The sequence below is a fragment of the Astyanax mexicanus genome, chromosome 6 (genome assembly GCF_023375975.1).
Source record: "Astyanax mexicanus isolate ESR-SI-001 chromosome 6, AstMex3_surface, whole genome shotgun sequence".
NCBI lineage: Eukaryota > Metazoa > Chordata > Actinopteri > Characiformes > Acestrorhamphidae > Astyanax > Astyanax mexicanus.
In genome coordinates this window covers 42,045,318-42,158,004 of record NC_064413.1, presented here as the reverse complement: position 1 = coordinate 42,158,004, position 112,687 = coordinate 42,045,318, and the positions used below count along the sequence as shown (strand labels likewise).

Sequence of the window (112,687 nt, the reverse complement as noted above, 5' to 3'; positions counted from 1 at the left end):
ATTTTAGAATAAATGTTGAATGAGTGGTCAAAAACAAATAATAATTTATACAAATAAAATAAAATGCCTAAAAAAATCTATACACTCAATGCAAAATGTGCAAAAATATGCTTAAGGTCAAAAAGGCATTTATTTATAGGATATCATACACCGACTTATAAAAAAGACTGAAATTTGTGAACAAAATGTAAATAATCCTTTAATGATCAACAGGAATGCTGAAAGTTATTTTTTGCTGCCATGATTTTGGGGTCTTCAGTCTGTGTGTTCGTGAAGGAGAGGCACATCTCATATCACCACATCTTTAGATCCTTTAGATCCCTTAGGTCATCATATCTAGAGAAAAAGACAGAAATTACAGAGTTGGGAAACTATACATTTGCTGATGTTTGGTGTACAAGAAAAGCAAAAACATTGAATGAATTGAATGTAAATAAAATAGCTGGAGGATTGCTGTGAGAATCTGACTGTATTTAGCAGCAACGAGGGTGTTAGTAAGGTCAGGATGTTTAATGATCTGGGACTACACAAGCTGTGTGCAAGTTAAAGGAACTGAATGTATTCACTAAAAAGGTCTTCACACACATTTGGACATATAGTGATGCATACAGGAAATTTTATAAAATATAAAATGGCGATATAATGCTTGCAAATATTGTGACAACTAATAATTCTGGACTATTTCATATCAAATTACCCAGAATGACAGTTTACAGCTTAACAACTGTGTGTCATGAAAGAAGAAAAAAGGGAGTAGTATTCCCAGCCCAAACCAAACCTGTTTCTGCTTTCGTCAGCAGTATCTCCGTACCACAGCTGTGGGATACTCTCTGTGTTTTCTGTCAGCAAAAGGTCAGAGAACAGATTATGGGGGGCATCTCTTTTCCCATACCTAGGAGAGATTAGATTAGTCAGAGGGACTGTTGAACTGGATGAATGTAATGTTGACAAAATTGAATTCTATTAATATAACTAGTGTCAAATGCTTAAAAAGTAATTGTATTAATCACAACAATATACTGTGACTAATCATAATTAAGGGGATTTTTTTACACCTGAAAGTCCAGACTGTTAGAAAGTCATATTACACTGTGTACATTTGGTCCGGTTAGTTTTGGTTTCACACTGCAGTTTAGTGAGTGGAATAAAAAACTTTACTACATCCTGTTGTCATCCAGTCTCTCTATACTTCATATTAACTGGTTTGTAGAATGTTAGTTAGTTATGAGTCTGGCGAGTTGCTTTGCCAGGTGAATTCTAGCTCTCAGAATCTGACTGTCCTTTAAATGCATGCATAAAAGTGTTGAGTGTAAAAGATTGTCATTAGATTCCTTTTATTTCTGATTGAAAATAAGGGTTAATCTACTGTTACAGTAAATAAATGAATACCCAGTCTTAGCATTTGTGTCTACACTGCAGCCAGATACACCTGCACTTGGATTAACTTCCTGCAATTGGTCAGAAAGTCCGAATTCTCTAGAAAAGTGTTTTCTCACTGCACCATACTTCAGTAGAATCGTACAGAGACCACCTCTTTTGTTCAAGCTGAACTCTGGTCCTTTGGTCTGCACATTTCACACCTGCTACTTTGGTCTGTACCAAACCAAAAAGTCTTAAAGTCTGGATTAAACAAGGCAGATTTTAAACTTCTACAATCTGGTATTTCCCTGTTTTTTCAGAGAGATAGAGAAATTTATGAAATATAACATATTTCAGAATAAATTAATAGTAATCTATTTATATTCAGAACTGAACAGTAGATAAATAAGTGAAATAAAACACTACTACATCATCGGCCACTGTACATTTGTTAACAGGATTAACTGTTTTATTAAATGTCCACAAAAAAGACCAATTTGTATGATTTCTTCCAAAATAAATAAGTAAATCGATATATAGTTATTCATTGAAGACAGCTTTAATAAAAATGTAATAGGATCCAATTCAAACAGAATACCTACACACATATATGAATACATACGCTTAAATACATTTTAGTTGTGTAGTTTTCAGGCACCATAGTGAGAGTACAGCTGCCTAATTTTTTACAATACACACTACAGTTTTCTTCAGTTTGGCTCCTTTTACTTAAAAGTTTAGGACCATGTTTGTCAGAAGAAAAAAAATGTATACAGTCTATTTTTTTTGTTACAAAAAATAAATAAATAAATAAAATAAAATAAAAAACAGATTTCCCTCTAATTTTATTAACCACAGCAGATCAGAAAACAGCACTTCTGTTCTTAAAAGTTGCAAGAAGGAACAAAAGCTTATTTTGATTATATTTAATTCTGTATATACAATGAAATGCTTTTACCTGTGTCGTGTGATGAGATTGATGTAGTGTCGCAGGTCAGAATAATACTTAGCCAGCTCCTCTGCAGGTACATTCTCACCAGGACTGGCTGGTTTCAGTGGGTACGCACTGCTTGCGGTTAACATCAGCAGTGCAGTCCCAAGGGACATCATCACATGAGTCAGCATCTGGAGAGCAGGGACAGAAACATTCAGGGCTAAAACATAAAAAAAAAGACCATCTGGTGCAAATTTAACAAAACAGATTAAAAGAACACAAAGAACATTAAAGCTGGTAAAACAACATCAACAACAATAAAAATTAATGTATTTTTTAATGAAGGGCATTAAATACAGTAATAACACAAATTAAATAATAGAGGCAGTCAGGTAAGGTACTCACATCTGTCAGTGCTGGCTGAGATTGATGCTGAGAGTTTGACAGTGCAGCCTCAGTGATTCTGGCACCTGGTGCTCATGCTGAGTTTTTATACTGCATACACAGAGCACTTTCACACCAGTACAGGGACAACCACGTCAATCACGACTCTTTTTTTTTTAAGAGAGAAGAAGACTCGGAATAGGGAGTTTATGGTTATGATTTTAATGTGTGCTATGCTTTATTGCATTATTATTGTGTAATGTTATTCCTAGTGCCAATATCTGGTTTCTAAAGTAAATGGTACGCAGCACAAATAACACAGCACCCCAAACCATATCCACAAGTCGTTGCCACCTTAATGAAATCTGGATGTGGTTTAAGTTGGATAAATGCAGGCTTGTATTTACTGGGCTACCTTAGAATTAGAAAGAGGTGTCCAATCTTATCTGCAAAGCGCTGCCAATCTATGAATATGCAATTTATCTGCCTATTAACTGCAATTTTCCATTGAATACCCATTTCTCTTCATTTGCTCACACTTTGTCAGATATGGAGTCCATCACTAGAGAATTAACATGACCGTTATGAACTGTAGTCCAAATTAATGTGGTTCCTCGTCTCCATGGGGAATTGGACTTTCCTTCACTGTTAGAATCCAGACATATCTTGTAAAAAAAAAAAAAAAGAAAAGAAAAAGAGGCAGAACATTTGTCATGTTTTGTCATTTTAATAAAGGCTTAGATACTGATCTTTCAGCCAAAAATGAAAAGAACAGACAGAACCTTTCATCTGCATTCCAGTCAACTATGCAGATACACCCGATGTTCTGTTTCCATTTATGAACTATTACATTTCACACAGACAGGTTGTTTATCAAAGAGAGGTCCTCCTCTATGTCTTTGCGACAAGACAAAATACACAATAAATGAACAAAAGCGCCAGGAGAGGCTGCATAAGATCTTCTGAAGAAAGCTTTGGGAGGGCTTAGTATTTGGTCAGCTGAATTGTATGAATAAATATATGGTCAAAATCCAAAATTAAAAGTTTAAGTAGGGTCAATATAAGGTCAATATCTACAACAGCTTTGTTTCCAAACAAAATTAATGCATTTACACTGTACAGAACGGCCCCTGGAGTTTTACTGAACTGTGTATTCAATGTGTGTTGTGTTTCTGTTGAAAAACAAAACAAGAAGATGTAGGCACTCTTGAATGACACAAAGGCTCTCACACACACACACACACACACCAAGAAACTACAGCTAACGCAACGATTCATGCGCAATATGATTCTAATTACAGCCATAAAATGTTTCTCTGTGAGGCCAGGGCTCAGCAGAAGTGTATTTAAATGAGAAAATTGAGCTCCACATGTTAAAGGATATAAAGCATCCTTTCCCCAGGTTTCACAAAAAAACTGACAAGTGCTCTCTCTCTCTCTCAACCTGAATTCCTACACGCCACAAAAGTGCACTTGCTCCATCCACGGCTCATAAAGGCATAAATCAATCAATCAGAGAACTTCACATTTATTTAGATACTACCACTCATTTGCATCCTTATCTGAAATAAAGCGCAGGATGTCTGCTCTCATCTGAAAGCATGTTCATCTGTGAAGCGGACTGCTTAGAAAAGAAGCACATTCAGAATCTCCAAAAAGTGACTTAAGGGACTTCTCAACGATTTATTAGGCTAGGCTGTTCTGCTTTATTTAAGGCAGCTGGTCTTAATTATAGGGTTTAGTTCGCTTTAAGACGGCGGCTGCTGGTGTGCTGACAGCAAAATGCAACTAGAGGACCAAAAAAGAAACCAGAGAAAAAGAACAAAAAACAAACCAGAATAAACAGCTATAAAGGCAGTACTTTTTTCCCAATACTTAATGGTTGCCTCAAGTTGCATATGAAGACCCTCCAGACTTACAGGGAGTTTAATCAGTGCTCAGAGCATTAGCTCTCTCTACATTAACTGCACTTTGCCTGAGAGAATAATTGGAAAATGGCAATGTAAACACATCAATCACTGACCATATATGCTTTACAAACATGATATTAAACCACAGGCAAAAGACTATCAATATATACAGTACTGCACAGAAGTTTTAGACACCAAAGCTCATTATTTAAAACTTGTCTCAGCATTAAGAGAGAGTTATTCTGTTTATGCTGGTGAAATTTGAGAAATCCAGAAAAAGGCATGTGGATTTACTCAATTCCATCAGCAAGTTACCAAAATTCAACAGCACTAGGCTATAATTTACAAAGCCATGTATTTATATAAGAACAATTACTAATATTAGACTTCCATGAATTTTTAAGACTTTTTTGTGAACTTTAATGTAAATTCACTACATTATCTATTATTTGCAATGTGTATGTAATGTTAATATTTCTTAAATGCCATTTTATGTTTATTATACACTCATTACCATTCTGCTGAAAGTGCTATAATACCATTCTGCTGCAAGGTATAATATGATTAGACATTCTTGACTCTTAATTGCCTCAAGAAAGAATAAAAGCCTATGACTGTAGTGCAAATATTGGTGAGAGACAATATTTTGACCCAGTTAACAGACTTTAATTGCGGGCAACTCATTGGTCTGAGAAAAACAGGATGGGATATTTGTTTCAACAATCTGTCCACCATCTACAGCTCTGGAAAAAATAAGGAATTACTTAAATACGATGAGTTTCTTTGATTTTTACCAAAAAAATCCTCTGAAACATAATCAAGAGGAAGATGGATGGTCACAAGCCATCAAACCAAGCTGAACTGCTTGAATTTTTGCACCAGGAGTGGCATAAATCTATCCAAAAGCAGTGTGTAAGACTAGTGGAGGAGAACATGCCAAGATGCATGAAAACTGTGATTAAAAACCAGTATTACTTTACCAAATACTAATTTGTGAACTCTTCAAACTTTATGAATATGAACTTGTTTTCTTTGCATTATTTGAGGTCTGAAAGCTCTGCATCTTTTTGTTTTTTAAATTTCAGCCATTTCCATTTTCTGCAAATAAATGCTCTAAATGACAATATTTTTATTTGGAATTTGGGAGAAATGTTGTCCGTAGTTTATAGAATAAAACAATGTTAATTTTACTCAAACATATACCTATAAATAGCAAAATAGAGAAACTGATTTAGAAACTGAAGTGGTCTCTTCATTTTTTCCTGAGCTGTATATCATCGGTTAGCCAGCCACTATCGCCTTTATTTGAAATGTTGACATGAATACCAAACCTGGACCGCTTCTGACTGAACCTTTTGTCTTTAGCAAAGAATCTTGGTTCTTTTTGGGATCTGATGAAGGTATGGAGAACTTGTGGTGACAGTTTTAATTCTGCCTTTGCTGTGGAGCGACCTACTGCTTCAACTGCTGGTGTGACTATCTGAGGAGCCATTGCATCCAACAGTAGCTCACTTCTAGTTGAGGTACGAGTAAACAACAAACAACTCAGTGCTATGTGCAGGACATTCATGTGTTGTCTGTCTCTGCAGTGCTTTCAGCTGGTAACAGAATAATACACACCCACACACAGCAAAGTTTCCTAAAACTCCTTGGTCTGCCAGGGTGCCAGAATTTTCACCAGTTAAGCTTTTCTGCGACCAGCAGGGAAGCCAGTTTTGACAACATTTGAGTGTGCAGGATCTAGAGGCACAGTATCAACATCTTTGGGCAAACGTGCAACACAATGCATTATGAAACTTATATAACTTAATGCCCAACAATATATTCCTTCATGTATCCTGGTTAGAGGCAGTCTAACAGGGTAAGAGTGCCTGTTTTCAATTGCACAACTGGCTTCAATAAATGTATCCATTTTCCTAATGTTGTAATTACATAATATATTATTAGAATCAAGTCTATTACTGGCAAGATAAGAAGCCTTTTAATCTAATATTTATAGGTGCCTAATTTCCTTGCCCAGCACTGTACATACTGATGTATCTTCACTAACATATACTTAATGCCATAAACTAATGATTATAAGCCTGCTTTAGTCCCAGCAGAAAGCTGCCAACTGAAATATTCAAATCATAAACAATACAACATTTTTGAAATTACGTTTTTTTTTCCAAATCTTGGAATCTAACTGGTGAAATAAAGAACCCAATTTGTTTTCTTCAGAAAGAGAATTAACACCAATTGCTATCAATAAACAATATGACAATGCCAACTATCAACAGTTGTAAAATGCAATTCTAAAATGCGTAGTTCTTAAAGAAACAAAAATTCACCACACCTGATGTAGACCACACTGGCCTTTAAACTGCTGAAAAATGAAACAATCCTTTGTAATAACGGCTATTTTCTAACTGGAGCAAATTTCCAGAATGTGACAGTAAAGATGACAGAGTGCCATGTCAAGCTGGTTTAGAAGAACAAGGTGAAATCTCACGCAACTCCAATGTGAAAAATATCTAACTGCTCATCTCTTAACTTTTCTCACTTCTCTAATGTACCCCAACATAAATTTTAAATGATTACTTTCATCATCTAATTTCATTTCTTTTTTAAACAGTCAAAAAAAGCATGAACTGCTTGCTTGTTTTAGCTGAACTTCCTTTTTGTTTACTTAAACAGAAACATCAAAAAAGTAAATGAAACCAAACCAAAATCCTTTGACTCATAGCATCCTTTCTGAACGCTAATTTCTTCAGTTTTTAAGTGAGAGGAAGTAGTCATCATCCAGAGCTTCCAGAGCTGATAACCTTCCAGCACATACCAGCAGCTTTGAGAGGAGGCTTTGGAGTCTGTTTTCCTATTAGAAGCATGAAACTGTTATGAGCAAATGAAAACACTCCATGGGGAAAATAATTACTTTTGAAAATGTTTCCGCATACCAGTTGCAATCCAGTGAACTCAAGCTCATGTTGCTCGTTCTCCACAGCTTTACAATCTGGAGCATAAAGCTGCAAAAGGAAAAAAAAAGGTTCCCTCACCTTTAGAAAAAAAATATTCATGACAAAAGATGCATTCAGATGAAAACTCATATGTCATGTGTGTGTCATCCTACCCACAGCATGAGGCCTCCAATTGCATACATGTCACTGGCAGGGGAGGGCAGCTGTCCCAGTCTCAATTCTGGAGCCACTAGACTGATCGAGCCAGCCAGCATGCCTCTGTCCACAGCCCTCTGCTCCTGCAAACAAACAAGCAAGCTGTTCAGTTTAATGCGGCCTTCCACTTTTCTCTGAATCCAGATCTCAGAGCTGGAAATGACATCACACACAATTTGACTGCGTTCCAATTAGACATTCAGAAAATCATGTTTTAGCATTTAAAATACTTATAGACTCTGGAGTTTACAATGGCTGGGTTGTCAATCGTTACATGTTTAGTTATTTCCCTTGCCCTGTTTTTGCCCCTCTCACTTACTATTTTTGGCTAAACATAAAATCAAACATATATAAAAATAGTCCGTATTTTGTTTCCGAGCATCAAATTCATAAACAAATAATGCAACAATATTTTTTTATTTTACAGTTTTAGATAATCAACTAAACATGAAAAAATAAATAAATAATACTGCCCTGGCCATGTTTGTGTGCTTGGTATTCAGGTAGAGATATGGATAGTACAGGTGTTACTCACTGGCGTTTTTGTAAAATCGTAATCTCCCACAATGCCTTGCTCTCGGTTGAGGACAAACACGTTGTTGGGGTTTAGAGAGGCATGTGTGATCCCGGCTACATGCAGACTTTGTAGCCCCTGAAGCACTCCTCTCATCACCTTCCGACTGTCCTAAACATACATTTATACAAATTTATTACTAGAAGTATTTTTGTGCTAATACATACACTCTACTCTATCTATCAAACAAACACCTTACAGGACAAAGTACATTTAAGGGTTAATGCCATCTGGCTTATCACACTTTTCAGTGAATATCTGTGCCTCTACACTCTAGACGTTTCTGTAACCTCTGTTCCTTAAAAAATACTTCAGTCAAAATGCTAATGTGGCAAATAATAAATAAAAGCTTGAAGGGAGCAGTGCGAGTTAAGTGTCAGCTCATTTGAATAATGCTTTCACATTAAATAATGCCAAGCTTTAATTAATTATTTAGCACAGTTGCTGCATTTAATCACTGATTTCTGATGATTGTTGGTTTTCCTCTAGTTGTGTGTGTGTGTGTGTGAGTGTGTGAATAAATTAACAGAACACTTACAGGGGGCATCAATGGGTTGATTTTCTGCACAGCCCTGAGGCTCCCAATAGAGAAGTAAGGCACCATGATGTATGCCAGAGGATCAGACTGAAACACACATTCTGCAAGATTAATGACAGCTCTGCACACACAAATCAGCAAAATACAAGAACACAAGGGGAAATTAAAGAATAATGCTTAAAACTTACAAGTCATTTACAATCTTACAATCACTTACAATCTTACAATCACTACAGTCTTACAATCACTAAGTATTGCAGGCTTTACACTTTTCTACAGTGTCTTACAATCACTAAGAACTGCTAAACCTGTTTTCTACAGGTTTTTATTGTACGTTTTAACCAAAAACTTTGTTGGATGATTAATTTAAAAGTAATGTCTGATTTGTGTTAGTTAATGTTAAAATGTATCATTAATTTTTTAAATTTCAAGTTATTTCAGTGACCACTGTGGGTTTTTCTTCCTTTAACAGTACCAACATAGGACATAGTAACTATCTGAATATGGAGAATAGAGCTCAGGTTGGAGAAGAGTCACATGTTCTTTCAAATATTTTCAGAAGAATCAGAATATTTGTACACTGTAGTATTTAATAATACAAGTAACGTAAAAAAAGTGTTTTGTCTGAAAACAGAGAGCACCTTGCCAAAGAAGAGTCCCAGCAGAGGCACGACAGTGGAAGGGCTCTGACTCTGAACTCTGTGGTATTGAGCTGCTTGCTCCAGCATCCTCACCTCCGACTCCTCATCCACAGAGTAGCTCTGCAATTAAAAAAAAGAACAAATAGTCCAAACAACGATTCCTTTAAAAAAATTACAAATACAACAAAAACTTCAGACAGAGCAGCAAATAAAAATAAATAAGTTAAAATAGAAAAAAGCAATCAATATTAGGATAGCTTACATTATCTGTAACCGAACAATGCGTTTACCTTAAGCACCACCTTTTGACCCTGGAATTCAGTGCAGACTAAAGGCCTCCGCCCACTCAGCTCCCTCATCGGTTCAGCATCAAATATGTCTCTGTCCAAGCTCTGCAGTAAAAGACCTTCAGAACTCTGTGAACACACAAGCTCTGTTTATTTACATATAATATTCTAGATAAACTATATAGAAAATTAAAACATTGTTACTCACCAAGTAACTATTAATTTCTGCTTCAGGGTAAAGATGCACAAGTTCAGGAAAACTTCCTTTCACCAGCTCACAAAGTTTTATCTGCATGTCAATACAAAACTCGTCTAAATACACCATATATACTATAATACTGGTAACATCTTAAACGATGTCAATTACACCCATAGACCATCACACCCAACAAGTGCAGTTCAGGCACTATATAATACTTCGGCAAACTATTTTAAAATTCATGTACAGATGCTTGGATTAATCTGTGACTACACAGCATTTTGTATGGAGACTTTCAATTAAAAGGGTAAATAATCTAAGACTAGGTTTTATCCCTGTCTGGGAAACTGCCCCTTAAAGTTCTTGTGAACCACACCGCTTTTCAGGAGACCACACGCAGTTAGACAAGCGCTGATCTATTGTTTCTTGGCCAGCTGCTGGTCATCACATCACTGTGTCAATGTCTAGTGTGGAAAATGTATTTAATATATTTTTCAGGGTATACAATGCATCATCCATCCTGATATATTCAAATTAAATCAGTCAAAACAACAAAAACTTCAATCAGTGTCCAATTAGCTATGGACTAAATGTCTACACTACTTTATGTTGTTTTTTTCTATTGTCTGTCTGTCAGGCATTCCGGGAGGCACAGATCATTGTTTCACATTCAAGCTTACATATTCCTCTCTCTCGTGTCTAATTTCCTGAAATAGAGCGTTCCTTGTCTCAGCAATCTCTTCTTTCTTCTTGAGAATCTCAGGCAGATCCAGCTCATCAGCCTGACAGAGAGAAAGAGAGATCAAACGCATCACTACTGTCGAGACAACACTCTGGAAATTAGCATTGCAAACCTGGCTTAACACTGTGACAGCAAGGTACAGCTATTGCTGCCCTACCAAAAACAATGTCTAAAAAGTAGACTTAAAAAACAAATTAGGAGTTGATTTAGCATGTATGGTGAAATTTAGGACTTTAAATTAAAGGCAATAACAAAAAAATGCACACAACTATTTTAGGTTTATAGACTTTACAGTAAATTTGTGATTACTGCATTTTGACAAACCAATATTTTAAACAAACATAAATCAACAGTTTCACACAAACAAAAATGTAACTGTTTGAACATTGAACACAGGGTCTATTGCAATATTGAGGTAATCAGTTCAGTAAGCTAATTTGTTGGATATGAAATTTTGAAAATAAAACAACTGTATTAAATGTTTTAAAAATTTAATAAACCAAACCAGGATAATTTACTCTTTCTCTGTAAGAAAATACAAACTTCACACTGTTTAAACTTTTTTAAATGTTTCACTACTTCATTGTTTTTAAAGGACCAACATATAAAACAGAATAGTTTACATAACATTGAAACATAACATTCCGATTTTTAATTTTTATTTTTGCAGGGGGAGGCTGCAAATATTTGAGATGAACCATTTTCATAGTATATGTTGATTACACTAATTTAGGCAAGCAGAAGGTGTTTAATACTGAAAGATTTTTTTAAACTATTTTTCCTAGATCTTCAAACTTTAAAACGGGTCAATTTGACTTGTAACATAACAGGAGGGTTAAGGTTCAGCAGACACTGTACTTTAACTGAAACATGAGTTAATCGATAATTATTTCCTTTTGTTTGGCTTATGTGGTTTATTGTGGATGTAGTTACCTCTTCCAGACAGCCTTCCTCCACCAGTTTCCAGCGCAGCTGTGAACGTAAGCTCTTGATTCGTTTCTTTATGCTCAAGAGCTCATCTGCTTTTGGAGTGCTGTTCTGCCACTGCAGCATCTCCTGCTTAAACTGGCACCAAACATTAGAAAAGGGACAGGCACATGAGCAGTTCATTTCCTTATAATTTTAACATATCTTATACTGTTTCTGCAATTTAATGCTTCATTTGCTATGCTATAGTTTAATTTAATACAGAGATAAATGATGCTGTGCACAAATGCTCTGCATATGTCTAAGACTCTCTCTTAATCTAAACATTATGCATATGTACAGTATATCACAAAAGTGAGTAAACCCCTCACATTTTTGTAAACATTTTATTATGTCTTTTTATTTAGTTTCATTGGTTCTTTAGAAATAAAGATCATTAAAACATTCAACCTTTTATGGAACAGGTCTACTGTTTCACTGCTCAATCCTGGGGGTTTAATAGCCCTCTAGTCCATGCCTGAGATTAGGCAAGGTGCCAACAGGCATGTGGTAATCTGCTCTTGTGATTATTAAATTGTGGGTGTGCATTTTCACATCTGTGTCGGCAATGGGTGCAACTTAAAGTAGCTGAATGCTTTCATTCACATACCTTTTTATTTGTTTTGTATTTCTCTTGGATGTCACACAGTAGGAGCTGCTCTTTTTGAATGTGCTGTATCACTTTATGAAAAGCATTTGACATGAGCTTCATCTCCTGGTCACCATGTTCCTGCAAAATCAGTAAGAAGTTCATCTGAAAAAGTTCCTGATCAAGATTAAAAAAGTTTAGGAAATTCAATCTAGACTAAATGAACATGTTTAATATGCAAAAGCGTGCTTACAGTGCATTTGGAAAGACACTGACACTTACAGAGAGATTAATATTCAACTCCTCACACACACTGGACTCAGCCTGCCTCAGGATGTCATCCACCTTCTCAGCAATGGCCTCCAGGGTCACATCAGCCTTCCCTGTCAAGCTGAAAAACTACACACAAGCTATTGTAAATATATATTAAAGATCTGACACACTGACAAAAACGAAGATGTTGATGGTCCAATTAAAACACCATTAAAAACAAAGAGATAAATTAAAAGATAAGGACATCAATTCCTATTTAAATCATAATTGAGTCAATGTCTATAAGGTACTGGTGTGTGTACCTTGCTGGTGTTGGCTGCCCAGTCACTCAGAGCACCCAGAGCCATGTCGGTCTCGTGCTGCACACTTCTAGAGTTCTGATGTTTTTGATTCTTCCACTCACAGAATTTTTCAAAAGCCTGATCCTCAACTTCTGAGACCTCATCATTACTGTCAGCAGTGAACACTGCCTTCAGCGATGAGCTAACTTCCTGTTAAAATGTCAGGAAAAGAAAAAAAACAAAGGGTAACTAAAGTGCACTTCTAACACAATATTATACTAATTAAAGAAGATATCAAATCCACAATCAGTACATTTAATCTATTCATATATTTACATGTAACAAATCGAGTACTTGATTACTAAGCGTAACATGTACAAACCTATTTAACATGATTCATGGCAAGCTCAATTATTATAGTAATTAATAACCAAAGAGATTCAGTCTGTATTTCCACAACACACCTTCAGACTCTCCAGGCGCTCACTAATTGGTAGACTGTCCACCTCCAGAAGGAAGTCATTTATAACAGTCAGGAGAACGCTGCAAGCCTGATTCCTGCTCTTCATCAGGTCCTCCAGCTCCCCCTTCTGACAGAACATTCAACATGCATGTGTTGACATTAGCATACAAAATAGTCCAATTCGTTTAATACTTGAGTAAACTGAACACAATAAATTATCTCTCATTATATATGCATTTTATTTTTTACATTTATTTCAAGTGCATTACAATATCCACTTCTTGGAGCACAAAAAGTAAAACTAAAATATATTAAACAACTGCTACTATAATCACAAAGAATTAAAAATGACTCACAGTCTGACAGTCTCTAAGCTTCTTTAAAATCTGTCTGTAGGAATCCCACGCCACCTCAAGTTTCTCTGATGAAAACGGCATGATAACACGATTATTCACCACCACTGTGACTGACTCCAAAAGGCGATCCCCCGCAGTACTGCATGGATTACTCTCTCTAGAATAAAAATAAATATAATGATGAATAATGAACAGAAATCTAGCTTAGTCTTGGACTACATTTCAGTGACAATAATGACACACATTGGGACATAAACTATAGTTTAGGGTTAGGCCTAAATAATAGGCACGTTTTTTTAAATAATAAATTATGTATGCACTATAATAGAGATAAGATCAAAGTGCTTTTTTTGCAATAAACCATATATGAACATAAGATCAATGACTTTACTATTACGTTCCCCTGTTGTGCATGGTTGTGATGCTTTATGATTCACTTTGTGAAAAATGTTGTGTAAAGAAATCCTAAACTTGGACTATATCTAACAAAAAAAACATATTTTCTAAAACAGCCTATTAATTCTCTGACTAAGCTGCCTTAAACAATCTATTTACATAAATGGATGCCAGTCAGAATCTGGGTATACCTCTTCTCATTCAATGTGTTTTCTTTCCTTTAATGATTCTTTCATTGTAAATTGAATATTGAAAACATTAAAGCTATACAGGAACACATCCAGAATTATTTTGTAAACAAGTGTTATACAAACCAGAATATGTTTTATATTTTAGATTTTTCTAAATAGCACATTAGTCTTTGAGGACAGATCTGCACACTTGTGGTATTTTATTCTCAGTGTCTTCATGAGGAAAAGTCACCTGGAATAGTTTTCTTACTTTGTGAAGCTCATCCCAAATCACCTCAAAACACCATCTCAGTTCATCAGGTTTAGGTCAGGGGATTTTTGTTTACTTAATAATACATAATTCCACACGTGTCCCTTAATTGCTTATGTCTTTAATATTAATCTATGTAGAATAGATTAATCAATGCAGAAAATAAATATATACAGAAATAAGGAAAAACAATGAGAGAAAGGGTGTGTCCAAACTTGTACTTGGCAACTACTAAACTACCTCAGCAACAATGAAAGCTTACCTCTGTTTTTTCACTGCTTCCATTTTCTGAGCCAGCTGTAAAAAACTGTCACCTATTACTGTGTCCAAGTGGACACCCACACTCTTCTCCTCCGTTTGACGAACCTCTGTCGCTTTCTACAAATTAAACAAGTACAGATTGAACCAGGTTGTGTATGTATGAATATATATTCAAAAGCTTTTTTTTATTAAGGCACATCACATCACTCTACATCAGTGCCACCTAGTGGACATATTGTGAATTGTGGTAATGAACCTCCTTTAAATTACAGTTAATTCAGACAAATCTTTCTGTTTTGTAATGTTTTAAGGATGCTTTTGAGAATGGGTATTTTAGTTTTTGTTTAGAAGCCCTAATGGGTATTCAAAGACTGCAAAAACTAGCCTTGCCTAACTTACCGTGACAAAAGAAGAAAGAGTCCTGTGTTTCTAACGTTACCAAATTCACAGATAATCATGATGACAACCAAAAGCTATGATAGAACTAGGAAACACTGTTTTTTTCATACCTTCAAAAAAGGCCTTGTGAGCCCCCTAAGCTATACAACTTAATTTTCTACCTGCAGCTCCAGTCTGGCCTCCTCCAGTTGATGCTGTAGGTGTTCTGCATTTTTCTGGATAGTACTTTTCTCCTCTTCAAGTTTCTCTATCTTCTTTGTTTTCTGCTCCAAATCCTGTTTTACCATCTATTACATTTAAATAAACAAAATTAATGGAGTGTAAATGCTTATTTAAGCATTGTGAACAAAGCCCAGTGACCCAGCACCACAGCAATGTAGCTTGAATTCTCTGCCGGCAAAATGGTGGGCCTGATACACTAAACAATTTACCAACATTGTGAGTGAAAAAAATATAATCACCTGTATCTCTGATCGTGCATCATTCAGCATCTGCCCTGTAACTTGACTGCATAACTGATTGATGACCATCTCTGCATCAGGTGGCTGATCCTCGTTTACCTGCTCTCTTTCTGTTTGCAGCTTGCCGGCAGTCATTGAAGTTGTGCTGGTGCTTAGATCGCTAAGACAAGACATTAAAGCATAAAATTAATCTGCATCTGAGGACACTTTCATAACAACATGGCCTGCCTGAATCCTCACAGATAAAAATACACACACATCTTCATGTATCTTTATGATTCTCATTTTTTTTTTTTTTTAATTCATAATTTCAGAATGAATATGAATGGTAATGTGATATCTTACGTCAGGCCAGGGGGCATTTGGCTGGAGAAAGCTGGACGTAACTTGGGCATACATTCTAAAGAGCCTGGGCTGTCACTGTCTCCTTGAGTGCCGATCGAAGACCACAAGCCAGTCTGTTTCTGGAGGGCTTTAGCTGGAAAGGGGTTCTCTCTGTTACCCGGGAGGCTCACTCTAGCAAATTTAAATTTCAACACCTCTTCACCAATGTCATGATTGCCCTGAAACGCCTGGACTAAGATAGTTCCGTCGAAGCACACAGACTTCTTATTTATTCGTAACTTCTTTCCATATATGAGGTTCTGAAGGAAGGACTTCCCCTGGCACAAAACATAACAAGAGAAATATAAATTAATGACCAGAGCAATGCTTGTTGTATAAATGACTTGACAAGACTGCAGGAATCAGCAGGTCTCCTGCTCACTTTACACATCTGAAAAATGCATGTCCTCCATAGGACATAATTAGGAGATAATTACATCCTAGGTCATAGGTCATAATTAGGAGATAATACCCCCAGAGTTAGAACCTCAATAATTATGACTTACTATCTTATAATGACTTATTATGACTCTCATAAATATGACATAGTGGAAGACCCTTAGTTTTTTTTTTCCATGAGGTGGAAATGGGAAAAGTTGGAGAGTGTGCAGAAAAGAGGCCTAGTGAAGAAAAATCATTATCTTTTGAAAGGTCCTCTACTACAAAAAAATAATCAATTAATTCACATTTTGTAGAAGTACTGCTTTTCAATCGATTGGGGGTCCAATTGCAATTTTTGTACAATCAGCAAAAGTTCCATTTATTAGTTTATAATCTTTGTTGGATAAAAGTCTTGTTTAAAAAAAGGCTCTATTGTACCAATTTTTATGAGACCTGTATTATACAACAGCACACTTACAAAGTGCCTAGGGTCAATTCTAAACACTGAATGATAATAGATTCAGGCTTTTTCTAATCTTCAGTAAGTGAGATGCACACTCTGCAGGGACAAAGTCTTATGGACAAATGAGGTGAAGATTAACCCGCACCAGACTGATGGTAAGTAGACAGTGTTGAGAAAGAAAGTCATCATTCAAATCCACATTATCTGTGAAAAGCAGCTGCATGTATGAAAGAGGTTCAGCTATTTTTGCTGATTTTAAAAGCAGAATAATCCCGCTCAGTTCAGATCCAAACACATGCCCTACAAATCACTAGACAGCATATCACAATCTAGATGGATACTAACATCAAACATACTGCTAAAGCAAGTATAGATTTTTTCCAGCCAAAACAGTTAAAAGGTTGTTGACTGACCAAGTCAATCAACCCCCAGACTGCTCCAGAGCACACTTTCACTTAATAAAGATTACACTAGTGCAGATAAGAAGCCTAAACACAGAAATAACTGCTGCAGCACCAAAGATACCCAGTTTTCTAAAGCATTTAATTACAGGTATGGTGTATATAATGAACATACAGCATATATACAGATAGATAAAAAACTAAATAAAATATGCAGTGTCTCTATCTACTAAACAATATGGCAAAATATATCAATACAACAGAAAATGCACAATATAAAAGCATTTTTTTACAAAAACAAAACAAAACTATAAAGCCAGATTTCTAAAATAACCTGTAAGGCCAAAAAAACAAACAAAAAAAAACACTAAAGTAAAATGGGATTAATATGCTGTCTAAAACACACACTCAAAATGCTGTGTAGTATGAGACTAGGCTAAATCCTAGTTTTGGATACTGACCCAAAGCTGGTCAATGGCTTAATGGCTGGTCAATGGCTTAAATCTACATAATGTATGCTCAGAAAACACAATACAATAATGATATACATTCTTTGGCCATTTTTGACCTGGCCTATTAATAGTTAAATACTGTAAAAAGATTTCCTACCTGCATTATTTTAGTTACCTGTGAATAATTAGGAGAATCCTGCTCACTTGACAGATGAAAGCCCCAGAACTTGTACTTTTTGGCAAGGGCAGGCATCTGCAAGTCTTCTGGAAGTTCAGCTAGATCAGATCTGTCTACAACCTCCGTATTCCCATAATCAACATATGACACCTGGAACTAAAAAAATAAACAAAAACAGACAATAGCAGATTTATGTAAATTGTATTGAAGTAAACTTGCATATGAATATCAGAATATATAAATAAAAGAAAGTCATCTCTACTTCAGGAACATGCCAACAAGCTGAATATGAATATTAAACATCATCAGACTGGGGACTTCAAATATTTCATCATTAGATCATCTGTTGATCATCACCTTGTCGTCCACCTGCTGTTGCACTTTGCACCTGTACCAGCATCTGTCCTCTGAGAAACATGCTCCATAAAACTGTGGAGAGACAGAGATAAGCCAAGTATGGTGCAGAATTTTCTGTCTTATTTGTCCAGTTTATCCTTTAACTTACCTTCTGTGGGCTGGGCTTTCCCGTCACTCTAACAGCAGTAGGACATTTTTCTGAGAGGATGGTATCTATTGTCTCTGTTGTTTTGTCTTCAGTCACATTCTAGTTTGTTGCAGAAGAAGAAGCATACATATTAAAAGACTTTACTCTGACTCACTGATACAGTCTGATAATTCAACAAAGTATTACTATTAGTATTAACTATTCATATTAACGATAAGTGCTTATTTGATGAAATACACCACTCCCAATGTTTGGAGAGCGAGTTATGTTAAATTAAATTCCAACTTGGTTGGAAACAACAACATAATACTCTAGGTAACAAAATGTTTTCTTTACAGTTTTTCTGTATATTTACAACTGCAACAACAACAAAAAAACAAAAACACAAATCATGAAGTACAAGCATTCACTGAGCGATATTCTTATTCAGTATGAAGTTTGAGCTGCATGTACCAGTATTTTAATCAGTGGTTTAGAGTAAACCATTAAAAACAGACTGCAGTGTTTATGTGGCCCATAACAAAATAAAATAAAAGTGAGATATCATGCTTTGTAAGAAAGCCTTGTATTTACAGTTTCCTTGTGTTTACAATTCACTCACACCTTATTATTTACACCTTAATGCTAGTGGGGGGGGGGGGGGGGGGCGGGGATACATTAAAAACTACACTAAAGTGAATTTTAAGCAGTACTTAATGCCAAGAAATATATATTTTCTACCAACACATAATTTAACTTAAAGAAAATTTAATGTATATTTTAAAAAAAGTATATTTAATGTGTATTTTCATAAAGTATATAACTTCAAATGTCCTTAAGTATACTTCCTTTTCACAAGGGTATCCATTAATTGTTTTGATGTCTTTAATATTCATTTACAAAGTAGAAAATACTTTAATATTGAATGAGAATGAGAGGTGTGACCAAACTTCTGACTGGTTCTATGCTTATGTTTTTAGATTAATTATAATCGTATTTTAATATATATATATATTATTTTCACACATGCAATAACACACTTTTATCTGAGATATATGTGCATGTACAGGTTACAGTAGCACTGCATAAATGTCAAGCAGTTGCTTTGAGGTTGCACAATTAGTACAGACGGAATAATCCTTCTATAATTTTACTTTAACAGCACTAAACATCTAAACCAGGGAATATCTACTCACTCACCTGAGCCCAGAAAGTGATGGCATCCACAACATGCGTGACAACAACCAGCTCCACTGAATCATCAGAGTGAGAAAGAAACTTTGCTGTTGGTGAATACATTTATAAACACTGGACAACAGCGCTGGCTGTTATTAAAAGCAGGCACTTAAAGCTTGTTCTAACAACCGCAATTCTTTGAGTTATCTCAGCTAGTTAACTGTCTTACTTTTCTCAAAATCGAGCTCCTGGGTCCGCTCCTCCATCAGGCCTCGTCCCTAAAAACAATATGGCGTTATAACGTTAGACAGTGGCGTCCAGAGAATAGTCCCACACGCGATTTAATTCAGTTTATTAATTCTTATCTAGTTTTTCCTTATAAACAAAGCTTACCTCCTCTGTAGAAGTTGTTATGCAATGTATTGAAGTATTGGTGGACATTGTCGATGTATTCGCTAGCTATTATTTTCTAACTCAACGTTAGCTAGTTAAGTAGTTAGCTATAGCTTAACTAGCTTAGTTAAACCTGACTAACGTTAGATAGCTAGCTAGCTAACGCTTCTTTAGCTGCCAGTGCTCGCTAGTAGCTATATCACGACCCAATCCAGTTTATACAGCTATTAACGTACAGTTTTTGCTATTTCGTTCACAATTAGTTTAACTACTGTTCAACTTTGTTTTTGACACCACGTAAACCACACACACTAACTTACCTAACTAGCTTAACCTACGTGTTGACTCTGGAAAACGCAGCACTCCTGTTTCTTTAATTAGCGTTTAACCCTTTCAGGATTTGACGCGATAAACGATACATTTGAGCCATAATATAAATTCAAATATAATATATGCGAACTTATCTCAACGTAGACTCGTATATGGGTCATCTAGAATACAAACAAAACATTAGATATAAGCCAAAAAAAAAAAAAATGTATATATATATATATATATATATATATATATATATATATATATATATATATATATATATAATATAATACCACGCTAAAAAAATAATTAGCGAATTAGCTACTACTAACTTACTCTTCAAGTTAAGTTAAAAGTGCCAGCCAGATTTTTTTTTTATTAGTCACCTGTATTTTAAAAGATACTAACAATTGTTCAATGTAATATGTTCATTTGAATGCTAAAAATAATACATATAAATAAAAGAAAATAAATGCAGTAATATTGGGGGGGGAGGTTGTTTTTTTAAAGGCCAAAACTAAAAAATTGTAAGTTAAATAAACAAAAAGATATTTATACTGAACGTACAATAAAGTTGTTTAAATCCATGAGATATATGAAGCCCACAAAATAATATTTTGTAGGCACAAGACCATGTTTTGAGATCCTAAGAAAATAGATCAGAGTAGGGCCCTAGACTAAATTTTGTACTGGTTGAACACAAATTAGGTGCACTCCAATTTTCGACTGCATTGCATTTAACACTGCAACTTTACGAGTTCACTTTTTTATCACTGTCTGTATCATCAATATAGTTCAACATTACGTTAAATAGCTAAATCAGAGATACTGATTCAGAAACCGAAGTTGTCTCTTATTTTTTTTCCAGAGCTGTAGTTTGCTCGTTTGTGCTTCCTAGCAAAGCGCACTTGAAGAAGTGCGTATTTTGAGCATCCTTGAGTAAATCAGGTCTTGAACACGCCCCCAATGTCTCTCACTGGTGGTTCCCCCTCCCTCTCGGCCCTCCCACTGCTAGTCAGATCATTTCTGGACGGCTTGTATGTTGAAGTCACTGGGTTGTAGAAGATGTCCGCCGCGGGTGCAGGAGGTTGCGGACCCGGACCAGGACCCAGTGCCGGTCCTGGATCCGGGGCCTCCAACCCCCGTAAGTTCAGCGAGAAAATAGCTCTGCACACCCAGCGCCAGGCTGAGGAAACCGCCGCTTTCCAGGAGGTTATGATGGACATTACCTCGACTCGGGTAGGTTAGCTAGCGCTAGCTAGCGTCAAGACAGGAGGGAAACGGGGATGAGCCTCGGAGAGGAGGCCTGTCATTCGCTGAGCTGTGAGAATGAACTAGAGTAAATAACTAACGCTAACTAATAAAAACAGAAATTGTATTACCTACTATTTGTAGTTGTTAGCTATTTTAATGTTTTATACATATTTAATCACGTTCATTTATAAACTATGTGCTTGTAAAAATAATAGCTAATAGAAGTAGAAGTTTGTTGGTGGCAGCTCCCAAAAACCTCTCACTTAGCTAAGCTAAGCTATGCTAGCGTTGGATAGGTTAACATTAGCTGGTGTTCCTAATAAATAAGTCTGCTGATTAAGTTGGGTTAGCTAAGCTAGCTAGCTAAGTGGCTAAGCTAACTAGCTAAGGTTGCTAAGTGGCTAAATATTTCCTCAATGTTTTTAGCTACGGTTAGCTAGGTTCGCCTGCTAACTAACTGTAGCTAATCTAGTTAGCTAGCTTGCGGGCAACCGTTATCAGTGTGCCATAATGTTCATTGAAAAGAACACAGCTAACGCTATGTATATATATTTATTTACCGCACAAACTTGAGGCAGGAAGCTAAAGCTAACGCTAAGCTTGAGTGTTGAGTGGCTAGCGGAGGCTGCTCCGCTAACGCTAGCTAGCTTAGCTAGACTAAGCTGAAGCTCGCTGCGAAGTTGTCAGAGCTCAGTGAAAGTGGCAGGTCCCGATTTTGTGCAGCTTTGTTTTCAGTTTAACCATGTATTTGTCACATATCACGATTTGCCTGGTTTGTTAGAATAAGCTCCCCGAACAAAACCGCAGTGTTTACTCGGTTTTTACTGGCTAGTCGGGTTATTTCGCTGGTTAATAAACATTAGAGTGGAAGAAGTATAGGCGAGCTCAGCTGAACGACACTTGGCTGCCTCCCCAGCCGACCACTCACCGGAAAAGATAAGCAAATCTGACCTACAAGCCCTGTTTAATGTATTCAGCCGCTGTTTGGACTTCCAGCGACAGTTTTAAGAGGCGTGTTTTACCTCCGAGTTGATTGTTTTGGTCGAGATGCTTGCGAGCAAGCTGTCAACACCGCCGTCTACAAGTTAAAACATCCGAACCGCAGCTCCTCTAGTTAAACACATCCTATATTATTGACATAGTTAACCTGCCTGTTTAGCTAGCAGTCTGTTCAACGTGTTTTCCCTCCTTAATATCTTTGGAAATAAATATATCATATTGTAATTAGGACTGGGTGGTTTTAAAAAATGGAATAATCAATCTTATTTGTGGCAGTGATTTTCATATTGTGCACTTTTTTAACGAAAATACAAGGAGAATTTACATCATGGTAAATATATAAGCTGCATGCAGGGTTCAAGGGGTCTGCTTACTATTCATAAAAAATAAACAAATATTTAAAAAAAGTAAATAAATGGAAAGGAAACAATAGCTTGCGCATCACTTTAATTTGTGCTGTTTGATTACAAATAAAAAAACGAAGTTATTTATGTTAGTTAGTTATGGAAGAAGTCAAAATCAACAATCATTCATATAATTGAAAAATATTGAGATTTATATTTATTATTATTATTATTATTATTATTATTATTCTTTTTACAATATCTCCCAGCCCTACATGTAATGTTAGTTTTCAGGTAACATTAAAATGGGTGGCAATCATTAGGTTTTATGATACTCAATATATATCAAAAAAATATTAAATTGCAAAACAAAAACTATAGAATGTATGACAAAATTGATGTTTTGTCCCACCCCTAATGTTTAATGTGCTTTCTTTTTTGATAATTTCATGAGTAAAGTATGTATTCTTGTTTGTTTTGACACAAACGTATTGTGTACAGAACTAGGTTACTTTAATAGTTGATCAATATGACAATTTATATTATGATGGCTACAGTAATTGTATGATTACAGAGATTTAACATTTTTTGCATTTACATTTTTGGCATTGGTTAATGCTCTCACTTAGGAAGACATAGAATTGTGCATATCCAACTGAGCAGTGTTTTTACCCACTTTACCACACCAGTGTTTCTCAGTGCTTATTCTGAGTGCACCATGCCCTGCGTATGTTTGAGGTATCCCTGCTTTTAACACACACCCTGCAATTAAGGTTTTAATGATCTGATTATCTGGAGCAGGGAAAACAGTAAATGAGCAGGACAGTGTGCCTCCAGGACCAGTTTTATGAAACACTGCACTTTGTTTATAAATTGCGATATTCAAGATGCCATTTATTTACCCATGTCTTACATTACTGTTTTGTTAAACAGGACTGTTTTTCCTTTCTGTAATAGGACCTGCATTTGGTCAGTGTTATTAAAATGCTTATGACTAAAATAAGCTCAGAATTGCATTTTGTTTATCACAAAATAGTTGTGATTGTGGCCAGTTTTAGTTCAAATTTCTCATATTAAAAGCTTAAATACACATCACAGTGTTTTCAAATTATTATGCTTTTGCTTTTCGGGTATATTACTTTGGAAACTGATGTGCTTGTTATTGGTTAATGACTAAATTCAATTTTTATACACTTTAGACAAACTTAATGTTTAGGTCCAATGAAAACAGATATTTTATATTTATTAGTACTTGTTTGGTGTATTCACCTGGTTCGTATCTACTTAAATATGAGATTATTTATCCATCACTAGTTGTATGTAGATGTTTAATAGACCACACAATAAATTTAGTATAGGCAGACATATAACTCATTATGATTGCGTTACGAGACACGAGACAAGTTCTGATATGGTCGGAAGCAAATCTTCACCACATTCAACACACATGTAAATTAGAAACAGCCTTTTTCTGTATCAAGTCACAGTTAGTCAGAGCTTTCTGGAAAACTTTGAGCAGCATATTAGATAAGAACATTGCTGAGAATTTCAGACTGTGCTGTCTGATATTTAACATTTGATATTTGAGTGTACAGTTAGTAGGGGTGGGAATCGATTACTATCTCACGATTCGATTCGATTCCGATTTTGGGGGCCACGATTCGATTCAAAATCGATTTTTGATTCAAAACGATTTGAATTATAAAAATTTCTGCTTCTGGCTTATGAATCTTTTTGAAAAAAAAAAACCCTCCATAATATACACTGGTCCTGGAGCAAGTAATGTGTTACAAAAACAATAAAATGTGCAGGAATGTGGGTCCTCAGTGACAGAGGAATCACTGGGATATCACAATGACGTTAATGAACAATAAATAAATAATAAATAACACTGCTTTATTACCAGGCTACTAGCGGTGGTGTGTAGGTGACGCTGCTGGGCTGATGTGATGATAGCAGTGGAGCGCTAAAGTTCAGGAGCAGCTGCTGATTAACTAGTTAATTTAAGGTCGTTGTATTTCTTCAGAAAGGGGGCAGGAGGTGGAGAAATTAATTCATATTGTCCATTCCTTAATTCCTCTGTGATGAGGAGCTGAAATTAGCTCTGATTAGCTTATTTTATTTTTCCGTTCCGCCTTAAATGCTGCAGCCTGCTGCCACCTGTAGCGTTATTTAAGGTGGAACTGGAAAGTTAGCTTGTTAGCTAGCTAACAGTTACTGAAACTAACTACTAGCGATCTTTTTTATGCTTGTTATGAAGCATTCTGCCATAAAACATTAAAACTACACGTTAATCTAAGGTAATATAGTGCTTGTTCTGCCATCTTACCGGTGATTCTCAAACACCTACTACGCTCTGTGTGGGTCTGGAAGACCTCGGTTTGAAGGGACAAGCGGGTTGCCAGGTCCAACAAAAATACCCAGCCCAAAATCAGTCCAAAACCCGCCCCTCAGAATCGATTTTGGGACATTTTAAATCGATTCTGAATCGTAGTAAATGAGAATCAAGATTCTTATGTGAATCGATTTTTTGGCACACCTCTAACAGTTAGTAGGGTTTTAGTGGTATACCATTGTTGGGTGATCTGTGATATGTAAAATGATGGTTATCATACTGTGTATGTTTGCTAAGTTAGTATCAGTATTGGAAAAAATGTGACCAAGCACAGGCAAGACTCCTACTTATAAGAATCCTACTTATATGTCACTATTTTCAGAGTAGAAAAAAATAATAGATTTAATTGTGGAAATCAGCAAATCCAAATTAAAAAACAATTATTATTCAATAGTTTCAGCCGAGTCACTCCTCCTGTGGTAGTTATCGTTTAATGAGCTTAGCACACATCAGACCGGGGATGTTTATAGTACAGTGGTAAGCAGATGCCTAGTGCTGGCCTCGGATCTCTAATAATATAATCACCCCCATGCAGAGGTCCTGTTACTGTAGCCGATCATTTGTAAATCTCCTTTCTCTTTATCTGAGAACAGTCTTCCTGCTAAAACCTGGAGTGCTGTGTTTGTCAGTGCATCCAATCAGGCTAAAAGCAGCAGCATGCCTGGAGGAGACAGCTAGTGAGTGATAAACGCTGATTTAGGACTGCAGTCTAGCTGCGTGCAGCAGTTTAAATGTGCATATTAGTGGTGTTGTTACACCAGAATCTGACTTGTGAAAAGAATATGACTGATTATACACCAGCTCCATTATAGAACAGTCATTCTCCTGTCTGATAGAAACAATGTCAGGCTGCTGGTGTGTTTTAGAGTAAGCATGTTTGGAAATACAAAGTTCACTTAGCTTCATGCAGGGAGAGAGTTAAGTGCTGTTAGAACTATCTAAGGCTTTCTTGTGTAACTTATATATAAAATGGTTTCCAGCAGTGCTTTATAGTTAGGGTGGCCACCTTGACAATGTCCTCCTCGCATTGTGATGAGCATGAGTTATCCAGCACAGAACAACACAGGATCCTGATGTTTCTTTGCATCCTGGTATTGTCATTTACACACTACTTACACCCATCAGCAGCCACAACACACATGGGGTGGCTAATTGATAATTTGTACCTGCTTCATTATGATAATCTACAAATATAATACTACCTGAGGTGCTGCTGGAAGTTTTTATCACTTGAATGTATGTTTTATATTATTTTCTTTTTTTTGTTATTTACTTAAATGATTTTGTCAGATTTTCTAATGTTATACTCCAGTTTGAAGGCAGGCAGATGTTTTGGCCTCTAGATTCACCCAAAATGTGTTTTCTTGACCACGTCACTCCTATTTATAGACCTGCTTCGTTATTTATATTATCTATGAATCATTTAAGTCTTCATATGATTTTTGACTTGTCATGGTTCTGTAAACTCTGATCTGCTGTAACGTTGTTTGTATGCTCATTATACATTTAGTCAGATCCACTGATCATCTAGGAGCAAATTGGTAATCAGGCAGTTGTCCACCTCTTTCTCTGCTCTGTTCTTTAATGGTCAGGGCCACCACAGTGTACGTGGGTAATTCTCAGCATTTTAGTGACATAGCAGTGTGTTAGTGTTTTTAGTGTGTCTTCCACTGGATCTGTACCAGTGATTCGGACACAGCAGTGCTGCTGGAGTTTTAAACAACCCACTCTTTGTACTGGTTTGAGAATAGTCCGCCAACCAGAAATGAGTGTAAATGCTCTTAATAGGATGGAAAGTTTACTTGTGGTAGGGGATGTGGTTTGTGGTATTGGGCTGAGGGTGTGAATACATTGGTTTGATGCAGGTTGCAAAATCCTCTGAGAGGTCAGCTAAAAATCACGTGCATTGATCTTTTTCTTTCTGGAGTAATAGAATGTTGGCCATTAATAATCTAATATCTATTTATTTACAAACTAGTCAAATCTAAAATAAGCTGTTCTTTGATCTAAGTCTGTCACGATAGTTACGTCGATTTAACAGATAATATGTAATTGTGACCTTGATCATTTTTGTAGACCTCAAATGTGGGCCGTTATGTTTACCTTAGGAAGTAGAGCCTTTTTTAGGATTGATTTGCAACAGGTTCAGATCAGTTTTGGTGTAGCACTGACATAAGCTGGGTGGCTAACTGCTAATTTAATTTAATTAATTTTATGCTAACATCTGAATAAATAAAAAACTGTAAAGACCTTTGGAAAGAACTTTGCATTAGTAGATTTTAAATGTGTGTGCTAATGCATCAACAGGACATCACATGATCAATAATAATAAAGTATGATCACTGACAACCTGACTACAACTCAGCTGCCTCATGTAATGAACAGAAATGTCCTTCAGACAGTCTGATCCTGTCAATCACTTTATTTCCAATTCCTCTAATATACCAGAATAACATTTTTAAACTGATTTCTGGGGAAAAATAAAAGATGTGTCCATATTAGGTCAAGGAACACTAACTGCTGGGAATTATAGGCTGGAATGACAGTTTATAGGGGAGAAATATGACGGGGGAACAAGTGAACTACACATTGTACTGCCAGCAGTTTGAGTGGCGTTTTACTGTCTGCTTTTCTACACTCTGCAGTAGGGGTGGGAATCGATTACTATCTCACGATTCGATTCGATTCCGATTTTGGGGGCCACGATTCGATTCAAAATCGATTTTTGATTCAAAACGATTTGAATTATAAAAATTTCTGCTTCTGGCTTATGAATCTTTTTGAAAAAAAAAAAACCCTCCATAATATACACTGGTCCTGGAGCAAGTAATGTGTTACAAAAACAATAAAATGTGCAGGAATGTGGGTCCTCAGTGACAGAGGAATCACTGGGATATCACAATGACGTTAATGAACAATAAATAAATAATAAATAACACTGCTTTATTACCAGGCTACTAGCGGTGGTGTGTAGGTGACGCTGCTGGGCTGATGTGATGATAGCAGTGGAGCGCTAAAGTTCAGGAGCAGCTGCTGATTAACTAGTTAATTTAAGGTCGTTGTATTTCTTCAGAAAGGGGGCAGGAGGTGGAGAAATTAATTCATATTGTCCATTCCTTAATTCCTCTGTGATGAGGAGCTGAAATTAGCTCTGATTAGCTTATTTTATTTTTCCGTTCCGCCTTAAATGCTGCAGCCTGCTGCCACCTGTAGCGTTATTTAAGGTGGAACTGGAAAGTTAGCTTGTTAGCTAGCTAACAGTTACTGAAACTAACTACTAGCGATCTTTTTTATGCTTGTTATGAAGCATTCTGCCATAAAACATTAAAACTACACGTTAATCTAAGGTAATATAGTGCTTGTTCTGCCATCTTACCGGTGATTCTCAAACACCTACTACGCTCTGTGTGGGTCTGGAAGACCTCGGTTTGAAGGGACAAGCGGGTTGCCAGGTCCAACAAAAATACCCAGCCCAAAATCAGTCCAAAACCCGCCCCTCAGAATCGATTTTGGGACATTTTAAATCGATTCTGAATCGTAGTAAATGAGAATCAAGATTCTTATGTGAATCGATTTTTTGGCACACCTCTACTCTGCAGTCAGTACATCGCATCAATAGCTGTAAAAGCCTGGTTGGTCGTATTAAACTGTTAGTAATAAAATGAAGCTAGTTACAGTAGTTAATTGAATGTGAGGAGGCGGAGGGCCATGCTGAAGTGAGCATGCCGTGTGGAGAATTGATTAGACCCCATTGTCTGTCTGAGCTGTCCTTGAGCACGGTCTATCTCATGTGGCCTTGCAATTGGATAGCACTCCAGCGTTTTATTCTCATTTCAGTTGATTAGTAAACACTGATGCAGTGTCGCGTTGGCTCCAACACAAAACAGTATTGTCACTGTCACTTATGCTCATGATTTAAGCCTTTTAAAGCCGTGGAATGTGAATTGCTGTGGGTCTGGGCGTGTGGGAACAAAAGCTTGTTTGTAATATTTGGAGTGGGCTAGAACACTGAGGCGGAGGAACAGCATTATTACATTGGTACTTGGTGCAGTCTCAAAAACATGCTTTGCACAGTGAAATATGTCTGTGGTTAGAGTTTTTGGGTTGAAATTCTGTAATTTTATTTTTGTTTTATTGTTTTTTTTTTGTTATTATGAACAGTGATTTTATTTATTTAGTGACTATTTATGTCAACCTCTTATGTCTCATATATTCTGTATATTCATATATAAATATGTTCTAAGGATCACTGGTTTACCAGTACACGCTACTTTGGCATCAGCAGCCAGAGTACAATTGGCCTTTCTCTCTCTTGGTGGGTGATTGATCTGCATAGGCATCTGTTAGCTGATGTATGAGAGCTGGGTTGCTTTGCTTACCTTCAAATGAGCTGGCTGTCTGAATTATGAATACTGTGCTGGTGTAGTGATATGGTGGGAACCTGATAAGTGGTTGTGGTAATTGGCCAATATGGGAGAAACTTTTATTAAAGTTTTGTATGTATTTCTGCAAGTCTGCGTTGTACACAATCTGCAGCCAGTCTGTGCATTCACCTTTAGAATCTTGGAGCCAGGTGTGTGTTGCTCTTGTAAGTGAAGGCCTCATTCACTGAAACTTCATTATAGTATAATCATTACATCACAGAAAAGCAGCCTGAAGGGGAGGGAGGAAAGAAGGCCACTATTGTTACGAGTGAATGAGATGCTGCTAAGCAGCGAAATGGCAAAAGACAGAGAAAAAAGGAGAATTAAAACAAATATTTACAATGCTGAGCATTTATTTATTGGAATTGCCCAGGACTGCATATTATGAGTTTAGACAATCCAGTGGGGTTCATTTTTGTTTTTGTAGTGCTGGGAATTAACTAAAACACCTTAACAGTCCTGGTCTTGCATTAAAATGATAGTCTAATTAGCAATACCTCCAAAACATCTTTGACATATAATATGCTTAAAAGTAAAATATGCGTTCGTTAGCGTTCAGCTTGTCTTCTGCAATTTTATTGCATTTTTAGATCATGGATGAAAAATAACCTGAACTGTTATTATGTCTAGTATGCTGATGAGAGCTATAGATGGTGTAAATGACTAAGAAAAATACCACACATCAAGACAACTCTTGGTTGTCTCATGTTTTATATGTTGTTATTATACAGTATCTTGCTTTATTTAAGTTGAAACAAATATTGTAAAGAGATAAAATGATTTATACTATATAATACTTAAAATGCCATTTGTTTTTTTATTACTACTTACTGTTATTTATTGACTGTGGTTTAAAACTGTTCTTTCAAAACTGTAGAGAACATAGAGGATATTGTGTACTTTTATGTGTGAAATATTTTGCTTATCTCTGCTTCTGTAATAAGAATGTTCTTACTTTTTGCTTCTGCAGATTCAGGCTCAGAAGGTTCGGCTGGCCAGAACACAGGGCCCTTACTATGGCGGCTCTTTACCAAACGTCAATCAGATCGGCAGGAACACCCCCGACCTTCAGGTACTGTTACTGATTGCATCAGTTTATTTTAGGCTGGGTCTGGAGCTAGTTGTGAACCAGCCTCTCCAAAAAGATTAAATTGTTTGATCAGAGAATTGGGACGTGAACTGTTTACTTGTTGAAGCAAACAAGGTGTGATAAATGTTTATTAAAGTGTATTAAGTGATTATATAATTCCATATGTGCAGGAAACAGCAACTACATGTTCTTATTAAGAGTAATTTTCCTGGGAAAAGTCACATCATGGCAGGCTGTAAAAAATATAGTGCAGTCTGCTAAGTGAATGTGAACTGTAGTGAAAATATTCAAATTTTGATTGCAGTGACACAGTACTGAAATAATAGCATGTCAGTATCAGCAGTGTCAGTTATTATAAAGTTTTTAGTGCTGTAAAGTATTAGCCTCCTTTCTGAACTCCTGAATTTGTAAACCCTTTAAACAATAAATTACATTGTATGTTAAAACAAAACATACCAGTCTGCTTGCTGGTTGTGCAGAGAGTGGAGGTGGGTCAGTGGTGTTGGTGAAGAAGCCTCCCTTGGAGATGTGCGCAGGTGCAGCAGCCACAATAAGCCCAAAAATTATCAAGTCAAACAGCATAAACTCTTTATAATGTTTTTTTAAGATTTCATCAATTATTTTAAAATTGATTTCAATAATGGTAATCTGATATTCGGTTTAAACAGATGAAAGGCTGGTCTTGTTTCCTTTACTGGAAATAAGCGCCCGGTCACGTTGCAAAGACGGCCACCAACTGAACTGACTTTTGCATCTATGTATGTCATTAAAAAACTCTTAGACTCTTCTTATTCATCTCTCCAAAACATATTTTCCCAAAACTCAGTAAGATCATCTACGTAGGGGCTTTGTGATGACCCTAAAATGAGCATTTACATTCTTCTTGGTTAGAAAGGCTTTCTCTGTACTGTTTTGCTGTGGATCTCATTCTTGCCTAGTGTTTTACTGATAGTTGAGTCATGACCACTGACCAAGAGAGGAATGCACTTCTTTAGATGTTGTTTTTGGTCCTTTGTCATTTACTGGAGGATTTTATGCCTTGCTTTTCAAGGGCTTTCCTTGGAAGTTTAACTACTATTCCAAACTTTCTGCATTTAGATACTATATTTCTGAGTGTAGTTCAAAGGAACCTGGATGTGTAATAATTTCCAGATTTTGAGGTTTCAATACCTTTTGTGAGTGCTTTATTTTAAAAAGAAAACTGTTTGCTTCTATAGCACAATGTATCTGGCTGGACAGCCTTTTTATTTAAAGCAGGGCTGGGCAATATTTCAGTATCAATATACATTGTAATAATGTTACAGCATCCATCGCTGGCTGTGGTTTATTACAGGTTATATTTCAGGAATTGGTAAATGAATACTTCAGTTTGTAGGTTCAGATTACTCCCCTAAATACACAGCAGAATTATATTGTATTAACCAAATTAGGAAATATATTGTTAAAAAAAATTCCCATAAAGTCTAACTCTAATTCCAGCCCCAAGGTTAGTCCCACTATAAAATCAGACTAATTGGGTGCACAAATTATTAGGGCTGCAACTAATAACTATTTTAGCAGTCGAATAATCTTATGATTATTTTTTTCGATTAGTCGGTAAGTCACGATTTATTTTTTGCCATGCCCTTTATTTGCACTTCCTACTGCCGAGGCTCCTGATCCAGTGCATATTTTACTGCACATTGACAGTTAAACATTTAGGGCCCTAGAACATTTGTGCAGTACATTCTTAAAAGTTTGATACAACGTATATTATAGGAAACATTTGCACAGGCTGGATGTTGTTTAAAGGACATTAAGATATTCTAGTATACTTGTATGTCTTCAAATGAGATGTAAATATTAACAGAATATATATATTCAATATAAAATTGTCAATTTTTGACATTTTTTTATAGTCGACATTGTCAATTATGTCGACTAATCTTTGCAGGCATACATATTATTAAATTATTTGTAGAATAAATTATTAAGAAAAAAATTTGAATAACATGAACTCAATAACTGTTTTTAAATGCCATTCATCCTCATTTTTTGCTATTCTTTATTCTGTATCATTTGGGCCTTTTGTGTTTGTTTTTTTAAGCTTGTGGGCAAATTAAATCCACTGTAATTTGTCTCATTGTAAAGTTGTTGCGGTATTGGAAGTCTTCCCTAAAGAATTGCATCATTCTAGTCATGCAACAGCTCATTAGCAGTGTGTAGATGTTTTCATGTGTTCTCTTGAGACGAGTCTAACCCTAACATAGTCCACTGAGTGTGTGTGTCCCATGTGTTTATGTTCCCTTTAGGGTGCATTCCACTCGAACCTGGACTCCAGTCGCTCAACACGACACCACGGGCTGGTGGAGAGGGTCCACAGAGACAGACGCTTCATCTCTCCCAGCCGGCCATACAGGAGACAAGTATCCTTCCACTCCATATAACTTAATTTACTACTGTATTAAATAATATTTATAGATTTGGTTTTAATAGAATTTCATGCGATTTTGCACAGGAAGTTGTGATTTCTTTCCAGCATTTTTGCAATGAAATGGTTTAGCTATTTTATTTAATATAGATTTGATTTTGTAATTCCAGTCCCGATGCGGCACAGTACATGCAAGGTGCTGGAATCTGTCTACGATGCTTGTTGTTGTACTACAAATAAGCAGTCTCTGTATGCTGTGATGTAGAGTACAAGTCACAGCTGTCTTTTTTGTGCTTGTATTGATTGAATGAACTTTATTAAGGCTCAATTGGAGCATAAAATTGACTTTAAGAAGATCTTAACAGACCCGAGTGCTATTGCAGGCTTTAATTTTGTAGATATTTTGTTTACAATATTTGAAGACATAGCTTATGGTTGTGGAATGTAAATAAATAATTATTTTTGCCCCTAAAGGAGCTGTCAGTTGAGATGTTTATTGGTCTAGATTGTAAATAATGTGAAAACATTCTATGTGCCCTGAGTGGCAGGTCTTCCAAAGAATAACCAAATATGTTACATCTCCCTATTGGGAGAAATCAGTTATTTTCTTTAATATTCTAAGTTATTTTTAGTTATTTTAAGTTCCTTCACGAATGTCTAAGTAGAAGAAATGTTGATGTCAAAATAAAGCACATTTTAGTTTTGTAATGTAAGAAATTTTCCAGAAAAAAAAAAAGAGAGAACAATTATTGACACAAAGTAACCAGGTTTAAACAGTGTCTAGAAGTGTATCACTTAGAAGGTGGTGCAGCAGGTTTACTAGATCTGGTGTGAAATGTGCTTAGAATGTATATATGCGTAGAATGTAAAGGCAACTTAACTTGCTTTATTTAAAAATCTGTGTAGAAACTGATAGAACTGCAATCATCCTTAATCACTTACTTCAGATGGACAGCTCTCATTGCAGCTCAGCGTACCTCTCGCCACCTCCTGACCCCAGCTGGAGAAGGTAATGCATACTAAAAAGATCTAAAGGGCTTCGGCTGAGCCCCTCCATGCTTAACGCCTTGACTCTGCTGTCTGGCTGTCTATTTGTTTGACTGAATAACCGGTGTATGAATGCCGAGGCTGATTTTTTGGTTTGTGGAGCACTAACGCTGGCACTGACAGGACTAACCAAACAGCACTGCTTTTTGCAGTTAACTCTTCTCCACGGCTTTGACTGCTGTTTTTTTTCCTGCCCTTCTGGGCAAATTTTCTTAAAATTTCCTTTAGGAATATTTTCTTTTGACTGTGGCAACTTTTTCTTCTGCTTTTTCTTTATTTGTCACACTTTGAATCCCATTCTTAATTTCTACTTTTGTTCTTCAGTTCCAAAATCCTCTTCTTCTGGCTCTGCTTAATGGAACAGACTCACCCTCAGTGAGTGGGATACTGACTTTAAAAATAAAGTTCATACTTAAGCAATTGGTTATTGACTGAAGGTTGTTGTTGGGGCAGCAGCTGCCACGTTTCAGCAGTTTATGAGGAGGGTGCTGGGGTTTTTGGAAATCTCGGCAATCGATTGATCAGCTTGAGAGTGGAGGAATCAGCAGTAAGCTGCAGACATGTTCCGCTGTGTCAGCAGAGTCCTCACACTCTGATCAACAGCCCTTATAAATCCTACCTAGCTACACACTCACACACACTCACATACACACACATGCACACAATGTAGAGCGGTGATGTAATCTTAGAGGCACATGCTGGTCTGCATGTTGAAGAATCACTGAAGTGGCCTCAGTGTTCTTCTCTAAATTAAACTATAATTTTCTTCATCTGTCCGATCCCTTTCTCTTGGAACGGGGCCACATTGCTGTCCCTGACCGATATAGAGAAAGGCTCCTCTGCTGTATATCGTCAGTGTCCCTCTTTCTGATCCTTTCTTTGAGCTGCTTTTGGATTCTTTCGCAAGCCTGCTCCATTCTTTCCTCGTGGTTCTGGAAATAATGGGCATTTTTCTGTCAATCACAAAGGAACTGGTCCAGTAATTTCTCCATGGACAAGAACCAGTTGTTCCGTCTTCCCACCACAGCACTCAACAGGTGAATTCACCCCTCTTGGTCGTCCACTCTCTACCTCTATCTCTCCATCTATTTGTATCTGTCTCTCTTTAGCCTTTTCTTTCTTTTTTGATTCTCACTCATTTTCCTTATTTTCTACTTCTTTTCCTTTCTATTGTTTTATTTTCTTTCGTACTTTCTCTCATCTTCTTGCCCTGGTCTTATCTTGCCTCGTTTGATGAGGCGTTCTAAAGACAGTAACAGCAGTGTGGTGGTTAGTGGGCTCATTATTGTGGTTGGTGAGTGCATGGTAAGCTAGAGTTCAGGGTTGACCGACTACTGTAGACAAAATCTGTTTCTTTATTTTTATTATTATTATTATTTTTTTTATCCTGCTTTTCGTGTAGTAACTTACTGTTGGTTACTGTGAGGATTTGATTGCGTTCAATGACAAGAGTGTTGGTAAGATCAGAGTGTTGGATGATCAACACCTCACCCCAACTTATCCCAGAAGGATCGAAGCTCCACAGGTCTACAGCTTGTCCATGCCTGGCATTAGTCATGGTGCCATTAGAATCATGTTATCTGCTTCAGGACATTATTCTTTCATTAGAATGGGTGTCTACAAAGATATTGCAGCATGGGAGAGCGCTGAGCTGATTGGCTGGTATATCAGATATATACTCCTTCTAGTTGATTGACAACTCAGATTCAGACTCAACTCAGATTTGCTTCATGTACTGTGGACTGTCTTTACAAGCCATGGCTGTCAATCACTTAATTTCTAAATATTACCCTGCTTTCAAATATTACCAATGGGGTAAAATAAATGAATTAGAAAAACAGTGTATCCAGCCAGCAGAGGTGCTAGCAGCTTCAGGTTTGAAATATGTTGCACTGCTTCAGTTACCACGGTGCCGCCTGTGGTACTGGAGAGAATTATAGGAGAAACATACCACAAATGTTGATTGAACAGTTGGATGGTATTTTAAGCCATTTTTTCCCCAAACTGAACCACCTGGATGACTTATCAAGTCAGTATACTGTAATACACATCACTATAACAGCCTGGTTCATTTCACAAACTCACTTTCAGTCTTCACATCCTTCTCTTATTTTGTCTCTCTTCTACAGAACGAACTCAGACTCTGCACTTCACACCAGTGTGATGAATCCCCCCGCAGGAGACCCGTTTAGTGCAGGACACACCCTAAACCCGCAGGGAAGACGCAGTGGTAGGTTTCATTTGCTGCCCCTACGGACAAATGCACTCCCTGTTATTTTAATCCAAGTTGGTAGTGCCTAGTTATAGCAGTGGTTTTAGAACTATGCAGCGTTTTGTTAATCTTAATTATTTTTCTTTCTTTTGTTTGTGTTCTAGGTTTGAACGAAGGAGATGGACGGAGAAGTACGCCACTTAGCATCACTAAATGCATTTTTTTTAGCACAAAGTTGATATGTTTAAGATAAAAGTGGAGTAAAACCTCTGACATTATTTTTTATTTATTTTTCCTTTTCATGTAGTGTTTCCATACCCGGTTCCTCCCATTGAGGAGAATGTGTTGGATGAAGGAAAACTTCTGAAGCCATGGGATACTAAAAAGGTAATTTAATTAGCAGCTTTCTGCTGTTGAATTTTTACTATTTACTTCCCATGTTTGCATGTTTTTAGCTACTGTGAACTATAGTTACACAACTTCACCTTACAAAAATAATATTTATGGAATTGTCTCCTATATGAATGTATGTGATGCCAGTCTGCGTGTATTCTTGATCATTTTAAGTGTGTCAGACCCATTTGGCAACATTTTAGCAAACACCAGATACACCAGCGCAACCACCTGGGATACCATTGCAAACATCACAACCTGAAAAACAATACAAGTCACCTCACTTCACTGTAGCACCCATCTAGTGTCCACATAGCAACACAAACCAAATGGAATACCATAGTGACCATGTGGTGGGGTACCAGAGCATAAACACCATAGCAACTAGCTTGAATGCCATAGCTACAGCATAGGAACAACTTGAGATACTGTCGTGACCAATTGTCAACACTCGAGCAACCAGTGAGCAATACCATAGTAACCATCTAGCCACTTGAAGTGGAAGAAGGAACAACTATAGCTGTGCAACCATTCTGCATTTCATTCAGGATATGCACTTTTCACGTTTATCACCATTATTATCCATTGTAATCTAAATTGCTGTATTTTATTTCTATATGAATTTGTATGATTTATTAGTACTTTATTTTTATTTTTTTGTCCTTGCTTCAGTTACCTATCCTGACCTCGAGACCAAAATCTTGTGAAGTCCCTGGAATCACGTAAGTTCAAGAATTTACTCTACTTTCATAAGCCAGTCAGATGTTTGTAGCCTGTTCTGACAGTCTTTCACAATCAATAGCCCTCCTCTATCTTTACAGATAAGCCGTTAAAAGTTTTTTTTTTTTTCTCTCTCTCTCTTTCTCTTTCCCTCCCTCTCTCTCTTTCTTCTCGTATATCAGCATATTCCCCTCACCAGACCAGCAGTCCAATGCCCCTCATGTCCCGTCTGCACTGAATACGGGCGGTTCCCTGCCTGACCTGTCCAGCCTGCACTTTCCCTCCCCACTGCCAACACCACTCGACCCAGACGAGCCTGGTTACCCCTCCCTCAGCGGTGGCAACAGCACTGGCAACCTGGCCTCCACCCTCACTCAGCTCGGCATCAATACCACCAACGCCTTCCACTCTCCAAGTAAGTTTGGGTTCAAATAAGCAGAAATAGTTCATTATAATAAAAACAGTCAACACTTTTTGATGTTAGAAGAAGAACATTATTCAGATACTTTATTTCTTTAATAATGTATAGTTAAATATACAAAAGTACTACACAGAGGTAAACTGGTGTTTGAGCTTTAGGCCCTGACAAAGTGTCGTATGTGTGACCGTGCGAGGGAGGTAGCGGGTGTGAGTGTAATCGGAAGCAGCAGCTAGTCTTATCTCCATAAAATGATTTTTTTTGCTTACCACACAGGATGCAGCCTACTCACTGCTCTCTTGTTTTTTCAAAGCATTATGGTTTACACACACGTAACACAGTCGGGGGTTTTCTTTTCACATTTAGCTGGTTGTTTTTATACTTAGTAAAATGTAGGCCTGTCTAAATAATTGTTTTTGACTTATTATATTTTTGTCGACCTCTGTACTACTAGTTTATTTTATTTATGTTTTATATAGGGATGTCCCAATCACTTTTTTTTTTTGCCTCTGAGTCATTTGATTCTGAGTATCTATCGATACAGAGTCCCAATCCCATGAAAAAAAGAGAGAAAAAACACATCCAAGGGGTTTTATTATTTTTGTTTATTATTGGAACAACAGTATCAAATATACCATTTTATTAGTACTTAATATCCACATAAATCATATTTTTACTTAATAAACTATAAAGAAATGTCTTGCAATTCTGTGATTAATCATAATTAAGATCCTGATTCATATTTTAAAATGCTGGTATTCCCTTGTATTGTTAAAAGGGAGACAGTAATAATGTTTTTTTTTTTTTTTTTTTTTTTTTTTTTTTTTTTTTTTAAACTGCAGTATAATGTTATAGTAGTTTTGATGCTTTTTAAATTAGAATATTGTAGTGTGCTGAGTTACACCAGCACAAACATGGGTGATTTGAGGAACGTGCGCTGACAGTGTGAGCACAGTACAGGCATTCTCAGTACATACGTTTAGAATCTATAGTGAACTTGTGGATTAACAACGTAACGTTACATTTTTTATACATTAGAGATCCAGATCTTTTCCACCAGATTCCGATCATTTGGAAGTACGTGATAACATCAGTCATCAATCCCTAGTTTGCTTGTATTATGATTCCAATGTCTAAATATTTTTTTTATTACCTTGCCTCTTTTATTATGGATTGCTGGAATCCAAAGTCTTCTGATTGCATCTCATTATGGTGAAAAAAGTTATAAAAAAAAATAAAATAAATAAAAAATACACTGACTTGCCACATTAAATGGGACATATAGTATGGAAATGCAGTCTGCAATGAATGCATATGTAATTTGAACCAGAGTCCTGTTTCTGTTGCATGGACAATTCTAGCCAGACACCGCATGTCAATCATAACCATAACCACATACTGCTCTGTCACTACTGGTGATAAGCCTTATGAACATGTGTTGATCATGGATTGTTAAATGGAATGACTCTTTAATCTGACACTCACTCACAAGATATCATCTCAGCATTTATACCGATGTGGGCGTTCCCAAGCCGCCCACTGAGAAAACATTTCGTGATCCGTTTGCATACTGCTTTTCTGTTACATTTGGCATGTCTGCGAATTATACATTATTGAATGTATATTTCCTCTAAACGTATACCATACTTATTTACTAGCATTTCTAACAAGTTGCAATAACATAGAGAGTGTTTTTGTAAGCTTTGTGGTTGTTTATCCTTTTTTTCTTTTTCATCTCTCAGGTCTCCTGGCTTCTCTACAGGGCACGCTCAGTAATCCCTCCCTCCAATCATCACTCAGCAACCCAAATATCCAGTCATCTCTGAGCAGCCACTCATTCCCTAACTCTCTCAGCTCCAACTCCCTTCAGTCTTCACTTAGTAATCCTTCCCTGCAGTCCTCGCTAAGCTCCTCCCCTTCATTACAGTCCTCCCTCAGCAACCAGTCCTTGCAGTCCTCTTTGAGTAACTCCTCCCTAAGTGGACAGTCCCACCAGTCAGCAGCTAGTGCAGTGGGCGGGTCAGGCACCTGTTTGAGTTCGTACTCCCCGCTCTTATCTGGTCAGGTACAACCGCAGCTAAGCACCTCCCCCAGGAGGCGAACCCAGCTCTCACCTCTCAATCTACCCATCGGTCCGGAGTCCCGCAGGCATCTCTCCAAACAGTTCTCTCCCACCATCTCACCCACGCTGTCCGCCATCACACAGGTAAACTATCTCTACCAGCATATGTCTACCTGTCTGTCTACCTATCAGATAAATGGACATAACGTAATCAATCATTTTTGCTGACTTCACTATTACCTATTGTGTTTGCTTTGTGAGAAGGGCACAATAATGTTAATGAGCTGGCATGTGTTTTTTTTTTTTTGTTTTGTTTTTTTTTAAGCAGATTGTGGTTTTATTTTATTTAAGTTTTGTTTATTTATAATATTTATATAGGATATCTGACAGTATTCCCATTTCAATGTCTGATTATTCTGAATTGATAAAAGTTAATTGCTCTTAATAAAGTAATGTGTACATGCATTATCAAGCTATTGCACTATTATAGCTAATATAGCTATTATAAGCAATGCATTTTAGGCTTGCATACAGCTGTGCAACAATGGAAACGCCTGAAACTAATTTGTTTCCAGAGACAGTGTAGATCTGGTGGTCTTAGTCTGTGAGTTCATGTGGTTGACCGCTGTGCATCTGAACTGTTTTGAGTCGGAGACGGAGACGGAAACAGCTCTTACAGGGCAGAAATTTCACACAAGGGCTTGTGTTTTGCAGACTGGTGGACTTGATTTTTGATTTTATGCACCTGTTGATTGGGCTGAAATAGCCTACCACACTAATTATAAGCCTAAGCATACACATACCTTTGGCAGTAAAGTGTACATAAGTGTACAAAAGTTTTTCTAATCTGCAGCATTATAATGTTCACTTCATTAGAGTAGCAATAGGACTGTGTATTGAAGAGTGGTAGTCCTACATCCACACACATCTTTGTCTAGAAAATATACTGAAATGCACTTGAGTAACTAGTAAGGCTAGTAGAGTTGGCAAGAATCTGGCATTAAAAGATGCACATCATGATATAGGGATTACGATTTAGTATGTTGCAAATATTACGATACTGTAAGTAAGCCTACATACTGATTTTTTTTTTTTTTTTTTTTTTTTTTTTTTTGAAAACTGTCATAGTATTAAAACACAACTACATACCTTCTGAGTAAAACAAAAGTTAACTTGTTATGCAATTATAACACAAAAGACAAAAGTACAACACTCTTACCCAGTGGTTGGAGTTTAAACATAGCACTAAATGAACTTCTAGTAAATCCGAGTACATTTTACAAAACTACTAATATTGTTTTTGGTAAATACAGTGTTGCATAATACAATGTCTCAATACTTCAGTATATCAATATTTTCATACACCCCTAACAAACCATTACATTACATTACATTTGACAGATGCTTTTGTCCAAAGCGAATTACAATAATCATGTACATTTAGTAATAGAAGTTCAAGGTAAAATAAGGGAAATAGACTTCAGGTGAGTTAAGTCCAATTAATACTTCTGCATCGTGTCAACACATTGTCTGCAGTGTAGCCTGCATTACTGCCATATGCAGCTGCCTGCATTTATGTGTGTCCACATTGCCAGTTTAAACTGACAGGTAAAAAATGGCAGGAATGTGTGTCTATGCAGGGTACATATAGGCTAAAGTATAATTTGGTCTTTAATAATCAGGATTGCTATCTAAAATGGATAGGTCACTGTCCTTGAATGAAAAATGTTATTTTGTGATTTCTGAATCTTTTCTTGCATCTGACCAGGGTGTTCCACTTGATACTAGTAAGCTAGCGATGGACCAGAGGTTACCGCCGTATCCCTATGGTCAGTCCCAGCAGGTCCAGAGCGCTGACACCCAGACAGGCTGCTCCTCACCACAGTCAGCTCATCCACCAGGCCAGCACCAACAACTACAGCAGCACCAACAACAGCAACAACAACCCGGCCAACCTCCACATCGCCACCCACACCCACACATGCATCACCCCTACACCCAGATGCAGCCGCAAGCCATGCACCTGCACATGCAAAACATGCAGAACCTGCGCAAAACTCAGAACTTTCAGCTGCAGCAGCAGCTTCAGCGGCAGGGCACCCAGCTCCAGCCGCAGTCTCAGCAGAACCAGAACTGCACGGGTGCCGCAGACACGACGGGACCACTGAACTCGCAGAACATGCAGGAGCCAGACACGCAGACCAGCAGCCAGGTGGACGAGCAGTCCGCACAGCAAGATCAGCAGAACCAGAGCCTTCCTCAACTGCAGCAGATCAGCCAGTCTCTTGCCAGTGATCTTGGACTTTACAACGTGAGTTATTATTCTTTTTTTGAAAAGGACATGGGGAGGGGAGAGCAGCAATATATGCTTAAAAAAAAAAAAAAAAATATATATATATATATATATATATATATATACATATATATATATATATATATATATATATATATATATATATATATATACATATATATATATATATACATATACATATACATATACATAACCACCAAAATCTTGAAAAATCCTGTCATAAAATTATTTGGTCATTCTGCCCAATCCCAACGTGAAGGCTCTAAGTGGCTCGAAGTGTGAATTGGTTATATGCTTTGAAATTAAGCTATGTTAAACACATCTAAACGGAATTTAAAATAATGTCATTGTGCCATCATCTAAAATGGTGTTCAGGTTGAGTTTCGGTTGATTAATTTCAGCTCCAGAGTTTGCACCTGAGATTTGTCATGTTTCCTTATCGCTGCTCTCTCTATCTACGCAGGGAAGGCAAATGTTCCACTATAATGCAAAGTAGCCTGGTTCCTGCTCGAGTTGTGATTGTGCATGTGACGGAAGACTGTCGTAATTACAGTGAAGAAATAGAGGGCTATATTTTCCATACACAGTCTGAAAGAAGGATGTGGTCAGATTTAGGCTCACCCAGGCCTAAAATACGAAAATACGGTCTTCACAGTGTAATGTGGTGTTTAGTTCTTCTTAGGAAGATATATTTTAGTTTGAATGTGCTGGAACTCAGTGCAGTTTTTCAGTGCAGAAAATCCCCGCCTCTCACCTGGGGCTACTGACAGCTCGTCTGAAGCCCCGTTGACTAAGATGATCTTTCTGATCAGTAGATGAGCTCATAGCCTGTTGTGTGTCCTCCCCCGTTTCTGTGTGGAGTGAATTTGAGAGGAGCTCTACGGTAATACGGATGAGTAAAACTTTTTTTAACCTTTGTGTGTGGTGTCTATTTATAGCACAGTGCTAGGTACTGCTTCCTGTCTCCTGGCTTTTCTTTTGTTTAGATGGTGTAGGATGCCAAGATCTGCACAACAAAACTATTGTTTGTGCTGCAAACCTGTAAGAAACGCCAGCAGGTGTCACACATTAATACTTCTCCATTCATAACTCTGATAGTTGGATGTTTGTCAAGCTAAAGGAAGGTGTCTGGGTTGTACCGATCAGCACTCCTGAAGTCATGAATGATTAACTCTTTCAGGTTCATTGAGCTCTCTGGCAAAGGGCACAAGTGGAATGAATAAGATTCAAAGAATATTGACGAGCTGAAATTACACTGAAGTGTAGGCTTTGACTAAAATGACTCAGAGAGCACTACTGAGTAGGTTGTGTAATACTATCAATATGTCAGGGTATTTTTGTGATGGATATTCCTGGTAATATTTAAAAATTTTGTAACAGTAATAAAGTGGAGAATATATAGAAACATATAATAAAAAAAACAATTAAAGATTCACAGTAAATTGCTAAATGAATACAAAGAAGACTGATCAGTAAACAAAAACAAAGATTTAGGCCTATTGTGTGGCCTATCTTTTTTTTTTTTTTTTTTTTTTTCTCTTCAAAAAAATGTTCAAAAATGTAGTAGAAATCCTTCAATAAAGATTAGAGACACTTACTCCATAAATATCAGGATAAACTCCATTGATTTGGGGGAAATAAAACAATGAATGAGCTGGCGTCCCAATACTTTTGCCTATATAGTGTTGTAGGAAGCCCATTATATAACCCCTCCCTGGTCTCTGGTGTTTCAGGACTCATTGTTACTGAACTCTCTGTTGGATGATCCATACCTGGGATTGCAGCTCACAGGAAGGCAAAACCAGAACATTGCTCAACAGGTAAGACAGAACTGTAGTGTACTGGAAGATTGAGGTGATTAATTTGATGACCTTTTTTGATTGAATGTTGTATTTGGCTATGTGACACCAAGACTCGTTAATGCAATCATTTTCAACAATACTGTTTTTAGTTTCCCACATTTTAATTTGTGTATTTTTTTATACTGCAGTTCAGCATTGACTCTCAGGTGGAGGGTTTGACCTTTAACCACAATATGGGCTCTGGCGGTGTTGGTAAAGGCCAGGACGGCTCCTACTCCAGTCACCAGGGTGTACTAGACCTGCTGGACTCCGCAGAGCACCAGTTCCTCAACCCCAATCAGAACCAGAACTTTGGCAGCGGACGCCACACTGTCCCCAACATCATATTGACCGGTGAGGGTGGTGCGTACTGGTTCTGTAATTCTGTGCCAACATTTATTTGATTTGTTGAGCTAGAAAAATCTGAACGTTTATAGTAGTAAAGGTGTCAAAACAACAAAAATGAAAGTAATTTGTCCAAATAGGCCCAGACTTTTTAATGAGACTATATATTTGGCTCAAGCTTCTAAATCAGAAGAACACTCTGACTTGCAGGGCTGCTTATTCTCAAGGCCTCTTTCTGTAGAATCGAGTCAGCGTACTGTTTGAATAAGGCCAGTCATTTATCACCCTTTGCCAACAAATTGGTGCAGCCTCTCGAGCTGCATTCTCTCCAGAAAGTACGCTGCTGGCTGTAATCCTGCTGGAGTGCAGGATTAGGATTTGCTGTGTTTAAGGCCTGCGTGAGTAACGGCAGACTCACACTAACATGAGTCAGGTTAGGCTTTTATAAATTGAGCTACTCCATATTGTCTGACAGATCTAGTTTTAACGCATTAGTTTTATTTTGATTTTGGCAGGCATTATGCTCATTGATCAATTCCACATTATTTTACTGCTGTTTGTTTTAATACACAACCAGAACACACATTTATAAGTATTATTTAAGTATATATTATAGTATATATATTTAAGTATTATATAAGTATTATTTATTAGTATATATTTAAGTAGCAGCAACTGCAAAATATTTTTTCTGAGTTGTTAGATCAGAGAAAGCTGTTTTGTTTTGTGGGATCATACAAATATAGCAGAGTAATGCATTCTTCTTTTCTAAGAAATCAAATAACGTGAGTGGTTTATCCTCCGAGACCTTGCAGGGCTCTGTAGTGTGCGAGAAAATGCTTACATTTGCTGCTTTTCTTTTTCAGTGCGAACAGAATTCTAATGTATGAACACTAATGTGAGAAGAAATTTTTAGCTGAGCAACGTGTCATCAATCTGTGGATATTAAAACATGCACATATTTTATTTTTAAACAGTGTTACTGGAAAACTAAATATTCCGATTCTGACAGAAGATGAGAAGGAAATTGACCCACTTTACTCATTTAATCATGGCCAACTGGGTTTCAGAGACTTAGGCGCTGTCATTTTGAACTTGGATTTTGGGTTTGAATCCAGGACAAAGTTGCTTGCTGTATCTCTGAACAGATTCTAATTGCCCAGTGATTCTGCACCAGCAGCAGTTCAAACAGAGGCGGGATCTGACTTCTTTTCTTTTTTTTTTTTGTTTTTTTTTTTTGGTCTAATTTCTGTGTTTTTTTAGACTTTAGAACACCCTTGAAATTGCCTTAGCTTCCCCATTTATACTGTCATCACTGACCATTTTATGCAAGCTAACAAATACGGATGGAATTTAACAGTACATCTGGAACTTGCATGGGCAGTATTGCCAATAGTTCAATGACCACCTCCATATGGACATGATGATGAATAAGAAACTTATTTTAAAAAATGATGACAGAAGTTATTACACTGTCAAGTTATTTCACAGTGTACAGTAAACTGACTCATCTTTATTCAAATAATGAATCAAACTTTTGAATCCTCTCACTTATTTTTTTTTTTTCTGCTTCATTATTTGATTTAATGCAATGTCTCTGTGTGCCTGCCTGTCTCTGTTCTGCAGGCGACTCTCCTCCTGGTCTGTCTAAAGAGATCACCAGTGCTTTATCTGGAGTGCCAGGGTTTGAAGTGGACCCATTCTCTTCAGATGACCCACTCAGGATGGACCCTCTGGCTCTGGACGGACTCGGCATGCTCACTGACGGAGACCTGATGCTGGCGGATCCTGCCGTGGAAGACTCCTTTCGTTCTGACAGACTGAAGTGAATGAGGGGAAGGAGGAGTGGATATGAAGGGGAACGGAAGGACGGGTGGAAGCTTCTAGTATTCAGGAGGAAACAGAAATTGGACTCTCCTCCTACAGCATCTCTGAGCAAAGAGGGAGTCTTTAAGGCATTCCAGTGGGATTTCTCCTCACTCTGCACCACCGCTTGAAAACTGCTGAACAGATTCCTGAATGGGACCAAATGCATTGGCTGAACACGTCTTTTGGTCCAGCTGTTTTGCTCCATGCGCCAGGCACCGATATTTCTCTTGTGATGCAAAAGTAAATGTAGGCATTAGCTTGGCTAAACCCGAACTGCATATTAACAGATGCACTTCAGATTACACGACTCTCACACAGGCGTCCAGCATGTGATACCGGCTCTGGGATAGAGTTTCGCTCAACTTGAAAATCTGTGACGGGAGATTCTCCTTTTTTTTGTATTTGTGCTCTCCTGAGAGGATCACGGCCATGTTTCTTTGTGCACTCAGTGAAGAAGAATCGCCAAATATACAAATATATATATATATGAATTTTATGACCAAGTTGACCACGCCACTGTTTGCCACTGATCGTAAGGCTCATGCTTTGTACTGAAAGAGTATTTATTAATAATTCCAAACTGAAGTATGCTCCTTCAGTGAGCTCATTCTATACAATTCTATATTCTCACATTGCCTCAACGTGAACTGAGAATCTGCCTTGCAGTTAAATAACAAGGCTTTAACTAAGTCCAAGTCCAGTCTGCTGTAAAGCCCCAAATGAAGAACAGTTAAACAGTTCTGTATAAAATGAGATTTGTGATTAAAAAAAAAAAGATCACCAATATTCCCATCCAAAATATATTTATAAATATAAATCTATATATTTTTCTCTTTAATGCTTCCTAAGAAGCATAAAAGCCTGTGTTTTTGTGGTCGTGATGTGACTGTGGCAGTGTATAATAGCAGTACGTGTTCATTCTGCTGCTGCTGCTGTTGTGTATGTCCAGCTGAGCTGGTACACCGGAGCTCAGTTCATCTCCTGTGTGCCTCCCCTTCCCACCTGGACTGAAATCTGCAGCCCTGCGAATATAATTTAGAGAAGCCTGTGCTGTTGCATTGCAGTTGCATGAACTGAATTTACCAGGAGGCTGATTTGCATCCTGATGGACACACGTCGATGCATTCTTCATGTTCTAGCAGCTGTCCCTCATGTGGTTAGCTTGTGTCTGGTGGAATATATATGTGTGTGTGTATGTGCGTGCGTGTGTGTTTTTGGAGCTGGAGAATGCAGTCAGATATATTTTTCTCCGTCACTGTGATATGCATCTCTTACTGCTCCCCCTGCCTGCCTTTGCACATACCCGCTCCTGAACAAGGCCATATTCAAAGGACTACATATTTTGTGTAACAAATAGTGTGTACTATTAAGTTTATTTTTTAACAGAGTAAGTCTAGATGTACATGTATATAGATGTATTCGTATAATAATAAGTCTATAAATTAAGGAAGAGAAGCCTATTTCTGATGGAATGCACCAAAGCATTGTCATTCAGCAGGTTGAGTTTTATTTGTTTAAGCCACAGGATATTTGAGTCTGCTTTTGTCTATCTGTTTGCCTTCTGTGTCGTTTGCTCGATTTCTGAGATTTTTATTAGCTCTGCGTTTTCTTTTCTTTTTAACAATTTTTTGATATTTTTAGAAAAATGTGTACAGTTGCAGTGTTTTTCTCTTCACTGCTATTCCTGTGTTACTAATCTCACTTATATTGGTTACTCGTTTGTTGTCATGTGAAATTGAAGCATAACATTGCTGTCGCGCAAAAAACTTGTATCTTCATTGGTTTTCACTTTTTGACTTTGGCTATGTTCACATTTCCAGCCTTTTTTCAGGTTTATATATTTATAAACTTAAAGTTTACTTACAGAAAAGACAGTGCAAGCATGATCTGTTGCATGTTTAATGCTGCATAATGCGAACAAACATGAAGAAGGGGAGTCAGATTATGGCAACACTGTCAGCGCAGCTAAACAACAGAGGTGATGTATATAAATACAAATGTAATTGCATAACTGTGTGCACGTGTTCCGCTTCAGGAATAGATTTGTTCACATTACAGACAGATAGATAGAGATTACTCATCACACATTTATGAATGTGAACTGACAAGATCCAAATCCAAACTGAGCAAAAATAAATAAAATCTGACTTTATTAATGAGGCTTGTAATGTGAACATAGCCATATTGTGGCAGTTAAATCACAGTCACAGTTCTTAACATAGTTTTAAAATTTAAAATGAATGGACCAATAGAAATTCTCCAACATGTCTTACAATCAAATCTTTTTACACTGACTTCCATTAAAAGCCAAAAAGGCTTTTTCCTTCTTCTGGTAAAAGCTTAATATCCGTTTGGAAAGGCGAGTTTTTTGTGTGACAGCAACAATTATCGTGTCTGAAAGTACTGCCAGAATGTCCACAGCAGGAACTAATTTTATCTTACTGTAATGATGATAATTATGGACAAATTGTACCGTTTGCCCACAGATGTCCAGCCTGTGCAATGGCGGTGAAACCTTAAAGGCCAGCGCAGGTCCCTTTTTACAAATGAACTCTGTTTCTCTCCCTTTCCCTGTTAAACTGTTTATCTAGCACTTTTATACATTTCAAATGCTACACAATGCAGTGTGCCACTAGCATGACCAAAAAAAAAGAATCAATAAAAACAATATATGCATGCAGCTGTTGCTTGCAGAATGCTGCTGGTTGAGTTTTTAATAACATTCTGCAATTGCAGTTGGGACCAACTGGGAACACACCCTGTTGTCAAGTACATTTAGAAATGTGTAAAGGTGCTAGATCACAGTCTGATGTCTGGTAATGCTTCAGAACTTTGCAAACAAAATCCTTGTATTTTTTGTCTGGCCCTATTACATACTTATGCAGATTTTTCTGAGCTTTTTGTAAGTGCTTTGTGTAATTTTAGAGCTATGGAGCAAAAATGTACTTTGCATAAACGTATGGGAAGAAAAAGGACCAGGGAAGGCTAAACTTTGAGAGTAAGAGATGAAAAAAATTGGTGCAGATTTGAGTGTTAGTTTTAAAGGTTAAGATCAACCCAGACTGGAAACACTTAAGGCTCATTTATAATTGTTTTATGTATAAAAATGATTGACAGTTTTAGACACTAACCCTTGAACACAAAAAGAAGACAAACACGAGTTGTCTCCTAGGGTTGCAGGGGTCTACCATAGTTATCATACCATGTATATTTGTTTATTACTGGAATTGGTGAAAAGAAAGTCAAGCAAACAGAGAATTTCATTTGTGCATATGCATCTTCAGCATATGCCCACCTCAGCATTAGCATTGCGGCTAAATCTCTCCAGTACTGCTGAGGCCAGCTGCTGTATTTGTTAGCATTGTTGCTTTCAGTAGTTTAGCCCAGCTGTTAGCATTGCAGCTAGCCTATTATTCTAGGCTTCATAATGCAGGTTCAGAATAACCTATAATACGTAATATACACATAACTGTAAGACTTACTCTTACTAACCAGCCCTTAGCCTGTCAACAACTGTCAACAAGAAATCCACTATAGAAAACGTATAAATTCTAGAAATTATATCCCATTGCCGTTGCCCAGTGTTTTATTTACAGATTTATTATATCAGACTGTTTACAACAGTTATGATACCATGAAATTCTCATACTGTTGCAACCCTACATAATCTGTATTCACATTTGTATTTAACATTAAGTAAAAATGAGCCTTTAGCCAGTATAACCATACTTCCACAGTTCTAATGCTGTTTCCAGATTTTGTCGATATTCTAGCAGCTGCACTTTGAAAAAGCTACAGTATGTATTTGACTTTTTATTAGACAATCTCTCAGTTCTTCTGCATGTTGAGTCCGAGTCTAACTCGTGCCGTGTTCCTGTGCTGAAAGAAAGGCATTCTTGGTGGCATTGTGAGAGCTTACAGTCAAAATGGAGTTAAGAGTAACACCTAGGTTCCAGATCCTCTAGTTTGCTCAATATTTTTGATATTTCTTAGGCCGTCTTTAACACCAGCTTTGTCCCTGAGGCTGAAGGCATAGCGGTGTGCACGAAGGTCCTATACGGGTCATCCGCCGTCTTCTTACATATATGCAGTGTCTATGTAAAGTAGCCTTATGCCTGCACTAATTTTAGATTTCTATAAAGACTGTGCTTGTAAACACTCAGTGGATTGTGGGTACTCAAGAGATTGGTTTCTTTTGCATTCTTCTTTTTGCATTCCTCTAGGAATTTGACTGTTTTTAGTTCAAGCCCGTCTGATTGAGTGATTGATTGGATTCAGGTAGTTGGACGATCCAGTCTTAATCATGGTGTGCCGCTGCAGTGGTTGTAGTAGAGGGAGGATGCTCTTTGGGATGCTGTGGTGTCGGAGCAGTCTTTGGAAAGCTGATTCTGGATGTTGGTGTAGGACAGGGGGTCATCAGTTCTGGACTATTTGGATCATTACTTTTTAATCAGACACACTTATTAAACAGATGAGTCAAGTCTGAACTCCAGGACCAGAACTGATGACCCTCATTTAGTCCGTTTCATTAGTTAGTTTGCAGTCAAAGGGCTTTTGGGCAGTCACTGACGTTCCTTGCTTGCGTCACGTTACCTTTTTAATGCTTAATAGTCTGAGACCAGTGCTGCTTCCAAAACCACATACTGTGCTGATTTGTGTGATGTTTTAAGAAGTTCATCAGAGTATCATGGGTATTGTCAGTACTAATGAATAGTTGATCAAGGTCCATGTACACTGTACTATGTTCTGTTGTTTCACATTGTAAAAAAGAAAAGAAAAAGAAATGGCTTAATTTTACAAACTAATCATTTATCTACAAATAACAAACAGAAATGTAATACACATTTGTACTTCATTTATCCAAATCTAAAATTTCCTGTCACTTCAAGTAAAGATATGAATATACATAATGTATAGGTCTGGAAAAAAATAAGAGACCACTTTAGTTTCTGAATCAATTTTTCAGATTTTGCTATTTATAGGTATATGTTTGAATTAAATCTACATCGTTGTTTTATTCTATAAACTACGGACAACAATTATTCCAAATTCCAAATAACAATAGTCATTTAGAGCATGTATTTGCAGAAAATGAGAAATGGCTGAAATTACAAAAAAGATGCAGAGATTTTAGAGCTCAAATAATGCGAAGAAAACAAGTTCATATTTATAAAGATTTAAAAGTTCAGAAATCCATATTTGGTGAACCATTTTGGCATGTTCTCCTCCACCAGTCTTACACACTGCTTTTGGATAACTTTATGCCACTCCTGGTGCAAAAATTCAAGCAGTTCAGTTTGATTTGATGACTTGTGATCATCCATCTTCCTCTTGATTATATTTAGGTTTAGGTTTTCAATTTGGTAAAATCAAAGAAACTCATAATTTATAAGTGGTCTCTTAATTTTTTCCAAAACTATATATATATATATATAAAATTATTTTATTTATTTTTTTAATAGAGGCTTACTGCATACAACATATCTTTTATTTTCTTTTTCCATATTGTTTCATGTTTATGAAGATCAAATCTATGCATGTCAAATATACAAAAATCTATACAACACTTAAATGCTCACACTGTGTTAAAACAAGCACTTTTGATAGTATGTGGTTTTGGAAGCATTCCAGGTATGGCTACAAAGAATCTTGGCTTGTCTTAAATGTGTAGATCAGACAATCTTGGTGTGCTCTCCTGTATGTGAGAGAACGGTGGAGGTACATCAGCAGTCAGGGACGTGAGAAGATAAAGATTTTATGAAGTATGTTAGATAAAACCAGCGCAGGTCGCTGCTGCAGAGATGAGGTGATGCATTTTTAATTTAGCCTTTTATTCATTTTGTGTAGCATTTTGAGAGGTTCTCTTTCCATCCGGAGCCTCTCAGGATGTGGGTTTACTGAGAGTGCTGGGAGAGCAGTAGCATCCATAGCTGTGATTTCCTAACCCAGCCCTCAGACTCCGTATATCTGTTCCATCTCAGTCCTGATCGGCCAGATTGCATCTCCAAACTGGCAGCCTGGAGTGGTTTTGCATGCTTATTGCCTGCAGGATTGAACTTATTACACGTGTAGATCTGTATTAAGTTTGAGTCCGGGAGGACTGAGCTGGGACACACCGAGGAAACCTGTGATTTAAAAAAGATTGAGTTGATTTTGATCAGTTAGTTAGTTTCTACCTAAGACCACACAAGGTTGCGAAAGATTTTAGATCATGACTGTGGAAGCTATTTTCTTGAAATGTGAGAAATGTTTTTTCTAAAAAAAAAAAGAGGAAAAAAAGAAAGCAAAAACTATTTTCATATGTTACAAATGCATGCGCAACTGTTTTATGCACGCTTTTGACCTCTAACTGCACTGTAGAATGAGACTTGCCATCAATGTATTAAATGAAAACCAACTGCTGAGTTCATTAAAGCGCAGTTCTGTTCTCTGCCAGAGAGGGGTAGCTGTTGAACAGCTAATAAGAGCTAATACAGAGGTCTTAAGACATGGAGGCGATAAAAAAAAAAATGTTCTCTATTCCGTTTTCTGTGTCATTATGTGCTTGAGCTTGCTATTGTTTGCTAGATCTAGCTTTATTTCTAGGTTGAATATGGAAAAATGTTTGCTTTTTAAGTCATACCTTTACAATCGTTATTCTTACATTTTCTTTTTTGTTTCCTTTTTTTTTTGATAACCAGGGAATCCATAATGTTGTAAATAATTTACCTAAACCATAGGTGCTTCTAACAGAATATTTTTAAGACTGTATCATCATGATATTTTACAGAAAAAAGAAAAATAAAGAATTTAATTGAATGTGTGCAAGAGGGTCATTGAAATCCTTCACTTGGTTTCGTTTCTAATTCTCTTTGTGGGGAAATAATTAGGCCTTTTTCTTATTCTTTATATTTGAGACATAACAGGTTTTTTTCTGTATGTCCAAACAGATCCTGCCACCCCTTGTAATTTACACTGCTTGTAAAATCAGCATAGAACAGCACACAAAACATTTCCATTTGTATTTGTGTGTAGTGCAGGACTAGGCAATGATTTTAATTAGGCAAAAAGGGGGAAATAAAGTGTAAAACCTCTAAAGACACTGCCTCACTGAGTGTAAGATGTGAACAGACTTGTTTGGCCCAGTCTAATAACTAGCTGTTCATCCTGCGTACACCATCCAAACCATCACTGATCATCAGTAAATTTTGCATTTCATTTAAAAAACTAGAGACCAGAATCTGGAGGAAGAGGGAGAAACATACAGTCCAAGCTGCTTGAGGTCTAGTGTGAAGTTTTCACAATCATTGATGGTTTGTAGAGACATGTTATCTGCTGGTGTTGGTCCACTGTGTTAAATCAAGTCCAAAGTCAGAGCAGTGTTTTCCCCCAAAATCTTACAGCACTTCATGCTTCTCTCTGCTGAAAACTTTTATGAAGATATGGATTTAATTTTCCAGCAGGACTTAGCACACTGCCAAAAGGTCCAATTGGTCATATAATAGGATAATATTATTTTTTTTTTAAACACTGATTTTTGGATTTTCGGTTGTAAGCCATAATCACCTACAGTAAAATTAATAAATGCTATCTTGCTATTAAATGCTATAAATGATATCTTCATAATACAAGTTTCACAGCTTTTACCATTTAACTGAATTACTGAAATAAAGTAAGATTTTAATGATATTCTATTTTTTAGATGCATTAGTACATTGTGGCTTTGCAGAAATGGTAGCAGAATCACCATGCATATGTTGAATAATAATAATAATAATAATGTTTTTATCCTATTAGAACCGTTAATCATACCAGACTTTTACGTTTTTTTCACGTATGACTAGTAATTTTATTAGTAGGCTAATAACAACCTGCAAGTGTTTTAGTGTTTAGCAGTTTACAATACGAACTCTCTGCATCGATTTAATTTATGTATCAATTTAACCCTCCTGTTGTGTTACGGGTCAAACTGACCTGTTTTAAAGTTTGAAGATTAAGGAAAAATAGTTAAAAGTATTTTTTTTAGTATAAAACTTCTTCTCTTTGCCTTAACTGGTGTAATCGACATATAATATGAAAATGGTTCCTCTCACATATTGCAATTTTGGTCTTTCAAAAGTAATAAAGTAGTGAAACATTTAAAAAGTTCGAACATTTGTTTTTTTTATGAAAAACGAGTGAATTATTCGAATTGAACCATAACCTGTTAAGAGGTGAGGAACAGCACTATACTAAATACTGACTATATTGATCATAATAAGCAATAGAGTTAGTTATAAAATATTCACACTGTTTGTTAGGATTTTTTCAGACATATTTTGGATAGTTAAACATGCACCGTTCAAATGAACATAATAGGAGGGTTAAATATATTTTATTAATTTATTGACCTCTTGTTACTGACACGCCCCCAACTGGGAAACTCGGGGCTCATCTAAAAATCCGAGTTTCCTACTGGTAAATACGAGCTTGTGGTGGCGTTCCTGTGCTCTTATCTCGTAAATCGATATTTCTGACACGACTTGAAGGCAGCATAAGTTTTAGAGGAAAAAATCTTAAAGATTTGGTAGCAAATCTAGCTCGGTTAGTGTGGAGGGGGTCTGATTATCATGCCCTGCCGGCAGTAGTCAGTGTCGCATTTCCAGCTGCTCCTCCCCCGACCAGAGAGCAGCGGCGCATCGCCCACTCCGACCGGCTGTAGTGAGAGAGAAAGAGAGAGAGAGAGAGAGAGAGAGTGCGTGTCTCTCTGTGTGTCTATGGTTTATTTTTACTTTCCTTTTTTTCTTCGCTGCACGATGATGACCCAGGACTACGGATCGTCTGTTGGTCGCGCTGTGTTTTCACTGGAAACGAGGCCGGTCTGTTTATCGGCTTGAATCGTACGGAGAGAAGAGAGACCAGCGGGGTTTGTGTTGATTGGTCTCGGTTCAGTGAGGCGCTGATCCCGGAGCAGGAGTCGCCCTCTCTCCGCTGCGTGCTGCGCTTCTCCTGTTCAGCTGCAGCGGAATGGACGTGCGTGCCTTCAACATGACCTAAATGTGCCCAGGGATGTCCCTTACACCGCGGTGTCTGAGCAGCCAGCGCAGGTCGAGTGGTACGTGTTTTTTTGTGTTTGTTTTGGGGGATTTTAATGTTTATAAATATCTGTGTTTTTGTAGGAAGTCACCTCTCAGCTCTGCGTTAGTTGGTTAGTAGTAACGTTAGCCGCCGCTTCGCTGCTGCTGCTGCCTCGGCTGCCGCTGCTGTCAGAGCCCGGCAGGCAGGACTGCTGGTGCCGGGGAACAAGGAGCTAGCTTGCTAACCGTGCTATCATGCTAAAAACAGCCTTTTTGTGGCGTAGTTCTCTGCGTGTGAGAAAGAGAGAGATCGAAGCTGTGTTTAAATAGCAGGCTGGCTTTAGATAAACCTTATACCCACAAAGCTGCTCGCTGGCTAACGGACTTGCTAGGTAATGGTAGCTTGTGTTTGGTTAGCTAGTCAGTTAGGTTAAGTAGCTTAGCTTTATAGCACTATATCTAGTGAGTGAAAGGACTAATATGTATTAAAACAGTTAGCTATAAACCTAGTTAGTTAGTTAATTTAGTTATTTTTATGTAGTTGGGTAGTTAATTTATAAAATGGCCAGGGTATGTCAAACATTTTAGCCTGCTAATTTACCTAAACCTATCTTACTAACTAAGTAACAAATTTAGCATCTTTTGACTGCAGTGTTTTATTCAGTATTTTCATGTTTTAAATGATCACTAATGAGTAGTCCCAGGACTCTTTTTTGTAAGTAAATATTGGCAATATGCTTGATCGGTGGAAACAGTTTAGAGCCCAGAAGGGCTACAAGACAGATGCCAGACTGGCTATTTTTTTCCTTAATGGGTAAAACAGAGCTTCAGATAAAGTTCTCTATCATAAACTTTAAGGTAAAAATAAAATATTGATTAAATACGTTATCATTTTACATTCCTTTAACTTAGCTCATGCAAACACACTTTTCTGTACATTGATTATGTACATTTTGTTTAGATCATTTGCTGTGTAGAAAAATGTGATACAACCACCTTGTTCAGATGCTTCACACAACAAGCCACGCACCATTTTAACAGTACTACACTGAAAAATGGCTTAAAAAACACAGTAGATTACATGACTGTGGGCTTTTTTTTGATAACACTTACTTTGAATTGTGATCTGTAACACACTAAACTAAACTGATGGACATAGAGAGAGAGAAGTCACCTATAAGGTCCAGCCACAGAGAAAATGATTAGATCTACTCAGAACAAAAAGAGACCCATCAGCTCTCTGTGTCACTCTCTTACTATGCCTTTCATTTTCTGTCTTGCTTTCCATGATATTATATATAATTTATGGGTGTCAGGAAGCCTTCTATCTATATGTGGGAGACTCCCCTGACTTCTAGGAAAGGTGGGATGTCTGCAGGCTTTAATAGGATGGCTTTGTTTGTCTGTGGGCAAGTAATATATTGAATATTACTACTGTATAACTCCATGTAAGTGCACAGCTTGGAAAGTCTGCAGGACTAAACTTAATGGTAGTACAAAACCGTCTGCTTCAACGTTAAATCACACTCTTATTAGCTATGTGTTGTTTCTTTGCGGGTAGTGTTTGAGTAGCTTTAGTGTGATGGCCTACTTTTAGGGTGTTCTCACACTTGTTGTGAAAAAGCTCAAATGGTTGAGTTCACACTCAGCACACATTTTTGGTTTGTTTTTGATGGAGCTCATTATTACAGGTTTGTTTTCACACATTATAATGTCTTCTGAGAGGTGACTTGATGACCTAACTTCATACAACACCTTTGTGCTTACAGGTTTTGCAAGCTTGTAGATACCAGATTTATTCCTAACAATATACAAACGTCTAGAAATTTGCCAACATTGTTTAGTTAATCAAAATGTAATACTGTATTACACTTAACACCTTATTACATTATTATAAATTTATTTCATTTTAAAGTTGATAATTCGATATACAATATTATATTATTGATTTTGTTAAATTGCGAAATTGTCTTATATTTCTGGGTTTGATTACATTATTTGTAATTAATAACAATTTAAATTGCTGCAGTCTAATTCACATTGTTTGTGTGAGCCTTTGGTAGGACACTAAAACACAGGCAATAATAAACAACAGTTGCTGAATGTAGGACAATGCAGATTACTAACCAAATATTTTTCATTATAAAAAGAGCATATTTAATCCTCTATTAAGCAGGGATGCACAATGATATCGGAGTTATATTGGTATCAGGCAGATACTTGCTGACATATTTTTTTGTATGTTAAAATCCATTCATTTAAGCAATGTTTTGTTCATCTTTATTAGAGTTAATATATCTATTGTTTCATTTAATCTGTTGATTAAAAAAATAGGATTTAAAGCTGTGACCAGTCTATGTAAATATGTTAGCTTAAGAAATATGAAACCGAAAAATGTGAAAACAGATTTCTTAGGAGGCACCCTTCATTTTATTGTTTGCATACATTTGGGTAAAAGCTCAAATTATTTAAGATAAATAAATATAAACATTTATTTAATAAGTTATACCAGCATGTCTAGTCTCCTTTATAAGTTATAAATATGTATATTGGTATCAGCATCTACTCCCACATAGGTGCATCCATATTAGTAAGCATCTAGTTAGTTTAAATGCAAAACAACGTTTGAAATTTAATTACAGATTAACTTTAAATTTCTGACTAGATCTCTCTGAGTACTTTATGTGGTCTTTATGTGGTCCAAATCTTCAAATTAAGACGTTAATTGACACCCCTCAATTCAAGACTTCCAGCAGCAGATCTGAACAGTGGGAGCCTAATGAGACCCTTCACACGTGGGGCACTGGTATGGCAGATTAGATAGATGGATTATTAAATGAGTGAACGGACAAACAAAAAAGTGTGAGTGGAGAAACAGATGTGCTGGCTTGATAGCTTTTGATTAGGTTTGCCAAGTTTCTCTGAGTGAATAGAGTGAAACTGTGGGGAATGGAGAGTTTTGTTAAAGCTGTGTGGGCAGAAAAACAAATCTCATCAGCCTTGTGATTTCTGAGGAGCCCATATGTTATCCAATAGTGAGACTACCCAGTTTACACCAAAAGGGGGAAAATATGTAAAATATCAGTAATTTATTAGTTCTTGGAATATTATTCATGGGATGTACTTTGTACATGAATAAAGTGTGGCCACAAGTTCAATGTTTAGTGAAAATATTGATTTAGGTTTACAAGATTTAGGTTCAGCAAGATGCTTGTGGGTGCGTGTTGATGTGCATTGCCATGAACAATTAGCATGGTGGCTAATCTAGCAAGCTACCTAGTGAGCTATCTGTTACTTTTTTTCTGCTAAGTTTTTTTTTTTTTTTTTTTTAAAGAATTGCTCCAGTATATGAGCCAATGAGCATCATAATAAACTGAAAAATAAGATGCAGTGTTTGTGAGCCCTTTCATGTTAAGAACCACACTGTTGAGAGTAGTAAATGAAGTTGGACCCCTGGACCCCTGTGTCTGCATCTAAATAATTTGTTGAATTTTTTTTTTAGAATATCTAAACTCAATCTGCCGCTTGTTGCTAAATTGCGCCTACAAAACAAGGCCCTGCATAGAAAATAATAATAAATAATAATAAGTCTCCTGCTGGTGTAAATGCAGGGTAAGACTCCTGAGCCTTCAGTAGTACTGCGTAGTTTCAATGCTTCACACGCTTAGAAGTAGACATATCTGTTTGTATGATATCATCTCATCGTCTCTCTCAGATTCTCATCCAGCTTTCACCAGGACATGTCATCTCATGTTGTTGTGTTTACTACAGGAATGAAAACCCTCCTTTATTACAGGGACAGTCGGAATTCCTACAGTCGAGAGTGAAGCTGTACTTAGAAGCATTTGCTTATACAATACAACCAGCTTAGATGCCAGTTCTGAGTGCACTGATGAAAAAAGTGTGTCATCTAAATGCCATTCTTTCATTCTTGTGCTCATGCAATAGCCTGTGTTGTCAGGTTGCCAGAGAAGTTCTGCAATTGGGACAGATCCTGTAGCCTTTATTGTGACACACCTTTTATTAGTTATTTATTTTTTTATTTATCTTGCATAACCCAGTCCAGGGCACAGCCGAAGACCGCCACAGAAATACTGAACAAATACACACTCTTTTATGTTCAATTACGACCCCAGTGGGAACTCTGGATCACAAGCCGTTCGGGGGCTCAGGCGTGCTGTGGAGACACAGTCGAGTGCTTCCTTCTGAAGGAAATTCTACTTTTACACAGATGATGTCGGTTTGAGGAACTGACTCTTTAGCTGGGCTGTTGAAACCGCTTAGATGGATCTAAAAGAGAGAGAGAGAGGAAATAAACATTAAGGCAAATTTAACCATAAACCTCTTGAAGGAAGTCGAGCACTAACACGAAAGGATATATATATATAAAATACTGCATTGGTAGAGTTCTAGAGCTCATCAATCATGTTTCTATCAGTTTGTTATATGAAAGACTATAACATTTAGCTTTTACACTGACATGCCAAAAAACATAGGACAGGAATTAGTATTGGCCATTTCTTTTGTCATTTCTGATGGAAGATAAAGAATGCTGCACTGATCGGTAGGATATGTGTGTGAGGTCTCCTGCATTGAATGTGGATGTGATTTCCGCCAGAGTTGCTTGTCTGTTTGCATGGAAAATTCTAGCCGGACACTGCCAGTCATGATCATCATCACTCACTGTGCTGTGTACTGTAGGCGGTAATGCTTTTTTAATGTATTGCGAGTATGTGACAGTGTGGATTGAGGAATGTTAAATGCATGTTCCACTTCAGATATGGAATATCCCATCACTCTGGCTCCCACTATCAGGCCTCGCTCAAACTAGATAATTCACATCTTCTTGCCATGAGCTGCTGATCAGTTTAAAACACACTATAGGCTGTTTTAACTATGGGGCAACTGGATTCATCATTTAAAATGTATTGCAATAATGGTAAAAATATCAAGAATCATCAGGTATAGTTTTTTTTGTTATTGTTTTTGTAATCCCACGATGATCTTATAGAAGAGCTCATTTATCACAGTTAGCATTCTGCTATCAAAGCAGCCTGTGCATGTTACAGGCCTGTGTGGTTCCACAGACTCTGTGCAGCTATAGCCCCAGCAGACCATGTTTATTATTCTCTGTGTTCTTCTGCTCTTTTGTATTTGTGTTTTGGAGATAAAATGTGTCATTCTTTGGCCTGCACCAACTCTTCCGTACTAAAGCTGACTAGTGCCGTGGTAAATCAATTTTGGAGACGGCTTAAAATAAGCACACTCGCTTTCTCCCGCTCTCATTTTGCAGTCTCCCACTCTCTCTGTCCTCCTCTATTCACTTCCTCTTTTGTTGCTCTCACTTTCTGTCACCCCTTTGTCAGCATAGGCCTCTGCTTTGTTGCTGATGCACTTTATCCCTTTCCTATTCCAGATCATGGCCAGTCGAGGACTCAAGGCTCTGGGGTGTTTATAAATATCCATTTGGTTGTGGTTAATGGATGCGAGTGTGATAGCTAATAGTCTCAGCGGTTTGTGGTATTGTTAATATCACATAATAAGAACAGAATCTATTATATCAATTCGTATAGTTGATTCAAAGGTATCATAGAATGTAATGACATATTTGTTACAAAGCAGATGCCCTTGAATACCACACTACATTTACCCCGTAAATGTAGCTATTGGCATAGCTGGAAGTGAGACTCTGAAGATCTGGTATACCCAAAACAGAGCTGCAAAATTGGGTAATTGACTGACCCCATTAATTATTAATCTCAACTGTTACTTAAAATTCTTGACTATTTTTAACCCTTTTTTATAATTCAACTTACTTAAACTGCTTATTTAAAAAAAATGGGATTGCATAAAAATTCTAATTATAATTACTCTAATTAATTATTACTTTGGGACAGTGTGGTTTTGTTGATACTGGAGAGTGTCTCTTCAGCCCCAGATGTGGGAATAGGGCTGCAACTAATGATTATTTTTTTTAAATTATTGTCTAGAATTTATCTTTTTAAATGTAAAAAGAATGTATTATTTTAAATGTAAAATGTTCTAATGTTCAGTGAGTAAATATGTAATCTGATGTGTTTGGGCAGCCCTAAACCCTCCCCATTGTATTTCTGTCACCACAGCACTTTGTATTTTATGTTGCATTGCAGTTACAAATTAACTATATATAGTCAGCACTAAAATTAAGAGATAAAAATTTGGCTTGACTTAAAAAAAAAGTGTTAAACCCAACACAAAAAGAACCACTGTCTGACACCAATCTTTATATGTAAACTGGTCATTTAAAACCAATACATTTTTTTTATCAATACAATATTGCAAAACAAAATATCACTAAACGATACAATACAATGCAATATTGATATTGTCTTATGCCTCTATTGTTTTCAGCCGCAATCCATGTATCTGTAGGTTGTGTTTTTGAGTCTTGGTGTAAATGTTACAGACCCTGGGAAAACACCTCTGCTTCTGCTTACAGTCTGACTGTGGAAACAACTGCAGCTTTAATGTCTCTCGTGTCCCAGATATCAGACCTGTTACCGGTGACTGATTTGTATGAGCTTTTTGTGTTGTGTGAAATTACAGTTTTTTTTTTTTTGTACAGTGCTTTTTCAGCCCCTGTGTGGAACTGTCGACTCAGCATCAGTGTGACCTACAGGACACTGTTCTGAGTTTACATCCGCCTGTGAACTGGTGGAGTGACAGTGCTGTAAAGACGTTGTTGCCAGACCAAAATCTGGCTTAGCAATTACGCTACAGCTGCTCCTGAACAAGGCTTTATCCTGTCTTCCTCTCAGAAGTGTCTGACAGCTGCTCTTGCTTTTAATCCAAGTAATTAGAATTCTTAAAATTACAATATGAAAAGGCTTGACTAGTTTCAAAGATTCCAAAAACAATACTTTTATGCAGACAAACAAATGAAAAATATTGTATGATATATAAATACTATTAAAGTCCATGTATTCAATTCAACTTTCATTATACTGGTCATTATACTGATACAGGGTTGTACAGTACAACAAATGTATCTAGCAAATGTCACCATATATCTGAATAGATCTAAATGAACTTAAGTACAGTAAATAATACAATAGTTTTACTTATTAGTTGGTATTTTGTGAGCTAGTTTAAAGAAGCTGAAGGCTTGAGTGTGTAATTTTGTTACATTACATAATTAATTAATTAATTAATTAATTAATTAATTAATTAATTAATTAATTAATATTTGATTGATCGATTTGCATATTGTGTGTGTCTGTGTACCAAAATATAAGGAAACGTCATCCTTGCTTAAAGCACAGTCGTTACATATGCAGAAATGACCGTAATAAAACGTTTTATAGAGGTTAGGAAAGGTTATTCAAATTTTTAAGTAGGACTGGTATGGTTTATTAGTTCTGAGAAACACATTTCAGCTATGAGTGGAAAAAAATGGTCTTTAATGAAGAAAATTGGTGATAACATTTATGTTTTTGGTTAAATGGCTGATTGCTTATTATTTTAGTCTACATTGTCTATATTTGTGTGCATTAGATGGTGATAAAACACATTTATCGCTAAGTGCATGATTTTAAACCATTTTCTTTCTTTGGAAAAGAGACCTCAAGAGACCTAAGCAAGATTATTTTCTATGTGGATTCAGAGTCACTTTTGGTTTATTTAGACAGCAAAACATATTCACTGATTTATTTGATATTTATTGATAAATTAATAGAAAAACACAAACTGTGAGAACTTCTTTTTCTGAAGTGAAGTTGACTGTGCGGCCCTGTCTACTGTTTCCTCTGTAAATGAGTGGTGTATTTCTGAACGGGCTTTAAATAGAGACGCCTGTTTGAAGCAGGCCTCTCTGCTGTTCATAACTCTGTGTTGACAGAGCTAAAGGCTTGCAACACGTGGCCAACCAAAAACATTCCCATAGAAGCTAAACACACTCTGTCTACCATGCTCTATCTACTTACTCACACACTCTGCAGGCTAACACAGTCTGCAGTTTCCTGTGCGATCTATAAAGTTCTTTTTTCCTCATATGTAATAGGTATTCAACTATACACAAGTCAGCCATATTATTTAAACCACAGTCAGGAGAACCCTACATCATGTAATTATCTTGATACATCACATGTGGTACATGAGGTGAAATAAAAATGTATTCCCACGGTCCAGTTTACATGCAATAGCAATTGTAATAGTATATAAATATGAATATAAAATACAAATAGATTAAAAATAAAATAATGACAGAATAGTTTAGATAGATACACAAAATATAAAGGAGTGGGGGAAGTAGCAGCAACATGAAGTCCAAAATGCAAGTTGCTATAGCAGCATGAATAAAAAGTGATAAATTGTGCGGGTAAAGTGACAGATTTGAATATGTGAATATTGAATACATGCATTTGAATATGTAATTGTCCTTGTAAAGTTTCAGTTCAGCCTGTTGGTTAGGTAGAGTTTAAGAGTCTTACAGCTTCTGGAATAAATGTAAATCAGGGGTGTCCAAACTTTTTTTGTTTGGGGCCAGAAGCAAAAATATATGTGCAGTCACAGGCCACAGACTCTGTAATAAAAACTAAAATTAAAATGTACCACTTTGGCCTGTTTTCCATGGTACAACTGCGCACTCTCAAAACTTTTAGACTTTTTGCTCTTTTTTTTACACCTAGTATTCAAACTTTGATTCTCATATTATAAAAACCAAAAATGGAAAGCACTACAAACCCTACTACCTCACTGGACTCTATTGCACACTGTGTAATAGAGGTAATTACTACCTCACTGGTCTTTTTTGCACACTTTTTGCACACTGCATAATTTGCACACTGTCTTGTTATTTATTATTCTTTGTCTGTATTGTGTTGTATTGTCTGTCTGCACTTTTGTACTGTTGCACTATTGTTCTGTCTACACTGTGTTTATGTGCACCATGGTCCCTGGAGGAACGTTGTTTCGTTTCACTGTGTACTCTGTATATAGCTGAAATGACAATAAAAACCACTTTGACTTTGACTTTGACTAATAGCGGCCCAAAATGGCCCGCGGGCATAGTTTGGACCCCCCTGATGTAAATTAATAATGAAGTGTCCAAATCATGGCAGTTTGGGAACACTAACGCATCTAAAATTTGTGAGGTGTTACCTTGTGAGTGAGACTGAATCCTCACTATGACTTGTTTATGCAATCAGAGGTGTCTCATATTCATTGCAGGAGACCACACTAACACATTCTGCTGGTCAGTGCGGTGTCCTTTAGCTTCCAAGGGACATGGCAAAAGTCATAGTACATTATACTTGTTCCATGACTTTTGGCATGTGTATGTAATTGTCAGTTATCGCCTGAGTTATAATAAGAAAGGGCGTTTTGTTAGAGAACCTTAGAGCTACAGTGCGGTCAACAAGACAAGCTTCAGTTAAATTTGAAGCTGGTGAGAAAAGAGAACACCCTCGGAGCTCATGATGTAATAGTTTGTGGTATTTCTGTCAGTGCAGCCTGTTGTCTCAGCCTGGGTCTGTTCTTTGTGCTACGTGGCAGCGCGTATATCTGCAGACTGTGTCCACTGGTGATTGATCATCACCCTGCTGTACAGTAAGGCATTGTGGGATGGCCGTGTGCCTGTGAATGGAGGAACAGTATTGGTCTGATACAGCAGCATTGACGTACGGGTCACAGTGCTGGCCAGGGCTATCTCTCTCACTCCCTTTCTTTCTCTGTCTCTCTGCCTCTCTCTTTCTTTCAGTGTGAGAACATGCAGTTATGTATTGGCCCTGTATGTAAGCACATATTTTAAGAAGCCACTGTTTACTTGTTTTCGGATGTGAAAAGTGTGCAAGTTCCTGTTTTAATATTATTCTTGATAATTCCAAACACAGCAGGATCGCTGCAGGTTTTGTGAAACAAACGCGTCCAAATATTTGTGGATACCACTTTAAATTAATGCATAAGCTACTTTGAGGTGAGATGGTGATCATCCAGCATCCTGACCTTACTAATGCTCTTAGTGCTGAATGCATTCAAATAATAATTATGTCTTATATTGGGTATCTGGAATATATGGATTATCTCTCTGCGTGTAGTAGTAAGACTTTTTTTTAAGCCTAGTTTTAATGTAAAAAAAATATATATATATATATTGTCCTGCTAACACAGTCTGAATGGATTCTCTGTCTTCCCTATTGGCATCTCCTCTTCCTCAGGCTGACAAGCAACAACGAAAAGGAGCAGCTATGACCTCACCAAAGTGTTCTCCCCTGAAAGACTTGCATCTTACCGTCCTAAAAATAAAAATTCACCACAGGGAAAAGGGGACCACAGGGAAAAGGGGAAAACTCTTTATTTAGTTTAGCAACTTTACATTACATGGAAGGTCTTTGAACTTTTAATGGTTTACCTTTGGACGTCTAATTTATCTTAAGTTTTTTGAGTTATCTAAAAAGAAAACATGCATTGAGCTTCTTATTTCGGAGCAGTTTAAAAAAAATCATTCAGAAAACCCCAGAAACTAAATATTATTACTCCAAACCAAATGGCAACATATTTAGACTAAGCAAAAAAAGGATTCCCTGAGAATCATACTGACATTTATTCAAAAAGCTGTTGTATGGATTTTGGTTTTCTTGTTAGCATAGATGGTAAAACCTGACTACTGACTTTATGCTAAGGTTAATTTAAAATCAGATGTCAGATTTTTCAGTTCCAAGTAGGAGATTTCAGAGGGAATGCCCCTACAGGTTGGATTTCTTACTTGGAAGTTTGAAAGGTCTCACAAACCCAGGGATTACCAAAATCCAAGTTGCTTCACTGCAAATCTATAGTTATAAAGGAAGCAGGATGTAACAGTTCTTTATATTAGCATTTCTATCCATATTTGTATCTCATTAAATCAGTCATACCCAGAGTACCATCTAACTTTTAACAGGGGATGTGTTTTCCTGTTGTTTAAATGTGCAAAAATGCATATAATACATGATGTATCGGAGTCGCTGTGCTTTTCCTTCGAGTGTGCTGGCTACCCAGTAATGGCTACACATGTATCAGAGGAGGTGTGTGTTAGTCTTCATTTTTGTAGTGTTGAGGTCATTACTAGTGATGGGTTGGGCAATTGACCTTCCAAACTGGGGATATAATGGGATAAAATTAGAAATAAAATAAAAAGTAGGGCATATTTTGACTGGATTTTCTATGAGGCACAGGTCAAACCAATGGGTAAACCCCAAGGGCTAGCTAACCTTTAATTAAAGTAGCGTTGAATTATTAGACTGTTTAACTAGAACATCTTCAATGTGAGTTGAACATAATTCCCAGCTCTGACCTGAGCAGTAAATGGAAATGCAGCATTCATTGAGATTGCTCATATATTCATAGATATGCATATATATGCATAGATATGCATGGGCATGTGTTACAGAAAGGCAGAGCTCAGACGCACCACAGGCCTTGTGTATGTGTGGCCACAGCACTGTCTGAGGGGTCTGAGCAGTGAGAGCTCTGTTGTTGCTGTTTTTGTCTTTTTTGAGCTCTTATCAGTTCCTCGCACCTTGACCTCCTACTGGAGGAATTTTCTCTCTCCCACACACTGAAGACTTGGTGGCAAACTAACAAAGAAGCTGAAGTAAGAGAAGAGGGCGGGTTACAGCATTTTGATTCGAGATAACCTGATTTAACGGCTAGCTTGTGAGAGAGCATCAGATGAGAAGTCATCTGGTCTCCGGATGATGAACCGAGAAGCGTGTGGGTTAACATACGCAGAGTTTTAGTCGTTGTGGGTGTTTGCTGTGCTGCTCCTGGTTTCCTGTGTAGGTAACTGTGCTTACCTTTGTGCAACGATTTTAGTGTTGCTGTTAACCCAGTGTAGACTCGAGAGTTTATGGGTTGTCAATGCTGAACATTTAACTTTTACATCAGTGTGACTTTACAGGACAAGTTCACTGGTCCAAACAAACTTTAAACTTTAAAATATTTCTCATCGTACACATACATAGCTCTTTTCCTATCTTAGTTATTTTAACACATGTGGTTTACATTTATGTTTAAAGCAACTGGTGTAGTTATTTGGGTAGGATGGTCCTCCCTGTACATAATCGGTCAGTGGGATACTAGCAAGCCTATTCGAAACAAGTTGCACTAACTGTTTTCATTCATTACTAGCATTGACTGCCAGACAGGTAGCTAACATAAACATTATTCACATATTGCATTACCCACAGTGTTGCTAGCCTACCTGCTGCTAAATTCTGCCATTCTGTCAAATTCTGTCACAAGTAGGCCTAATTTATCCAGTGTAAATAGTCACTTACTGCTCTTCCTTTCTTTTCTTTCCTCTCTGGTTTCTTGATGGATAACTCTGCTTCATAATTGCTAAAGTGCTGAACTAGTGGGAAGAGCCACATTGAAGGGGATACTAATAATGGTATTATCATACTTTTCATTGACCAGCACAGAATTTAAAGGGGAGCTTGCAGTTTGTCATTGCATTCAATGCAAATGCAAATATTGTCTGGCGGCCTTTGGCCTTCTCGGGGCCTTAGGTAATTGATTGGTTTGCTTGCCTTGTTGCAACGGCTATATGTCCAATTGTTTGGACATGTAAGGTATAATGCACCCTAGCTTCGAGGCCATCCAGTGCTTTTGGGTTGAGTTGGAGATGAGTTGGTGTGGTGATCATCATAGATATTGACCTCAGTGATTCTCTTGTTGATAAATGCAATCAAATCCTCACAGCAGGTATCCAAAATCTATTAGAAAGTCTTTCCTGTAGAGTAGAGACAGTTTAATGGTCTTGATTTTGGGAGAAATTTTGAATGAGCAGGGTTGTGTAGCTGACAGTCAGTGATGGTCGGTCAGTCTGTGGTTTGGTTGTCTTTTAACAGTCAGAGAAAGCTTTAATTGGTCAGTAGCTGTTCCAATTCTCTGTTTAAAAATCAAGACATATAGTGTTTGCCTTTCCAGTATAAATCTGTTAAGCCCCTAGACACCAGACTTTAATTTGGCCTTTTACGTAAAAATGAGTTTGAAACCCCTGATTTAGACCGCGTTTACATTGCAGCCTGCAGTTCTGCATGTGGTTTGTGAGGGCACATGCTGTATGAAGGTTTATCTATCTGTGACCTCTTTGTAGGATCCTCTCATGCTTTTGTTATCAGACTGACACACTCTGGTTCTCTAATTATGTCATCTCTGTTTCTGCCTGCAGCGGATCTGAGCCACACACAACGACATGTGCACATACACGCGCACACACACACACTCTTACACACAGGCATACGCTCACATGCTCTGGTTCTTAGCTTGTTGCCATGCAACCATTCTGTTCTAATGAGTGAGGAAGTTGGGCAGCGTGGTGTGGATGTTGAGTTGAGAGCGTGATGGAACATGAATTTTTCAGCACTGCTGAAGTTTTCACTCTGAATAATCACACAATCATCAGTTCAATTGATCTTTACTGCCTGTTTCTTATTTCTGCCGTCTGTATTTCTTCGCCTTGACAATTTTTAACCATTTCAAGAGCCAGGACTTTAAGTGGGACATGGTTTATGTTCCTAAACTTCAAGAGAAGTCTTTCAGTTTGCAATAACTTTTAAGTAGTTAGTGAGGAATGTGCCGTATGATATAATACAGCTTGAGGTTTTAAAGAATTTAGTCATTCAGTGATGCAACAATGTGCAGTTGTTATTTTGATGAATATCAAGGCTGTTGTCATTATTTCACCCCCTTTTGACTTTACTTGTGTTTTTTAATTCATTGAATTAGCAAAGCAAAAATGTTAGTTTTTGTGTAAATGTGGGAAATATTAATATGAACACTGCTGTGATGATGATTTATGATACAGAGCTTGAGATTGTTTACACATGGCATGAACATGTTTTATATGTCAAATAGGGCTGGGGCGACGCGTCGACATAATCGACGTCATCGATTACAAAAATACATCGATTTGCATAACGTGCGTCGGCGCGTCGTAAACATGGCGGCGCCTGTGGAGAGCATTAGAGGTTAGATCGGGCCCAAAAATTCCAACTGGCTGTTTTCGGGCTGTTTTAATGAGCGAAATATGATCAGAATTATGTTCATTAACACGGTAACATAGAAGCATAGAACTATTATTTAATTAAAATGATTTTTAAGAACAGCTAAACACAGTTCTGCAAGTCAAACGCGGAGGAGTTCACGTGCGAGAGACACAGAGAGAGAGACACAGAGAGAGAGACACAGAGAGAGAGACACAGAGAGAGAGACACAGAGAGAGAGACACAGAGAGAGAGAGAGAGCTACTCACAGGTGAAGGTTCTCTTTGATCTCCTCGTGCTCATATTCTAGTCCCATTCATAATTCTGCAGCTCCCTCAGTGTTTTCTGCCGTATTTTGCGGCTAGCGCGAGCGCTTACAACTGACACCGCGGACCGCGAGGTGCCGCCGCGTTTGTGCCGAATCCGACTCTCTGCTGAATCTGACTCCCGCTTCGCGGACAGAATCGGCACCACACCCCCGCTGTAGAACTGCGGTAGTGAAAACAGCGCTTATAAATAAATTAGTTTAGTTTCACTTTCAGTTTTCGTTTTTTTTTTTTTTAAATAAAAATATAATTAAAAAACAGACGCCTACATCTCGGACTATTTTCTGGAGCCCGGGTCGGATTTACGGGCGGGCCTCGGGTCATGTCGAGTTCGGGCAGAGAATCTAAGCTCTAGAGAGCTTGGACTCCGGAGAGCAATCTCCAGCTACAAAAAAACGCCAGCGGGCATCTAAAGTTTGGGAGCATTTCACGCAAAAGGGCAACAATGTGGTCCTCTGCCATACGTGCAAAAGGAGCACTTGAAGCGCAAACATCCAGGAGCACTATGTCAACAGGGTCACACAGTAAGTTACCGTTTACATCAGGGTCTCCGCGGGTGTCCTTAAAAAGACTTAAGGCTGTCAAGCAAAGGTTTTAAACCTGCCACAGGCAGAAATTATACATTTTTGGTTTATATTTGTGCATGGCATTTCGCAGTTTCCAGAAACAGTAGCATTATTCATAAGTTCAGGTGTTTAGCTAAGCTAGCTGCCTTAAGTTATTTTAGCTAGCGCCGTCGGCGCTGCGGTGTCACACCGTTTTCTGTCACCGTCGGAATTTTGTGACCAGTGCTCACGGTTATGAGCGTTCATTGGCAAAACGGAAGCTTTCTATACCTACACCTTACCCTCAGCCCTAAACTGAACCGTTTTGGCCAGTCGGGGTAAACATTAGAAACGAACACGTTTCGAATCGGCCAGTGCACCGGTCTGCTGAGAACTACTTGCCAGTGGTCACAAAATCTAGCGGTCACAGAAAACAGTGCAACACACGGTTGTGGTGTATGGGAGCTTATCCATTTTTAGCGTTATAGATCTAAACAACGTGCTGTACATGTAAGTGATTATAAGTGTGGGGTTTGGTTTAGTAGGCTTGTGTTGTTGTTGTTGTTGTTGTTGTTGTTATTATATATAAATATAGTAATTTATCGTTTGTTTTAAAACGTAAAATAATTATTTAAATATGTTTCTCAATGAATAGATTAGTCGACTAATCGAAAAAAATAATCGTTAGAATAATCGTTTAAAAAATAATCGTTAGGGACAGCCCTAATGTCAAATCATTCATGCACACCATTTGCTACATATGTACCAGAGGGAAATTTTGTCTGTCCATTAACATTAATTTACAGAGTCCATTATTAATATTGTGATGTTACATATTTTTCACCTCTGGTAAAAAGTTGTTAAACATTCTGTCACAATTTATAATGTGTCTCTAATAACCTTGTAGTACCTGAAGTGCAGTACATGAAGTAACATTGTAACTACTGGAAAAGTACACATTGTTACATATCTAGTTATTTAGTAATTGCTTGTGTCAGCATTAATTTTGACTTTGTAATAGAATGTGGTGAATGTACTTTTTGATGTATCATAGTGAGTGTGAATTTTCATTAGTAATAGTGTGTTTGTGTGTATGCGTGTGTTTGATTAGCTGAGTATAAACTTCCGTTTCTCCAACAGCTGTTGTCTGGTATGGAATTAAAACTGTGATTGTTTTTGAATAACAAAAATGATCAATGAGATTTTATTATAGGACGATAGAGTAATATTTTCTGCTATGTATAACTGACACTGATACATGTGTAATTACATAACCTGTACAACAGTAGTTAATCTGTAACAATGTGTACTTCACCAGTAGTTGCACTGTTACATGGATGGTTACTGTGTAACTACAAAGTTACTAAAGACACTTATATTAGGTTGGAATTAAAAAACCCTGTTTATGTCACTGTATATTGCAGAAAAAAATTATTGCAATGTCAGTTTTAGTTTGTATGCCACCTATAAACTTTAAGCTGTAAGGTATTTAATTTGCATCGTGTTGTTGGAATTATACTAGGACTAAGACTGTTTCTGTAAGACTGTTTTCCTAGCTAGACATAAACGATTATATAGAAATTCTGTCAAAGTTTTCCCACTGATCCCACTGACTTTTACGTCTTTAAAAATCTTATTTAAACTCATCAAATCATGGTGAATTCTTAGGTTGATATGCCTCTGTTGTTGTTTGTGCATGTGTGTGAGTGTTACACCCCTACAGCATGTGCATAATTTCCGTTCAACTTCCTGTAACCGACGGTTTCTCACCTAGAAGAGTGTTACAGCTTTGAGGAACGCTAGAGAATGGAAAATGATTCACACATTCCTGTAACAGCTCCATCAGAAAATCTAAAGGATTCTTTAAACCGCATGGGAATGCGGTATGGAGTGTTGCCGGCTGTGATCGATCATCTACTGGTAAATAAGCAGTGAGCACACGCACACATCCTTGAAGGGAGCAGGGGGAGCGTTGATGTAGGTAGTTATACTGGCAGAACGCAGCAAACAGCAAGACACCACAGCAGCAGCAGCATGTGTATGAGTCTATTTCACACTGTAATACCACATGCAGCCTGCTGAGAGAAGGGGCTGGTTTAAAATATATAAACAGTGGCTTTGCCTGCTGAATACCTGCAAATTTGCATGATTTCGTATTACACAATAATCAGATTTCAGTCCGACTAACCAGAGACTGATCCAAGTGTGAGTGCATGTGGTTAAAATCTGATCAGGATGCGATTCCGGATACTATGCACATGAAGTGACTAGATACAAACAGGCTGCAGAACCTCTTTAAAACCAGTGTTAAAATTCCTCTTTATGTCAGTAAGATTTTATGTAAATTTTTAATCCAAAGCATACAGTTAGTTATCAGCCAGTAATTTAGATGATTCCGCGTGCAGGTCACATTGTGTTTTGTGAGTTCCAGCACAATGCTGTGGTCCTTTGTTCAATTGATGGCAAAACAGACCTTATGGGTGCAGAACACCTGTGAAGCCAGTGTTAAAACTTTTTAAATATTATTGTTTGTAATATAAAAGATTTTCTCCGCATTAAATTATTATTTTTTTCCCCATTTTCTCCCCAATTGACACAGCCAATTACCCAACCCATTCATTAGGACTTCCGGTATCACTAGTGATTTCCAAACACACCAGGAGGGTGAAGACTAAACACATGCCTCCCCCGATACATGTGAATTCAGATTCCGCCTCTTTTCGAACTGCTGCTGATGCAGCATTGCTGAATGTCCAGCGCCATCTACGTACCTAGAGAGAGCAAGGCTAATTGTGCTCTCTCAGGGCTCTGGTAGCCCGATGGCAAGCTACATGAACAGGATTTGAACCAGCGCTTTAGCCTGCTGGAACACTCAAAGCCACTTATTTGTAATATTATTTTTGCTGCTGCTGTTGTGCGTGTCATAATATAATCATACAAATAGTGAAAATTCATACTGGTCGATCATTTTTTTTTAACTCACCACTCAACGCAAAATACTGGGTTTATGATTCAATATAATAATTTTTGCAACAAATTTTGAATAAAGAAAAGTGATTCATGGTGCTGTGCAGATGTCTGATGGTTTGTGGAGTTTATTGTTGTCATATTGTTTCATAAGATCAGTGAGTTATTTAAAGCTTTTGACTGCTAATCGATGTGACCGTGACTGTTTTAGAGTGGCAGGTCTTCTGTTGAATTAAATATAATTTTAATGAAATGCTTCATTATTGAACATTATGATGTTTTTGCACTGGTGTATCAAGATGATTTGACTTGATTTGACATTTTCCACCCTCTGTAATATGCAGCATTTATATCAGATTAGATGAGATTTGGGATTGGGCTAGGGGCTGCGGTTGTGGTGAATTATAGGGTGTAAGATAAGCATGAGTGTACTGTGCCATACCACAGACAGTCTGTGAATAGAACTAGCCTAGACTGTATGTGATTCAGCAACATGCCTCAGGAGATCTGTTCTGCATGCTGACTTGAATTTCTATAGAAAGGAAAGGAATAGCTTCAGCAGGCAGCAATTACAGATGTTCAAGTTCCCTTCACTTACCATTTAGGATAACATTTTGGCTTGACAGAATATTTTTGTAGATTATAGTGGTGCTTGCATGACCAGTAATATTTTCTGGTTGTCTAGGTTGTCAAATTTAATACTGCACAGGATCTTACTTTACACTTTGCATATTTAAAAATGATCTCGCAGTCAACAAAAGTACTTTCTACTCACTGTCCTCATGAATCCATTGTGCAAGATGGACATAGACATAATCCATTAACATGTGCATAGAGGTTCATCCTTGCTTTCAAATGTTTGCTTTTAGAACACTGTACTCTCTCTCTCTCTCTCTCTCTCTCTCTCTCGCTACAATGGGTGTTATCAGTTAGCACTAGATGCTTTAATTTGAGAAAATTAGGCATTAAATAGATATTTTTGACACACCTAGCATAGTTTTACACATTGTGGATCTGTAGATTTGGATCAATCTCTTTTGAAGTAATTTCAGACTACCACCGTGTTTTGCAGAAAAATGAAGATGGACATAAAAATATAACATAAAAATGGAAAGAAAGGCCTAATTTGAGCCCCATTTTAAGATACTGTAATACCAGGATTGGATTCTGGATGAATATACACTAAAACTATACTCCTACTATATCTGTAGGTGCAGGATGTACCTTGGTTAAGGTGCAGCAGGGAGAATGGAAATAAATAGTTGGTTGACTTTCCAGCCTAACTAATAGTTTTAGCTATTGTTTACATTTGAACTGATACTGGTACTGGTAGTGGGGAATTCCCAATGATACTTTACTTTACTTTCACTGTAATAACTAAAATGTAATTTCAGTTTTACAAAATAAGTTCAGAAAGTGTCAGAGGAAAGTCCCTTTCTATTTCTTTTTTTTTTTTAAAGGTCAAGCTTTTTGATTGGCCTAATATGTGGTGATCTAATCAAGTCATATTCTAACAAACATGTTAGAAATACTGAACGTCAGTTAAATAAGTGGAAAAGAAGTAAATGTTTTGTATGTTTTGTTGTAAATGGATGAACCAGAGTTCAAATGAAACAGTGGATTATACAGCTCTGGAAAAAAAAAGGCGGCCACCTAAGAAAGATGTATGATCACAAGCCATCAAACCAGGCTAAACTGCTTGAATTTTTACACCAGGAATGGCGTAAAGTTATCCAAAAGCAGTGTGTAAGACTGGAGGAGAACATGCCAAGATGCATGGAAACTGTGAATAAAAGCCAGCGTTAATCCACCAAGGATTTCTGTATGTATTGAGCAAAGCAAAACTGAAATGATATTTATTTTCCATTTTTTACTTAAATTTTATTCATCCATGCACAGTTCAAGTTTAAAGGCTGTAGACATGCTGCTAACATTACCATCAGCTGTTGCAGGTGCTTGGCTTTCAGATGCTTTAAACTATTAGGTGTTTGCTCAGGTTAGAAGTTTTCCTATAGCCAGCTTTGCATTTGGCATTACACCTGTTGCAGAGAGTGATCCAGCACAGTTTAGACTGTCTTTGAACTACTGTTACTGTAAAGCTGTTTGCTGTTAAACTCTCACTAAATGTGGTCTAGTCTAGTAGTTTAGTTAAGCTGAGTGCTTGGTGTAACATACAGTACACCTACAGTGCGACTCAACTGACCAGGTCAGTTCTGATGACAGAATTTGTAGAAATGGAAGAAAATGGTGTGCAGTTGCAGAGAGAGTGGGTACAAAACAGGATACATGCTGGAACCAAAGGAAGACTGCAGGATGAACTTTAGGCCAATCGGCAGCCATCAATCAGAGAGAGAGAGAGACAGAACGAGAGAGAGATAGGGGAAGAGAGAGAGGATGGGAGGAGAGTAATAAGACTGAGAAAGAGCTGACAATTTTTCATACCGTTCCTGCACACACGCATACACACACACACACACGCATGCTGTGAGAGGATTATGTAATAGGGTTTTACTGGTACAATGACACAACAGCAGCACTATTTTTACTCATTGCTTTAATTACACATTGATTTTGTTAGAAAGTGAAAATGCTGGAACTCAAACGGTGAATATTATAGACTACAGTGAGTATGTTTCTTTCTCTTTTTTTCTGTGATAGATGTTACCCTCTTAGTTATTTGTTAAATATTTTTTTGTTTCAAATTTTATAATTTACACTTTGCATATTTAAACTTGAAATAGAAGTGATGGAAATGTGTAGATTAAAAAGTGATCTTCTTTGGTGCAGCCCACATAAATACTTGCTACTCACTGTCCTCATGGATTCATTGTGCAAGATGTCAGTATATATGTCCAGAGAGTGAGACACCACAATCTTTCATCCCTGTGGAAATATTGCTTTTAGAGCTCTGTGTTGCAGGATGATTCTATTTCACACAGTACTGTTGGATGGGATTGTGTAGCTTGGCTCAAAATGGTAATTTATATCTCTGAACCCGCTCCATAAACAGCTGAAGGTACTTGAATATACTGACAAGCAAATTTGTGATTTGTTGAAAAGACTGCGATGCTTGTCAGCATGTTCTCACTCATTAGAACTAACCAGGTGTTACCGGTTGATTTGATTTGAGTTGATTTCATAATTTTTGTAGTAATTTCAGGCTACCACAGTATTTGCAGAAAACACTGGGGCTAGTGATTGTCCAGTTCGAATAGTCTATGCAACCCATACTTTTACACAGCATGTACTTCCACATGCATATTTGTGGGAACTCTGTTGTCGTACTGGGAGGGAGCACACCTATATTTATACTTGTTACAGAAAGTTTATTTCAGTCTTCTCTTTCTCCTGAACTGGTTACATGTTGGCTTGGATAAACTGCTCAAATACTTTTCTCAGTTTAACATTTTGTTGTCTTATAAAATGTGACTTTTTTGCATTATGTATGTTACTTTGTGTGTGCCAAGCTGTGCCTTTATGATGCAGCTCTATGATTGAAGCTTGTTTCAGCATCTTTTTTCCAGAAGTTGCTCATTATGTGATTTATTCGGTCTAAATATTGGCAGAACAGAAAAGTAAGCTTGGGACCGAAAGGTGACCAATGGGGTAAAATGGGGTTGTGGGTGATTGCACCAGATTTTAACCTCACTTTCGCTTTCTCTCTTTCTCTCTCTCAGTGGTGGGTAGGTAGGCGGTATGACTGAGGAGAGATGTCCTCAGTTGGTGGACTATTTCGTGGTGGCGGGGTTGGCGGGTGAATCGGCTCCAGATGAGGAGTGTCAGCAGAGAGGCGGGCGCGCCGTGGAGCCCGTCACGGACCTGGCCGTCATCGCCCGCAGCCTCGGCGAGGAGGTGCCCGAAGGCTTCACGTGCATCGAGAAGACGCAAGGCGGCCACCCGGCCGAACTCAGCGCCGGCCTCATCAACAACCCACACATGTTCCTGTGCTACAGGAGAGGCCATGACAAACCGCCCATATTAGAGCTGGGGTACGGTATTAGGCTCTTTTTTTTTTCTTTTTTTCTCTCAACTCAAATGCCACATTGTTTTTTTTTTAATACAGTTCTTTTCAGTGTGTTGCTGATTGGTTACTCTGGTAGTATACACAGCTCTGGAAAAAATTAAGACCACCTCAGTTTTTGAATCAGTTTCTCTGATTTTGCTCTTTATAGGTTTATGTTTGAGTAAAATCAACATTGTTGTTTTATTCTATAAACTATGGACAACATTTCTCCCAAATTCCAAATTGTCATTTACAGCATTTATTTGCAGAAAATGAGAAATGGCTGAAATAATAAAAAAGATGCAATAATGCAAAGAAAAGAAAAGTTCATACTCAGAAAGTTTTGAAGTTCAGAAATTAATATTTGGGGGAATAACCCTGGTTTTTAATCACAGTTTTCATGCATCTTGGCATGTTCTCCTCCACCAGTCTTACACACTGCTTTTGGATAACTTTATGCCACTCCTGGTGCAAAAATTCAAGCAGTTTAGCTTGGTTTGATGGCTTGTGATCATCCATCTTCCTCTTAATTATATTTCAGAGGTTTTCAATTTGGTAAAAAAATTATAATATAATAATCATTTTTAGGTGGTCTCTTATTTTTTCCAGAGCTGTAAATAAATGCATTTATATTATGCTCTTGTTCTGTGTAGAGTTCTGTATGAGGGTAAAGAGCCAGTGAAGCCCGGCTGGCATGTGATGGAAACAACACCGTACAGCCGCTCAGCCAGCCTGAGTTCAGGAGGACCCGCCACCCACCGGACCTTCCTAATGTATCGCCGGGCCCCAGACTCACAGGCCCTTAATACACTGGGAGTCACAGACATCTCTCTGCTGATGCCCAGCAAGGGTGAGGTGGCTCCACACACCTTCTGCCGAGTGGACAAGAACCTCAACACTGGCATGGTACTGCTCTCATACTGCTCACACTCACTCAGTCACTGTCTCACTATCTTGTCTTTACAGTCTGATTCTCTTTCTTGGGACTATCTAAAATGTTTGCATTAGAAATGTCCCCGATCTGATTATGTTGATTGGATTTTCAAAGGATCAGAATCAGGTGGAAAAGGTATCAAATTTCCGATGAGTCGGTGTACTGTTCACTCAGCCTGAGAGGCAGTGAGCTGTGGCCGTGCGATATATTGTCTGTTATTGAGTAGATGAACACGGACACTAATCCAGTAAGCTACCTATTGAGCCATCTACTACTCATCCACCACACTTCATTTTCATCCAAAACTCTACCAGCAATTTTTAAAAAAATCATGATTTGAGTATGGTGGCAGTTAATACAATATTTCTTTATGCGACTAAAACCACTATTATAAATAGAATTTAATTTTGCCAGTCTAAGTCCTCTTTTCTAATTTACATTTAAATACCCATTATTAAAAGTTTAAGAGCTGTAAGATCACAGTGCACTGTTTGATATTTGCACTGGTGATTTGAATGTTTTTTTTTTTTATGTAAATAAAATACATTGTACAGGCTAGTACAATATAATACATTCACAAACATAGTATTGTACTAAAATAAGATCATTTTAATAATAAGTCAAATTAATAATAATAAAAAAAACTTTTTTTTTTTTTTAAGTCCATTGCCAAAGTATTGGATCGCGATATCAGCGGTATCAGCAGATATCAAAATCTGTTGACTCTGATTTTTACTAAAATTATTATTATTTTTTTTTTATTTTTCTAAGCCTTTCTTGCTGTTTCTGTTTTTCTCCCTTTATTTATCGTTTTCTGCAAATGTAAATTTCTTCATAAAAAGTTATCTAAACCTCTTCCTGATTTTACTTTGTATGTGGTTTTCACTTTCACATGAGTTTTGATGTCTTCATCACAAAAACAAAGTGTGTGTGTCTGTGTGTGTGTGTGTGTGTGTGTGTGCGTGTGTGCGTGCGTGCACGTGTGTGTGTGTTTTTCAGTGGGGCCCGGCGCTCTACCTCTGCTATAAGCGCGCTGTAGCTAAAGCCAACGCCCTGGTGTATGAGGCAGGTGAGTGTAACTTCCTCTTCCTGTGTTTACTGTGGTCATGGATTTAACCCAACCACACATGAGCTTAATGAGTCACTATCAGTTGCAGGTGTTCAGAACAAGAAAAAAGAGGGAAATGAGAGGATATTACAGACCTAATAAGGAACGGTGTGAAAGGGGTTTTCTTTCTGTGACCTGTACTTTCTGAGGAAGTTTTCTGAGGTCCCTTGACCTCTTTTTTGGCAGATGTTCACAGCTGATAGCATGTTAGTGCACGGAAGCTTTGTTGAGCTGTGTGATTTGGACTTTCAGGTTTGATCAGCCGCTACCCTGAGGAGGACCTGGAGTCGTTTCCTCTGCCGGACTCAGTTCCAGTCTTCTGTCTGCCTATGGGTGTCACCGTAGAGAGCTGGCCACTCAACACCAAGTACCAGCTGCCTGTCTTCTCCACTTTTGTTCTCACTAGTGCTTCTGGAGACAAGGTCAGCCTGCACAAGCAGCTTCCTTTTTCTTACTTTACATTACATTTCATCCTACATAAGAGTTTAAAGAGGAGAGAAAAGGGTTTTCACCATTTGACCTGTCCCATAATCAATAAAAATATATATATATCTTTAGCATAGATGAATACTGCTCATTGAGTCTATATTTACAACCCCAACATTTACACACTCAAAGCCCACTAAGGAAATCTTTTGACACCTAAAAGCTGTGATTTGGTAAAACCATAGACTGTATATATGAGTGGAAAGTACATCAAACTGAAAGTATAGGCAAAGGCACCATCTCCCCTTATCCACACCCCTTTGAATACTACCAAAACTTTAATAAAATATGTTTTTGTAGAAAAACATGAGGTAGGATTTTAATAAAGGGATTTTGCAGATTTGACAGAACACAACTGGCAAAGTATATTGAATCTTTCTGCTCTGTTTAATTGAATTGGGTTCAGTTAAAGTTGTACTACAACCAGCCATCAGAGGGTGTAAGGGATGATTTGGCTTTACTTTTCAATCGCTCTCTTTTATACAGCACGACAAGAATTTGTTTACAGTGCTAAAAACAAAGCTTTGTGTCATGCTATGCAGCTTTTTTGTGAGTTGCTGCAGATTGCCAGCCAACCACAGCAGAGTCCCACGCAGTTTACTACTACTACAGCAGAATTATACTATTTAAATGCATTATACGGCACCTGTAACAACAAAAGTGCTCTATAATACCTTTTTATCATTAGACTCTTCTTCCTGTATGACATCATTTTACTACCAATAATACCAATAACCAGGAGCACAATTTGTGCAGCACTCACAGGTTAATGGCAGTGTAGATGATCACACTGAATGAGAGCACAGAAGCACACAGGAGAAATGCTCTCATATTTGCACTAAAAAAAAAGAGATTTATCTGAGAGTGTTCAGAATTTCTTTTAAGAGCAAAGTTAAAGGAAGCTAGAACATGGAAAATTTGAGTGAGCACATACAGTACAGGCAAAGGTTTGGACATACCCTCTCATGTAATGTTTTTTTTTTTTTTCATTTCTTATTAAATGTATTACATAAAAAATACATTTTTTAAATTGATTAATATTTTAAATAGATTAATACTAAAGACAAAAACAATTAATGAACACATGGTGTGAAGTAAACAAGAAAGTGTTCTCCACAATCTCCTGACCTAAACCCAAATAAGATTTGTTTTTAGCCACTGTGGAAATACCAAAATTGGGCAGCTCTGTCCCCAAAGCTAAATGTGCTACTCGGAAGAGTCTAAAACATATTCTGGTTTGTTTAACACATTTTGTTAACATGATAATTCAACATGTTTTCCTGTATAGATTTAATATAGTCTTCAATATTAAATATACAATGTAAAAAAAAAATCATAAAAAGAAAGAAAACTTTTAACTGGTATTGTATATATTTTAAAGTCTAGGAGTGGTCCATTAACTGTACTCTTATATTTAAATAAGTGCATTCGATTTTTGCCTGTGAAATAATAACATGTTGAAGATAATTTTATTCATAAGTAAATTATATATTGTTGCTTTTTTCATAATCAATGTCATTTCCTTGCAGCTCTGATTTAATAGTTACTGCAGTTGTTTGACGTGCCCTCGTCTGATCTGCTGTGCTGTAATTAGATCTGATCTTCTTCCTCTCTTGCTCTGTCTCAGGTGTATGGAGCTGCTATCCAGTTCTATGAGGCATACCCGCGGGAGGCTCTGTCTGAGAGGCAGCGGGTGCGGCTGGGCTTGGTCAGCGTGGTGGACCGCCGGCCTATCACTAACCGCACAGTGCAGGTGAAGAAGAGCGTGTGTGTGCTTTCTCACTGGCCTTTCTTCACCGTCTTCCAGAAGTTCCTCACCTTCGTCTATCGGTACTCCATCTCTGGACCTCACGTGCTGCCTATTGAAAAGTGAGTAAGACTTTTAGACTAAATAGACCATACTGCTAAATTATTAAAAGTAATTAGAAGCAGGCTGTGCATAAATCATAACACACCCTTTCGTTTCTCACCAGCTGAGCTTTGTGCCTGTAAGAGCTATTGTCTGATATTAACTTACATTGCTCTCTTTTTACAGGCATATCTCCAGCTTTATGCACAACGTGCCCTTTCCCTCCCCTCAGCGGCCACGCATACTGGTGCAGGTAAAACCAGTACACTCCATCACTTACTCTGGATCATGTACAGACTTACAGAGCTGTGAATATGTGCATATACCACTAATTACCCCACTTCCTCCACAGGCATTTGATGGTATCACTGCCTAAAGGCCATAAAGACAAGTTCAAGGGTAAAAGAGGGTTCTATGAGGGCTGCACTCTGATATAATCATTAGCTCACAAATGATCCTGTTGCATTTGGCTCTAATTCTCCAAATCATTTCTCATTTCCTTTAGTTTAACTGAAATGATGAATAAAATTTTGGCTCCTTTAATTTGTGAGTAGATCATCGATTAAAGCCTGGTGAAGGGTGATAATTTGATTGGGATCAGCGGATGAGTTATTGATGCTATCTAATCCCGACTGGCTGTGTTTTCAATGTTTTGATCTTTCTGCAGCTCTCTCCGTACGACAACCTCCTGCTGTGCCAGCCTGTTTCCTCGCCCTTACCCCTGAGGTAAACCTGGCTCTACTGCCTGCAGCACTTTCAGCTGACATGTCTGTGCTTCATATTCAGAATGAAAAAAATCTAGCTGTGCCATCTGGCTGAGAATTTGTTGACTGACAAGTCCCATGACTGGTAATTTGCTGGTCTGAACTGAGAATTGGATGGATCACTAAATGCAGTTGACTGTGAAGTAAATTGATGGACTGGACTTGACTGGACTGGTGACAGAAATTTCACTAAAGAAGAATAGTTAAGAATTTATAGTGTAAATTAGGCCTTTTACTAGGGACGTCCCTATTTAAAAAATAAAATATAAACAAACCATATACATGCTTTTCATTTAGATATGCATCTTTTCTTAAGTAAAAGAACTAAAAAATCAAAGTTCAAAATATCATGATTCTTTTTTAAATGCTGGTAGTTCTGTTTTTTGTTAGTAAGACAGTATTAATAGTGCAGTGTGGTTTAGGTCTTGCAGGCTAGATTTAAACTCGACTTTTTTACTGTACTATAATACCTATATTATAATATAGTGAAGTTGTTAAATTTGAATATTTAATGTATTAACAGAGTGGAAATAAATATCAGTGTAGACATCAGTAATCCAAATCTTTTCCCACCCGATTCCGATCCTGAAAGTTATGTGATCGTCCCTGATATCAGATCATGCGATCAGATCAGGGCCATTCCTACCCATCACAATAATTACTGTATCAATTTGTTGCACAATCTATTTGCAAGACCTTAATCATTTTTAAAGGCTTTTTATCGTCCATCATAAATTAATTGAGCACATTTTTTTTTCGTTTAAGATATTTCAACAGCTTTGTATATTGCATTGTCTGTATATTCTAAAAAGAGTGTAATGGCATCAATTGGGCCATTATATGATCATTACCTTATATCATATCAGTAATAACAATCATTTCTGGGCCTGTATATTAAAAAAAAATATATATTAGTGTAGTATGTTAGTATATAATATACTATATTAGTATGATAGTATGATATGATAGTAGTAATAGTTGTATCAGGATTGAGCAGTAGCTGTCTCAGCCCTAGTGAATGCATGTTTAAAGGTTTGAGCAATGTTACTGTGGGTTAACTTTCTCTCTGTCTGTGGTCTGTCTGCAGTGGTGCCAGTTTTGTGAAGTTGCTCCAGAATCTGGGGGCGGAGAACGCCTGCACTCTCCTGCTGGCCGTGCTCACCGAACACAAGCTGCTGCTGCACTCCCTGAGGCCGGACGTGCTCACCTCAGTCAGCGAGGCCCTGGTGTCGGTCAGCACACTTTCCCACACTATTTCCTTTTTATTTATTTTTAGATGTTAAAATATTGATGTATTAATATATTGCAATATTGAATTTTGCTAACATGTACTGGCAAAGTATTTTTCTTTAATAGTTTTCATGCACAAATTTGTGTCAGAAAAATACTGTCTCACTGTTCAAATCTCACTGTTCTGATTGCATAACAAGCAAAAATGAATGTTTCTTTTACTTAGATTTAATGAATATTATTGTGGATGTTTATGCTTTGACAGTTCACTTAATATGTGACTAAAAACATATTGACATATTGTTTTGATTACAGTATACTAGTATGCAGTACACTAATCCCAATATATAACCCCTAACCCCTTTATCATGATATTGTTTTGATCATGATATCAATTGTATCACCAGGTTCTTCCCAATAAACAGGCCTCTTATTCATGTATGTGCCAGCATAATAACTACTGAACTATGTGTGGGTGTAGCACAAGCATTTTAAAAGTGGATACCCAATAGACACATTTGGCTACATGTGAGAAAAGCAGCTCTTTGCAGTTTTAGTATCAAATCAAATACAAACTTTTTCATTCCCTCTGTTTTTTTCCCCACATTCACCATTAGATCTTGCAGATTTCAAATAAGATTAATATGATCATGGTACTTTAAATGCAGTTGGACTTGGTCATATTACTGTTACTTTAAAAAAATATATTCTATAAAGGGTTATTTGCGCACTGCTCAATTTGGTTTGATGACACACTGCAACAAATATACACCTGCTTTTTAAAATTGGAGAAAAAACACATCCACACAAAGCAGCTGTCTTCAGTTGCTGTGAGGTTGCAAATGGAGCTGAATATGTAATCAACCAGTCACCCACTATTTCCAGATTGATTTGCATGCGAGAGAAGCACGTTTTGCAGTTTGTCATGCACACGGCCTGTTCACGTTAATGCTGCACCAGCTGCCCACACTTCAGCTACTGCTATCTGCATTTGACCAGCTGCCCAGTGCCCTCCAATTCCAATAAAGTTTATTTTTTTTATAAGTTTGTTTTGTATGTTAGTAAGAACAACTGACCATAGGAGGATGGATCCTCCCCATTGTGAGTCATGGATCTTTCCAGGGTTTCTTTCTCTAGCTCTGAAAGATTGGTGTTTTCCCTGTCACTAGGACCTCTCTGTCTTACTCACCAGGGTTTTTTTATATTTTATGTGTTGATGAGCTTTCCTGGATCTGTCTGCAAAGTTGGTTTGCAACAACATCAGTTGTTAATAAAAGGACCGTACAAAACAATTTTATCAATTTGCAGCTAAAACTGCAGCAAGTACATTCGGCTGTTTTAGGTGTGTTACAAAATGTTCTTTTTTGAATATGTGTATTTTTTGCTAGATGTCAGTACTAATCAGAAGTGCAGAGTAAAGAATTTTACTGTATTCATTATTTTTCAGACCCTATAAATAAACATTATAAAAAACTCTATCCAGATAAATATCGCCATTCCGATATAGTGAGTTTGATTATGGTTTGATCAGTATAAATATATATATATCATTCCCACACACTAATGGGGTATACTAAAAATTATTCATTTTCAATGGGCATATATGCAACTAAAACAAGGAGTCTAGTGCATTCCAAATTATTTTTCTTAATATCATTATGGCTTTTAGAAAAATGTGTTTTGGGGAGTGGAGCCGTGCACTATACACTACTGTGTGTGGCCTAAGCTTTTATACTTAATGGCATTTTTCCCCACATTACTTTTATAGTTTTAAGAAATTTGGAAACCAGTAATTTTACACTTTTACTACACTTAAGTTGAAACTTCAACTACTACAGAAATATTTTTAAGATTAGTATCTCTACTAATATCTGAATGTCAATACTTTTGACACCTTTGATATTAATAATGAGTTCTGTTAATGCTAGTACTGTTAGATTGGTCTTATTAAATTTTTCTGTTTCTTTACCTCTTTGTTGCTCTTTTATCTCTCTTTCAGATGACATTTCCGCTGCGCTGGCCCTGTCCTTACATCCCGTTGTGTCCTCTGCGGCTGGCGGATGTGCTCTGTGCCCCCATGCCCTTCATTGTGGGTGTTCACTCCAGCTACTTTGACCTGTATGATCCCCCCTCGGATGTGGTGTGTGTGGACCTTGACACCAACACCATTTTCCAGTAAGTTCTGCTGCCTGTTGTTGCCCTGGCAACTAATGACACAAACAGCTCATTGTGCTCATTGATGCTGCAGGTGTCTGGTGCTGAGTGCAGCACAGTGACACAGCAGACAAAGCCAAATTAGAACCACTGAGGTTTTATGTGTAATGAATGAATTAGTGAATGATTTAAATGAACATCAGGTCAGTATAGCAATCGGGGCGTCTTTCACACATAATAATAATATAACATCAATATGACTGCCTTCAGATCAGAAGATAAGAAGCCCTTGTCTTGGAGATCTCTGCCCAGGAAACATGGGAAAATCCTATTCAGTTCCCTCATCAGTCTGCACAAGACCCTGGAGAAAAGTGAGTGTCAGCATTTATAAAAAAAAGACATAATGATGTGTGAGTGATTACACCAGAAAGGATAGTTTCTCATTCATCCTTTCTTTCTTCACTCCCTCTTTTGTTCTTTTCCCACAGTCTGTACTCCTGGTCAGGAGGAGGCCACTCTGGAGTTCTTGCTGACCGATTATGATTTGATCTATGGGCGTCAGAAGCAGCTGGAGCTGGAGATCCAGGAGGCCTTCTTGCGCTTCATGAGCTGTCTGCTTAGAGGCTATCGCTCCTTCCTCCTGCCCATCACCCAGGCTCCTTCGGACCGAACCACTGACTGCAGCTCACTCTTTAACCTACAGGGTGAGCTCCTCATAGTAGCACCTCCTCTCTCTGTATTCTGACTGCTAAAGCAGTAGGTCCTTACATTATTAGCCTTTTTTTTTTAGCATGCTTTTGTCTGAAAAGGCTTACATTGAATTGTGATACACAAACAGGGGATTGTAGCAAATGTGGTACTACACCAATTCTACATGATGAGTCACTTTTTGGTTCTTTTTCATATCTGAATGTGTCTAAAGACATCTAAATTAACTCACAAATAAACCAAATCCACCAAAGTTAGCCTCAGCCCAGTGTTGTCACAGCCCAGTGGATACTGCATTTTTTTAAATAACACACTACAGTACCAGTCAAAGGTTTCACACCTTCTCATTCAGTGTTTTCCTTTGTTTCTTTATTTAATTTATTTAATTTTAAATTAAAGACATGAAAACAATTAAGGCACACAGAGTCATGTGATCTAAACTCAGCCGAGATGGTGAATTGGGATGGGCTGGAGCTTCACAGCGTGAAGGAAAAGCAGCAAATTTTGTTCTATTGAACCTCCAGAAACTCCTTACGATGCTGATAAATCTATTCCAGGTGACACAGAGATTAAAATACCAAGAGTGTGCAGATATGTCCTCAAATATAAATGTGTTACTTAAAATAATATAAAGTATAATATACACTGGTTTGTTTCATACTAATAACTAATTCCACATGTGTTCATGTATAGCTTTAATGTCTTTAGTATTAAACTTCCAATGTAAAAAAAAGTCATAAAAGAAAGAAAAAGAGTTGAATGAGATGTGCTCAAACTAGTACTATATATTAAATACATAGAGTATAATAATATACATTGAAATCATTTTTTTATCATATTTTTTGCAAACAAATCATTCCATGTATACATATTTGTTTCCAATAGCAAATTAGTATTTGCTATATGATAAACATGAACTCCACTATCTAAAATCCAGTGTTATCCAGGTGGAGTCTGAGTTGTTAAGGAGTTGTGGTGTGAACAGACAGAGATCCGTTCAGTGCAAAAGAGGACCAGAAAGAGAACTGAGTCCTCTTGTATTGTAAACTCAGAAACCACTGAGGTCAGTGGTAGTTGTTGCACTTTCAGGTTCACTTTACCTGAACTGTGTTCACTTAATTTAAAACGAACCATATGTGTAAAACCTCTGACATTCTGTAGTTTTGCACTGTAGCAGTTAGTTTGTAGATGTTTGTAAATGTCACATTGGACACTTTAAGTGTCTTAAACTGAAATTTAAAATGTATGTAAAAATATATGATAATCTAGACTCTTTTTCTAAACACCTTTTATTTTTTAATGTTTGTGATTATACTGGAAAAAAAAGTTTTTTTTTTTTTTTTTTTTTAAATTCATCATATATCATTTGATTGGCTCATCATAGGAGCGTCTGAGAGATTTCAGCATAACGACGGTGTGTCGTCTGTGTCTTTGGTGCATCAAGGGTTGTTTTTACCTTGCATGCTCTCCGCATTTTTGCACGTTTCATGCAAAGTATCAAAAACTATATACACTAAATTATTTTTAGACCTTACGATATCAATCAATCAATCAATCAATCAACCTTTATTTAAACTCAGAGTACATTGATGGTGGCCCTCATTTACAATGCAGCTGAGCAAATACGATACTCGTTAGTATTGAGGCATTTTGGTCGGTACCTACTACATTATGTCTACTCCCACATGTTGTGGTAGCTTACTGGCAGGGGGTGGTGTTATCCACTGCGCCACACCAACCAGACCAACCAATAGGCTAAGAAACTGTTATTAGAGAAATTGATCTGCCACACTAATCTGCTGTTTTGATGTTTTTTCTCCTCAGGTTTCCTAAAGTCACGAGATCGGACGCAGCAGAAGTTCTACACGCAGCTCACCAGAACACAGATGTTCACACAGTTCATAGAAGAGTGTTCCTTCGTCAGTGACAGACACGCATGCCTGGAGTTCTTCGACGAGTGTGTTCAGAAGGTCTGGGTGATAAATTAATTCTGTTAATCAAATGTTGTGTCTTGTATTGTTCTGATAATATTTTTCCTTTTCTTTTTTTTTTAAGCATGTTTTGCTCTTCTTTCCCTTTTCAGGTGGATGTGGAGAAACCAGAGGAGGTGAGGCTAATTGATCTTGACGAGGCTCACAGTGGAGAACACACAGTGTTCATAATGCCACCAGAAGAACCTCAGGAACCTGATGGCTCAGAGTGTCCTGCTATCTACAGGTGAGCTCTTTTTATACCTACGCACAGTGCCACAGTAGTTTGTTCCAATTTGTTGTTTAGCTTTGATGTTGTGTGTGTTTACTTGTCTTTACCTGTGTGTGTTTCTATGTGTACAGCTATGAGACGTTTCCTATCCTGCAGCCTGATTTATTTGACCGGCCACAGGATCAGCTCCGCACCCCCGCCAAAGGAAGCGCCCCCAACAGCCCTGCCCCTCGTCGAACCAAACAGGTACACATCACCAATGAGAGCACTGATCTAAAGCCTTAAGCAGTCATTTTATTCACCATTACATAAAACACCGCTTTTATTCTAATAAGGGTCTTTGGCCATGACTTTCATCTAATTACATTCACATGTTGTTACTAAACACTATGATACAGAATGCATGTGTACAATTTAATTTAAGTCTTTTCTTGATGACATAAATAATGTGATTTAGGGTTGCATGATATATCGTTTAAGCATCATCATCGTGATGTGTGCATGCAAAATTGTCACATTAAAGGATGTGCGATGTCACTTAAGGCAATTAAATCAAACATGTCTTGTTGCAATGTTTTGATTCTTAACACAAGAAGTAGATACACAGCATTGTCTCTGTGTCTGTGTAGTGAAAGGCTGCTGCTGCCTGATAAGCTTATTTACTCTTATTTATCTTTTAAAAAGCCATTTAAATGCCTGATTAAAGGGTGATTACTGTTGTTTTGCTGTGTTCCTCTGGTTTTGAGGAGTGGCGCGAGACAGCACGCGGGTGGGAGCGGGACTGGTGACATCATGGACCCTGCATTGTTTAATATCGTCGAAAAATTAACATTTGCAATGTAAAATTTTGCCAATATCTCAATATATATTTTGCCAATATATGTTTTTTTGTGCAGATTGCCCTCTTTTACATTTTGCATACTTGTCAACATGTACACATTTTGTGTATTTGTGTTCTGAAGTATGCATATCGTTTGATTTTGCATTTCACTATGTAATCCCAAGTTTGTCTGTTTCGCTGGATGGTTCGCAAACAGGCTAAGCTACCTTTTGAGCCATCTGCTATTTTCATCCACACTTCATTTTCCTCCAAATGTCAAAATTCAGGCTCTATCTCTCTCTCTCTCTCTCTCTCTCTCTCTCTCTCTCTCTCCTTCTCCCTCCCTCCCTCCCTCTTTCTTTCTTTCTCTCTCTCTCTCCCTCTTTCACATCTCTCTCTCTCTCACACTTTTACTCTCACTCATACTCATAAAATTATTTCAAGGTTGGCAGGTCTGCTTTTGTAAAATTCACCAAAAAATGAATTCAGGTTAAGTTAATTTTGCGCAAACAATGTGTTATTATTATGCTATATAATACTGTAGTGTCTTACATTTCTTTTATTTCTTTCAGGTGTTCTGTAGTAAAATTTAATTACTCTAAAAATTATTAATAAATAATAGTAATAAACTCAGAATATCAAAACAAATAGCTTTATAACCATGTTTTAATATTAAAGTATATATGATTTCCTGTCTTATTAGTGCGAATAGCATCTTGTAATATCTGTCAGAGTGTTACACGTCCACTTACCGTGATTGTACACATCAGACTAAACTGCAAATCATAACCCAAAAGTCAGTGAGCTGACCCCTCACCCAGAACACTGATCTCCATGTAGTAACTTCCGCTTCCTCTTTCTCAGAAAAATTCTGTCTGAGTTTGCACTTTTCCTTTAATAATAACTGATAGAAATGGCTTGATTTCCATGTCTTTTGCTGGTTTACAGGAGATCAAGCTGGCACAGAAGCGAGCTCAGAAGTACTCCTCGGTACCAGACATGTGGTCCAAATGTCTGCTGGGTCACTGCTACGGCCTGTGGTTCATTTATCTGCCCACGTTTGTGCGAGCCGAAAGCACCAAGGTGCGCGCCCTGCACACGGCCTATGAGGTCCTCAAGCATATGGAGACACGCAAAGTGGTGCTGCCGGACGAGGTGAGACCTCGTATTTATCACCAACATTTGCTTACTTTATTATATATTATATTTCTGTAATGTAAATATTCACAGTGGGTGATTTTTTTTTATTCCAGTTCCCACCGTATCAAATGATAAGGGTAGATACAGTTCTTAAGTGAACAGATCTTCAGTGCCAAACACAATACTCTGGCTCAGCATGTCTAAAGTCTTGTGTTGCTAGGGGTATAGAGTAAGATACTGTATCTTGTGTTGGTTTTGCTTGGCCTCATGCAGTGCTTGCTGTGTGTGTGGTGTGTGTGTGTTGTAGGTGTGTTATCGGATCCTGATGCAGCTGTGTGGGCAGTATGGACAGCCTGTGCTTGCTGTCAGAGTTTTGCTAGAGATGAAGAAAGCTGGAATCACTCCTAACACCATCACATATGGATACTACAATAAGGTCTGTGCCCAAAACTGTAGAGATCTGCTCTGGACTGATTTTTGAGGCCTTCTTAGGCCTCCAACGGGCGTAAACAAAAGCCTCCACATGGCTTAACACGTGATGTAATCGCAGCGCAGACAGTCTGAAACTAATAAAAACGGTAATTAAACAAAAATAAACAGTAACTAACTGGAACTAACTAAGTGAACCCTTCGCTTTCGTGTTTGTTAATTTATTTTTAAACGCTGTTTCCACTCGAGCAGTTTTACAGTGGGCGGTGTTGTGCGAAATCCTTCTCGTAAAGCGGAGAGAGCGGTGTAGTAGCCGCGCTCATTCGCTCGCTGGGCCGGCGTGCGCCGTGGTGGAGTAGCCGCGCTCAGTCGATCGCTGGGCCAGCGTGTGCAGCGGGGAGATCGTGGTGGAGTAGCCGCGCTTAGTCGCTCGCTGGGCTGGCGTGCGCCACGGTGAGAGCATGATTGGGTAGCCGCGCTTAGTCGCTCGCTGGGCTGGCGTGCGCCACGGTGAGAGCATGGTGGAGTAGCCGCGCTAAGTCGCTCGCTGGGCCGGCGTGCGCCGCGGTGGAGTAGCCGCGCTCAGTCGCTCGCTGGGCCGGCGTGCGCCTGTAAGAAAGCGGCATGTGCCGCCAACCACCAGCAGAGGGCCTGGACACTGCGGTGGAAGAGCTGGTGGATCTGGGGCAAAAAACTCCAAGTCCCAGAATCCCCAGCGGTAATTAGTTCAGATCAGGCTCAGCTGTGAACACAGCTTAAAAACCCCAGCCAAACCTCAGTTCACCGTCACACCTTTGTAGAGGGGTGACCGGTAACAGTGGGTATTGAAGAAAAGAGATTAGAAAGAAAAGAACTCTTAAAAGAAGCCACAAAGAAAAGAAGAGATCCAAAAAGAAACAAAGGCTCACAAAAAAAAAGAGATCGTAAAAGAAGCCACAAAAAAAAAAAAAAAAATAATAATCTTAAAAGAAATAAAGGCTCACAAAAAAAAAAAAAAAAAAAAGAGATCTCAAAAGAAACAAAGGCTCACAAAAAAGAGAGATCTTAAAAGAAGCCACAAAAAGAGAGAGAAAAGATCTCCAGTTTATTTTTGAACTTTTGGTTTTCAAGAAGTCTTTCCTAAGTTTCTTAAAGTTTGATTTCATTTCCTTTGTTTGAGCCATGCCATGTGGCAGCAGATCCTTTGTTTGATTTTCCCGCCCTTTTTCTTCACTGCCACATTTAAGGCCCTCATCCAAAGCCACTGCACACACCCTACGTAGTGCAGTGGTAGCACACCCGTCTGGAGTTCCAAAGGTTGGGAGTTCAAATCCCGGTTCAAGCACTTCATCACAGATACACCAAACCAACTGCACACACTATATATATATCAAATATAATATTACCAATAAATAATAAATAAGCAAAAAAAAATAATTAAATTAACAAATAAAATAACTCTGCATTTGAGTCCACCTCCCCCCACTAAACCGTAACAGAAGGTGTGACCATTAAAATGAACCCATGCAGCTGGGAGGTGCCAGTTTACCTATTCAGACAGCAGGCGAAGGCTTTAAAACAGCTCCTCGCAGATTGGGAAACGGCAGGGTCTAACCCGGGCGGGGGAATCGGCCTTAGACCCTGTGGTATCCCCCATATCAGGACTGCATCTCTTTGTAAAATTAGCCTGGCCCCCTCAACAACATACCTCACTAACAGCCTTTATAGACTCTGGGGCTGCAGGAAGTTTCATTGACACCTCCCTTGCAGCTAGTTTGGGCCTCCCAGTCGAGCCTTTAGAGCGTCCGCTACCTGTCCTCGCTATAGACGGGAGGGTTGTAGGCTCCGGCCCTGTGACCCATCGCACCAAACCAATAATCCTTCAGGTGGGGGCCCACATGGAACAGGTGGAATTGTACCTGACTCAGGCTCCCCACCTGAAGCTGGTGCTTGGGTATCCCTGGTTAGAGCTTCACAACCCGCGTATAGACTGGTCAACCCACTCAGTCTATGCTTGGGGCCCATTTTGTCAGGGGAACTGTTTAAAGCTCAAAGCACTTCCTCGGGCAGTTCCACCAAAGGAGATGCCCATACCTCACCTAGACAGAGTTCCTAAGGAATATAGGGACCTCTGTGAGGTGTTCAGAAAAGAACAGTCCCAGGTCCTGCCCCCACACAGGCCATACGACTGTGCAATTGACCTTTTACCAGGCACAACTCCACCCAGGGGTCGATTGTTTGCACTCGCTCCTCCCGAGCGTGCTGCCATGGACACCTACATTCGTGAAGCCTTGGAGTCAGGCTTCATACGGCCTTCCTCATCACCAGCAGGGGCTGGATTCTTTTTTGTGGGGAAAAAAGATGGTGGACTTCGTCCCTGCATAGATTACAGAGGACTGAACGCCATTACTGTGAAGGACCGTTACCCCCTTCCCTTAATGCAGACGGCTTTTGAGGCACTGCAGCAGGCCTCAATTTTTACCAAATTGGACCTGCGCAGTGCCTACAACCTGGTTCGCATACGGCAGGGGGATGAATGGAAAACGGCCTTCATTACCCCAACAGGGCACTACGAGTACCGTGTAATGCCCTTTGGTCTCATGAACGCCCCCGCAGTGTTCCAACGCTTCATTAATGATGTACTGCGGGAGGCCTTGGACCAATATGCATATGTCTACCTTGACGACATATTGATTTACAGCCGGTCACTAGAGGAACACATAGGACATGTCCGACGGGTTCTCCAGTTGCTCTTGGAGAACCGTCTATTTATAAAACTCGAGAAGTCTGTGTTCCATTCAGAGACCGTATCGTTCTTGGGGTTCGTGGTATCCAAAGGCACCCTTCGCATGGATCCAGCCAAGATCAAGGCTGTCAAAGACTGGCCACGCCCTTCCACTCTTAGGCAGGTCCAGTCTTTCCTGGGGTTCGCCAACTTTTTTCGGCGTTTCGTGCGTCAATTCAGCACGGTGGCAGCACCCCTTACTGCCTTAACCCGAAAAACCCCGGGGCCCTTTCGCTGGACAGCGGAGGCTCAGAAAGCCTTTGAAGAAATCAAGGCTAGGCTAACCTCACCACCAGTTTTACAACTGCCGGACCCCAATGAACCATTTATCGTTGAGGTCGACGCTTCAGATGTAGGTGTGGGAGCGGTACTCTCCCAACGCCAAGGGCCAACAAAGAAACTACACCCCTGTGCGTTTTACTCTCACAGGCTTACCCCAGCGGAGCGCAACTATTCTATTGGAGACAGGGAGCTCCTGGCAGTGAAGTTGGCCCTGGAAGAATGGAGGCACTGGCTCGAAGGGGCCAAACATCCATTTTTGGTGTGGACAGATCACAAAAACCTGGCCTATATACAGCAGGCCAAACGATTAAACCCACGTCAGGCCCGGTGGGCTCTATTCTTTGGTCGCTTCCATTTTGTTCTGTCCTATAGGCCAGGTTCCAAAAATACCAAGCCTGATGCCCTGTCTAGATGTTGGGTCCCTCCTGGACCTGAGCCAGCCCCTGAATCAGTTGTCCCTGCCTCCAAAATAGTTGCCCCCCTCCGCTGGGGTATTGAGGAGTCCATTGCACGAGCCCTCCAACAGGAGCCTGACCCAGGAGGTGGCCCCCCTGGTCGCCAGTATGTGCCATTGGCCGTCCGCCAGCAGCTCCTGCACTGGGGACATTCCTCCTCTTTTTCTGGCCATCCCGGGGCAGTCCGAACTACGGAGTTCCTCCGAAGGCGCTTCTGGTGGCCAGGGATGGACAAAGACACTCGTGCTTTCGTGGCTTCTTGTGAGGTATGCCAAAAGAACAAGGCACCCAGGTCCCGACCGCCCGGTCTCCTACACCCATTACCGATCCCATCCCGTCCATGGTCCCATGTATCGCTGGACTTTGTGACAGGTCTTCCACCATCAAAGGGCAACACGGTTGTAATGGTGCTTGTGGACCGCTTTTCCAAGGCATGCAAGTTTGTGGCGCTGCCCAAACTCCCCTCTGCCAAGGAAACTGCGGATCTACTTCTACAACACGTGGTGAGATTACACGGCATGCCCCAGGATCTTGTGTCAGACCGGGGGCCCCAGTTCGCCAGCCGGTTTTGGAAGGCCTTTTGCAAGCTGATGGGAGCCACAGTGAGTCTCACTTCCGGTTTCCATCCGGAGTCGAATGGGCAAACCGAGCGGGTAAATCAAGACCTTGGCCAACTGCTGCGTTGCCTCACTGCAGGCAACCAGACTTCCTGGACCGACCAACTGCTCTGGGCAGAGTATGCCCACAACACCCTGTGGCATTCATCCTTGGGTATGTCACCCTTTGAATGCCAATTCGGGTTCTCCCCTCCGCTGTTTGTGGAACAGGAGAGGGAAGTGGGTGTATCCTCTGCTGAGCAGTATGTCCGTCGGTGTCGCAGGGCCTGGCAGAAGGCACGCGCCACCTTGCAGGCGACCTCAAAGGCCAGGAAACGGGTCGCAGATCGTAAAAGGAGCCGTGCCCCACAGTTTCGTGTGGGTCAACGTGTGTGGCTGTCCACCAGGGACCTTCCGCTGCGAGGAGTCTCGCATAAACTGGCACCCAAATTTGTGGGCCCCTTTAAGATCTTGCGGAGGGTAAATCCGGTCTCATATCTGTTGCAACTTCCGTCTACCATGAAAGTGCACCCGACATTCCACGTGTCCCACCTACGTCCATTTGTGTGTGGAGCCCCCTCACCTGGAACTCGACCCCCTCCCCCACGTCTTGTGGGCGGTTCTCCTGCGTTCACAGTTCGGCGTTTGCTGGACGTGCGTAAGGTCCGGGGCAGCACCCAGTATCTTGTTGACTGGGAGGGTTACGGGCCGGAGGAACGTTCGTGGGTCCCTCGGAACCGAATCCTTGACCCGGCTCTGATCCGGGATTTCCAGCGTGATCGTGCTGCTGGCTTGGGGTCGTCAGGTGCCGCCCCTAGAGGGGGGGGTACTGTAAGAAAGCGGCATGTGCCGCCAACCACCAGCAGAGGGCCTGGACACTGCGGTGGAAGAGCTGGTGGATCTGGGGCAAAAAACTCCAAGTCCCAGAATCCCCAGCGGTAATTAGTTCAGATCAGGCTCAGCTGTGAACACAGCTTAAAAACCCCAGCCAAACCTCAGTTCACCGTCACACCTTTGTAGAGGGGTGACCGGTAACAGTGGGTATTGAAGAAAAGAGATTAGAAAGAAAAGAACTCTTAAAAGAAGCCACAAAGAAAAGAAGAGATCCAAAAAGAAACAAAGGCTCACAAAAAAAAAGAGATCGTAAAAGAAGCCACAAAAAAAAAAAAAAAAATAATAATCTTAAAAGAAATAAAGGCTCACAAAAAAAAAAAAAAAAAAAAGAGATCTCAAAAGAAACAAAGGCTCACAAAAAAGAGAGATCTTAAAAGAAGCCACAAAAAGAGAGAGAAAAGATCTCCAGTTTATTTTTGAACTTTTGGTTTTCAAGAAGTCTTTCCTAAGTTTCTTAAAGTTTGATTTCATTTCCTTTGTTTGAGCCATGCCATGTGGCAGCAGATCCTTTGTTTGATTTTCCCGCCCTTTTTCTTCACTGCCACATTTAAGGCCCTCATCCAAAGCCACTGCACACACCCTACGTAGTGCAGTGGTAGCACACCCGTCTGGAGTTCCAAAGGTTGGGAGTTCAAATCCCGGTTCAAGCACTTCATCACAGATACACCAAACCAACTGCACACACTATATATATATCAAATATAATATTACCAATAAATAATAAATAAGCAAAAAAAAATAATTAAATTAACAAATAAAATAACTCTGCATTTGAGTCCACCTCCCCCCACTAAACCGTAACAGCGCCACGGGGAGAGCGCGGTGGAGTAGCCGGTGGAGTAGCCGCGCTCAGTCGCTCGTTGGGCTGGCGTGCGCTGCGGGGAGTAGGCGTAAACAAAAGCCTCGGCATGGCTTAACACATAATGTAATGTAGGGAAAAATGTATAAGATGTAAAAAAGGATAAAAATGTAATAAGAAGCTGACTGTATAGTAAGAAGTAAATTGTCTCTATAAACATTCACCTACATCAAGAGATGACTAACTATCTGCAGACTGCACTGTTTTCGTAGCACAGCAATGCACAATTCATGTGGTTTTAACATTTTAAGTTGCTTTAATTGCATAATTATTGCATAATAATGCATAATTATTTTTTTATAAACTATATATTAATTTGCAAAAGTTTTCTACATATGTCCTGTTCCGCTCACTAGAGTTCACACTAGAGTACCACATACTCTTGCTCATGACATTCAAAACTGACATGACACTGATTGTTTTAAGTGAATTCATTTATTGATGTGTTCATATTAAATCTGTATAAAACATAGACATCTGTTACTAAGCTATGTATTGTTGCACCTTAATACTGACTCATTTCCTCATTTAATATTTTGTGTCTTCAGGCTGTCCTGGAAAGTAAATGGCCATCCACCAATCAGGGAGGTCGCCTTCGCTGGGCAAAGCTCCGTAATGTTCTCTTGGCTGTGGCACACTTCAGGCAACCCATCAAACACAGACAGAAGAGTGACTCTATTAGCTCCAGACGAGGTTTGCCTGTTAAATAATGTCACTGAACAACATCTGTAGTACAGCTGTTGTTTCTAAATGTCTAATAGTGTTTGTTTTTTTGTTTTTTTTAATTACAGAAGACTTCAACTGTAATCACCGCCCACACTCCTCTCTGATTCGCCAGACAAGCTGGAGTGGTTTGAGTGAGAGTTCAAGCCATGAATCGCTGACAGGTCCACTCACTAAGAGCAACAGTCTGAGCAGTATGAGAGCAAGCGACAGTAAGTAACAGGCAAAGGAATGTTTTAAAAACATTAAGTAAAATTGTATATTGTCACGGTTATACAAAAACATTTATTTTTAATTTGACAGTTGCTCATTTCATTATGTCAGCATTTCATGATGGAAAAAAAAACAGATTCTCAAAAAATAGGAATATAACCAAAAGTCTTTGTCCGAAAAGCATTTTCAGTGTTCAGTCGATTGAGTGAAAAGGTTGAAAATTGGTGTACAACCATTGTACAACCATGTACAAGGCCATTTTGCAGAGTTTCCTCTAGGATTTCTTTTATGAACAGTAAATTATGGAAGTTCTTATGAGATGGCCTTGGCCTTTACTGGGTCCACAACACTATAGGGGATGGGCTATATCCGATCAGTACAGTTTTTATTAACACTAGATTTAACACACTGCTTATTAATCAGTTAAAATTAGCAAAATGTCAAGAGCACAAAAGTTCCAGACTCCAGACCTCCAGCACTGGAATTCATGACCTAACAACATTTCTCCGCCTACAGAGGGAGTGAGACAAACATACTTGACATCGGCCATAAATCAGAAAAGCCTGAAGATTACTATAGTTTACTACAGGGGAATGTAGCCTGTGGTGTGAAACAAGGTTTTAGGGAGATATGATACATCTGATGGGTTCATCGTTTTTCAGCTGAAGTAAATACGCTCTTATCCAGAGCAACTTAAAAGGTTTTCTACAGAGATGGGCAAAAGTAATGTAAGGAGTCTTGCCCAAGAACTCGTATTGGTGTAGCAGAGCATTCAGTCACTAGGACAGGAATTGAACCGCAGTCTCACTGGCAGGTAGTGGTGTTATCCACTGCCCCACACCAACCATTTTCTGTCACAAGCAGACTGTGATGTTACCATTGGAGCTTTAATGTATTAATTAGACTGTTGATGGTTCAGCTTTTGACAATTAAGGGCATCATCATGGGAAATTGTAAAATAAGCCATGCTGGCATCTCTGTAGGACATAATGTCCCTTAACATTGCCTTCAGGGACCTTCTAGATACAAACAAGCCAGGTGGTGTTTTTGTACAATAACGTATTCCCAAAAATATATGCAATATATTGCCTTGATTACAGTATTACAGTATATTACAGAATATTGATTCATAACTACTGTAGAGTGATTAGGGGTGTGCCATATCATATTATACACAGTAATATAAAAAATCCTGACCAATATTTTTATTGTGATGTTCTTGAAAGCAGTCTAATTTGTATTTATTTAGCTATTTACTGTATTTATTTTAATTGTTTGTTTGCAGTTTACATGCAATAAATATATTACACTTTAGTTTTGTGGTACATTTTTGTTGTCACATTTTTGTTACATTTTTACTATTATTAATTTTATATAAAATTAGGGACTGTAAGTTACAGTTTACAAAACAGACAAACATATCATTTTTTTGTTTCTACTGAATATAAAACTATTATATTTGCATTAAATAAAAATATATTACTTATTGTGTTGCAGTAGTGTATTCTTTAAATTAAAGATTAATTAAATAATTTTTATATTGCCAAGAATATTGTTATTTCAATATTATTGCCCACCCATAATAGTGATACTTATTGTATTACCAGCTTCTTAGACAGGCCTAATTACTAAATCGTGAGAAACCAACAACCCAAAATCAACAGATTTACAACAAAGGGTCAGGTGCTGGAAAATCTTATATTTTGTCTTTGCTTTGCATTTGCTCCGGAGTTAGGAATGAAACGGCTTGAGTTCAGCATGCTCATTAACTGTGCTGGTGTTTCCCTTTTTCCCTCCACAGAGCTCTCAAAAACCAAGTTAGCTAGACAAGCCTTGCTGCAGAACGCAGGTATAGATGACCCCGCCTCTCGAAAGCCCCCGGTTGGGCGCCGGGACACAGCCACGCCCTCTCCACTGCCTCCTTGTGAACGTGTCCTCGTGAGGCGCAGTGATATCTGCCTGTCTGATTTTTACAAGGAATGCGCCGAGCCAGAAACGGACTGCAGGTGCCAGCCAGCTGAGAGAGACGGCAGGTAAATGCATTTCAGAAGAGACAGGGGTCATCATTTTCATAAAAGTTATTATTTTTGTGTTGTACTGCTGTGTATGGACCATTCCAACAATGTTCAAATATTATTCAGCCTAAATATAGAAAATGTAGTGCTCAATCAATAATAATACCACATCACTCACTTAGTAAAACCCTAGCAATCATCTGAAATATCAAAGTAATCACCAAGAAACAAATTAACAACACACTGCTAACCATCTGTCAAAGCAACCACCCAGGAAACCACTTAAAAATGCCTTATTTTCACCTGATAGCACCTGCTTAGCAACACCTTAGCATTCACCTGAAACATCATGGCAACCCAAATACAAATATCTTAACAACCACCTGTATTAATACCACATCAACCACCTCAGCAACCACCTGAGATTGAACTTTTGTAGCACTTGTCCAAACTGCACATATGTTAGTAAAGCATGAGTAGGGCAGATTTCTATTTGAAAACTGTGAATGAAACAGTAATGAATACAAAAGTATGTTATAATAATAATTTATTTACGGACAGTTACCCAGACAACATTTTTAAATAGAGATTTTCAATTAAAAGGAAAATGTAGTGTAGGACTAGTCTTAATCCCTTGTCCATAAACTCACATATAGTGCACTATATTTTAAGATCCGTTTATAGTAAAATGTGTTCTTCTTCTGCCGTTTTCTCCTCTCATGGTCTTTCTTGGCCTCTTTATCCACCAGGCCTGTGGAGCAGCGGGAGACGCTGAACCGGAAGATTGTAGATGAGAACTACAATAACGTGTCGTCCCCAAGCCGCGGGCTAGCCGGTAAACTGCAGCAGCTGCTCACTCCCACGCGTCACCGGAATTCAGGCCGGCGGGCAGCCAGCATGGACGACCGGCGATCTGGCGCTAACGGACCCTCTCGCAAAGCGGAACAGAGGCAATCCCGCAAAGCACAGGTGGCAGAGAGTCTGCTGAAGGCCAAAGAGCGACTCTACAACGCCACCTCAGAGGTCAGTAGCAAGATGTTTCCATCTAGAAATGAAACATCTGATCTTTTGTTGAGTGTTTGCTTTTTTATTAAAGCTTTTAATCAGTATTTATCATGTTCACAGGAAGATCCGCTGACTGTTTCCTCTGTCTCACACGTTTTTCAGAGCTCGCTGTCTGTGGGGAGTGACATTGACCTGACAGAACTGCCAAATTCGGCTTTTTCACTCAGGAAGTCATGGGATTCTGCACAGGAAGGGGCGGGGCTTGAGGTAGTTTCACACAGGAGGAAATGCTAGGCAAAACTAGTATCTCTCTTTCTCTTCCTTCACTTCCTTTTCTGAGTGAGAGTTCTGACTCAGAGCGATGAACTCACATGCCCTCTTCCAGTTGTGTCATGTTGCTGTGGCTCATGTTCTGTCTGTCACGGTTGCCACACAACATCCACACTGACGTTATCAACCTGAATAGGCTTTTTTTTTTAACAACAATTAAACAACCAATCCTTGGAAACAGATTAACAGTCAACTTAAATTTGTCATGGAAACCAACAACAAAAAAATATTAGCAACCCCATAGCACCCATTTAGTAGAAAAAAAAACAAATTCTAGAACACCTTATCAACCACTTAGTGGAAGTACTATAGCAAAATGCCTAAAGTTAATATTTAGTACATTATCAAAATGTAGTACTGATACTTAATAATACATAAATAAAGGTGCCTTAAATGTTATATGAGCAATGGCACAGAAAAAATACCTTTGATTTCTTGTTTGTAAAATCATGTTCGTAAAAGTAAAGGTAAAGAATCTTAACATCAAGTAATTTAAACCTTAATTAAAGAGTTATTTACACTCACAGCTCTTTTACAGCACTGCTTGTTTGTGTACAGTATTAATTACGTTGTTTCTTTACTAGTTCTAATTTTAAGTTTTGATGTAGGTCTGTTCTGTGTGCAGGTGTTAATGTCGAGCTGTTCTCTCTGTCGGAGCTGTAACTCGCTAGTGTATGATGAGGAGATAATGGCTGGCTGGACATCTGATGACTCCAATCTTAATTCCAGCTGCCCGTTCTGCTCAGCCACTTTTGTACCTCTGCTCAACGCTGAGATCTGTGACCGGGGCCCCGTCAACAGGTAACTTATGCTGTTCAAAAATCACAAGGTGATAAGTGGATTAACTGAGTGTGAAATATCAGAGATTAACAAACAGGAGAACCTAGTTGTTCTTTACTTTGAAAACAGTGGGTATTTAAATGTACTAAGTGGGTATAATCAAGGGTATTTAAAAAGTTTACCCGGTGTTTCTACTAGATTTTGGAGCATTGCTGTGAGAATAAGATTGCATAAACCCTCCTGTTATGTCTTGAAGTTTGAAGATCAAAAATAGAATAGTTAGAAAAATATTTTTTCAGTATAAAAACTTCTTCTGCTTGCCTTAATTAGTGTAATCAACAAATAATATGAAAATGGTTCATCTAAAATATTTGCAAACACCACCTGCAAAAACTAAACTAAAACAAAATTGCAATTTTATGATTCAATGTTATGTAAAAATACTGTTTTATATGTTGGTCTTTCAAAAGTAATTAAGTAGGGAAATATATAAAAAAATGTATATTTTTGAAAAACGAGTGAATTATCCTAATTGAACCATTATCTGTTAGAGGTAAGGAACACTATTGCACTAAAGATTAGTTATATTGATGAGAACAATTAGCAGTGGAGTTGGTAATAAAATATTCACACTGCTTGTTAGGATTTTTTTCTGATATCCTTTGGATAAATAAACATGAGACGGGTCAAAATGACCTGGGAAAACCACTGCTGGTTTTGATAAATGAACATAATAGGAGGGTTAATTGACTATCAGTAGTGAGGTCCGGATGTTGTGTGGATTAACAACCCCTGCACCTCACTCCAACTCCTGAACAGATCCCAAAAGATTTGGACAGAGCAGCACCATCATTCCAAAGAACTTCCATTCCAGCTTCTCCACCGCTCAATGCTGAGGGGCTTAACTGGCATTAGGCATAGTGTTAATAGGTTCTATTGGCGGTTCACTACACAAGCCACAAACATTTTGACAGTGTGTATGTTCCTACTTGTACTAGTAATGATTGTGACTATTTGACCATACAGTTTAAAGTTTCGATTTAAATTCTTGGCTTCTTATTTATATACTTACATGTTTTAATTCTGTCTAAACAGCCTGGAGCAACGTAACTTGAACTTGGGAGATGACGTGGAAAGTGCAATGAGACCCCCTAGTGGTCAAGATGTCTTCCTGCCTCACCTGCATAATGGAGTAAATGAGCTTGACTCCAGTTCAGAAACCAGCACATACTCAGAGAACAGCAGTAATACTCTGGTAAGAGCTTATTTACTCACTGTTCTCTTACTAAACACTTAGTGTGTTCAGGTGCCATTATATCAGATGTACTTATATAAATGTTTGTGTGTGTGTGTGTGTGTGTATAGAGTTCATCCCTGGGTGGCACCCCTCAGGTGACCGTGGCATACCTGAGCCCTTTGGTACTGCGTAAAGAGCTCGAGAGTCTCCTGGAGAACGAGGGAGAGAGTGTTCTCTCTCAGGTCCAGCTGCTGGACAGCCACTCCATCCTCTTCTGGAACTTGGTTTGGTACTTCACTCGGCTTGGCCTTCCCAGCAACTTGCTGCAGCTGGTGCGCGCTTCACCATTAGCTTCACAGTTCTTGCAGGTAACACTCTCAAACTCCTACACTAATGGACTGTAATAAATATTTTAATTCAAATTCATTTAAATTGATTTTCTATAAATGTTTTACTGTAACATCAATATAATATATTTTAGAATTCAGAGGGCACTTCAGTAAGGGTGCGGTTATTATGGGACACTTTGACACCTGACACGGATCACTGGCCCCCTCTCTATATGCTCTGGAGAATACACAGTAAGAACATTTGTCTTTATTGTAGCCTTGTAGATGTTCTTAAAGTAATAAAGTAGTATTACTCGTAGTGGGATATTAGTAATAATTCAGTCAAATAACATCAATAATAATGTAGGTCAGTTCTTGATTTAGACAATTATTGTATTTTCAAACTCCTCTTTCCCACTAGGTGGCGTGCAGATGCGTAATTACAGCTGGCGCAGGCACAACCACCCCTTCACTCTGGGCTTTCTGGAAGAAGTCCTGCGCTGGGTTGGTATGAACGAGGTACACAAGGCCATCACACTCTTCCTGGAAACCATTGCAAAGCAACCCGGCACTCCTCGGATACAGAGGTGAAGAACTGGTTTTGATATTTTTTTTAGTTTAAGGATCCCACATGATAAACAAAAAGTAAATGTAGGCCGTACATCAATCTGCCATAACATTGGTACTACAGACAGGTAAAGTATGTATGTATATAGAAGACAACCAGCAAAGGGAAAATCATTGGTTATTAAGGTATTGATGAGTTAATCAATAGAAAAGTTCTAAATTATTTTTTGCTTTGCTTCTTTTTAAAAGTTGGGATTTTGTACATTAGATTCTTGTCCTCCAGTCTGTTTGTGGAAGCTTCACCTCTATGCTGATCAATAAAACTTCAGCCCTTAAAGCCCACTTCCCTACACTATTTAGTGTTTTTTCTTCTCCTTACATGCCTAAACAGGTAATCAGAACTCATTAGTAACCCAAATGTGTGTGTTAAAGCAGGGAGACCTCTAAAATGTGCAGGACAATGGGCCTCGAGGACCAGGGTTGAGAAATACTGCTTTAATATATGCTTCATATACTGTACTTTGTACAATGTACTCTACATTTACTCGTATTTAATTTTTTTATCTACTGTAAATTCCCAATTTTGAAGCAACAGAAACAAATGTTAAGCATACAGGTATATTGATATAATTATTAATTTATTAGAAATTAGAAAGTTAAGATACGTCTCTGTAGCACTTTACCTTTCTCTTTAATGTCCCTTTTTTCTTCATAGGAGTTTATACAGGGAATTCTTGTTCCTCACTTTGGCTGCTATGGGCAAAGACCATGTTGGTAAGTAGCCTGATGTTAAACGCACAACCAGCTTTGCATTTTCATATCTGTTTTTTAGAAATCAACAGCTACTTTTAATAGTTGTTCTGCTTGTAGTAACATTTCATTCTGTGTCTCTCTGTTTTTATAAATTCCAGCTGCTTTTGATAAGAAGTATAAGGCTGCTTATGCCAGGCTGAGTGGCTCTGTGGGTCGAGAGGAGCTGAGGAAAAAGAGGGCTCAGCCACCAAGCCCCAAAGCTGTGGACTGCAGACGCTGCTTTTTGCTGCCGCTGGAGTGCTGAAGGCCTCAGACATGCACACGCACACACTCATATATACACACACAACTCCCTCCTAGCCCCTACAGCAGGATCTCTGGACCCCTCTCTGTCTCTTAGTGTCAGTGAATGCCTCTGACGGTGTTCTGTGGTCACAAGCCCCTTTTCACAGCCTGACATACACACTCCTACGTGGGCCTTTATTTGATCTTACACATCTCAGATGTCCGTGAAGATAAAGTCTTTTATCTTCTCACTCTGTCTCCAGCCTTTGTGCTGTGGTACTTGACATGGCATGACAAATCTTGGGAGTTCTGGAGTTCCTCACCAATGTCCTTTGGGTGTCTTTGGTCAGGAACATGTCGTCTTCTCAGTGATATTGCGCTCTCTCTCTTTTTTTAATTTAATTTTACTTTTTAATTATTTTTTTAAGTTTTGTTTGCACACATTCTACACTCTGGATCGAAGCTGTGAAGTGTTTTCACTTGTTGTAGCCTATGTTTACTTCTTTATTGCTCCAGCAGCAGGGCATTTCTTCCCTGCTCTATATTCCTAGGGTACAGGAGACAACCTCTCAACGGTAGGGGGTCTCTGAGCTTGACCCAACAAAATCCAACAAAAGGAAACAATAATGAAACTGCAATATCACTCTCTCCACTGGGCTGCTCATTTAGTCCACAGCCTAAGAATGCAATGATGTGTATAAGTGCATTAGTGGCATTCTGATCTATGCATTGCATTACGTTACATTACGTTAAAACATAAGCAGGGCCCTGCATCACGATGCCTTCTCCTAAACTCTGCACTCCTAAAATTTGTTTCACAACAAGGCCTCTTTATCCCATTATTCCTTACAAGCTTATCAGCCTTGCATTCTCAAATCCTGCCTCCGCTGTGTGAGTGTGTGTATAAGTGTGTGTGTGGCCTGCCAGATAGCCTTTGTTTCAATAGATCAGAAAGTCCCCTTTAAATAAGTCCTACTCTCTTCTAAGCCTTTTTTTTGTGTAAAGTTTTACTGACCCAGCAGTTCCAGTTGGGGTGGGATTCAGGCAGCAGTTCTTTTCTATAGATCTGAAAGGGAAATGAAGGTCCCAGCACCAACACTGGAATGATCCAGGTCCAGACTGCAGGATGATTCAAGTATAACAGCTTGGGCTATGGGATGGTACTGACTGAATGAAGAGGAAGAGTGTGTTTGAGTCAGGACTGAGATCTCAAACCACTAAGAGCAGAGGAAAGGGAGGGAGTACACCACAAACACTGGAGCAGCATCTTCTAAAGACTTCTCTCCTAACCAAAAAACTTTCTGGTTGGAATTTACCTCTTTTGTTTGTTTGATTGATTGTTTACTATCTCCTTGTTTTGCGTTCAGTTTGGTTTTTATTGTTTTTAATTATGTGCAATGTGTGTATATGGCTTGGTTTCAGCTATACCAGAAGATTGTGGTCAAACTTAAGTTGAGTGACTGAGAGATATTGGGAAAAATTCTAAATGTCACCTTCGTACCCCTTGTTTAACTCTTGCTGTCCTCTGAAAGCCAGTGTTTCGGGAGTCTTGTTGTGTGTTTGTGTGCGTGTCTTCAGCCTGTGCTGTCTTTAGGGAGATATCTTGCTTCTGCTGCAGCAATGCCTCAAGAGACTCACCTACACAGTATAACCCAGTTCAGTATATGTGGCATCGGATGCACAGCCCTCCCACCGCCAGGCAACACAGTCACGCAGAGTCTCACACAAACAGAGTCTTGTTAAATCCATACTGCACAGCCAGATTTAACCTCAATGTCAGTATCAAAGCTTGGGCAGTGTCGATATCAGCTCAATGGCAAGCTTGGCAGGGGTTCCAGGATGCAGAGCAGCAGAGCGAGGTCTGTAATGTGAGAACTGCTGAGTGAAAGTTTAATCTAGCTTAATCTAGAGCCGTCAGCTTGGCTGTGGAGGTAAGTGGTAAGGCAGGTACTGATTATCTGCTGTAATTGCATGTGAAAAGCTTCTGTTATTTGGGTAATAGCCTTTAGCATTGCAGTAGAGTTGGTGGGAGGTGTTCTGTCAGTAGTGGCCAGTAGTTGCAGGCCTGTAGACCAAGTTCCAAGCTGTGCTAGGCCTACAGCAAATAACCTACTGATGGTTGGGTGGATGTTTGGCTACTAGCTAATGTTAGAAATTTGCCTTTAAGTTAGCTAACCTAGCTCTAGCTAGCTATAGTGTTGCGGTAGCTCAAGATAACTTCCTGTAACTAAAAACATAGCACAAAAAATAATGACATTTGTGTTTGGTAGATTATTTCTTTGTTGGAAAAATACTCCTTGTCAATAATAATCTTATACTTTTTTAAAGCCTTATGAGGCACCTGAGTGGCAGCACCTGGGGTTAACAGAAGCTCAAAACAAGTGTCAATAGCAACAGCAGAGTAATATGATTTGGCAAAGTTTTCATTGGTGCAAACCACATATTCAGCTCTGCTGCTCATCCCACAAATGCATGTTCCTTACATTTCACTTTTAAAATTAACAGGCTTCCCAACGTTAAGGGAGTATTGTTACTACAAAGCAATATCTACCCAACACAATGTATGGACAGAACCTTAATCATTTTTGCAGACTTCAGTATATCTACTAAATATGAATAGCCCATTGGCGTGAATGATCCAGTATGCCTGTTAAAAACAGTGACTTTATTCTATAAGTTTTATTCATTTATGATATTTTATGATTTTTATGTTTCGGTTAAACTGTCTGAATATTCTTTATAGTTAAAAATATCATTGCTCTTTAAGAGTAATGTATAAATGCAGTATTAAGATCATTATTGTTGTTATTTATGGGACAGTTTTCATCCAAAACAATGATTAGCGTGACTGACCTAAGTACAGCCAAACCCAAACCTTTTTAGCTAGCTAAGACATCCTGAAAGAGTGATTTAAAAAAAAGGTAAGCACTTATTACATAATTATAATTATAATATTTTTTTAAATAATGTTAATATGAACTACCTTGCCAGTACTGCAGCTATCTAGTTATCTAGCTTGATTAGCCCTCTAGCTAGCTAGCTAATTAACTAACCCAAACTGAGGCTTTTGATAGTCTGGAACTTGGTCTAGAAGGTAAAGAGCTGGGTTTTTGTCATTATATTCTTGTCTCCTCCAATCTGTTTGTGAAATCTTCACCTCCATGTTGATCTAAGAGCACCTTCACAGTCTTTTCTCTAATCTAGTATTTCTCAACTCCAGCCCTGGAGTCCCACTTCCTTGCACTGTTTAGTGTTTTCCCTGCTCCCAACACACCTGATCCAACTAATTAGCTCATTAGTAACCTATTATGTGTTCTTAAAATGTGTATGTGTGTGTTTAAAGCAGAAAAAGCTCTAAAATGTGCACGACAGTGGGCCGTCCAAGACCAGTGTAGAGAAACACTGCTCTAATCTTCCTATACTCCACTACTAGATCCTAGATCAACACCAATGACCCAGAGTTACCCAACTGCAGAGTCCACAGCCTCAGTGAGGTTCTCGTCATTTAGCAAAAGTGTAAAGTTAAACAGGAAAATGCTTGGCTAAGCGGAAAGGATATTGTATTACATACATAGCTAGCTCATCTCTATGATGTAAGCTGCAGTTCTATGGCCTTCACCATGTCCTTTCTTTCTTTCCTTCCTTCTTCCACTCTCTGTAACTAATACCTCTGTTTCTGTTTTCAGTCTGTTTCTTTAAGCAGGGCGTTTGTAACCTTGTTTAGGAGTCTTCTGTGTCTCGTATATTAGAGACTTTAACTGTACGTTGACTTGTGTAGGGTGAGTGATCCTATACAGCAGAGCGATGATGGAGTGTATGTTGTATTCAGAGACCATGTTTTTAGTTTGTGAAGGAGTCTTGTGTGCGTCTCTGAATATATATGGGGAGGGACAGGGTGAAAAAAGCTGTGATCTATATATAGAGTTATAATAATGATTACATGATAGCAGAGAGAAATGCCACGTTGTGTAATTTTTAGTCTTAACTTTTAGGGAAGAAATCCGAAAAGGCACTGATAATTTATTAATTAGCTAGATACGTAGCTATGAACAAAAAAAAGAAAAGGACTTGTAACCTGTAGAGTGTCAGGAACGCAGGGATTTTAGCCTGACTTTGCCTCTGACATTTGTTCTACAGTGTATACTGATGACCAGCAGGGGACAGCATGCCAAAGGGAGTGCACCTAAAGGCCCGGGATGGTGATTTCACTGTATTTTAATGCATCTGACTGCAACACATTGTGAGGGAAACCGAGTTAGTTTTTATTTTTTAAGGTTAAATGAAAAAAAAAAAAAGATTGCAGAGCTATATTTAAAGTGTATTGTGTTCACTGTAGTAATTTATATAGTTGTGATTTCTGTTGTGAATGTTGTTTTTAAAAAAAATAAATGAAAATGAATGCTCAGCTTCCGTATCCATTTTTATGACTTAATGACTTAATGATCTGAAGCTTAGCACGCCGCAGTTTGACAACATCAGCCTTTTTTGCAGAAAGCCTGCTTTAGTAATTGTACGCTAAATTGCCAAAAGTCATGTGACAGGAACTACAGGTGCATCTCATCTGTATATAATCAAAAATGTAATTTATTTCAGTAATTAAGTTCAAAATGTGAAACTCTGAGGATGATGAAAATTCAAAAGTCAGTATGTCTTTTTAAATATTAATATATTATATAAGACCAGCTGGTTCTTTGGCAGTGTGCCAAATCCTGCTGGAAAATGAAATCTGCATCTCTTTAAAGTATGTCAGCAGAGAGAAGCATGAAATACTCCTAAGTCTCCTGGTAGACACTGCACTGACTTTGGACTTGATAAAACACAGTGGACCAATACCAGTAGATGACATATCTCTCCCAGCTGCCATTAACCATCAGTAAATTATGAATTTCACTTTGAAATCAAGGGATGCTTGAGATTTTGTTTCCACAATCAGTGATTGTTTGAAGAGACACGTCATCTTACTCAAATAACTTTAGTATGTTATTCAAATTTATTGAGATGCACCTGTAGTATCATGTCTCTTTTTGTTATGTCCCATGGAACACTTAAGAACACTGCAAAAACCTGCACTGAATGTAGATGTAGTTCTGCCAAAGTTGATTAATATGAAACTGTAAAAGGTTAAAAGAGTATAATTTGAAACCAATCTTGCCTATTAAAACAAACAAAAAATAAATTATGCCTTTCAAGTTACATTTTGGCTACCCTGCTAAAACATTTTGTTTTGAGCAGTTCTCTAGCAGCATAGAGTATGTTTTTGTTTAAGTTAAATGGTTTATCTGGTCTTACCAGTATCATCAACCTGACCAAGCTAAACCACCTGTATGGCCAAGTTTCACCACACTGATACCAGCAAGACCATACTGGTCAACTGGTCAAGAGCTGGGTTCTTCAGCAGTATTTTTATAGTACAGGACCAAGGGTTTGACCAATTTGACCAAGGGTTCCCAAACGTTTTCATGGCAATATAATGGATAACTCTGAGTATCCAGCTATATCTACTATATATGGTGACATTTTCAAAAAACATGAATATTACTGGACTGGACTTAACTTTAGTTAAGTGTTTTGGGAGGAGGAACATGCTTGACGCTCCTCTTCTTTCCAATTTAAAAATTTCACTAACCTGTCATGCAGAGTTTCCGCAAGCCTCATCACCTTATCTCCTCAAGTTTTCTTTCACTTCTCACCGTCATTTTCTTCCTGAATAGTCATAAGCTGATGGCATGTTTTGCAAAAACTAGCAAAATGAGAATAATATGAAGCATAAAGATCTGGATTCTTCAGCAGGATTTTCATAGTAAAGGATATTGGTATATGGTACTACTACTATATATATAGTGAAACATCACTGAACACACACTGACTTGAAGCTTTTAGCCTTTATTTAAGGGCTTTGGTGAGGAACATGCCTGAGGCTCCTCCCCCCTTGCAATCTAATATCCTATATAAAGACATTGCATTTCGCTAATGTCAGAATTTAGGGCAGCTAGTCATCACATTTTCCACTGACTGTGACAGATCCCCACATTCACAGTGCACTTCTGAATTACTGCACCAAAGTGACCTATCCCTGTTCTCAGGCAATTAAAGAGGCACTAAACCCAAAACAATATTTTCCATTAATAGCTGAAATGTGTTCATATGAAGTAATGAAACATACCAGTCTTGCTTAAAATTTGTATAGCGCCGTCACAGGTTCAACTGTGCTATAGGTGAGGATGATGTGTCCTGTTAATTTGGTAAGCAGAAACTCGCAATATGCAAATCAGTCAATCAATAACATCACCCCCCTGGTGGTATCCAATCAACTGCGTCTCACTGCTATCAGAGGCACACTGCTCAGCCGAATCAGCTCTCCTGGCCTGCCTCTAAACCCATACATCAGCCAGTGCCCCTTCCAAACTACCCTTCCCATTTTTTATTTTTTTATTTTTTACATATTGTTTAATTAGAGATGAGGGTGGAGTCTTTCCTGGTTCTGGAACATCTGTTGGGTCTTTGATGTATTGATGTAGTGTAGCCTCCATTACCCCATTTCCTCCATTTGACTCGTTATTTCCTCCATTTGACTTGTTATTTCTCCTTCCTGACTCTACTGGACTGATCTCCAGGATCAGCAGAAGCTGACCAAACTCCAGCTCAAAGTTCTCAGCGTTCTCTTACTTCTCATCGTCATTTTTACCTTAAATATTCATAAGCTTGTGCCTTGTTTCCCAAAAACTAGCAAAATGAAAATAATATAAAGCAGCAAAAGTCTTAGCACTTATATCATGAAGTTTAAGTTCTTCTTTCTGTAAAAAAAAAAAAACTGTTAGGAAATGAAATTATTTCCACCTGCAGAAACTCCTCCTGGGTGTTCTCCTGCAGTGTTGGGTCTATTTCGAATGCTTCCTGCTGGTATTGCCTACCTGACCTTTACAGCAGAGGCATAGTATGTGCTGCTGTATAAAAGCACCTTTTTCCTTTTAAAAGCTCAGCAGCGTTCCTTTCTCATATGCTTCAGTAACAGCACGCTTATTTTATTATCTTCTTACTTCAACACCGTAAACGACAGTCAGTGAGCATTGTTGGAAACTTGCCAGTGTATCCATGTGTTTTCATTGTTGAATGTGACATGGAGTGCTAGCAGGTAGATGGTAATAATGGACCACTGTCTCCTAGCTAATTTACATCTCTCCACTGGATTCACTTCATTGTGAACAGCCTAGAGTTCCTTATTGAATATGGCCTCTAAACACTGGCAAGTCCATGTGACTCATCAGTACAGTCTGTTAAACAATAATAATAGTAATACTGTGTATTGTGTGACTTTTTTGGTTCAGTTTTACCTCATAAAGTAAGACCTAAATTCACTAAGGCTTCTCGGAGTTGGCGTGCTGATATACAACTCTGGTAAAAAAAAAAAAACATTAAAAAAAAGACCACTTAAAAATGTTGAGTTTCTTTGATTTACCAGATTGAAAACCTCTAGAATATAATCAAGAGGAAGATGAATGATTCTATTGTGTAGCTTGCCATGACAGG

The 112,687-nt window shown here is 38.3% G+C and overlaps 3 protein-coding genes across 7 annotated transcripts; 2 read left to right on the top strand and 1 right to left on the bottom strand.

The window, feature by feature from the left end:
- Window positions 1-7,163: 7,163 nt before the first annotated feature.
- Window positions 7,164-20,395, bottom strand: LOC103024260 (serine/threonine-protein kinase 31). 2 transcript variants are annotated; one of them, XM_022673596.2, is made up of 25 exons: window positions 19,919-20,395; window positions 19,755-19,803; window positions 19,550-19,602; window positions 18,371-18,469; window positions 18,223-18,294; window positions 17,863-18,021; window positions 15,952-16,268; window positions 15,607-15,766; window positions 15,307-15,432; window positions 14,748-14,863; window positions 13,649-13,805; window positions 13,294-13,419; window positions 12,851-13,039; window positions 12,558-12,674; window positions 12,297-12,416; window positions 11,654-11,785; window positions 10,659-10,760; window positions 9,988-10,068; window positions 9,783-9,908; window positions 9,493-9,612; window positions 8,852-8,938; window positions 8,275-8,424; window positions 7,701-7,822; window positions 7,524-7,592; window positions 7,164-7,441 (listed from the first exon to the last, which is right to left on the bottom strand). In XM_022673596.2, exons 1-25 carry the CDS (start codon window positions 19,964-19,966, stop codon window positions 7,252-7,254), a joined length of 3,087 nt encoding a protein of 1,028 aa, XP_022529317.2. In that variant the 5' UTR covers window positions 19,967-20,395; the 3' UTR covers window positions 7,164-7,251. The 2 variants fall into 2 exon arrangements, with proteins under 2 accessions (XP_022529317.2, XP_015456786.3); XM_015601300.3 differs by having other exon boundaries at window positions 7,697-7,822; window positions 19,919-20,393.
- An 854-nt stretch (window positions 20,396-21,249) lies between these two features.
- Window positions 21,250-53,172, top strand: LOC103023525 (CREB-regulated transcription coactivator 2). Of its 4 annotated transcripts, none has more exons than XM_007233356.4 (15): window positions 21,250-21,472; window positions 30,620-30,721; window positions 33,031-33,144; window positions 34,097-34,158; window positions 35,165-35,233; window positions 36,326-36,426; window positions 36,573-36,599; window positions 36,716-36,795; window positions 37,474-37,523; window positions 37,704-37,936; window positions 39,682-40,145; window positions 41,770-42,312; window positions 44,049-44,135; window positions 44,306-44,510; window positions 46,155-53,172. In XM_007233356.4, the coding sequence occupies exons 1-15, from the start codon at window positions 21,299-21,301 to the stop codon at window positions 46,328-46,330; spliced, it is 2,487 nt and encodes an 828-aa protein (XP_007233418.2). In that variant the 5' UTR covers window positions 21,250-21,298; the 3' UTR covers window positions 46,331-53,172. The 4 variants fall into 4 exon arrangements, with proteins under 4 accessions (XP_007233418.2, XP_015456798.2, XP_015456800.2 ...); XM_015601312.3 differs by having other exon boundaries at window positions 44,306-44,519; window positions 46,128-53,172; XM_007233355.4 differs by having other exon boundaries at window positions 21,251-21,472; window positions 46,128-53,172.
- Window positions 53,173-54,966: 1,794 nt separating this feature from the next.
- LOC103038730 (DENN domain-containing protein 4B) lies at window positions 54,967-109,565 on the top strand. Its single transcript, XM_022673594.2, has 29 exons — window positions 54,967-55,443; window positions 76,924-77,235; window positions 77,903-78,155; window positions 79,183-79,252; window positions 79,544-79,713; window positions 81,405-81,646; window positions 81,813-81,879; window positions 82,294-82,352; window positions 83,478-83,622; window positions 85,620-85,795; window positions 86,045-86,145; window positions 86,263-86,478; window positions 88,307-88,452; window positions 88,566-88,699; window positions 88,816-88,930; window positions 90,453-90,659; window positions 90,952-91,080; window positions 97,472-97,616; window positions 97,715-97,858; window positions 99,661-99,892; window positions 100,624-100,897; window positions 101,042-101,146; window positions 101,835-102,010; window positions 103,085-103,244; window positions 103,355-103,594; window positions 103,708-103,807; window positions 103,977-104,142; window positions 104,838-104,896; window positions 105,034-109,565. The coding sequence occupies exons 2-29, from the start codon at window positions 76,943-76,945 to the stop codon at window positions 105,177-105,179; spliced, it is 4,470 nt and encodes a 1,489-aa protein (XP_022529315.2). The 5' UTR covers window positions 54,967-55,443; window positions 76,924-76,942; the 3' UTR covers window positions 105,180-109,565.
- Window positions 109,566-112,687: the final 3,122 nt, after the last annotated feature.

Coding starts and splice junctions, on each gene's coding strand:
- LOC103024260 (XM_022673596.2), bottom strand. CDS start 19,966: ATGTCCACCAATACTTCAATACATTGCATAACAACTTCTACAGAGGAG. Junction 11,786..12,296: donor AATACAAAACAAATAAAAAG/GTATGTGAATGA, acceptor GTTTGGTGCCAG/TTTAAGCAGGAGATGCTGCA. Junction 10,069..10,658: donor GACACGAGAGAGAGGAATAT/GTAAGCTTGAAT, acceptor ATTGACATGCAG/ATAAAACTTTGTGAGCTGGT.
- LOC103023525 (XM_015601312.3), top strand. CDS start 21,299: ATGTCCGCCGCGGGTGCAGGAGGTTGCGGACCCGGACCAGGACCCAGT. Junction 30,722..33,030: donor GGAACACCCCCGACCTTCAG/GTACTGTTACTG, acceptor TGTTCCCTTTAG/GGTGCATTCCACTCGAACCT. Junction 35,234..36,325: donor CCCACCACAGCACTCAACAG/GTGAATTCACCC, acceptor TCTCTTCTACAG/AACGAACTCAGACTCTGCAC.
- LOC103038730 (XM_022673594.2), top strand. CDS start 76,943: ATGACTGAGGAGAGATGTCCTCAGTTGGTGGACTATTTCGTGGTGGCG. Junction 83,623..85,619: donor TCAGCGAGGCCCTGGTGTCG/GTCAGCACACTT, acceptor TCTCTCTTTCAG/ATGACATTTCCGCTGCGCTG. Junction 88,700..88,815: donor GAGTGTCCTGCTATCTACAG/GTGAGCTCTTTT, acceptor CTATGTGTACAG/CTATGAGACGTTTCCTATCC.